This window comes from Cricetulus griseus, chromosome 6 (assembly GCF_003668045.3).
Source record: "Cricetulus griseus strain 17A/GY chromosome 6, alternate assembly CriGri-PICRH-1.0, whole genome shotgun sequence".
In the NCBI taxonomy this organism is placed as follows: Eukaryota; Metazoa; Chordata; class Mammalia; order Rodentia; family Cricetidae; genus Cricetulus; species Cricetulus griseus.
Genome location: NC_048599.1, coordinates 113,221,899 through 113,366,077, shown reverse-complemented (window position 1 = coordinate 113,366,077; position 144,179 = coordinate 113,221,899). Strand labels below are relative to the sequence as shown.

At 38.3% G+C, this 144,179-nt stretch overlaps 1 protein-coding gene across 5 annotated transcripts; it reads left to right on the top strand.

Annotated features, from left to right (window-relative positions):
* The first annotated feature begins 57,887 nt into the window (after positions 1-57,887).
* Positions 57,888-125,091, top strand: Tank (TRAF family member associated NFKB activator). 5 transcript variants are annotated; one of them, XM_027420331.2, is made up of 9 exons: positions 69,018-69,093; positions 80,601-80,912; positions 87,282-87,429; positions 98,860-98,968; positions 100,883-101,001; positions 115,033-115,103; positions 115,661-115,776; positions 120,906-121,459; positions 124,638-125,091. In XM_027420331.2, exons 3-9 carry the CDS (start codon positions 87,331-87,333, stop codon positions 124,809-124,811), a joined length of 1,242 nt encoding a protein of 413 aa, XP_027276132.1. In that variant the 5' UTR covers positions 69,018-69,093; positions 80,601-80,912; positions 87,282-87,330; the 3' UTR covers positions 124,812-125,091. The 5 variants fall into 5 exon arrangements, with proteins under 5 accessions (XP_027276131.1, XP_027276130.1, XP_027276132.1 ...); XM_027420330.2 differs by lacking the exons at positions 69,018-69,093; positions 80,601-80,912 and adding an exon at positions 57,888-57,999; XM_027420329.2 differs by lacking the exon at positions 80,601-80,912 and having other exon boundaries at positions 68,947-69,093.
* The last annotated feature ends 19,088 nt before the right edge of the window (positions 125,092-144,179 follow it).

Here is a 144,179-nt window from a genome sequence, read left to right as displayed (position 1 = left end):
TCTTGCAATTTCTAAGTCATTCTTTGTAAAGATAGAAAAATGATTCTGTAACCCCAAATACTTTCATTTTACCTATTGTTCCTCCAAATGAACTTCCAGAGATGTAATAACAGAGTATCATTTGAAGGGCTCCAGCTGCCCAGGAAAACCTATTGAAGATGTTCACAAAGGAAGATGCCCAGGGTGTAGAGAGCTTCATTTCCCTATGCACACACAGTGTGTGGGTACATACAACGTGCATTATTTACTCCCTAAAGTATATAGAGGCTTTCTTCTACACAACTCCCAACCATATATTATGGTAGTTATCCTGAAAAAGAAATAATAAAACTTATGCATATATAAATTAATAAATATATAACCTAAAATAACAAAAAATGGGAAATTTTATTTGCCTTTTAAATCCTTAGTATTTTGACACATTTCACTGCTAAATAAAACTGTTTTTAATTTAAGCTAAGAAAACTAATTGGTATCTGATACTAAAAGTTCTTGTAAGTTGTTCCAAGTGTTAGTTCTGGGAATAGCGTTTTTATAGTTTTCATATTGATTTGCCTTTGAGACAAACTGCAACAAGAAAGCAGGTGATAAGCCTTTGTTAGTGCCTCTGGGAGAAAATGCTGCAGCTACAGACTACTGTTGATAAACAGATTTTGAATTAATTAGTTCTGCATAATTATGTGACACATCAACGCTCTAAAACCAAATGCAACTGGTCTTAGATTGTTTTACATATAAAATAAGAAGAGGAAAAAGGTGTCCAAAATTTGCTCTTTTTTTAAGAAAAAAATTAAAGCAAGGATTTGATAGTTTAAAAGCAATGATTGACATTTGTAAAAGGCAGGCTTAAAATATTGCATCATCTCTAGAATTATAAAGTGAGATACAAAGATTTGCTTTGTATGAATTGTTATCATTAGTGACATAATTGGGGCTGGAGCTGCTGCTACTCCTGCCTCATACTCTCTGGGAGTGATATTTTGTTATGAGAAAATAGCCTGATACTAAAAAGGTATGGATTTCAGTATGATACAGACCAGGTGGCATAGGGCTGTAATGCTAGCTACTTGGGTGCCTGAGGTAGGAGGGTCACAGGTTCAAGGCCACTCTGAACAGCATAGTCAGATCCTATCTCAAAAAGTAAAAGTGAAAATAAGACTGATGCTATAGCCCAGTAGTAGGATTCTTACCTAGCATGTACAAGGCCTAGACTCAATCCCTAGTACCACCAAAGATGGGAGTCATTTTTCTACACATTTACACTAGGAAGGAAGGGAGGAAGGAAATGATATAAGAAACATTTCTTAAAAAAAATGGAAGACAACTATAAATTTCTCAAAGATATAGAAGATTGGAGAAATATATGAAGAAACAACATAAAATATTCAATATGGTAAGATTTTTACTATTAAGACAATATATGGTTAATATAACTTCATCAAAAATGCTCAATTAGATTTTGGGGATTTGGGGTCTAATTTTTAAAGAAATTATCAAAGTAAATGAACATGAAGTTAAAAAATACTTGTTTATATATATACATTTATTATATATTTATATTTTATTGACTTTAAATTAAAGATCTCATGCACATGCGTGCGTGTCTGTGTGTGTGTGTGTGTGTGTGTGTGCATGTGTGCATGTGTCTCTGACATGTGTGTGCAGGTGCCCTCTGAGACTGGAGGATGCTGGAACTGCAGGAGGTTGTGAAGCCCCATGGATGCTGGGAACCAAATGCAGGACCTCTGGAAGAGCAGCAAGTACTCCTAACTGCTGAGCCATCTCTCCAACAAAAATCTTTAGGAAATACATGAAAGTATTGACAACAACTGTGTATGATAGAGCTGTGTTACTTTTTACTTTGCTTTTTATGGTGGTTTATACTTCCCAAATTTCAATAATTTCTGACACCCTAAGGAACTTTATGCCAACCTTCCCTTCAATGAAATAAAAATATGAATAAGTATGTTTATTTTATTTCATCTTTATAGTTGCTTTATGGCTATGCAATCTGTTGATACTGACTTCAACAACTTAAAATGCAAAGTCAGGCTTTTAAATTCCAGAAAGTCAAATGTTGTGTCTTCCTTTGGGTACTGCATAATTCCCAAACAACCCACCAGAAACATAAAAATAAGACACAGCTAATGTAAGAGGCAATAATGATTTGCCATTCCAGTTCCAGCTGCCATACAATTATACTGAGTCTATGTTACACATCTCAGTAGAGGCCACTATTCAGTACCAGGATGCTAATTATCTAAAGAAGGACAATTGATGATACGTATTTGCACCATTTCAAAGGCATTTGGCTTGAAACTAACAGATAATTCCTAATTCAAATTTATCTAAGCAAAAGGGAATCTTATTTTCCCACACAAGAACCCTGATGCTGGTGTTTGGCTGGCCTCCAGGCAATTCAATCAATGGGTTGGGTGGCCACACCTCTTCACTCAGGCTTTGCTAACATCAGCTTGATTCCCAGGCTGGCTTTCTTTCTGGGAACAGGAAAGCTATGTAATTTCAGTTATAAAAATGACAAAAGATGCTGGGCGCTGGTGGTGCATGCCTTTAATCCCAGCACTCAGGAGACAGAAGCAGGCAGGTCTCTGTGAATTGGAGGCCAGTCTGGTCTACAAAGTGAGTTCCAGGATGGCCAGGGCTGTTACATAAGAAACCTTGTCTTGAAAAGCCAAATAAATAAATAAGCAAACAAACAAACAAATGAAAGTCAAAAGACATAAAATAGACTTTCTTATTCTGTCTCCTTAGAAGCCAGGAGGCCTCTCACAGATGCCTCTGTCAGTCTGCTTTACCCTCTTTGCTCATATCACAGTCATGCAGCCATTTTAAACCACAGCAAGTGGAAGGAATTTGACCGCAATCAGAGACAGATCAAGTGGGGTCCGTTCCTCTGAAACACAGAGAGGGTAGATAAAGAGCACACATACTGATCGTGCCATGGGGAAAAGGGTGGGAGGAGCAATGGAGTGTGTGAAGTAGTAGTGCATGTGGCATACATGACAGGTGGGCCGTGATGCCTGTTTCAGCCTTCCACATTGTTGCTGATGTGAGTGAGAAGCATTCTTAGGATGGTTAAAGACTATAGCAGATGCTGTGGTAGGTACTGTTGATAAAGTGGAGCGGACTGATCCTTTCCCTTTCAGGATCTGAAGTTTTAAGAGACAAGGTACATGATGACTCAGGCAATTACAACACTGTTAAAATTATGAGGCTACCAACACTTTTTGGATGGGTGACTTAACCAGCTTTGATTCCCAAAGGACGCCGCATATCAGTTGGTCCAGAATGAGGATCCATCAGTCCTTGTGACACTGGAGAGGATGGCATATCTTGAACCTGGAGGACAAAGTTGAGTAGAGATCCTACAGGGCCATGAAGGCTATGATAAAGCGCTTACATTTCATCCTGGAGTCACAGGGACTCCAGTGAAAAGGTACAAAGAAGTAAGAGAATTTGCTTTTCTTTTTTGGAACATTCCCTCTATTGGAGAATGGAATAGATCGGTGAAGCCTCAATGTAGAAAATGCATGGATACTTTTACAGTAATCCAGGCTCAATAGTCACAAATTAGAAGACAACTAAAATGTGTAATTTAGGCAACTAAATGTCTACTGGTTGCTTACATGGAGTCTACTGTAAAATACTGGAAATTTGAATTATGAGACATTTAAGTGAAAAATACACACTAAATAGAACTTTTATAGGCATTTTACAAATATTAGCAACATTATTAAGTTGCTAGTAAATATTCTTGTGAAAACTTCAAGAAATATTAGTGACTGCCAGATTATCCAAGCGTTTTTTCTTTTTTTTCTTTCTTGCTCTGACATGAGAGGGGTGATATGGAAAAAGGGTCTAGCAAGTGGTTTATGTGCGCTGACACTAAACTAATGGCTTCAGATGTTGTGGAAGGAAAGGGCTGTGAACTAAAGATGATGCTGACATTTAAAGGCTATCTGTAACTTCAGCAATGTGCAGCCTTAGACGGCAAGACCAGACATTTACAAATAATGCTAAGCATCTCTACCTAATGCTTCCCCTTCTGTCTTAGGGTCAGGCAAGCTCACCCCTTATGTGCAGTTAAGACCTTTACTCCTGTCTGGGTGAGGTGGTATGCTCTTTTAACTCCAGCTCTTGGGAGACAGAGACAGACCAGCCTGGTCTACAGAGTGAGTTCCAGGCCAGCAAGGGCCACACAGTGAGACCCTGTTGCAAACAAACAAATCAATCTCTACTCTTCTACTTTGCACTTGGGGATGTTCTTAGCAAGTCCATCTTTATCTCTTTGCTCTATCTCCAACAGCAGGACAGAAAGATGAGTTCTTGGGTTAATTTGAGACAGAGATCCAAAGATTGCTCTGACTGAGAATGTGGATATAAATCCTTTGGATTGTGTAGAAATGGTATATCAAGTTAATTTCCTGTTTGGGTAACTTCCAATCTTTAAAAAGTTTCTTTTATCTCCCATGCTCTTAGATAGGCAGGATCAACATAGTAAAAATGGCAATCTTGCCAAAAGCAATCTACAGATTCAATGCAATCCCCATCAAAATCCCAACACAATTCTTCACTGACCTTGAAAGAACAATTCTTAACTTTATATGGAAAAACAAAAGACTCAGGATAGCCAAAACAACCCTGTACAATAGAGGAACTTCTGGAGGCATCACCATCCCTGACTTCAAACTCTATTACAGAGCTATAGTCCTGAAAAAAGCTTGGTATTGGCACAAAAATAGACAGGTAGACCAAGGAAGAGAGTTGAAAACCCTGATATTAAACCACACACCTACGAACACCTGATTTTGACAAACAATCCAAATATATACGCTGGAACAAAGAGAAGATCTTCAACAAATGGTGCTGGCATAACTGGATTCAAACATGTAGAAGACTACAGATAGATCCAAGCCTTTCACCCTGCACAAAACTTAAGTCAAAATGGATCAAAGACCTCAACATAAATCCAGCCACACTGAACCTATTAGAAAATAAACTGGGAAATACCCTTGAATTAATTGGTACAGGAGACCAATTCATGAACATAACACCAGTAGCACAGACACTGAGATCAACAATTAATAAATGGGACCTCCTGAAACTGAGAAGCTTCTGTAAAGCAAAGGACACAGTCAGCAAGACAAAACGGCAGCCCACAGACTGGGAAAAGATATTCACTAACCCCACATCTGACAGAGGACTGGTCTCCAAAATATACAAAGAACTCAAGAAGCTAGTCTCCAAAACACCAAACAATCCAATTAAAAAGTGGGGTACAGAACTAAATAGACAATAGAGGAATCTAAAATGGCTGAAAGATACATAAGAAAGTGTTCAACAGCCTTAGCCATCAGGGAAATGCAAATCAAAACAACTCTGAGATACCATCTTATTCCTGTCAGAATAGCTAAAATCAAAAACACATATGGCAGTTTATGCTGGAGAGGATGTGGAGAAAGGAGAACACTCCTCCACTGCTGGTGGGAGTGCCAACTTGTAAGACCACTTTGGAAATCAGTATGGCGACTCCTCAAGAAAATGGGAATCAGTCTGCCACATGATCCAGCAATTCCACTCCTAGGCATATACTCAAAAGAAGCACATTAATACAACAAAGACATCTGTTCAACGATGTTAATAGCAGCACTATTTGTAATAGCCAGAAACGGGAAGAAGCCTAGATGCCCCTCAACCAAAAAATGGATAGAGAAAATGCGGTACATTTACACAATGGAGTACTACTCAGCAGAAAAAACAATGGAATCTTGAAATTTGCAGGAAAATGGATGGAACTCACAGAAACCATTCTGAGCGAGGCAAGGTAACCCAATCACAAAAAGACAAACATGATATGTACTCACTCATGTGTGGATTTTAGACATAGAGTAGACATAGGGATTACCAGCCTACAATCCACACTGCCAGAGAAACTAGTAAACAAGGAGGACCCTAAAGAGACATAGTCCCCTGGAGAAGGGGAAAGGGTCATGATCCCCTGAGCAAATTGAGAAGAGGGGGGAGGGAGCTACAAGAATGAGAAAGGAAAAAGAGGAAGGATGCAGAGGTCATGAGGGAGCAGAAAGTTTGAGTCAGGGGAAGAATAGAAGAAAGGATATGGGATAGGTAGGGTTTTAGTTGGGGGAGTGGTAGGGAAGGAAGGGAGGGAGAAGGGAACTGGAATTGTCATGTAATTCAATCTTGTTTGTAATTCAAATAAATTTAAAAAAGAGAAAAAAAAGTTTCTTTTATGTCTACCGGTATTTTGCCTGCATGTATGTCTGTATGCCATAGGCATGCCTGGTACCTGTGGGGGCCAGAAGAGGGCACAGTGTCCTGTGGAACCTGAGTTACAGTCAGCTGTGAGCTGCCACATGAGGTTTAGGAATTGAACACAAGTTCTATGGAAGAGCAGTCAGTGCTTTTAATCATGAGCCATCTCTCCAGCCCCCAGTTCTTCGTAACACAAACAAATGCTCAGTTGAGTGACCGTGAGCAAAATGTTTGTCAGCATCTCCTAACTTCCTCAGGAAAACTCCCTGAAATTAATTTACTGAGTCAGATACCGAATGTTTTCAAGCTTTTCATGCACTGTTGTCAGGTGCCTGTTTTCAGGACGTCTGTACGGATACATATTCCCACATTATGTGGTTTATAACTATCTAAAAATAAATTGCTAATGTTTTCCCTCTCATAAATATTCGATATTTTAAAAAATATTTTCAGAGTTATCGATCAGCTTCTTTAATCTGTGGCGCTGACCAGGAAGTTTCTAAAGCTATCCCAGAGGATCTGAAACATCCCCTGACATCTTCTCTTTCTTTTTCAGATTACAGCTAAACCATTTAGCTTAGAACTCCTAAGAGGAGCTGGAGTCCTCTCTCCCTCATGAGAAGCTAAATCAGTTAACGTGGATGACGAAATTGGTGATTTTTCTCAGTTCTTCTAGCTGCAGGAACTCTTTAGGAGTGTCTAGGACATGGTATCCATCGGGTTGGGATGAGGAAGAATTTCTAGACTCTCTTCTATCATCATTTCCTCTCGCCCCCCCTTATTCTTTGATATGGACAATTATCATTTTACATGTGTTGGTTCATATTATATATGGTTCTATTAAAACATAGCTTCAAAGTTCTAGGCTGATTCCCTTAAGCATCCACTGAAATCTACCCAGCCACCTACACTTTTCCCTTGGATATACATAGGTGTCACAGTATAAGGAAGATAGAGGTGTTTTGTATAAATCATCAACTCAAAATAGCTGAGACATTTTTCTCAACAGATTATGTTGCTTTCTATGGTTTAAATCGAGATAAGTTAAAGGCTTTCATAATATAGAGAAGGAAGTGTGGCTGAAATTCACTTGAACTTGTCCGTAGGTCATCATGAAAAAGGAGGGCAAAAGAGAATCCAGTAAATTTGGGCTGTCATTAAATCCTCTTGCATATGTGTGATGTGTCCTGTATGATGATACCTAAGATATTATTGCAGGCTTGTTTTTTCAGTAGAGATTAGTTTGTGTAAGTTCATGCTTCATATTCCCAACAGGGGACAAGCCTCTTTTTTTTTTTTTTTTTTTTTTGATAAGGTTTTACTGTGAAACACAGGCAGCATTTGCCTCACTTTCCTGAGTGCTGAAATTTGCGGGCCTGTATCACCATATCTACTGAGGACAGGCCTCCTGAAGGCCACGGCTATTAGTTAACTTCTGAGGATGCTCATATTCAAGATGTAAAGAATACAGTGCTGTGGTTTGTAAATGAAGAGGAATAGAGATTAGAGACTGTCTGTAATTGATCTCCTAGTTACACGTCTACCCCCACTGTGGTCAGATTTTACCCAGTGTAAGCCTCAGGATTTGCTTGCATGGCAAGTATGCCAAAGAAAGAACTTTGAAAAGAATGCCATGTTTTATTTTCCATTAGGATTTTTCTCAAGAACAATTTATAAGTAGTTAGAATGAATTCTGCCCAACTACCACCCCCAAATTCAAAGCCAAAACGAATGTTGGGTTTTCTTTTAGTTGAGAATGACTACAGCTACGCCTACATATTTAGGAAGTAGAGAAATGTTTGTCCTTCAGTCGTGATGAACCTATTGAAATGCAATGATTGTCAATCAAACTTTCCATGAGCTATTGCAGACAACAGACACAAAAATGTGACCATATAAAACTACCTCTATTTTACAATGAGTTTTAAGAAAATGGATAATTAAACATCACGTTTTAGTTCTTCCTCTACCTCTAACAATAGGAATTTTAACATTTCTAAATTTATTTTTCTAAGAGAAAAACTAAGCCCAAGCCACCAAGCCCAGATTTGTAGTTCAAATTCACCAATTCTCTCTCTCTCTCTCTCTCTCTCTCTCTCTCTCTCTCTCTCTCTCTCTCTCTCTCTCTGTCTGTCTATGTTTTCAGGCTGGACTTGTCACAGTTGGATCACCCCCTTCATTCCTTAATTGTACACAGCGTCCTTGCACTGAAATATCTGAAGCAGTAAGACCACATTATTCCAGTTCTGACAGTTTATATGCTGCTCCTGTGTGTTAAATCTTGTTGTTGCTGAGACTGTGTGTGCACCCATGATTGTGACTCGATAAAATTACAGCTCAGTTCAGATCACAACGTGGAGGGAGGTTTACAGGGTTTGTTTACAATTAAGGATGCCATATGCTTCTCTAAGAAAAAAGATGCTAATTATCAGGGAAGAAATGAGACATGAAAATATGGAATTGCTGCAGACCTACTAAGCCAACAAGCAAGACACCTTCTGTTCAATGGGAGTAAATGCAATAAGCCTACCCCCACTGTGTTTTTATGTCCAGCTGAATCTCCTCAGAAAAAGGATGAAGATTAAGAAAAGAAAGATTAAAAATTAAAGATTAAGAAATACTTTATAGGGGCTGGAGAGATGGCTCAGAGGTTAAGAGCACTGGCTGCTCTTCCAGAGGTCCTGAGTTCAATTCCCAGCAACCCATGGTGGCTCACAACCATCCGTTATGAGATCTGGTGCCCTCTTTTGGTGTGCAGATATACATGGAAGTAGAATGTTGTATACATAATAAATAAATTTTTTAAAAAAAAGAAATATAGTATTTGTTTCTTAAATGTGTAGTGTGACATAATTCATATTTTAAGACCAAACTGCTTCAAATGCTTGTTCACATGTAGAGTTATGCAACAAGATTAGACATTTTTAAAGCTATGTGCAGTTACAGTCTAAACTGAGTATTTACTACCGATCAAGTAAAAAAAATAAATAAATAGAAAGTTCAATCAGACATTTGTCTTCAAAAGTACTGCTGGTGTCTGAACTCTTCAGGTTAGTTTTTTCTTCCTCCCATTCATTTCTGATTATAGACAAATCTTTGATTTCAAGGAAAAAACAATATAAAGAGAAATGCAGCTTTGTACACAACAACACATTGGCAGGAAATGCTGACACTGTAAGTAACACCTTCAAGAACAGTGATAACAAGAAGACATTTCTACTCTGGGTAATACTGCCCCAAGTTCTCTCTTCCAATACAGGTATCACATGGAATTTCCTCAATAAGAAAGCTCTAGCAGTATGACTAATTGATCACCCATAATGGTATGCCAGCAGCACAGGGTCTGTACCAGCAGTCTATACAGGGTCCAGCCCTCAACAGTGTCTTAGAGAAGACAGCTAGGGAAGTAGATTTCTCTATATTCCCAACAAAACTAAAATAAGAAAAGGGCTATGCTTTTAGCAAATGGCTCCTTAATGATCAACAGTTTCTGAAAACTAGCTCCTCATGGAGGCATGCTCAAGAGTGTTGTTGTTGATGATGGGATCAAATATAGGTCCTTGTGCATACTGGATCACTCTATGACTGGGCTACTTAAGCCCTCAGACTACAAAGACTCTAAGGCTTACATAGCCAAGTCATCGTCAAGTCCACAGTCTAGTGCTCATGCTCATGGCATTTCAAGTACTTTCCACAAACTCTCAATTCAGCAAAACTGCCCCTCCAGAATGAGTGCCTTGTTTGAGACAAATGCACCTCAATACATCTAAAGACATAAACACATAGGTGCCTCAGATACCAGTCCCTGGTTGCTTGAGCCAATCCCTTGACACGCAGTGGAAACTTCCTACTGATGAAGGCAACCACCTCCACCCATTCTTTCTCTGTTGCTTTGCTTTGTCTACCTTCATCTTGATCTCTTCTCACCTTGGTCCCCAAATCATAGATTACATAACTCTAGACCCCCAGATTTGATAATTACCCCTGATATTTGCCCTGTCTGCCTGTCTTAGATTTGACTCACTCTGGGCATTGTCTAAGCAGAGAGGCTTCCCTGGACTAATTCATTTAGGTCATGTGATGAACCACAGTACAACTTCCCTCACAATAGCTCTGGATAATAAAGAACTCCATATATGCGGCCCCAAAACATTATTGTTATTTTATTAATGATTATTGGTTAACTATCAATTTGCAGCTTCAGAACGCTTTCCTAAATTAAATCAAATTAAGCCGCATAGCTACCTCAAGTATTCTTATTATTCCCCTTAGCAGGAGAAGAAAACAAGGCTGAAAAGTATGGTTAGAACACAGAATCATGCAACAAATAGGAGGAAGACCTATTAGCAAGATAATAAGCATGGCTTTTTCTACCAAAAAGTAACTGGTATTAAAGGGTATATAACCATTTCACTGATATGAGGAATTGTGACATCAGTCTTCTGAAACCCATATAGTAGTTTGCAACTTGAAGTATCTCTAAGACTTCAAGACACATAAACAGTTACTCTCATTTGCTGACAGATAACCTTCATTGCCATACCAGTTCCTAAGCTTATTTCCTCTGCTTTGGTTCCCTTTCCACACATCCTTCCAGAAAGCTGCAGTGCAGGTATTTCCTTATTAGTTATGACTGTTACTGTCCTGAAACAGAGCAACTATGATCATCAGCATGAGACCTTCCAGGCTATTGACACTCCCTCTGTAGGAGCAAGGGAAGTTCATGCTACTACAAACCTTCATGACATCCCTACAAGGCCCCTTCTCTCCTGGAGCTTATTTACTGTGTAAACAATTGATCAGTGCCCAGGGTGGGAGTGGGGGGCAGGAGTGGGGGGTAGGGGGTAGGGACAGGGGAAGAGGACAGAAGACTCCTCAGTGGTGTTATTCCTATAAACTGCATGGAGGATTTCCCAGTAGTTTGCCTTGGAGTTGTCCATGCTCCTGTAAGTAATTTGATAAACTCGTTGGTTCACCAAGCTGGACTTAGATCCTTTCTTATGTCTTGGCTGTAAGAAGGGTGTGGTAAATGCTGGTAAGCCTCCCTATGCATTTACCGCACCCTTCTTACAGCCATGTTATTAGCTGACTTTCCTGGGGAGACATAACAAGATGTCTACACACTCAACATAGAGAGGGCACATGAGCCCACCTCCTTACAAAAATAGCCTAGAGTCCTTCGTGGCTAGAGGAATACCAGAAGTAAGGAAGGGAAAAGCCTAGTATTCCATGAGGCCTCCCACTGCAGGCTATGGGCAGTGTTCCCTGAATGGTGACAGACTGCATTAGCTGGCTCCTGGGGACTCCTCATACAATTCCCACCAACCCAGTCTCCTCACCTTGAATTCTACTTCCTTAATTCAAAGTCCTCTTCCACACACTTTTCTCCTACTCCTGCAAGGTCAGGTGACTTGGTTCCTCAGGTCTGTTACATAGTTTTCTATCCATGAATCTATTTTCTATGTTTTTAAGCACTCTGCATATTAAAAAAGTTCTTTGTCACATTTGTTAAAGTCATTCTTTTCCAGCATTTGTCTTTTAACTTTTTAAACTTCTTTGCTATTGAAAATTGTACATTCTTCTTACTCCAACATCTAAGTCATTTCCTTTATGGCTTTGAGACTTTGTTCATGGGAAAGCCTCCCACATCCTAAAATTTTGCAATTTTTATCCATGGCTTTTGTTTTTTTTTTCTGGAACAATATTTGATTTGTCTGCAGTTTATTTAAGCTATGAAGAAAGTTTATTACATATATTAGCATTTTTTCTTTTATTTAAATAAAACTCTATTATTATAATAAACAATTGGCTCCAATGCAACACTTTATACTACCTATAGGTCAAGAGATATTACAACAGGAGACCCAGATGTTCAAATAGGAATGGAAAGATTCACCATCATCCTGGGTGCCAGGAACAGTTATTTTGTGCCAGATTTCTAATTCCACCTGTGCCCAGGGCCACTTTCCTGTGTCTTTACTTGCTAACTTCGAGTTTCTTCTGGCCTCTTGGTTTCTGCTTGAACACCTTATCTTCCTATTCATCTCCTTGGCTTGCTTTTGTATCTGCTTCTTGCCACCTTTACAGCCTAATATGATATCTGAGGCCCCTTTTCCAGACCCAGATCCTAGCTTTGTATTTTTCAAATGCCTAGCCAGAGCCCTCATTGTCTTTGCTGAACAATAGCTATTTGCTCCTCTAACTTAAAATGTCAACATGCAAAGTTTCTTACAAGCTTGGTTTATTTGTATGCTCTCTGTTTCACTGATCTGTAAAGTTTCAAAATTTTTAATTGTTATGTAAGTTTATACTTTTTTTAAAATCTGGATGTTCTCCATTTGTGACCACCACTTTTTATTGCTCTTCTGTTTCACAATTGGCTCTTTCCCCATCCCAGTCCCACAATGAATTTTAGTATCATATTGCATAATATTTGACCTCAGGCATTCAGCAACATATGGAATGATGACCACTGACAAAGTGATCTTGACTGTTGTACTTTAACAATGGATTATTCAAAACTATCTTCTATGTTTCTGCTACACAAACAGTACAGCTGGGACTCAAAATTGAACCTGGCTGATTATTTGCTGGTCTATTCAAGCCCATGATGCAATTGCTACTCCAGCTCCTAACAAATGATGAGATCGTATTGAAATCAGCTCTTACGTTGACTTATATGCAGCAGGGGAATCCAAGTTTATTGCTTCTGGGCACAGTAAAGCTGATAGGTAGCTCACAAGGATAGGAGCAGAAACAGGTACCAGGGCATTTGCCACCCAAGAGGTATAAGATTAAGAAAAACTGCATTGCTATTTTTACCTCCCATACGATAAACCTAGGTTGTTTTCTTGTTTTCAAAAGCGTGGCTCAACATAGATAGTAGAAGAGTTTCCTACAGATTCAGAATAGTATAAAGTGAGTTGGAGTGAAAGATGTAGAGAATCTACTAACATGTCTATGGTGCTCTGATGTATGGGTCTCTCAATTCTATTAGGAAGTTCTCTCCCATGGCTAGCTTGTGCAGCAATTAGGCTAAGTTAGTTTTACTAACCAGATTTTGTAATGCCATAAAAACAACATAAAGATTCCTTTGTTAAGTGTGGTTAGAAAGAACTCACTGTGAGATCCATATTGAAAGTCATTCTACAAATTGCAATAAAAATAGCAAAAAATTCAAAGTAGGAACAAGTGGCACATCCATGAGACAGATACATTCAGTCCATTTGACATGGCCAATTGACACAGATTTCAGGTGTGAAACTGGACCCTTCAGGTACTCCTGATATTATAAGCTCCCAAGTAAGGCTTCTTCCCCACTCTCCAGTTCCCTTAGGTTTTCTCATTACAGAGACAGCAAAGGTAGAGGTCAAACACCTCTGTTGTGCCTTGATCCCTAATGCCTGCAATACCAAGTAATATTCCAGTATTTTGACATTTCGGGCCTCTACTGAAGATAGAATGCTTGTTTTGTCAACTTGTTCCCCTTCTGGCTTGGTATTCTTCTTTTAAGGAAAATATTTGCTGTAAGATCGCAAGTAAGAAGTCACTTTACATGGAGAATATTTCTGTCCTCACCTACCCTGAGGCCAAAACTGTGTGGGTATCTTGTAGTACCTCTCTATTCTCTCCCAAAGTCATTAGAGAGTAAACAATCATGACTTCTTGATAAGGAATTTTTCATGACCTTTGTGGGAGCATTCCATAATCTTCTCCCTGTTGTTGGTGGTGGTTGTTCAAATACAGAAGGGAAATACACCCAAATGTACATAGTTACCACCTCTTAAGTTAGCAAGACTTGGGGAGACTTTTTCTTCATGCTTTCTGAATTGCCTATGCTTTCTTCAATGACTATTTTCTTCAAAGTAAGATAGTTTGAAACTTTATTAAAATTAAAGAAAAAAGACTAGATATGAATACTTTAAAACAATGCCAGCAGATATGTTGGGAAGATAAGATCCCTTTGCTTTCTTTCTTTCATGTGTTTTCTGAATTTTAAAAATTTATTTGAAATTTTAGAAAGTAGTTCACCAAATGTCTTAGTTCTTGCAGGGGCAGGTAGAAATATTGTTATGGACTATATTTGGGCTCCACACATGGTCACAATTACAGTATACTTCTGTCAAAGCCCTCTGTTTCCTTTGTTTTAAAATAGAAAGTAAACCTGCTTTTATATGACTCTCAGTAAGATGATGAGTGGCACAAAAATCTGCAGCTTGCCCCCCTAACGCAGCCATTTTAAGGCTATCATCTGTTCAATTATAGAATGGAAGCTCTACCCACCTAGTAACTAGTTCTCCTCATACAAGTTGTAATACCCTCCAGTTATAGAACAATTTTTCAACTCCTTACTCATTTCTCCCTGTGGGACATAGCTGTCCCTTCTTCATTCAACTCCTCACTCATCTCTCCCTGTGGGACATAGCTATCCCTTCTCTCATACTCACCGGAAGTCTTCACGGCATTCAAGCTCACTAAATCATCCACCATGGTCTGGAATGATGGAAGCACAATGTGCTGTCGTGTTGTATACTTCACATTTCAATGACATTCTTAAGGACCCGAAGAAATTGATCTTGATTAGTAAAGACTGAAAGAGAGAAAAACTAAACTATCATGAACAAAAAAATTCTAAGACTCAGGCTAACAAGATGGCTCAGCAGATAAAAAGGCTTACTGTAGCCCTGGTGACCTGACCCCTGGGATTCACAGGACAGAAGGAGAGAACCAATTTCCACAAGTTGTCCCCTGACCCCACATGTATACTGTGGCACACATGTATATACACATACATACACACAAAATAAATAAATAAATAAATAATGTTCGAAATTAAAAATAGGATTCTCAATAACATAAAAATTGCTGCTCACTGTAGGGCACATGAGCCAGTAAAAGATGGCATTGAGGGGAAGTCAGATGGGCAGTCAGATGGGCAAGTCCTGAGTTGTTTACAAAAAAGATGATTGGTTGCCTAGATTGAACCAGATGAGGTCACTGCATGAATAGCCCTGGTTCACTAGGTAAAGCTTAGGGTGCCTAGGTGCATGATAGGCTGACTTTTAAAACCATTGGCTGGCTGTTTTCCTGCTCTGTGGTTTTTTCCTTTAAAAGATGCTTGTTGTGGGACAATAAATGAGTTCCTGCTTGACTAGACTCCCTGCTGTGTCTGATTATCTCTGGGATTCTAGGAGGCTGGGGAACAGCCAGCAGTGCACTGACTCTTCCTTGGACCCAGCTCAACCTTCCATGGTTGGGCTAAGACCAGCAGTTCACTCCTTGGGATAACTACATTTAGAAGCATATGTAACAGGAAAAAGTAAAGCAAATGAAATGTAGGTACCACACCTTGGAAACATAGCAAAATTGTAAAAGTGCTTGTCTTCCCTTTCTCTTGTCTCTCTCTGTCTCCCTTAGAACTCCCAGTACCTAAACATCACCTTAAATGCCAGCATCATGGTAAAATGAGCAACAGGAACACTTAACACACACTGGTATTTACAAACATTTTACATCAGGGACTCTACCTACCAGCTTTTAGCATGATGTATGGGTGGGGGAAGGAATGGAGGAGAGTGACATAAAGTAATTCAAGTCCATTTCACCTGTTATCTTAGGTAAGATTGCAGAATGTCTGTTTTCTTCCTTAGACACATATAAGTCTTTATAGGACCCATCCCTTGCTTTATGCTCAGCAAATTTTTTGTCTCACTTAATTGTGCTGGTAATACAGGGCTTTCAGTTTTCATAATGTTCTAATTGTTTTATCATTTGCCCTGGCATGGTCCTTTGTTCCTCTAGGTTTCCCTTTTTCTCCTCTGAGAAACTCACTGACACATCAATCTCTGGCAGCTGTTCTGTATCTCTTTGTGAAGCCTGAGACAAAGAGTTAGCTAGGTCTGGTATACCTGTTAGTCAAACTGCATGATTTTGCATTCATAAATACTTCACTTAATGGTTTTTTTAAAAGCTATTATTGCCCTACTTCATGTTTTCATTTTCCTAACCTACCCTTATTACTTATGAAGCACAATAGACAAGCAACATAATTTACTTATTTAAGAAAAAGAAGTCAGGCATGGTAGTAGATACACACACACAATCCCAGCACCAGGCAGGCTAAGGTTCACAAATCCAAGCCCATTCTGCAATACAAAGCAAAAAACAAAGAAACAAAATAAAGGAAGTGACACTTTCTTAAGACATTCTTTAACTCTGGACTTTGTAAAATAATTGAAATATCAATGACTTTGCAGAAATAGATTTTTATGCCTCTTATCCCTTATGATCACCAGATACCCAGAAACTATTTAATTAGAGCTTTTGTTGAATTCTACTTTTAGCTTATACTGACGCAAGAGAGCACTGTTCATTTTTGAATAACTAGAAAACCTTTCCTTCTTAAAAAAAAAAAAAAAGGAGGGGGGGTCCTTCCAGAAGAGCATCACACCCAGATTGCTGTATTTGACAGCAAAGAACTATAATTCTTTGGTTTACTAGAGTCCTCTTCTGTCGTCTGCCAGAGGAAGCCCCTGCAGGTTGCACTATGCAAAAATGGTAGAGAACTAAGATGTGGAAAAAGGCTGTCCTTAGGCTGTTTGCTATCTAACAGATAGAAGGATAATTCTTTGTTGTGGAATTTCTAAGTTGTTTGACCGATTGTTAAGACCAAGAGGCTTTTATTTATTTTTTTCCAAAAGAGCTCAAAGAAGTTGTGAATGCAGAACATGCAGAGAAATTTTAGTTGCTTCTGCCATATGGAAAGCAAACCAGGGAGGTCAAAGACATCTAAGGCCTAGAGAAATGTAGATGTGCTGACAGGATGGCTTGCTGCTCCTTTTTCCAAAGCTGTTGACTTTTTAACAACCGGCAACTTCAGGCTTCTCATCAAATGCTTTATTGATTATTATTTATGGCAGCATATGATGACAGGATATAACTGGGCAGAAGGGTTTTGAACATCGAATTGTGGGGGGAAATGTCAATTCTTAAAAATAAATCTACACAAGAATAATAGTGAGTTTTGACATCCAAAACCAACTCCACATTATAGAAGCCTCGAAATTCACACTTGCCTCTGTATACTAGAGCCTGCCCAGATCCGTATGGCCCCAATACTATGGCATTAAGAACAGCCTATCGTCATTTATTCTTTGTGATCAATTGTTTATCCGGTGTTAAACAAATATTGTGGGAAGAATAGATTGGAACAGGCTTCAGAACTATTCCTTGGATGTTCATCAACAGAAACACAGAGAGACAGCAGAGCTCAGCACTTGGATAGATGAAATCCAACAGGAAATCTAAAAGAAAACTGACTGGAATTTTAAATCTTCAACAATGAATAGAGTCATGGGATTACTGGTATAAATGCAAACCTGATGCTGCAGAAAATAACTCTGAATTTTTGTTTCCAAAAAATAAATATATCAACTTGTCTTTCCAAGGAGATCCTTAATGGTACATGTGCCAGGGTAATGTATGCATGTATATATATAATGTGTGTATTTTATATATAGTCTTTTTTGAAAAAAGCAGAAGGGGAAAAAAAGCATGAAGAGCATATAACATATGGCATTCCCTGTCGCCTCAGCTGGTGTTTGCCATTTCCTGCTTGTAACTTTCTTAATTTTACATCTTCTCCTCAATTTCAATATACTAGACATTTAAATCAAAATTTCAAGTTGGCCTTCCCTTTTTTTTTTCATTTGCTGTTCTGCTCCTATTAATTTTTTCAGCTACATGGTGAGCTCTATCTAATTTAAAGAAGAGTCAGTGATTGCTGTGGGTTATTGCCAGAATGAATCAATACAGTGTTCATTCTGACATGACTGCCTGGATAGGTGATGTCCAGACACAAGAAATAAAGTGAAAGCTATTTTAATATTTTAATCAAATTTTCTAGGATAATAGAACTGATGTTAGAGAGAATGACAATCTCTAAATGGCACAGAACCAGTCTTGAAAATAAGTCACTCTGATTCACTTACATGTTGCTCCTCAGAGTGGTGCCTCTTCCCTAACTTCCACCTCCAGCCTACACCTGTGGAAGATGATCTCTTTAGAGAACTCAGAAAACAAGTGTCCTTAACCCTCAGAGAAAAAAAAAAAAAAAACTGAATTTCCTACGCAAAGTAACTAAGATTCCGAAGTATTAAGAGCCTGGACTCAGCTGGCTGATGAAGGCTTCCTCATCAATTCCAAAAGTCAAAAGTTAAGGAGAAGAGAATGAAAGTGAAATGCTTCCTTACTCCCTGTACAGTGCATCTTAGGGGCTGGCCAGATGGCTCAGTGGGTAAAGTTACCTGCTGCCAAACCTGAGAACCTGAGTTTGATGCCTGGATCCACATGACGGAAGAAGAGAAGCAACTCCCAAACTTGTCCTCTCACCTCCACAAGAGTGCCTGGCACATGCATGAACACATACAAAATGAATGAATGAATGAATGAATGAATGAATGAATGAATAAATGAATGAATGAATGAGCTATGATAAAATGTAATTCACTTGTTCTACACTAGAAATAGATTGCTGGGAAATATTGGCATCTTATGCTTGTTCCCCCCTTCTATCCAGAGATGTTGTAGCTCTAAGAGTTCTTCTAGTTTGATTCGGTAATTAACTCTTGTTCCCATAGGTACTCCCAGGGTGTTCCTGTTAAAACAAAGAGTAAGTCACCCCAAGCACACTCTTTCATAGTAGGGCAGCCATGCCTGAGTTTAGACAGTATCAGCTAAGAGATAACTTGACTAGGTAAGACTCCATCAGTCCAAGTGAGCCTAGCAGTTTTTAAGCTAAATTGCTAACTGCACGCATATGCAGGGATCCTACCACACTCTTCTTGCTTCACTAGTTAAAGTAACTTTTAGAGAATGGGGACATTATCTTACCATCTTAGTCATGTGATTGCAAACTCACTTCAACACCTTCCTTGTATGCTTCCTCAAAATTGTCTGATAGTGCTATGCTTTTCTCTTTCATAAGCCTTTCTCCCATGGGGTGGGGGAGGAGTGACCGGGTTTCAGTGAAAATACGACTAGAGTTAGCTATAAAGTTTGAGAACAAAGAGATATGAGAGGGGTTGGAGCAGACAGTTCATAGGATAAGAACAAGGGCTGCTCTTCCAGAGGACCTTGATTCAATTCACAACACCCATAAGACAGCTCACAACTGTCTGTAACTCCAATTCCAGAGGATCCAACACCCTCAAACAGACATACATGCATGTAAAACACCAATGCACACAAAATTAAGATTAAATACAATCACTGTTTTCTTTTGGGAGTGGGGGGCGGGTTTCAAGACAGGGTTTCTCTGTATAGCTTTGGCGCCTGTCCTGGAACTAGCTTTTGTAGACCAGGCTGGTTTTGAACTCACAGAGATCTGCCTGCCTCTGCCTCCCGAGTTCTGGGATTAAAGGCATGCGCCACCACCACCTAGCTAAACAAAATCATTTTTAAAGAGAAAGAGATGGGAGAAAGAGACAAGGCTGGAGAGATGATTCAACAGTTAAGAATTTATACTGCTCTTGCAATGGACTGGAGTTTGGTTTTCAATACCCTTGTGAGATGGCTGGCAATTACCTATCACTCCAGCTCCAGGGAAATCCGAAACCTCTGATATCTTTGAGTACTGGCACTCACATACACAGACTCTCACACATGCTCATAATTATGAATATTAAAATATTTTTTAAAAGATGTAGATAGTCTAGGTTAGCAGCCTGCCTGTGGTACTGAGGATAGTAATGTCATCCTGCTGATGTTCTTGATGTAACAGCCAAAGCACAGACCCAGAACCAAGTCTTCAATAAAAGAACATGAATCCAAGAGTCAGGTAAAACAGTCACAAAGGGAGTGGTGAAGAGGGCATGATCCAAAACAGAGAATTATACCCTACTGCCCCTCTTACCTGTGAATTAATGATAAACAACGTGGAATTACAGACATCTTCCTCACACAGCCATCAGAATGACTAATCCTTATTATTAATATTTTTATGGTCATAAATATCTAGTTTAGAACTTTTAAAATTTATTCACAAAAAAGAGCAGTCATTACCTTATGCCAGTGTGAAATTTGTTCCTCTGCAAAAGAAAAGAAAAGCAACACATTCAAAATAAAATGTCTCAGAATTTCACTTGGATCTGGGTTCCAAAACTGATAGCTGAGGTTGAGAGTAGAGATGTCAGAATGAATTTTTAAGTCAAGAAAATCTTTGAATCTGTTAAGAAATCACATCTAAATATTGCTAAATATAAGAATTTTTGCATCACCAAATGAAATGGGCAAAGGATAAAAATTACAAAATAAAGGGAAGTCAAAAATGTGTGTTGTCACACAAAATCGAACATTTCATTTCTTGCCCTCATGCCTCAACCCAGCTATAGAATTAATAGGGAACTGAGGTTTAAGGCAATTAGGCCCTGACATCTATAAATTGCCATGAAAGTGCACTATCAGAATGCACTATCAGAAGACTGACAAGAGGCAACTTTTATGATGAGAATTTGCATAATTAAAAAAGTGATGCCAGATGTCAAAATATGTATTTAGTGACTCATAAAACTGCATTGCCCTAAAGTGAAAAAAAATAGGAATACCACAGCTAAAAAATATTTTCAGCAGATGTCCCTAAAATACTTCTAACTTTAAAAGAATTCTTCCATCTTCTCAGTACTTCCTCCTTCCTGAGTATCTCTCATTCCCTTGACATTTTCTTAGCACTCTTCTCCAGGATTAGGCACAGATCCAGAGGTAGGAGGAAAGGGGATGGATGCTCAACTAGTTCTTTCTGCTCATCTTCATCTTCCTCAACCTTCCCAGACACCAGGCATGTGAGATCAGGAACAAAGGGAGAAGGAAACAGAGGTTTCAGTCATATCCCTCCTCTTTATCTTTGTGAAAGGTGATGTACAGGCTCCATACTATGTGTAATTTTTTAAAATTGTTTCATAATCCTTCAAAGTCAAATACCAATGGGTATTTCATACTGGAGACACTGATAAAAAAAAAAAAACAAGAGCAAAACCACTCCTTTCCCCCAACCTCTTTGTCTTTTACAAAAATTGAGACCAAAGGTTAAATCTGCCTGCGGATAGGTGTTCATCGGTGGTGGTTTTGTTTGCTTGTTATTGGTTTTATTTTTTGGACAGGGTGTCATGTAACTCAGGCTATTGTAGAGAGATGGATTTCATACTCATTCTTGATCCTTTCCTACCTACCAGTGCTGAGGTTACAGCATGTACCACTTTATCAAGCAACAGTTACATTTCTGATAAACGGAATATCTTTCAAGAGATCTTCACCTTCCAATCTGAAACAGTCCTTACTAAACTTGACATGTCACTTCCCACATTCCCCTTGTTTATTAGTCCCTGTATGCACTTCAGATTTTGGATGTCAAAGTTAAAATCATCTTTATCCACTCACATAAACAGCACTGGCAGAGGCTTTCAAATCATTGTTCTAGAACAATCATCCATTAGATAATTAGATTTTCTAACAATTTTTTCAGGATTAGCTTTTTGCAAAAAAAAGTCCTCCAAAAAGGACTTTTAAAAAATTAGAAGCCTTAGTCCTATCTCTCTCCCACTGAATTAGAATGGCCAAGAATGGGGACAAATAGATGCCCCTCATCTTTTCAGGTAAAACTACCTGGTGAGCAGACAGCATGCTATTTCCTTATTATATCTAATAACAAAGAGCTCATGGATTGTGTGTGTGTGTGTGTGTGTGTGTGTGTGTGTGCGTGCGTGTTTATAACAGTGTAAGAAAGTTCTTTCCTCAGGCAAATGTGGGTGTTATTACTAGGATAGGAAAGAGTTATCTGCCTCTCAGCCCTGGTGTAGCTTGACAGTATATTACAGAACCTTATCAAAACTGGGGGGGAGGGGTGTTATCCAAAGTAGTCTTAACTCCTCCCTCTTCCTGCCATATGTTTCATACTGTGCTGGCTCAAAGTGGAGAAATCTGTCCATCTCTATGTCCATGTGAAATCTAAAGGTACCTATTTAGGTATTGCAGCTGTCATCAACAATATCCTGGTGATGGTATGAAATAGATTTTGCTTCCAAAACTATGAAAAGGGACTCAGTGTGCAGAAATGACACATCATGAAATGATGAAGAACAACATCTGGCTCAAAATGAATCATACAGGTGTCATCAAGAAGACAAACAGGAACCTTCCTCATGAAATAGCAAAGTTAAAATTCCAGGCTGTTTGGGACTCATACAAGCCTATTAATCAATTCAGTAAAAATGTAATTAGAATGGATTTGACCAGATGCTTGGCTGACCAAGTTGAAGTGATGGTCATTATAACATGACAAAAATTCATCCACATAACTGACCACATAAATTTAATACCCATAGCTAATATAATTTAATATAATATACCGAGTAGGCCTCGTAGGGCTTATATCTTTCAGAGTTTTCACTCACAAATAATCTCTCTGCAATGGTAAATCAACCCAGGTGTCAGTGTAAGGATTGAGGCATTATGTGGCCTGTCCTTGTCACCCAGCAGAATGCACCCAGGCAGTACCATGGTCAGCCCAGGGTACCATAGAGATGCAAAGGACCCCTTTAAGAGAAAGGCCTCGCCCACTTGACCATCTTTTCTTCCTGCTCATCTTTTTCTGCTCTCTTCGCTTTCCTGCTGTTCCCCTGGGGCAGACCGGACTTTTGCTGTCTCCCTTTTCTCTCCTAACCTCTCCCTGTCTCTGTGTCTCTTTTCTCTTCCCTTCCATCTCTGTTCCCGGTTGGCCAACACCTACCCCTCCCTTTGCTCCCTTTCCCAAATAAACTCCATGTGGGTTTGTTGAAGCTTGGTGGCTCCTGTCTTGTCACCGGCAGAAGCTGCTGCAGTAAAAGAACAACAGTCAGATGATAACAAACCCATATGACAAAAAGCAGACTCCTGTCACATGATTTACTCATTTAGAATCATCACCTACTCAGATGACCAAATCCCCAAATCTGATACCAATACTCAAGCCCTGCAATCTTCAATTTTCTGGTTTACAGTGTCTAAGAGAAAGCTGGAAAGAGGAAGAAAACTTATCCAACAAAAACCGAACTGTGATTGTAAGAAACACATCCCCAAACAAGAAGAGAAGCAGGAGAGAAAATAAACCTAAGAACTGAGTGATAAGGGTTTCTGAACCTTGGCAACCAGGTTTCCTGGTAGTCAGTTGCCATCAGAGTGGGAGTAAGGTCCAAAGCAGATTACTCCATTTTAAAGAAATAACTTTTTTTTTTCAATCTAGTGATTTTATTTGTTTCAAATCAGAACATTGAAATCACATAATCTAATTATTAAGAAATGAAAATAATTTCATTTGGAGAGTTTTACTACTACTTTCCCCCAGATTGGTGCATTTTTCCTTCCATCATAGAATTTTGCAATCCTTTGGTTTGTACATCTTCATAATGTTTCAATTTACAGTATACCATACCAAATAAACTCTTATTGAATAAAAGCACACTAGTAAACTATGATCACGACACTGCATGCCACCACGAAGTTCTTGAACATCACAATCTTTAACATCAAAGGAACCTTTTTTGTTCCTTTTGTGCAAATATTTAATTGCTCAGGAAAGAAATAACTTTGAAAAGACAATGCAGAGTTAGTTGATTCTGCCACATTTGGGTCAGCAAGCAAAGTTAAATCATGATAAAATAAGGGAAAACAGCCTCTTCTGTAAGATGTTAATGCCTCCTAGTGATTAAATTCCAGGATTATCAGTTTGAAACAACAAAAAGACAATGAGCCAGGCCTGGTGGCACATCGCTTCTATACCAGTGCTCTAGAGACAGAAGCAGGTGGGTCTCTGTGAGTTCCAAGACCTGCCTGGTATGAATCCCAGGCTAGCCAAAGCTACATAATAAGACCCTGTCAAAATGAACAAACAACACCATTTTAAAAATATTTTAAAACTTAACAGTAAAGACAGCAGTACTGTTCCACTCAAGTGCATGGGCATGAGATTAGCTACAGACTGATCGCCTCTTCAATTGCCTCAATGGTTAGGACACGTTACTAAAAATCTGCCATAGAATTGTAAGTGGATTCCAAATCTCTTTGAGGTTTGAGCCACCTGATTTCATTTCTTTCCATTTTTAAATTTTACTAGATTCCAGTGTTTAACTATAGATGCATTTGCTCTAAATGTCGTGTATCCCTATACTAATATTTCTTAGTATGTTTTGTATGTATATATATGTATATACATATGCATAGCCCTGCCTTAGGAAAACTAAATTTAAATATCAAATACATATTAAGGAAAAGCCATCATAATAAAATTAAAGATATTAAAATCAATTCAAAATAATTATTCACCCTTATTAAACTATTGTCTATCAAGCCTGTTTTATGTTATAAACTGTGTGAATTACAAAGATGCAAATTGGAATACAGGTTAAGTAACCCATATCTGAAATGCTTGTGACCAGAAACCCTTCAGGTATTTTGGAGTTCTGGAATATTTATATAAGCTTTATTAATTAAGCTTCAGCAGACCATAGTAAAGAACACTTCTCTTAAGAGATTTGCCATGGAAAGAAAGGAGAATTATTATGGTTATGGTTAAATTGTTATGGTTAAAAAGTGAATAAACGAATGAAAATATAGCAATTTTCAGAGGAGAGTAAAGACACAAGACAGCTGTCAGGGTTCTGATAGCAAATAACTTCATGTACTGCACCAAGGAAAGTAAACTTTTTATTGTAGGCAAAAACCATAGAGAAGTTAAAACCATAGAGAAGTTTTAACAGTAAATGAATCTTAAAATCATATTTTAAAAATTGTATTTCACTAACAGATAACAAAAATGGCTTGAAAGGATTATTACCAGACACAAGGAGACCAAATACCAAATCTATTGGTAGAACTCACATGATGGAGCTGGGTGTGTCGCTTTCTCTCTCCCTCCCTCCCTCTCTCTCTCTCTCTCTCTCTCTCTCTCTCTCTCTCTCTCTCTCTCTCTCTCTCTCTCAGTTCTTAAAGTAGAAATACAGAAAGGAAAACGGAAGTTAAGTGGGGGAGGGTAGAGTGGGGATGGATGTAACTAAGGCAACCCTTTATTGAACTCATATATTGATTTGAGAGGATCTCACTGGACAAAGAATCTTAAACTAGGAAATTCCTTACTTTTTAAAGTCAGTAAGTAGGAAGATAATAGTTCAAAATCTGTTACTGTTTTTTCATATCCTAGGATTTCTTGGTGAAACTGAACTTCCAAAAAGCCAGTCATAAAAGGATTTATAAAAACCCACAGGACAGGACAAATAAGATTACAACTATAGAAATGTTCTGAACCAACAGAGGGATACCTCCCACAAGGTGGGAATGAATGTCATCAAAAGAAAAAGAGAACAGCAGGCAAGGGATTTGGATAGATTTCCTCCCAAAGAGATATACAAATAGTCATTAAGAATCTAAAATGATGCTCAATATCACAAATCTTCAGTGAGATACAAATCAAAACCACAATGAGCTATTGCCTCATCCATTAGAGCAATGGTGGAGGGAATGTGGAGAAATGGGAAGCTTTTTGCACTCCAATGGGGTGTTGGGATTATAAAATGGTGCCACTTCTATAGCAGTTCCTTTAAAAGTCAAAAATAGAACTACCATACGAACCAAGAATACTCAATTCTCAGTATGGCTATCTGGAAAAATCAAGAGTAGTTTTAAGGAGAAATTTGTAGACTGTGTCTATAGTGGCATTCACAACATCCAGGGGATGGAAGCAAATGTGTACCCATGGGCCAGCAAAAGAGATGGATAAAAAAAATTATATTGTAAACACACAACGGCATATCACTCAATCTTAAAAAGGAGAAAATATGGGTTAAACTTGAGAATATCATGTCAAAGTAAAACATCAGAAACAAACTGTGAGTTCCCTTACATGATGCACAATCTTCTCAACAATTCACCTAGCACTTGGGAAGTTCTCTGTGAGTTCCAGGCCAGTCAGGGGTACAAAGCCTTAGAAAAAAAAAAGGAAAATCGCCTACAAAAAGAGATTCTGTCATACACTCTGTTCCCCACAGCCAACCTGTCACTGGAACATAGAAGATAGCTCATAGTGTTGGTTGTTCAGTTCCCTGACTTCATCGGAGGACTGCATAGAAAAGGCTGAGTAATTGCTGAGGAGACTACTTTGGACCTGCTGACATAAAGATGTGTGCTATTGGCATAGCCAGCCTCCTTCTGATTCTGCCATCAGAAGGAGGTATCCTGAGTACCTGGGAACCCGTTGTAGAAAAGAAAGTAAAAACCTGATATTACGATGAATAACTAATACATAGCCAGTAATGGTCAGGATATCTTTAATAAGTAAATGCCAACCGACAGGAAATCAGAGCGAGCCCAAGCAGCAGACAAAAGAGAGGTACCATCTGCCTTGGCTATCCCTTTAAACCTTTACCATGTCACCTTGACATCACCTTGACCACACTCCGATGGGCATAGTTGGACACACCTGTATCCAGCCCGTAAGAGGCATGGTTATGGTGTCTCCCTATAGCCTGAGTCTTGGTGTGTAAGTTTTGACCACCTGCTACGTTTTCCATGTTCTGAGATGTAAAAGTCACTGAAAATTGCACAGATAAGGATAGGCTTCCGGAAGTCATGTTTTAAGTTTGGGTGCTAGCTGAGTCTAACCCAGTGCGTGTCCATAACAACAAAGGAAGAAAGCCACTTGAAAGTAATAAATGTGGAGATGGTCAAGATCATCTTGTGAATATCTTTCACTTTTCCTGGAGTCACAATATATGCACATTGAACCAGAAGCAACTCTATGACAGAGGGTCCTCAGAAGGAATGTGAGGCCCTCCCTTCTCTAACTGCATAGCTGTGTGAGGCTGGATTTTAAAAATATACACTTCAACCAAAACAACATTTCACAACAGATTGAATGCAGGAACAGACACAAGAATCCAGCTGTCTTCTAGTGAGACAGACATTAAAGAACTTTGCAAAGATGTAAAACGATGCCACTCTCCATATTATTTTTTTGTTTTTTTAAATAAAAATATATATGGTTGTATACTATATAATATGTTACTATGTCAATAAACCTATTACATGTTACTTTTCAATAAATGAATAAATCTGCCTAAGTTTCTGTAATTTCTACTGTGGTAAGTATTAACATAAAACATAAATCACAGACTTGGAGGGCTCCTCAGTCATTGTCAAGAACATTAGGGTATCAAGGTTGATGATACATGACCATGATCCCAGCAGCTTGAGAGATTGAGGCAGTATAACCAATCCTTACAGACTGTGAGCTCAAGTCTAACCTGGAATACACAGCCAAGCAGTTTGTAAATTTAAAAAAAAAAAAATGAAGCAAAATTTAAAGGTGTCCTGAGATCAGAAAGTTTAAAAGCTACCCTTCCTAAGAACCTAATGTTGCTGTATGTAAAAGACACTGACTTTGTAACAGAGGATCCAACAGAGACTAAGGACACATAAATATCACAAATACAATGTTACAGTGGCTTCAAGCTTCCTCTTCAATATCATATTCTCAAAAATACTCCACTGGGAGTAGTTCCCACTAGAGAAAATGACACAGACTTCAGGGAGAGCACAAAAGGCTAATGGAACTTGACTACGTATTTGTCTCTGATTGGATTTCACTACTGCATTTTGTCCAGGTTTGTTCTAATAACTAATTTACCTTCAAATTTGATCAGCTTATCAGAAAGTTCCATACCTAAATGTATATACACACAAATACACATGTGTGAGCAGACAGACATGCTTACACATATATGTGTACATACATACATATATGTACACACATGTATGAGAATGGGCTAGCTATGATGAGCATATTTTCCTCAAAGGGGTCAACCTGTAGTAGAGGAAATCCTGTAAGTGCTTTCACTAAAACAAAGGATATTTATTAAGGCACTAACAGGATCTGATCATTTTCCACAAGGTAATGCTCAATACTTACTAGATCATTGTAGTGGTTTGAACAAAAATGGCCCCCAAAGGGAGTGACACTAACAAGTGTGTGGCCTTGTTGGAAGAAGTATGTCACTACAGGGGCTGGTTTGAGATCTTCCATGCTCAAGATTCCACCTAGTGTCTCAGACCACTTCCTCTTGCCTGAGGATCAAAGATGTAGAATTCTCAGCTCCTCGACAGCACCATGTCTGCCTGCATGCTGCCATGCTCCCTGCCATGATAATAATGGGATAAACCTCTGAAACTGTAAGCCACCATCTCAATTAAGTGTTTTCCTTCATAAGAATTGTCGTGATCATGGTGTCTCTTCACAGCAATAGAAACCTTGACTGAGACAATCATTAAATTCTAGATTCCCTGAGATCTTTAGTTTACAGCGTAATGAGAGAGTTTCATAGCCACAGCATAGGGTATACACTCCTGTCACTGCCCTAACTGAATCTGAGTTTGTTTCATTACTAAATTCCTTGCTGAGATGTCTTCGTTTGTAATACACAGATAATAACACCTATCTCAAGTGTTCATCCTAAAAGAATTCTATACAGAGCGATAAGGTTAGTGATAGAAAAGCTCTTTCTGTGAAAGTAACTATTTAAAATTTTAAGTGCTCTGATTAGGGCTTTCAGCAGAGCAGCAGATGGGACCTGGAAGATGCTTAATGTTGTTGATATTTCCTTTGAATATTTTCTTCTTCCCATCTCCTTCATTTATTATTTATTAAAAGTCTATCTCTGATGTGCATAATAAGAAAAAACAGGGGGTTTCTGTATTTGAGCTGAATTTGCCAAGATGACCTTATCCAGACAGTATAAAGGAAGTTGCTTTTGTCATTTGGAATTGATCTGCACAGTTGGATTGCTGGCTCACTAAGACTTGTTGCACATAAATAGATGGATTATCAGCTATTTTCTTTGTTTAAAAAACACTGCTCTTTAGAGTTGACAAAGAATAGGAAGAGAAAGCAAAGACTTACACGCTGTTGGTGGGAAGGTAAATTAGTGTAGTCTTTACAGTGATTCCTCAGAATATTTAAAATAGAACTATCATATGATCCAAAGTCCCACTGCTGAATCTCCATTAAAGCAAATGCAGTCAGTATACAGATGAGACGCCTGCATGCCCATATTTGTTGCAAGATGATTCACAATAGCCAAGATAAAGAAATCAACTTCATTGTCTATTAAAGAAAGAATTAATATTTATATGCCACACTCTTCAGCCACAATAAATGAAATCCTGGCATTTGTAATTAGCACACCTAGACAACATTAATGATGAGAAAATTAAGATAAACAAATACCCAGGGATCTCATTTATGAAATCTCAAAGAAAATGATTTTACAGAAATAGAGAGTAGAATGGTGGCTATAAGAGGCTGAAATATTCAGAAGAAGGCAAGGAATTGATTTGAAGTTATAAAAGCAGAATTGAGAGGAATACTCACAAGTATGGTAACCATAGTTAATGATTCTATGTTATTATATATTCTTAAAATGCAAATATAAGGGGTGTTAAGTATTCTTACTGCAAAAATAGCTGTGTGAGGTGACACGTTTGTTAATTACCTAGATTTAACTACTCCATGTGCATATGCTCCAAGATATCATGTTGTATACGAGAAATACACAGTTTTAAACTATCAATTTAAAAACAAAAAAAAAAGTGTTCTCTCTTGGTGCTTAATGTTTGTGCAATGAAAATAGGGAAACACAGTATTAAAGTTCCACCTACGATTTATATGTTTCCCTGGGATAGCTAAGTGGACACCATAGATGAAGCAATAGAGTACAATTATCAGTTAGGTACCGGTAATTCAAAGCAACGAAGGAGGGAGACCAGGTAGGCTCAGTAGCAGGAGCACTGGCCAACCAACAACAGACATTGGACGGCTTAGAGCTGGGAGGTGGAAGTATTACAGCAGAAATAAAAATGGCTCAGGACAGGCTTCGAATCATCCACTACCAGCTTGCTTTCTGGTCAAAGCCATTTTACTCCAAGGGTGACTTATCCTTCCTTTTAATGTTTCTGCGGCCAACTCACTGCTGTGATACTGCTCCATACTGAGAAACGCACCTTGGATTTGACAGGGGAAATGCCTAGGAAGGAACTTTACCTTGGCCAGTTTAGATTAACACAGTCACAGAGAGAAAGCCTCTGTTTCTGAAGCCATCCAATGAGCAGGCTGCTGCCGGGCAGACTATGAGAGAAAAAGAACAGGTTGTGCCTGTTTATTGCTGCTTGGTGTTGTTCCCAAATAAATGGATGCTAATTGAGAGGGAGTGTGGCTTCATATTTCATGACACCCTGGGTACATGCTAGGAAGTCTCAGGAGAGGTGATTTAAATTAAAGCTAATGTTAAACTCCACTTAATTAGCATTGCTGTAGATGATTTCGTTTTTTTCTCTGTTAAGGGAAGAATGTGCTAGGTTACTGTTTTCCTGTTACAAATACTAAACTACATGATGGAGGTGAAGAAGTTATTTCAGAACTGAATGACTTGCTGGCAAAGGAGAACCAGACAGCACGGCATTTTACTAATTAAGATGAGTGATGTACTAGCCAGATGGAAGGAATACAGATTAGAACAATAGGAAGAAATCCTCAGAATGACACCATTATTTTGGAAACTATTGTAAATCAGCTTGGGGTAGAGACTACAAGCAACTTCCATTTAAAAAAAAAAAAAATGAGTCAGTCACTCCTGGGGAGGCATATTAAGGAGAGTCCATACTAAAACCTTTGAAATGAATATTCATCTCTACCTAATGGAAGCCTAAAAGCCCAGCAGGAGAGTGAATAGCCCTTACTTTTGCCCATACTGCCAGTCATTACGCCAATTATTCTGACATTGGCCTCCCTTCATCTTAAGCTATGCCACTTGCCTTTGTTTTTCTCACATTCACGTGTGCACTGGGCAGACTTCATACATTCAATCAAGTTTCTTCCTCAAGTGCCAGGGCAAGAGTTGTCATGTTAGCACCAGTCGCCCAATCTGTTGACAATGTCGTCTACAATGAATTTAAAAGCACATGACTGGTTGGTTGTGATCTAGCCATGCAGCCCTAAACTCTGGCCATGGCATAAGGCACAAGCAGGCCAGAGGCAGTTTTACAGATTAATATATCAATAAGTGGACCAAAGAAGAAACGCAAATGTGTGATGATCCCACAAATGGTTTGCTAAGTGGCCTGTCCTGCTCTAAGTCTCAGGAGAAAAATTCTGAAGTTGGCCAGTACTCAGCTGCCTACCTCTGCCAAAGTGGACTGCTGCCATCCCAGAATCAAGATGATTATTCAGCTCTCTGATGCAAGTCAAACCCACTCCCATCTCCTGCTCACAAGGCGCCAGCATAAAATGGATGCTGAGCTGGGAGAACAGGTGTGTTTGTGCTTGGAGAAAGCAGCCAGGGATATGAAAATGACTTAGCAGCTGGTGGGAAAGAAGATTGAAGTCGTGCCAGGCAAAAGGTGCTTTTCCCTTAATTATGCAAAAGCTTTAATTTCATTGATCATGTTGTCCTCTTCTTTCTCCATCTAAATCATAGGAAATCTAGATAACAACTCTTTGGGGAAGTTAAAAATCATTGCCATGGATGCTTATTAAGGGAATGAGGGTCGGGAAGCATTCTTTGGTGAATAACCTTACTATTTTATGAGGATTTATGAACTGTGGTAAGATTAATCAGGGGGAAAGATGTATAAGATGGGATACAATCATTAGAGCTGAAAATATGTCAATAGGAAGAGTAATCTCTAAAAACAAGACCCAGGGAACCTGAAACGATCTTTAATAGTCCCACTATTATTAAACTGTTGATATCCATTCATTCTTCTCCTTTGATAAAAAGGTTATCAGCACATGTTTTGAGAGGTGCTGAACTCTACCTAAAGAAACACAGGATGAAAAACACACTTTTTTGCTATCTATAGTGGCTCATGATCTAGTTATGAGGAAAATGTTCCACCCTAATTCATTTGAGACATGAATTTGAGACATGGCAGCATTTCGGATAGGACCTAATTATAAGATCAGTCTGTCCTTTTTATTTCAAGTGCAAATTTAATTTTTCAAATTTGAATCTTAGGTGAAGTTGATGATTTATAAACAAACAAGCAAGCCTTGGGAAAGCCTTTTAATTAAGGGCAAGAACCTTGCTCACCCATGTGTGAAACTGTGAGCACACAGGTCTTTGTCTTCCTCTAGCATCGCTCTGTAACCTGTAAGTGTCCCCATATAAATATGTTTCTGAGATATGCCTCACTTTTCTAAATAAGGTTTAAAGGCCCAGGAATTGTAAAAATCAGAACACACTCCCCACTCATACCACACACACACACACACACACACACACACACACACACACACACACACACACACACACACGCATTCGCAGCGAAGAACAACTGCATGAAAATGTGTTGGTGACATTGTTGTTCTTAGCCTCACTGCGCTCCCATTTCAGAAAGCAACGTGTGCCAAGCCACCAAGTTAAGGCTACCTTCTGACTCCACAGCTTGTGGTTATGAACCAACATTACACATCTCTCTACACTGTCAAAAACTGTACCAGCAGCCCTCAGAGCTGGAAACAGCAGTCACAGAATGAGGTTCCATATCTCTCTGTTTGACTTATAAAATGTCAATCATTGTGTGGTCTCAGATACATTGCCTTGCTCACTGTTTGGTAACATTGCAATGACAATGTGTTTTAAATATATGCTGGAAGGACAATTTAAACACTTGACAGCAGTGAGAGTCAAGACAGACCATATTTTCTTTTCTGAATCGAGTATGCAAGAGAATCTGCACATACTGCCAGGGTTTTATTGTCATTTACATAGTCTTGGAATGTGAAAGTGGTGGTTAAGCAAGCATTTGCCAGTTGATTTTACCTTGAGAGCCTGACACAGGGAAGGGGACTGGCAGTGGGAAGAAAACAAAGAAGATATAAGCATAAAGTCCAGAGGTATCCTTTTGTTTTGCTTGCTCTCTGCATGTACTTTAATTTTTTTTCTTACTACCTCTTTCTTTAAACTCCATGCCAAGCTACTGCCCTGGAACATGTAAACTTAAAAGGTTATATGCAGCACTCTGAACATGGTCACCCATTTTTATTAAGTGAAAAGATTCAAAGAGAATATAAAGAACAAGGCACAAAACACAATGTGGTTGTATTTGTTGTTGAAATAACAAATTGTGCTTTGTTCTCAAATTATTTTTTTTTCTCTTTAGTCCTTTTCCAGAATAAGAGGCATATACAGCTTGGTGGTGCACTCCTGTAATCCCCTGGGGGTGGGGTGGGAAGATCAGAGGTTGAAGGTCATCCTTGGCTATGTAGAACATTTGAGGCCAACCTGTGCTGCATGAGACACTGCTTAAAAATTACAATTAAAGCACTTTGGACCCCTTTGCTTCTGAGCATTTCCTTCCTGATTTTGTTTTCTAAACATTATGAGCTCCTCAAAGATATTATTCTATAGTGATGATTGAAAAAGAAATAGGCCTAACGAAAGAAAATATTCTCTCTAACATGAAAACAAAAATAGGATGCGTAAGACTTGAACCTCCCTTTCTGGTTAGTGCCTCACCTGAGGTGCTCATGACCAAGATCATCACAGAAGCACCTGGGCTGCCTGCATCAAAGAGACCACAGTGACTTAGACCTTAGACATGCCAGAGGTGAGCATAACGGGCCAGACTGACTCTGTCCCCATTTCCTAGGTAAAATTTAAACCTCTGTAGAGAAATAAAAGGAAGTAATATGGAAAATGATTTGAGTGCCTTCCAGCCCACTATTTTACTACAATAATTCTTGTTGACACGAGTTTGTAATTCCAAACTCAATAATTTGAAATATCAAGAAAGATTCATCATCTTTGTTAACAATTATTCTACTCAAAAACATAAAGTTTCTTTTTCTATCCTACGGACTACTTGGCTTCTCTTATTTCTTTCACATGACATAATTTTGGAGTATGAAGACCTAGAGTTCACTGGTCATTATCTGACCACACTTCTATTCCACAAATTTCAATTGAACTCCAGTTTTCAATCCAAATAATGGGCTCTAGCATTTAATTGGGCTAATTAATGAGTTAGCCTGCCACAAGTTCATGGATGTTGCTGACGGATGATGTCTTGGGTCAAAGACAACAAATTTTATAGCTAATGGTCAGGAAGCTGCATGAGTAGCATGGTTTGTGTAGGTATGTTTGTTTGGTCAGCTCTTTCTTGACCTTGAGTCCTATGGGGGCTGTACAAACATATCCCCATGTATGGTTGCATATGCAGTGGGCTGCATTTCAAGAAAGCAATGCTGAAGTTCAGGAGTTCTAGTCTTTTCTATGGTACAGCAAGCATGCTTGTTTTAGGCCTTTGAGACTCTTAACTCTGCCTTCAAACCCTGATTGCTGTACAAGCCATTTTCAAAATGCTTCCAGCAATACCAGACTATACCTCTGTTCCTAAGGCATGCAGAAATGTCAGAGGCACACAGAAAATTGTCTCCCAGCAGTGCTAATCCCACTCTAACATTTACAAAGGCAAAAAAAAAAAATTCATAACCTCAGCCCTTCAAGAATTCCATAAAAGAGCTCAATTAGCTGATGTGAGACTACAAGCAAAGAACTTCCCTTTTCAGAGTTCCTTTCTCTGTGATTATAAAATAGAAATATATCTGCCCACTCACTGCTTATTTTGAGAAATAAAGGGAAAAGAACAGTTTGACAAATACTTTGGATTTTATGATGGGCACTCTCAAATAGGAGAATAGTATATACAAACATACTGAATTCTAACACATTTTTACTCTCTGCTGCTTTAGGGGGAAGTATGATAAGCATACAGATATTTTATTCTGACAAGGCAGAAAGCTGATTTTCTTTGAGGGGAGAATAACTGCTGAGCAAAAATGTAAGCCTTTAAATTCATCAAACTATAAAGTCAACAAGATATATATTAATTACTCTGCTGTTATTGAAACCACTAAGTGATCCCTGAGATCACATGATCCTCATGATCCCCAAGTCCTCCCTACAGCTTCTTCCTTGTGCCCCTCTTCATTTTACAGACATGGAGGCAGACCTCCTCTCCCTTCTGTCTACCAGCTCAGAACTAGATGTTATCTTCATTCTTTCTGTTCTCTCCACTGTCTGGCTACTGTGGGAATAAAGCCAAACTAGACTTTAAACTTACAGTTACAAGAATCCTGGGATGATACCAGCTGCTTTTTTATTTTTATCTGAATGCAGACCTCCAGCGCTCTATGGTTAACCCTCCTAACAGTTGAGGTAGCCTACATTTTCCTAGAAAGTGTTTACCCACATGAGTCTCAATGCCTCAATATGAGAATGCCTCTCCCACACCCCAGATCAACCTGATTAGAATATCTGAGGATGAAGCCAAGACATAAACAACCTGGGTGATTCTGAAAGTCCTAGAGTTTGAGTACTGCTCATTGAAAGAGTAAATAATACAATTCCAATAATTATGTTAACCTTATAATTTTACGATATAAGCATAGGCTGCTGGTTTAAAGGAAAAATGAAACAGAAGAAACTGTTTTTAATAAAATAAAAAAGACCAAATATATCTTGACAATGCACTTCAGTTATCTTTTTTAAAAGGACAATGGGCTAAAAGTAATTCAACAATGGGAAGGCTAAAGTGTAGTATGACTCAATGATTATTTTCCAGTTATTATAAATTATTATTATGGAAGATTAACAAAAATAAAGAACACAAAATGGCATAATTGAGATTAAATATTTCATTTCTTTGGAAAAAGCTGAAAGAGAAAAGGTCAGAGTTGTAAGATTACAAGCTAATCCTTCTCCCTTATTTTTTTTCAAAATATATATCTGCAAGGCAGGTGGTGGTGTTGGCAGTGCACATTTAATACCAGCACTCGAGAGGTGGAGGCAGGTAGATCTCTGAGTTGGAGGCCAGACTGGTCTACAGAGTGAGTTCCAGGATAGCCATGAAGGAACCGGCTTCCCTTTTGGCAGCCATAACAGCCAAACACGTGCTTGCCATAAACCTGCCTTGGTCACTTAGAGGTCAGATGCCTGTCTCGTGACAAGGTACCTTAGTCACTAAAAGGTCAGATGCCTGTCTTGTGACAAGGAACCAATCAGAAGTTAGCTGGTGGCGCTATGCTTTACGACCCTGGGTGTGCTTTACGGACTAGCGCACAGCAATGACGTAGAGAGCATAGCAACCACCCTGGGAGGGCCTATGAGCCATAACAACCAGTTGACCAATCAACACAGGGCAAGCCCTCCAAGCCTGGAGGCACACCAATCGTGAGCCTGTGCATACCCCTAGACACTCCCCTTACGCTGCCCTATAAGATCTTTGGGGAGCCCGTTGGAGCCGTCTTTTTCTAGCCGTCTGCCATGGCGGGTGGGTGAAAGACCCGAGCTAACATGGGGTTAGTTCGTTAAATTACAATAAAGCCTCGTGCAGTTTGCAGCAAGCTCTCGAATCCGCCTGGTGATTGGGGTGACCGTGAACCTGGCCTGAGACCCCGGATACTTGAGTTTTCGGGGGTCCAACAGCCAGGACTACACAGAGAAGCCCTGTCTAGAAAACACACATACATACACACACACACACACACACACACACACACACACACACACACACACTTTCTTACACACTCAGACGTGCACAAATTCACACACACACACACACACACACACACACACACACACGTATAATTTAAGCTGAAGAAAGAGAATGTGACTAAGCTCGGTAATTCTAGCTACAGCTGAGGCTGACAAGTCTTGGTACTGTGAAACAGTGGATGATGTCAACTAGTTCTGTTTACATTGACTTCTGATTGAGCATATATTAACATACTAATATTTTAAAAATATGCACATGTCCCATTTTCTTCCCACTAATATCCAGACACTTATTAGCAAGACCTAAAGACACTTGTTGGCCTAGGATACACATACTGCCCTCTCTCTTCTCTATTATTGGCTTCAAATGTTTGCACCTGCCAGTCATTCACTGTTGGTCAAGTGAAATCTCAGTAATCCACTTTCCAGAAAGTACCTTTACTTTCTTTCCCCGAAAACCTACAGACCTTGTGGCCCAACCTCAGAATTGACAGTAAAATTTCTTCTGCAGTGCAAAGATCAATGACTGACCCATCAAAATTGGAGGTATATTTAGTTGTTGCTATTCTTTTTAGAGTTGCTAGTTAGGAAAAAAGAATTTCTTTTCCCTCCTCTACTTATTAGCTATAAACATGCAACACAGAAAATCTCAAGATGAAATGCTTTCCATCCTTTATTTAAGAGGCAGTGCTATACCTTATATCAGGAATACCATAAAATGCTGCTCAAGATGCATATAACACAAAAGCTGAAGCAAAGTTTGAGTGGCAGCTAATAACCAGCCAGAATTGTGCTCACCAGATCTGTTCCTTTGTTGATGTAACACCTGGAAGGGAGTATGCATTCCCTTATTGGAAGAAAAAAAATCTGCAATATGTCTGTCATGAAAGCTCCTTGATTGATTTTTTTCACCCTATCAAAAATGCCTGCCTGAGCATTCAATATAACCAATGATCTCTGAATACAAAATCGTTCCCTTTTTTGGTGCTTTTTTGACATACTTGCAAACAAAGGAGCTAGCTCAGGCCCTGCCAAGACTGCCCCTAGTATTTTATTTCCTCAGTGCACAGTCTGCTGAAGAGAGCAGGGCTTGTATTTTCCTGCTTAAAAGTAACTCTGGTATCTGCCGTGCACTACTACAGCTCCAAGGAAATTCAGTAATAATGATGTCAGTGTCTCTGGAAACAGCATAGTTCCTTCAATATATGGAGTAAAATATGAAAGTAGGTAGCATGTAGACACAATAGGTCCCGTTAATACACTTTGAGCCTGAGTTAATTTATACAAGAACCTAATGCAATGCATTGAACACACATGTGTCTCATAAATCGTGGACATTAGCACCATCACCACTGTTTCTCTCATATAAAGTCTAATCGAGGATTAAGTTAGAAGAGGGAGTTCCCAAAGTAATTTGTGAGTTAATTTCAAAATTAATAACAAAGTTATATTTTCTGCTTAGCTAGCTCTTATGGAAAAGAATGACTGTTCCCACCATGCTCAGTAACAAAAGCATGACCTACGAGTATCACGTGCCGGTTCAGCTTTCTACACCAGCAAACGTTGTCTTGGTCACTGTCCCATCTTCAACTCATCAATCCTTTAATCAGTGATATTTTATAAATTTGTTTTAGCACTTTTTGTAGTTCAGACTAACCAATCCTACAGCTTTCATTTTAGAGATTGAGATTCAAACATCCATTTTGTAGAATTTCTGTCAAATTTCCCTCTAAGAGCTGCTTTAATGATTCAATTAGTCTTAAGTGCATTATAGGGGTAAGAATCCCCATAATAGACATTTAAGAATGATTTGTTTTTCTCGGTCCCCTAGAAAATTCAGAAATACAGTCTGAGGAAGCTATAGTGTTAACTCTGAGAGTTAAGCCTGAACGAATCTGACTTAGACGTGAGAGCTATAGAGACAGAGTGATTATGCTTCCCATCCATCACAAGATCATGGCCGACAGCTCTACAGCAGAAGGCAGATTAACAAGGGAAAATTATGCAAATTTATTTAATAAGTTTTATGTCACATGAGCTTCAGAAAGGAAGAGCCGCCAAAAACAGTTCTTCTTTATGTAGTTGTGCAGAAATAAGATTAGAGAACAAAAGGTCTGATGTAAAGGAAATAACCAGGTACAGAGTGCTCAGAAATACCTTTGTTCACATTTTCCTTGGCCTGTCTCTCCAACGTTCTTTCCTTTTGTGGAGAAAGCAGAACGCCAGTGCAGTAAATGACTTATGACCCACTTTCAAGGAAGATAGAACAGAGGATGCTTTTATGGCCAAATCTCTGAGGAGAAAGGCAGAAGGTGGCTATGAAGCTGAATAGTACTTGCTAACCTGGCAAATGTGAAGGATAACTAGAAATTCATAAGTTCTAGGAGTATCTGTGAGGGTGTTTCCAGAGACAATCGGCAGGTAGGTCAGGGAATAAAGTGGAGAATGTCTAAATGTGAGCAACACTCTTCGGTAGGTTGGGGGTTTCAGAATGGAACAAAAGTCAAAGAAGTGAGAAGCTCCTACATAACCATCTCTACTCAACTCTTACTACATAGGTGATTTTTGGCTACTGCCCACTTAACCAGATTCTTCAGCCTCTGAAGGCTAATTTGCACCAACTATGCATCACAGCTTCTTTTTTATTCTGAGACTGCCAGTTCTGGAACTGAGAAGCTATTCAATTCCTCTAGTTCTCAGGCCTACAGCCATTGTGGGACTGTTCAGCCTTTGTTCATTGTTTTAGTTACTTTTCTTGTACTCACTCATATGTGGACCTGCTTTATGATAAATAGTAGTGACCGTGCTTTATCAGAGCTGTTTTTAATGATGTTGCTCAGAATGGTTTCCTTCCAGATGATGATTGAGAAGCTAATTAAAAAAAAAATGGTGCCAGGTACCACAAGGGTAACAGAACTGTGCTGTTTTTCTGGGATTTTGTTTTTTACTTTTTTGTTTGTTTGTCTGTTTTTGATTTTTGGAAACTTTAGCTGTGCTGTCAACTTTGGAAAAAAGTATCCCAGTTTACTGCGTTCAGTTGGCATTGTACAAAAATTAACAGCCATATTGTTCTAGAAATGTTGAACTTATTTTTTTTCCATTTGTACAGGGGTAATGCACTGTATTAAATATGTAAGGTCTTAAAAGAAAAAACACCATGACCAAGGCAATTTATGAAAGAAAGCATTTGATTTGGCTTACAGTTTAAGGGTTAGAGCCCATGATGGCAGAACATAGGAATAGCTGAGTGCTCATGTCTTGACCCACAACCGAGAACAGAGAGAGCACTGAAAATTGTACACGTCTTTTGAAATCTTAGTGACAGACCTCCTCCAAGGCAACACCAGCTAAATGTTCCCAAACAATTACACCAACTAGGGGCCAGGTTCAAGCATATGAACCCATAGGGGCCACTCTCATCTAAACCATCACAATCATGTAAACCAATCTAGTAAATTCCCTCTTTTAATTAGAAATGTGTTCTATTGATACTGCTTCTCTGGAGCAGAAAGCAAGCTGCCTACCTCTGCAGTTTTCCCATTTTCCCAGATGCCCTATTTTGAGTTACTTTTTCTAAGCCTTAACAGAACCTACAGTTTTATTCCAGTCCTACAAAACTGAACTTAAACAGGGTCAAACACATGAATCTAACTGAATTCTGTTGACCATCTTCAGAATTCAAATAACATGGCCCTCTGCCTAAACTTCTAAGACTGACAGACCAGAAGTTGCAGCTAAAAGGCTTGTGGGTTATTTGGCAGTTGGACCAGCATTTGGCTTCTCAGCTACACAGGGAAAGAAGTAGTGTATTGCAAGATGTATACACCCAAAGAATACATAGACAGAGGACTGTGAGAAATTTGGGGAAACAGGGAGCATGGCCCACTGCCATGATGTAAGATAAATATCTACCTAAAATGTGTTTCATATGTATTTCATTTGTGGGGTTTTTGGTTTGGATTTGGTTTTGGTTTGGATTTTGGTGTGTGTGTGTGTGTGTGTGTGTGTGTGTGTGTGTGTGTGTGTGTGTGTAAAAATATTCGTTTGTAGCTGGGCAATGGTAGGACATGTCTTTAATTCCAGCACTCAGGAGACAGAGGCAGGTGGATCTCTGTAGAGTTGGAGGTCAGCCTGGTCTACAAGAACTAGTTCCAGGACAGCTAGGGCCACACAGAGAAACCCGTGTAGCCCTGACCCCAAAAACAAAAAAACAAACAAACAAAAAAATAATCATTTGTCCATCCTTAAATAATTATCATCCATCTTTTTGTGTAGAATGAATCTTTATGGATGTAAGCAAGGGTGGTAAAAGTCCCATTTACTCTGAGAAGCACAGCATGCATATGATGACCACAGACCCCCAGACAGATATACCTGATGTGGTAGTTAACTTTTATTGTCAACTCGATTGAATCTGGGGTCTACTAAGAGACAAGTCTTCAGTCTGTGAGGGTCTGTGAAGGCATTTCCTGAGAGGCTTAACTGAAGGGGGTGAGAGGGGAGGACCCTGCCCCAAGGCAGGCAGCACTTTCCTATGGCCACCCAAATGCAGAAAGGACTGAGGAAAAAGAAGAGCTGTGTTCTCCTGCCATTTTCATACTTCCTGGTGAGTGCATCTGCCCCATTACTGCTACTCTGGCCATCCTCCACTGATCTAGAACCCAGATTCTTCAGCCTTCCAGTGTGGACTGAAAACCAGCCACTCTCAGGATCCGACACACCTTCAGACCCGGTGTCATGCAGATGGTCACTGTCATCAAGCCTGTCTAGCAAGTCTCCTTTATAAGATACATTCATTCTATCAGTTCTGCTCCCCTGAAGAGCCTCAACTAACACAACTGACAACTAATATAGCTACTATTTACCGTGACCAACTTACTTGTCTCTGGGCCTGCCTTGTCACCTAAAAAATATCAAATTTACAGAATAATTATGAAAGTAGCCCAGCCTGGAAGAGGTACACAATATAAGTTAGCTTCCTGCCTCTTTCTTTCACTGAAATTTGTAAACTAGGTGTTAAGGTAATAAAAAGAATCTCCATCGTTTCCAAGATTAGCCTTTTGTGGAGCTGCTCCATTTCAAGGCAATCTAATTAACACCCATCTTCACCTTCACCCACACAGCCATCAGCTCCAACAGTAGTTAATCACTAGTGAGAGGTCACAGGGCTTATCCAGGCCTCTAGAGTCTTACTCCCAATTTATAGTTCTGAGTGTGTTTGCTACCGGAAATTTAAATATGATGACAACACAATATTTTATTTGTAATTCTAAAAATAGGTAGATACTTTGAATTTATGCTTCCCCTCATTCTAATTTCTAATATAAATAGAATATCTAGAAATACTCAAATATACATAAAATATTTCTAATTAGATATTTTATATAATTTTCATATTTATTTATGAAGCATTTGTTTGTGCTGCGGTACAGCTGTTTTGTGAGCTGTAAGCTTTATAGTTCATTTTTTCAAGACTTTATTTTTTTTTAATTCTACTTACTTTACTATGTGAATATAGCTACACACAGGCACTCCAGAGAGCACGTGTACAGGTAGAAGGACAACCTTGTGGAACTGGTTCTGCCACTTCAGCGGACCGACTTTTAGGTCTTTTAAAGATGTAAAATGTCACAGAGTTTGCAATGCTGGCTGCATATAACAACCAACTGGGGTAGTATTTTAAATGCTGGTAGGATTGGTCTGGATCGTGTGGCAAAGCAAAACTGCCACCTCACATCCAGGAAGCAAAAGAAAGAGGAAAAGGCCAAGGTCTTCCAGTCTCCCACCCTAACCCATTGGCCATACATACCAAATCCCACTCACCTTTCTGTTTGTGCCAAGCTGGGGACTACTGTGTGGGTGTAGGCAGGGCGGGGTGGAATGAGGAGACACAACGCACATTATTCAAGATCCAAGCCATAGCACCAAGCTTGGAAATCAGTACCAACCTCAACCATATACTGTGAATGCCATCCTGTTAGTGCTCTATACAGTGGACAGACAGGTGTCCCAGGAGTCCACTTTCCCTATCTATTTGCCCCACTCCTTCTTCCTCTTGCTACCTGAAGGTCCATATCCATAGGTTCTGGTATATCCAAGTTATGGCAATCCTCTCTCCTGTCAATTGAAGAAATGTCTAACTCTGAGCAAAAAAAGGAAAAGGGGGAGCATATTTTTTTCAATTTTTCTGGAATGTGATCCTCACATCTCTATCAAGTTGCCACAGACAATTTTATGCAGTCTGGGCTGCATATATGAGCAACTGAAGGAGCAAGATCCTGAATCTCTGTCAGGACTTAATTCTGCCATTTTTTTAAAGATTGTATTTATTTATTATGTACACAACATTCTGCTTCCATGTATATCTGCACACCAGAAGAAGGCACCAGATCTCATAACGGATGGTTGTGAGCCACCATGTAGTTGCCAGGAATTGAACTCAGGACCTCTGGAAGAGCAGTCAGTGCTCTTAGCCTCCGAGCCATCTCTCCAGCCCAATTCTGCCATCTTTAAAGAGTCAGCGTTGACCAGATTGCAGAGGCGGCCTAGTTGTTAATACCTCTTGCTGCTCTTCTGCAAGACCAGAGTTTGCTTCCCAGCACCCACTCAAACCACATGTAACTTCAACTACAAGAGATCCAAAGACACTCACACTCATGCGGCACATGTCCACACACACACACACACACACACACACACACACACACACACACACACACACGAATAAATAAATATGAACTCTAAAAGTAGAAGGAAATAACTTGATAGAGGAAGCAAAATTGTGTTTTAGCTACACTTTAAAATTGGCATCAATGGCAGTAAAAAAAACAAAACACATGAAGACTTTTAAATCTAAAAACTTGACTTCTGGAGTGTTTACAGGTAGGGGAGCCATGGAAGCAGAGGCAGAGTCTTTCCTGCTGAGTGGAGGCAGTGGAATCACATAGTTAAGTAAAGGCAAGGCCACAGATAACAGAATTCAAGCAAGGGAGGAGCAGAAACCAGGCTCAGATTGTACATCCAGGGTTGAGAACATTCACTGAATTCAAGTATAATGCAGAAATAGTTCAGGAACACAGGTTATGAAGGTGTGGTGACTGTGCCAAATCAGGAAAACAGTAGATCAGAATTAGGTCATTATTTAAGAATGAAGAACATAAAAGACCAGAATGAAATGAATGCTTAGCAAAACCCCTGTGTCAGACTTTCTCTGGAAAGAAACCATAAGAGACCTTCAATATATCTTTTATGAGTTCCGTGTCCACCCTAGCCTGCAAAAGCATCACCATTTATCTGCTCTGTTTCCCAGCCTGTTGCAACTGCCCAGGAAGAATTACAAAAGACTCAGAGCCTACACCTCAAACTGGTCCAACCACATGGTCTGCAGTAATTCCTTAAGAAAACATGTCCATGCACCAAACTATCTTGTTCTGTCTATCCACATAGCCAGACTCTGAATAGATTACAGATGAGTACAGCAATGCAAGCAGGATTTTTCTTACATACAAAACAAGAGCTAACCTATTTCAAACATCACACCGTGATGATTTGGGAAGCAACAGACTTTAGTGGGACTATACCTGAAAAAAATATATATATATAATTGATGTTTGTTTCTCCAACTTCAACTTATACAGCTAGTATACTTAAATAAATGTTATTGTTAAATGCTGGCATAATAGGGTGTAGTAAAAACTAATCCCCACATGAAAGTGTGCCAGCTAAATATGTATTGTCCTCTGTGGGGGTCTTCTTTCCCTCTTGGCCATCAGTTCAAGAGGGGAAAGAGGCAGAAGCAGTGACAGAAAGCTTGGTTTGTTGCCAATGGGCACGAACAGAGACAGCCCTCCAAGAGACAGACTTCCATAAACCAGTTCAACTTTATTCCAGAGTATAAAAATATATATAGGGTTAGGGAGCCGAGGGACAAACCCTGATTTGCATTAAGCGACACACTCCTATCATAAGGCTCCTAGCACAAATCTTCTTAACAGAAATCTGTCACAGGTCAAGCTTAAGATAACTCAGGCATCTGGTTTTGAGACAGCTTTCAGATAAGATCAGTCCTCAAGGCCCAGGGACATTCTCCAGATAAGGGCAGGTAGAGGCAGGAAGTTCTGTGGGAGGGAGGGAGCCCCATGTTGTGGAGCTATTGAGATAAGCTGCCAGGCCATGGGGAGACTACAACCTCTACCAGTCATCAAAAACCTTCCAACTGTCCTATTGCTCCAAGCCCGTCTTCTACTGTTTGCTCTTCAAGTGGGGTATGGATGGGACTGAAACATTGAAATACTCCTTCTTTTTCTTAATTAATTTATTTTTATGTGCTTTGACATTTTTGTCTGCATGTATGTCTGTGCAAGGATGCCAAGATCACAGACAGTTGTGAGCTGCCATGTGAGTGCCACGAATTGAACCCGGGTCCTCTGGATGAGCAGCTGGTGCTCCTAACCACTGAGCCATCTCTCCAGCCCCTGTAATGATTCTTCTTTGCAGCAATCTCAAGTTTAATCCTTTTCAGTATGGGAGCTGCAGAGATGCTAGAAATGGGATAAAGCTGTTCTTTCTTTTTCTCCTATTTTCCATTTACTTCTTTTTCCTATCTCATGGCTGGCACCTGAACATGTGGGGTTTACCTAGTGGCATTTACCCCAAGTTGTAGTGTTTCTATATGGGAGGCTTCTTGTGAAAATTTCAACACTATGCCTGTTGACAACTTCCCAATGAACCTCAGAGGTACTCCTAAAGTCGACTTGCTGGACTCAGTTCATCTGCACTTGGGAAGTGACCACTGTTTACCCAGCACATGTAGACCATTCCTGGTGTGAACAGAAAAGCAAACTTCCTGGGACCTATTGACCTAGAAATACATCTTCTTCAGTGCAGCATGGACCTTAGTCTTGGGCGTTTCTTCTCCACATTGGTTCTTTGTCTAGATACTCTCTCAGAGACTCAGGGTAAATGAGTTATTGCCATCTCTCAGGAGAGTGCCACCTGACATAATGTGCCATATTAAAATTTCCCATTCAGATTACCAGTTGGTTTCCATCTCTTAACTGGACGCTGACTGGTGTCAGGGGGTGGAAGAGATCTTTATTGTGGAAGAAGAGATTTTTGAATGTTTACTTAAACCCTCAAATGTATAAAGAATCGGAGATATTTTTGTGCCCTGCCTGTTATCTATTTGAAATGAGCCTACCATCTTGATGATAATTAAGGAAACAAAAATGAGTTATAATTCAAATTTTAGAAAGATCGTTGTATTAAATCTTCAAAGTAAAACAAAACTCAAAAGCAAACTTCAAATCTGAGGGCCTTGATCAACTACCACGTGTCAGTGTTGCTCTACCTGAATATCTTCCTAAATTCACCATTTTGTTGGCTGGCTTGCAAGGTGCAGGGATCTTCCTTTAAGTTTTGCTATTAATGATATCAGCAATACTACTAATAAGAGTATTATTATCTGTATAGTGTGTGTGTGTGTGTGTGTGTGTGTGTGTTGCATGAATGTGCAGCTCTTAGCGTCCTTTAGATTACAAAGTCACAAATATTCAGGCACTTGGGAGCTTATATCTTTAATGCCCCTACAAATCTGTCAACACCATCAGTCAGCTGCTTGATATTGGGAAAATCAATTTGTCTTTTCCTGTCTGGTTTCTTCTTTGAAAAGAATGAATTCAGTCAGGTTACCCAGACAAGAAGCACACTCCACACAGATTGCTCTGTGTGGTTAGATCTACTTGAACCTTTCTCAAGTAACAGTAACTTGTGATTTTTTTCCTTAGAACCTATGTTGTGGGAACTCATTCCACCAATAGCCTTGGGGTACCAGCCTTAGAATATCGCTTCTTGGCACTAATTTTTTGGGAAAAATTAACAACAGTTATCCCAAAAGTGAGAGAATTAAATTTATAAAAAGAATCGGCTGGGTTCTTCCACGCATTATACAGAGAACAACGATTTCTGGAGGCCCTGCATTCTATACTGATGCAAACAAATAAAGAAAGGCAGGATATAAATTAGGAAATTTAAGTAAAGTGGTTCAAAGCCCTTACAATTCTGTACAAAAGTCAGAATTGTATGCCATTCTTAGGGTACTAATGGATTTTACAGAACCTCTCAATGTAGTTAACTGACTCTCAATATGCAGAGTTGTTTCATATACTGAAAATGTCAAATGTATCCTGATAAAACAGAATTAACTTCATTATTTACACAATTATAGGAAATAATCAGGAACAGGAATCATCCCATATATATATAATACACACCATATCCCATATGGGTCTGCCAGGCCCTCTAGCATAAGGTAATGATGAAATTGATCAGCTATTGGTAGGAAGTATGCTGGAGGCATACTTTTATATTTTCATAAAAAAACACACTATCAATAACAAAGGCTTAAAAAGGATTTTTTTTCATCACTTGGCAATAAGCCAAGGAAATCATTAAAAAAAAAGTCCTAAGAACTAAGAGGTCCACACCCCGCCAGGTAGATTGTATAATGCCTTATTAACCTTGTATTTTCTTAATGCTAATGAGAAAGGAACAACAGCTGCTGAGAAACATTACATAAAAGAAAAAACTACCGAGTTAAACCAGCCTGTGTACTTAAAAGATGTGTTGACCTCAGAATGGAAACCAGGATATGTGTTATGTTGGAGAAGGGGTTTCCCTTCTGTTTCCACAGGAGAAGAGCTGTAGATACCATCAAAATTAATAAAAATTCAATTTGAACAGGAAAGACCTCTTAATAAAGAGAATCAACACTTCATCAACTGATGTGACATGTAAAAAGGAAAACTCAACAAATAAGAGGGTTCTGGGGTTTTTTTGTTTGTTTGTTGTCTTTACAGGAAAATAGAGATACACACTTTCAAGAAATCAAAAGACCTTGGAAATCTATATGTCTAAAGAAAAGGGGAAAACTATCCAGAAAAAAATTACCAAGCAAAGAAAAACTTGACCTATAGAACCAATATTCTCTGCAGGGTAAAAAAAAAAAAAAACACTATCAAAACATCTATATCTTTTTACTTCCCAGAAAAGTTGTAGTCAGGACTCAATTAAAAATCAAAGCTGACTTTAGAGTTGGAGCGTGGCTCTCTCTTCTGAATCCAAACATGCTGTTAAAAGAAAAATTCAGAGTTTCTGTCTCATATCAAAAGAGCCACCTGGTGTGGAACAGAATAAAACCAAAAATTTAGGGATTATTGCTGTCAAAATTGTTATCTCCCTAAAATTCTATTTCTCCCCATACTTATTTTTCACTCTTTAGTACCTTTCTTTGATAAATATCTATATTCCATTTAGATATTAATAATACTTAAGTTTTCGACAGTGAACAATAAATTCTCCTAACAGTGATCTCTGATGTCTCCAGAAGGAAGATGGGCCCAATAATAATGATTTTACCTGGTTCATAATGATGCCATCAAGTCGATAAACACCACTCTGAGATTGGCTTTGGATTACAAACTACTCAAGAAAATTCTAAGGTGGCTGGCAGAGATGGTACAGCTTCTTACAACACTCTAGCCAGAACTTCAACTAAGAACTTCACATAAGCCTTACCCACTACTCAGAGACTGACTAAAAATGTTACAGCTAGTCCTCCTGAGACTTAACCATTGTTTTAGTTTTTTACAGGATCGAATGGAGATATCATCAACTCCAAGTCAGCAGGAAGTAATTCTAAGAAAATGACGCCCCCTCTCCCAACAGATGAGATGGATGGTTTCTGGTTTTTCTCTCAGAGTTGATCATAAGTTATTATAGGGTTGGAGTAGAATAATAATAATTAGACTCAGGAATCTCATTTGGTGTAGAAAAAAAGGGGAATAGATAGGATAGGAAGATAGATTAGTGTATCTACTTGTAAACTATTTTAGCAACTATTGGTTTTAGACAATTTACATTGGTATAGATTCTTGTATATTGATACTTATGTAAAACTATTTTATTTTCCTGTCTAAGATAATTTGTATATGATACAAATTCAAAATTATATTTGTTATATTTTGTATGTTCCTATTTCTGTTTGCAATATTTTTATACACAAATGTCAAATTATTTTGTCATACTATATGTACATTTCTGCCTCTGCTTAAGATATTTTGTATATCGATACAAAATAAGGATTATTTTTGTCATTTTGCACTATACATTTCTACCTTTGATTAATATATTTTTATATATGGGAATTGATCTACCTCAAAACCCAGAAACTCCACTCTTAGGCATATACCCAAAAGAAGCACATTCATACAACAAGGACATCTGTTCAACTATATTCATAGCAGCATTATTTGTAATAGCCAGAACCTGGAAGCAACCTAGATGCCCCTCAACCAAAGAATGGATAAAGAAAAATGTGGTACATTTACACAATGGAGTATTACTCGGGGGTAGAAAAACAGTGACATCTTGAAATTCGCAGGCAAATGGATGGAACTAGAAGAAACCATCCTGAGTGAGGTAAGACAAACATGGTATGTACTCACTCATAAGTGGATATTAGACGTAGAGCAAAGGATAATCAGTTTACAATCCACAACTCCAGAGAAGCTAGGAAACAAGGAGGACCCTAAGAGAGACCTACATGGACCCCCCTCCCCAAGAATGGGAAAGGGAGAAGATCTCCTGAGTAAATTGGCAGCATGGAGGAGGGGAGAAGGAGGTAGGAGAAAGAGGAGGGGAAAAGATGAGAACATGAGGGATCAGGAAGGTCAAGTTGGGGGAAGAACAGAGAAGGAGAGCAAGAAAAGAGATACCTTGATAGAGGAGCCATTGTGATCTTAAGGAGAAACCTGTCACTAGGGAAATTCCCAGGAATCCACAAGGATGACCCCAACTAAGAATCTAAGCAATAGTGGAGAGACTACCTTAAATACCCTTCCCCTATAATGATCTTAAATGCCATCCTAGAGACTTCACCTAGTAGCTGATGGAAACAGAATCAAAGATTCACAGATAAGCACTGAGCCAAACTCCTCGAATCCAGTTGTAGACAGGGAGAAGTGATAAGCTAAGGGGTCAAGACCATGCTTGGGAAACTCACAGAAACAGCTGACCTGAGCAGGTGGGAGCTCACGGACTACAGACTGACAGATGGTGAACCCACGTAAGACTGAACATGGGTGTCAGTAGGCAGCTTGGGCAGTCTATGGGACCTCTGGAAGTGAAACCAGTATTTATCCCTAGTGCATGAATGGGCTTTTGGAGCCTATTCCCTATGGAGGGACAATCTGTCAGTGGGGGAGGGTCTAGGTTCTCCCTCAAATGATGTGGCAGACTTTTGATAATCCCCAATGGGATGCCTCACCTCTTTGAGAAGTGGATGGTGGGGGTGGATGGGGAGATAGTGGGGGAATGGGAGGACAGGAGGTAACTGGGATTGGTATGTAAAATATGATTATTTTTAATTTAAATAAAAAGACAAGTAGAAAAAGATATTTTTATATTGTTACAATTTTGAGATCATTGTCCTCATGCTGCACACGTTTGAAGACTATTTATTTTTGTAATGTGAACCTTTAGTCTTTAAGCTATATAGGTTATTAAGAATTACAGCTTAGCTGGAGCATGCCTTTAATCCTAGCACTCGGGAGGCTGATTCAGGCAGATCTCTGCGAGTTCCAGGCCAGTCTGGTCTACAGAGCAAGTTCCAGGACAACCTCCAAAGCAACAGAGAAACCCTGTCTTGAGAAGAAAGAAAGAAAGAAAGAAAAAAAGAAAGAAAGAAAGAAAGAAAGAAAGAAAGAAAGAAAGAAAGAAGGAGAATTACAGGTTAATAATTACCTATGTTTGTGATACTTGTAGTTACGTTAGGTTCTCTAGATGCGCAGAGATGTACTCCACATAGGTAATCTTCAAACAGTTCAAAGACCTACAGAATATGGGATTTAAATGTTTCTATACTTTAGAATTCTGTTGATGTGAGACATGACTGCTCCTGGCAGCACAAATCTACTCCCGAGAGAATGATGGGCACAAAATACACTCCATGTGGAGCTTGTTTTCTTCTTGGCAAAACTGGCCTATTGGGCAAAGAATTATTTTCCTTCTGAGATCTTTGATGGGATTGAAGACTAGATAGCCACAGTTACTATCCTCTCATATATTATTAGCTAAGGCATAATAGGTACAAGACTTAAACGTTTCAAGATAGGACAGCTATTGGAATAATGTCTGTTATTTGCCAATTACCTATAGCCTGGACATTCAGTGTGTGTTTCTTGCTTGATGTTGTTCTTGTTGGTTGTAGCTCCATTTTTGTTATTACCCTTTCTATCTCCTGGACAATACTTGATAATTGTTCTTATTGTATAAGGTTTTGTATTAGGTTTAGAACCTTCTTATTTAGACAAAAGAGGGAAGGGTTGTGGGAACTCAATAGCCTTGGGGTACCAGCCTCAGGGTGTGGTTTCTTGGCTATGGACATTACAACTTAAAAGCTTGGGGACAAGGTTGCATCTCTTCCTCTCTTGAGTTGTGAAGACTGGGTCAGATGTCGTGAAGTGGCATGTGGTCGATCCCTAGCTCCTTTGGTCCCAGTTCTGTGAGTCTGTTTTCCCCATAGCATATTTATATGTGTGTGTGTGTGTGTGTGTGTGTGTGTGTGTGTGTGTGTGTGTGTGATGCATCAAACCTATGCTTCTTGAATCTTTTATTCTGGCTCAGGCACCTTACTAGAGATATAACAAATTTAACAGGAACTTAACTAATACACTAAAGAACCTTGAAATCACTCTGCAAAAATTCACCCAGTTAGTCCTGCCAGCATCATTGTGGCAACAAGCTAAACAGTTTTCAAAGGTCAGATCTCATAGTGAGCCTGACTTGTTTTATTAAAGTCATCGAAAAACAAGAGCCATGGATTTTCCTGTCTCAGAAGCTTTTCTCTGCATCTGATTTCTCTCTCATCAGTGTTGTACCTTAGAGGTTATCAGCAAGCTAACATATCTTTTTATCTCCTCATTTACAGAGAATTACAAGTATGAACTATGAATCTTGCTAATATTAGACACTGTATAAGTCCTCAATTACTATGCTTCATGTACTCAAATGGAAAATTATCAATGACCTTAGGTATCTCGCAGGAATTTCAGTTTCATCAATTTATCAATCTAAGAGAAATATATTTGAGGCATACATATTTGTTTTCTGTCATTTATAAATTCTGAACCTCTTTAATAGAAGCCAGTGATTACTATTTTATCCTGATTATTTAAGCCCCTTCCTAGGTTTCTCAGTTTAGGTACATTTATTTGATTGGTGGTTCTCACTATCATCAACCAGGAATTCCAGTGCATGGATCAAAATAAGAGCATTATTTGGCTATAAACTAAGTGGACTGATGCTTTAGGTACTGAAAGAGAAAGCAGGCCATTTAATGCTTGAGATGGATCCTTCTAGAACAAAATGTCTCATTTTCTGATGGTAGTCTGTCAACTTACAGATTTTCAGTAAAAACATAAACAGTTCATCTTGTACTCTGTAGACTGGCTAAGCTGTCTGTAACAGATCCGAAATAAAAAACAAAACCAACAAAAAAAGCTGACCAAATAAATCAGAACGTACATTACCATTTTCATTAAGTAATGGCATTGCATTTCCCAAGGCAGTTCAGTTCGCCTAAACTGGCATTTGAGAAGAGATTGTGAGCCTAATTTGCTCTCCCAGTTCTTAACCAGAGCACCCTTTCTGCATCACCCTCACCATTCCCTTCTTCATCCAACTGTACTACGGTCACATGCCCATCCCAAGACCAAACTTGTAGATACAGAGTAGCGTAGCCTACTTTCTTGGACGGCCAGCTGCCAGTTCATGACATGGAGACTTATTATTATTGATGAATGCTCAGCCTTAGCTTAGGCTTGTTTCTAGCTAGCCCTGTTTTTTTTTTTTTTAAACTTAAATTAACCCATTTCTATGAATATATGTGCTGCCCTGAGGTTTGCTTACCTCATCTAATCTACACACTGTCCATCCTGCTTTCCTGCTTCCTCCATGTCTGGCTGGCTGTCCCCCACCTCCACCCTCCACCCACCACCCTCTCACACACATGCCCCGTACTGACTCACAGGCTCCTCTTCTCTCTACCTGACAGCCCCGCCTATCCCTCCACATGACTTCTCCAGTAAAACTCAGGTCAATTTTGTATGACTGCTCCTAAATTCAATCTCATCAAACCTTCCTAGGCACAAGCAACTTTTTCATTTTGTTTCTGTTTGTAGGATGGTAGAGACCAGTAACTAGAAACTTTGTAATTGTTCCTATTAAACTTCATTTTGAAATCAGTTAGTTGCTAAAGTTTGTCCAGCTATTTGTAGATTTTGATTTTATCAGTCTTTGGTCCCATATATATTACAGCATCTTTTTTCCTTTGGATAGCCAATAATACTAGTTGTCAAATAAATGAGGATGGCAGAATACTAGGGAAACTAAGACCCTACTTTTATTGCCATTTTTAAAATAATAAGCCTAACGTACCTCTTAGCCACTCAGTTTGTGTACCTTAAAAACTTTATTTTAAGAAGTGCCAAGAATATTATAATTAAGTCTGTCATCAAAACTGTAAATACTGTTCTATAATATTAAAAGGCAAATGGAGTTTTTTTTTTTAAATCTACTTTAAAAGCAACAAGAACAAGCAAAAGCCATAAGTTTAACAGAAAAGAAACAGTAAATTAGTTGAGATTATAGAAAAATATGAAATAAAATTTTGACCCTTATTCTTTCACTTCTTCAGTGCCTATTCTTCATGAGTAGCTCCTGCCTAAGAACTGCCTCTTTGCCCACAAAGTGCTATTTTACTCTGCAGTGATTCGTCTATGAAGTATCCACCATGCTCCCACACAAAAGACCTGTGTTAAGAGCTTGATTGACAGATGGTGAGCCTTTGAAAAGGGTTTTAATTTCCTCAACAGATTAACCCACTGATGAATTTGTAGCTTAGTGGTTCATTATTAAGAGGTGAGCCGACTTGGAAAAAAAAAAGTCACTGTGTGTCTTGAAAAGATGTACCTTGTCCCTGCCTAGCTCTTGTTGGTATCACTCTACCTCCTATGTGACATTGCAGACTCTCTGCAATGATGTTTTATTTCACCATACAAACACCCAGGAGCAGTAGAACCAACTAACCATGGAGTGAAACCTCTGAAATCATGTACAGAAATCCTTCGTCCCTCAACCCATGGTCTCAGATGTGTTGTTACAATGTGACAAAAAAGTGACTAACACATCCTGTTTTCATCTTTCTCAATGAGTCGAGAAATTGTCATTTGTGTGCATTCTGAAACTCATGAACTCAGGCTGATGAGATAGCTCAGGCACTTGCTTCCAAAGCCTGATAACCTGCATTCAAGAAATAGGCAATACATGTCTATTAAACAAACTGGCATAAGGCCAATCATTAAATTGGATTACAGCTTAAATATAAGAATTATAACACCCCTTCCTATTACCAAAAGTTCCAGGAATATCTCAGAAGAGGGCAGAAGGGATATAAGAGCAGGAGGTTGGAGGAAAGTGCTGAGAGAGGGTCTTCTGGATGCAACAGGTCTGGTACATTCAGGAACTCACTGGAGCTGTGATTACCTGCACAAGGCTTACACAAGATTTGGTTTGCCAACATTTCATTATGAATGAGGGGAGGGTTAATGAGACCATATCCCTTCCTGATGGACTATTGGAAGTTAGTGGTGGCCAGAGAAAGGCATGTCACTTTCTTTAGTGATGTAGCCACCAACAAGTTACCTATGCTTCAGTAAAGAATTTCCCACCCATGCTCACACAGGTGGCCCTAGTGAGACATACACACAGAGCAAAGACTTGAAGGTAGGAGATGAACTTCTTAGGAGGAAGAAAGGTTTTAGTAGGACTGGGGACATGAAACAGGCTAATGGCTTGTTACAAAGATATACATGTATGAAACTTACAAAGAATAAAATATATTTTGAAGAATTGTAACAAGTAAAGTTAGTTCCCTACCTAGCTACCCTCCTCATATTCACCATCCATTCACACTAGCCCCAAATTCTACTGAATGTAGAATTTGGGACATATTGCCTTGGGACACCCCAAGACCAAGTTGTCAGCACAAAGGAGATTTATTTGTCCCAGAAAGAAAAAGGGCAGATAAGAGACAAAGACAGAAGATAAAAGATGAGGAGGACAGGGAGGGGACAGGAATATTTGTTCAGGTAGCAGGGAATGGAGGTGGGGACAACAAAGGACCCAATCTAGATACAGAGGAGACAGGCATGGCACACAGGAAAATGGGGGTTTATAAAGGTAGGGGAAACTCCATATTAGGATAAGGTGTTTAATTTTAATTAGGCATGTTAATTAAGTGATCCAAAGGGGGCTTCTGATTGCTGGAATTTGGTAGCCAGGAGAAGTGGCCAAATAAGGGACTAGACCTTGGTGGCTAGCTTTAGGAATGTAATCTAATGGTTTTTAGTAAGACAGAGGGAATGAAGAGCAAGCCCTGCCAGAGCCATGTTTGCCATGCTTGCACCAGATAGAATCCCTTCAGATATCAAATGTAAGTATCACCACTAAGAAAGAAATATTTGGCATAAATTTGCATTATGTTGTAAACTCACATGGCCATCTCCTCTGCACATAGTTTCTAGAAGTTGGGGAAGTAGGTTTTTTATGATTATTCACATCCCAGAATCAGTCCTGCTATAGCCATAGACCAACAAAATCTTAGAGCTTTTGCCTATCAACAAGTAGAACCAGAAAAATGTTTCTACTCCCAGAAATCCCATACCAGGAGCATTCATCTTCTGGGTGCCTGGTTTAATAGCCTAGGTGAAGCTTCTGAATTAAACATCTAGTCCTGTGCCACATAGCTACCCAACCAACTTCTTGGCTGGAGGTATCTGAGTCTCCCTGAATCTTAGGAGCTAACAGAATGGAATCTTAGCAGTTAGGAGAACCGAATCTTAGTAGTTAACAGAACCAATCTTAGTTAGTATCTAACAGAACTGAATGTTAGTTAACAGCTAACAGAACTTGCCTTTTCCTACCTCAGAGATAGAGGGAAAGAGCAGCTATAACAGATTCTTCATGGGGAGACCATCCTCACAGACTTACATTGAGAACCATCCTACCCTATGATGCTGCTGCTTTTATTGGTTAGCCAACATCCTGGTCATTTGTCTGAATTGGAACCTAAGTTCCCACACACACACCCTTAACTTGGGCTTGACACCCACGCCCACTTGTTCCTTCCTTTCCTATTGGAATTTCTCTGAAGATAAAAAGACAGAATAGGGGGCAGGAATGGCCAAAGACATCTGACAAAGGACATAAGGACAACAAGCCAAAATATTCAGTTACCTTGCCAAGAGTCTAAATTAGTCTATGGTGTCATAGGCTTTTAATTTCACACACTTACACATTACACATTACTTCTTCAAAAAGTGTTTCCACAGTCTTGGAAGTCTCTCTCAATGTTTCACCTGGTTGAGGCCAATATACTGGGAATAGCCAGTTTCCAGAAGTTTGGGTCTCAGCCAAACCCAATGGCCAAAGTAAATAATAGAGAGAGGGTTACAGGATGGAGACAACAAAAAATTGGAGTATTTCCAAGTCAATATGGAAGCACCACTTTCCCAAAAAAGCTTTTAAAAGCTTGCTTCATAACTGTAAATTCATAAGGAATAAATTTCCTCACACCAATACTATCTTAAGTTTTTGATATTTCACTTTGTTGTATTTACAGTTAGATTCTAGTTTTCCATTGGACAAAAGCATGTTTAACATCTGATATTTCATGAGTAAGATTGTTATAAGGACATAATGTGAAAGAAATGCTTCACTGTGCATTTAATGGGTAAATAGAACAGTTTTAAACACACTCTTAATCGGCACTTTAGAAACTTCAAAAACATATTTTTAGAGGATAATTCCACCATATGCAACATTACATCCAACATGCTTGTAATATGTAATGAGATGGTAGGGCTTTAAAGTAGCAAAGAAACTAGACTACAAATCAGAAAGTGTAAATTTTAGTTTCTATTAACTGGAATTCTGGGGGATGCCTCCACAGACTTCCTAACTCAGCAGGGCAACTTCCCACTAGATCCAGCCTTGTTCCAGCTCCTGGACTTCCCATGGGAGAGCATAATGCAGTAAATATGACATTGCACTTAAATTCAGGTCACTTAGAGCGACTGTTGCTTCTAACTTTGTGACATTGAACATTTACCTCCCCTGTTTACTCATCTGTAAGAAAAGGGAAATGGAACAGAAGCTGTCTAAATTTCCAACTCTAACATTTTATAACAATGAAAAATGTCCAAATACTGCTGCCTTCCGTTTCCTTGTAAAACTAACAGCTTAGTTCCACGTGGCCTGAGAGAAATTCCCCTGGTGTGTTGGAACATATGCTCATCTATGTAACCAGAGACTTATGTCTCAAACTAGAAATTCTGTCTGAAGAGTCTTCTTTGCTTCACCTTTCTTACCACGGTTTATATTCAAACTCTGGAATCTGAAGCCATACCTTATTTTTTCACTAGGTTTCATCCAAGTGACCTCTGTAAGTCAGAAAGCAAAGAAAAATATACTCAGATTATACTCAAATATGAGTTTTGCCTGTTACTTATAAATACAATGGTTTGGGGTCAAATGTGGCTCAAAGACTAAATGGCATTTTCAAATAAGCTGACTTTTAAAACTTTTTACATGGAAAATACTTCTTCCAAAAAAATTCATGTTTGTAGTTTCTAATTTTTTTTAATGCCTTAACTATTCAGGTAAAATATCATTGCTTCAAAAGGAAGCCAGAGTTATAGTCACGGGTGGTTTCAGAATATTTTCTGGTAGTTTTTGCTTCATTTCAATATCTTGCCATGATTGGCTGTTGATAGCTACAAATAAGGAAGTCTTCAAGTCAGGGGATTTTTAGTGGAAGTCCCCAGTTCAACACAAGGGAGAGCTCAGGACAGTTTGGGCAGCATTGCAGAGCCTGTGAAAACAGCTTCCAGAACGTGTACCTGCCTACATCTTTAAAGAAAAGTAGTCTATGAAGGGAGTCGTGTAACCTGGAAACGAGGTAATCAAATCTTCCTAATTCCTATTAATTCTTAGCATAGCAAGGTGGTTGGGATGCCTTCAGTATGGCAAGATCTGTTCCACTCCTGCACCAGCCAGCTAACCAGCTCCAGACACAAGTCAGTGGTGCCTAGGTCATCACTGACACAGTTAGAAATCTGGCCTTCAAAAAAGCCAAGACCCAAGGAAACTTTAAAACACTGTGACTCTTTTTCTTTCCCCCTAACTTTTTTTTTTTTCCTTCGAGACAGGGTTTCTTTGTGTAGCTTTGGAGCCTACCCTGGCACTCGTTCTGGAGACCAGGCTGGCCTCGAACTCACAGAGATCCACCTGTCTCTGCCTCCCGAGTGCTGGGATTAAAGGTGTGTGTCACCAATGCCCAGCCTCCCCCTAACATAGAATTTTTTATGTCTTTAATTGAAATGAATTTAAAAGTTTGTATCTGATATGTAAGTCTTCTCAAGAAGTGATTTTTTTATGCCATAAGACTGAGAGATATTTGACCTAAGTTAGCTTACTAAGGTGGAAGTAAATTAAAAGCATATGTAGTCATACTTTTTGCTTATACTTTTAAAAAATCAATTTCAGCATGACCAAATGTGTCTATTCAAATATTAACTTAACTTACTTTTATTCTCATAAGAAATACATGATGATGAATATTTTATGACATCAATTATTAGCTTTATAAGGAATTCTAATTATAGTAATCAAGTCTTACTTTGTTACCAACAAGCCCTTTATTTTCATTAATATTAAAGATTATATAATATTTTCGTAAGGATAATCCTAGATTAAATATCAAGAACTGTTATCAGTATTGTCATATTGATAGTTTTTAGACAGTAAGTGTCTGCTAGAGGAAAATGATCCAATATTTTCAGTGGTAGTAATTCAGTGACATAGTTAGACAAGACTTAAATATAAACTCACATCAGTTCATTTTCCCTGGCTTTTTACCACCACTGTCCTGCCCTCTCACAATATTCAAACTATGCTTAGGATGTTTTACCCAAGCTGCAGTAGAATGAGGAAAAGAGAAAATGACTTTATCCAAGTTACAGAATGATCATATCATTCCTGGAAACTGTCTCCACTGCCATCTCTTTGGTCTCCCTAGGAGTACAGTTGCATGTGTAAGGATATAGGTAACATACTACTCTGCCTCTGGGGGATGTGGAACTGTATGTGAACTCATTGTGCCTAAATGTGTGCCCAGAAGCCAGCGGGGGTTCTAGAGCTCTTAAACATTTTCAACTATGGCCACCAGGATGACTCAAAACAAATCACTAAAATTCCCCTGGGGAAAAATTCTGGTTGGAATTTTAGAAAATGTGTGCAGTCACATTAAGGGAAATGATTGTCCGTGCAGTAAAAAACCTTCCCCGTCTGTGAACATCCTCTCTTGCTATATATTGAGGCTTTGGTAAACATCTGGGGTCCTTTGCATTACACGTTGTAGATATAAATAGTAGAATGTATTCCAAGCCAGTTTGCTTTGTCTGCTCCTTTATGAACACAGCATGGGAATTATCCCAGTGAGAATGTTCTTTCAGGTGTGTTTTAACTACTGGTAACATCTTGATTTCATAATTTTATCTGGTCATTTATCGATATCTTGTTTTTTCTAAATTACATAACTTACCTGTGATTTCTAGATCAAAAAGAATGCTTGGACATGCTTCTTCCTTTTTGTTTTCTCACCACACCAACTAGATAGAATTGGTGGATCAGGGCTTCGTAACAGAGGAGAAAGTAGTCAACTGTTATATTTCTGATCTCAGGGGAATTTCCCTAGTGGTTAATATGAAAAAACAACAGCAACAACCAAAAAAAAACCCACGACATTGGCTCTTGGCTTGAGGGAAATGCTTTATCATTAAAAATATATCTTGCTTTATTAAGGGTGCACTTAATAAAAAATATAAATGTTAAACAATACTCAGTGTCTTTGGTAACATTAGAGACAACTGTCATATTTTAGCATTTCTAATGAGGCAGTGATCTGCTTTTTTAAAAGACCTAGCAGAAATCAGGGTGCTGCTGTGTTTCTGTGACTGAGCTGATTTATAAATAGAAAACGTATTTTGTTATTTCTCAGATGAAAATAATAAATTGGTTGATCAAACCAAACCAAGCCTACACATTTCCTTTTTCTCTTCAATCCACATGCTTAGACGCCTCTCTTCTATCATTTTGGCTTCACAATTCAGTTCACAGCTCAAACTAACAGAAAAGAATGAAAACAATGTTGTTGTAAGCCAAGGAGCCCTATCCAGGCAGAGCAACCAGATCTATAAACAAAGCAGCTGTTCATATGCTTCCTGCAAACAGCTTTCGAAAGTTACATCCAAAGAGGGTATGCAAAATGTGTGTCCAAATTGATTATCTTGTATCTAGTTTACATTAAGAAAATACATACTGGAAAGCAAATGTTTGTGATTTACTGAGAATTTTCACATTCATATTCATAAGACAAATTCATCTATATTTTCATTTTACAGAACCTATCAGTGATGAGTTTCTACACTAAAGTTTACTTTCAGAAAGTAAAGTGAGAAAAAAATGCCAAAACGCTCCATATTCTAACAAGAGTTTCGTGAACATGGTCTGTTCCTTGAAACGTCTAAGGAATACATCCAAAATATAGACCTTGGCTTTCCTGCTTGCAAGTCATTCTTTACAACCTTTTCCAATGTCTTCTATTTGCAAATTTTGTGCTGTTTTCTTCCACACCATTTAAGTTTCGTTTGAAGCAATTTTTTTTGAAAAGTAATCTTTCCTTGAAAACATTTTTTTCATACAATGTATTTTGATCATGGTTTCCCCTCCCCCAATCCTTCCCAGAGCCTCTCCACTTCTCTATTCACCCAACATGTGTTCTTCTCTCTCTCTCTCTCTCTCTCTCTCTCTCTCTCTCTCTCTCTCTCTCTCTCTCTCTCTCTCCCTGCCTGCCTCCCTCCCTCCCTCTCCCTCTCTCTCCCCCCTCTCAAACAAGCAAAAACAAAAACCCAAAAAACACACACACAAATATGGAAATCAAAATAAACAAGCAAAATACCAATAAAACAAACAAAAGTCCAAACAAAGCAGAAATGATACAAAAAAATCTCCAAAAATACTATTGAGTTTGTTTTGTGTTGGCCAGACACTCCTGGACATGGGGCCTGTGGGAAAGTGTAGTTAATAAACCCAGTAAGACCCCTATTGTAGAAAACTGATTTTTCTTTTGCCTTGGATCTCAGCTATGGAAAGCTTCTTGGTTAGGAGTGGGAGCTGATGTCCCCTTCCTTCTCTCAGTGCTGGGAGGTCTGGCTTGAGCCTGTGCAGGCTTTTGAAAACTATTATTTTTAAAACAATTCTTCTGATAATTTTTCTTTCAAATGTATTGGCAAACATGATATTATCCTACACATTTTTTTACCATTTCTATAACCCTTTTTAGTGCTCATTTTGTTCATATTTTCTCTCTCTTTTTCCTTAATTGGTCACATCACAGAACTAATCCCTTGGATGTGACATTTTGTACTTAGCTTTATAAAAAATACTTTCTGGAGCAGGGTGTTGGTGGCACACGCCTTTAATCCCAGCACTCGGGAGGCAGAGGCAAGCAGATCTCTATGAGTTTGAGGCCAGCCTGATCTCCAGAGTGAGTGCCAGGATAGGCTCCAAAGCTACACAGAGAAACCCTGTCTCGAAAAAAAAATTCTTTCTGGTTTTATCTTTGTTAATATTTTCCTGATATTTTAAAGATTATTTTACTTTTCTCAGTTCCTGATTGAGTGTTTAGTTATGTATTTTTAAAGCCTTTCTTGTTTTCTAGTAACATTTAAGGCTAGGGATCTTTTAGCACCATTTTATATACATCTGATAACTGTTTATACGTCACTTTCACATTAGCATAATTTTTTAGTATTAGGAGGACTATTTTAGTTTGGATTTGGAGGTGGACATGGAGTGGATATGGGGAATGGTAAGGATTGACCCCAGGACCTTACACAAGCTCAGTATGCAATTTACCGTACAGATTTTAACTGCAGTTTTATTTTCTGTTTAATCATAAAGCAATTTAAGTCAGTCGAATTATTTTAGAACAATTTTAGATTTAGAAAAAAATTAAGCAGGAACTATAAATTTCTGTTTATCATTTTGTTTCAAGCCAGTGTCCTCTGTTATTGATATCTGTATTAGCATGATTATAACTAATCTAGATCTTTTTATTTTATTGAGTCTTTATAATTTTTTATTATTTATTTTTTGATCTTGCCTCTAATCTTTGTTAATCCCTTTCCCCTGATAATTTTTTTTTCTTTTTCTAGTTCTTTGAAGTGTACAGGGTCTTACATTATCCCACTTACTCTTCATCAATGGACTTATAAGACCCCCACCACCATGTCCCACTTATTTGCTTACCTGGGTTTTGGAGATCAAATTCAGGCCCCCATGCTTGTAAGGAAGTGCCCTATGGCAGAGAGAGCTCCCCACTTAGTTTGCTTGAATTCTTTTCTTTTTGATCACACCTACATATTTACTGTTTGTGATGATCAGAGACAACATGAGGGAGTCTGGTATTTTCCTTCCACCTTGTTTGTGTTCAGGACTGAGCACAGGTGGTCAGGCCTGTTGGTGAGTATCTTTATACCCCACACTGTCTCACCAGCCCTGGTTTGCTTTCTTTATGTGGATGTTTATTAGAATTAATGTCTCACTGAGCACTATTTTTACTATATAAGCTTTCATGTGTTGCAATTTTTACTTTCATTAATCTCTAACAAAATCTACTTTCTTTTGTGATTTCCTTTTTGACTCACTCCTAGCTTAAGAATGTGTGGATTTTTGCAGATTTATGTGTTTTCCATGGGTTACTGACTTGCATCTTCATTCCATCTTTGTTGGAGAAGATATTACAAATGACTTCAATCTTCTAAAATACTTTGAGACATTGGAGGGGTCAGCTTTTGGTCTATCCTAGAGAAGAGTTCTTGTTCACTTGCTAAGAATGTGTGTTTTAAATGTCTACAAACATTATTGTAGTTGGATGTTTTCTGTCCAGCCTGCCAGTTCTCAAATAACCACTCAGAGGCTAAATATTAGTTGTAATTGTTTGGCCATATTAGTGACTAATCAGGCATATTACTGACTAACTTTCACAATTAAATGAGCCCATATCTATTATTCTATATTTTACTACAAAGCTCATGGCTTGTTACCTCACATTTCCCCCCCAACGGCTACATGGTGTCTTCTGAATCGGCTTCCTTCCTTCCTTCCTTCCTTCCTTCCTTCCTTCCTTCCTTCCTTCCTTCCTTCCTCCCCCTCCCTCCCTCCCTCCTTCCCCTCCCCACTCCCTCCCTCATCTCTCTCTTTCCTTTCTTTCTTTCTTTCTTTCTTTCTTTCTTTCTTTCTTTCCTTCTTTCTTCCTTTTTTCCTCTATCTCTGTTTGGATTTCCCACCTAGCTATATTCTGCACTGTCATAGGCCAAAACAGCTTTATCAACCAATAAGCAACACATATTTGCAGCATACACAAGAACATCCCACATCACACTATATATTTTTTATCAGGGCATAAACTTATGCCATAACCACTTACAATAATTCAAGTGACATTGTATTTGGAAATAGTCCAACATACAAGTGAACTTGCTAATGACTAGCCAAGTTAAAAAAATATATACCAGTGGCACTTAATCAAGAATACAGACAACAAAGAAATCCTATCAACCCAGAACAAGGCAAGAAGCTGAATCTACTCGGATCTGAGTAGATTTGCTGGTTTTCACTGAGGAATTTGCCACAACAAATAAAAAATAACATCTCCGAATTACCAGAAAATAAAAATTTAGGTATTACCTATCAGCATTCTTATCATAAAATTAAAATATTTCCTTAGTGAAAGAAAAAAATCTTTAAAGGAACATTAACCATTTCCGTGCATTCAAAATAGAAGGAAGTTTATTTATGAATTTTAAATGTTACTAAATATTTGGTTGAGGATCAGTCTAGACAATCAATCTAGATAGATACAGATAGATAGACTTTTGTAGCCCAGACCAACCCTATACTTACTGTTTCTAATTTGACCTCCACCTCCACCAGAGATTACAGTTGTGTATCACTGTAACCTGATTCTTCTTATTCTCTTGATACTTCCAAGAGCCTCATTTTGTCTTGAGCTCTTTATGTTTTTCCTTGAGAGGTAGGGTGTCATGTAGCCAGGCTGAACTAGAACTTGTATCTGAAGATGATCTTGAACATTTTATCTTCCTGCTTCTAGTTTCTGAGTGCTAGGATTACAGATGTGCACTACCACACATGGTTAGTGCAATCCTGCAATACATCACAAGGTTTCGCATATGTTAAGCCAGCATTCTACCAATAAGCTACATACTCTGCCCCCAATGAGGATATTATTAATTCCATAATTTCATCAAGAATTCCAAAGCAGCTTCAAATATACTCAAAATCAATGGGGAATGAGCTAGACTTCATCAAAATATGACATTTTCTTTTTTCTTTTGAGATAAAGTTTCATGTATCTCAGGTTGGTTCAAACTGTCTCTGTGCAAGGTTGACTTTGAATTCCTGATCCTCCTGCCTTCACCCACTCAGTACTGGGATACTATCTAGAGATGTGGAAATAATACTTATTCCTGGCTCATAGTTTGGATTTTATATTAATGTGATGAGATGACATAGAGTGACTCTAGGTGATAAAAGGTCTAGGGATATGCCAACATTAGAGTTTAACAAGAGAAAATGTGAGAATAGTTGTAAGGTCATTATGGTAATTATTAATTGATGGTGGTTTGGACAAAGAGAGGCAGTGCGGACAGACTTGACATAGAGAACAGAGTGTGTGTGTGTGTGTGTGTGTGTGTGTGTGTGTGTGTGTGTGTAAGAATTCTTATTATTTGCTATTTTTATAAATCACTTTCCAAAATGTTGAGTTTTGTATTTTCTTTATGCAGCATAATCTTTTCAAAGGCATGCTTTGTTTTGTGTTTACTCATTTGCATTTTGTTTTGCTTTGTTTTTTGGAGTTAGGATCTCACTATGTAGCTCTGTCTATCTTAGAATCCACTATGTAGACCAAGATGGCCTTGAATTCACAAAAAAATTGCCAGCCTCTGCATCCTGAATACTGGTTTGCATTTAGTCATTTGAAGCCTAGTATAGCCCTTTCTAGCTGTGTATGGATGCTCCTTGGTTCTCACTTTCTGTCTGGCTGTTACTGGTTCTTCACCACAGATCTTGAATTGGGAGACCATATAGACATGTACAGTTCACAGCTAACTCTTTGGCTTGAAACTCATATTCACCAACTTTGGTACTATGGATGCTGGGCTGAACGTAGACCCTTATTTATACAGACTGTCTACTTTTCACTATGAAAAAAAATCCCGGCTAAGTAAAAATTATTATTGGTCTTTTAGAATAGAAATCATAAATAAAAAGTGAGCTCCAACAGAGACTTAAACTTCCCGCTCTATTTATTCCCTCTCATTATTGGTTTTACATACTTGGATCTAGAGTGTTCAGCAAAGCTTGTATGTGCCCATGCATACACATACACATTGGAAATACATGTACACCTGCATATACATACACAAAAAATAATTCTACCACTGTTAGTTCAATATGGTTTTTAAAGATTTCATGAAGCATATATTGTACATTGAGCATATTTCCCCACACACCCTCCCATCTTCCTTTCTCACCCCTCTTCCATTGTCCCTTTTGTTCCCCTAGATAGTTTCACTTCTACTCTTGTGTCATGTGTGTGTGTGTGTGTGTGTGTGTGTGTGTGTGTGTGTGATTTATGTATTTATTTTAAATCTAGGAACTACAAATGAAAGCTAAAACTAAAAAATCCATTTTATTTATAAATTTCTCTGTTGTTGGATACCTTGTTTGGTTCCATAACAGATATTGTGAATAATAGTGCTACAATATATATTGGCATGCAAATATCTCTATGGTAAGTCAACTTAGAGTCCTACAGAATTGGAGAAAGTCTTTGTTCGCTATACCTTTAACAGTGGATTAATAGCTAGAGTATAAAAGAACTCAGTAAACTCAACAGGGAAACAGCCCAATCAATAAATAAGCCAATGAAATGGACAGTGCTCAAAAGATGAAATACAAATGGCCAACAAACATAAAAAAATGTTAAATGTCACTAACTTTCAGAAATAAAAATTATAACTATATTGACATTTCATCTTACCCTAGTCAGCATAGCAGCTTTTAAGCAAACAAAAACAAAATGCTTGCTGGCAAGAATTGGGCCATTCCAATTGTATAAGGGAACCATTATACACTGTTGGTAGGAATGTAAATTTAGTTCAGTCATGGCAGGAGTCAATATAGAGGTTTCTCAGAAAACCAAAAGTAGATATGATCCAGGTATAAAATTCATGGGTATTTATCTGAAGGCAAGAACTTTCAACAGGACTCAAGTTGCTTGGGAAATAAGGCTAACAATTAACAAGTGGGACCTCATGTTAAATAAGGCCTTATTTCCCAAGCAACTTGAGTCCTGTTGAAAGTTCTTGCCTATGTCTCGATCTAAAAGTATCCCCCCTACATTTTTCTCTAACAGTTTTAGAATTTCAGGTCTTATGTTAAAGTCTTTGGTTCTTTTGGAGTTATTTTTTTTGTGTGTAGGTGAGAGATATGGATCTAGTTTCATTCTTCTACCTATGGATGTCCACAACACTATATTTTTTTATATCACATGCCAAGTTTATTTCTTAAATTTTGTTATTTATTTTACATCTCAGTTGCAGTTACCATCCCTTCTCTCCCCCGAGTCTCTCTCCCCAACCCACCTCTGTTCCCATCTCTCAATTCACTCCTCCTCCGTTTCTGTTTAGGAAAGGACAGGTCTCCCATAAGAATCAACAAAACATGGCATATCAAGTGAGCACGGCAACCCTTGGGGCTGGCTTACAAGTTCAAAGCTTTAGTCCATTATCACCATGGTGGGAAACATGGTGGCATGCAGGCAAATGTGGTTCTGGAGAAGTGGCTGACAGTTCTACATACAGATCTGCAGGCAGCAGGAAGAGAGGGTGAGATACTGGGTCAGGCTTAAGTTTCTGAAACTTGTATTCCACCCCCACATTACACAGTTCCTCCAAATAGATCACACTTACTCCACAAGGCTACACCTTCAATAACACCACTCCCTGTGAGTCAAAGGGGACCATTTTTCACTTAAAACACCGCAGAATATTTCAAATATCCATCCTTTCCTTCATGTTTCTCTGGCTGATTTAAAAAATACCAAAGACTTGTCTGAGAAATGGCATACAACACTATATTTTTAATCTTCAATGATATGTCAATTCTGGTGAAAATCATAATCATTACAGGAAGAAAATATGTGTCACTGCTTTGATTTATAAAAAGTCATCTATTTTAAATGATTCTATGAGTATCCATGCTCATTTCACAGTATAGTCATTTCTTTTCAAGGCTAAACATCATGGGAATGGAAAAAGAAAAAGATATATTTAAGAAATGCTTATTTCTCTTTATTCAAATTTTGTAGCACATGCATATTTCAAACTGCTTATGTGTTCAGCCTTGGGTTCTGAATGTATTATTAATTCCATAATTTCATCAAGAATCCCAAAGCAGCTTCAAATACACTCAAAATCGATGGTGAATGAGCTAGAGTTCATCAAAATGTGAAATTTCTGACTTTACCAGGTAGCCATGGTGGTGGATGCCTTTAATGCTAGTACCCAGGAAACAGATGCAAGCAGATGTCTTTAAGTTCAAGGCCAGTCTGGTTACATAGGGTTTTCCTGGCCATCCACAGTGACAGGGTGAGACCATGTTTAAAAAACAACAGATGACAAGAAAGCATATGTGAAGAAAGTCCATATATACTTATCTGTCCTATCTCGTCCATTTACCTTAAGGAGTTGATGATTTATTTTCTCCTAGTAAAAACTAGCACATTGTTGTTTATAGAAGTTTTTTCAGGCTCAACACTGAGGATATTGACCTTTACAAGCTTATCTATGTGAAGATGAGAGGCATATTAGAAATTTCTAGACTTTCTTGTCTATTTTGTTTTGTGCCTAAGCCTGCTCTAGAAAAAGCAAAGCATTTAATGTAAGCAGTACTGTATCACATTTAACATGATGACCTATTACAAAAAAAAATCACTTGATCTTTTTGTCCTTTGTTTATTCAAGTGACCACCAAGTCCAATATTCGAAGTAGAATGGGTCACACCTTAAAGAAAACTGTCCTCATCCCCCCACAATCCACTGCCCAGAGCCCCTCAGTTAGGGACCAGGTCTGTGAGCCCTGCTGCTTCTGTACTAGAAAAAGTTGACTGGCTTGTTTGGGGTAGATTTTGTGCAAGCTGCCACAGCCGATGTGAGTTTTAAAATTCTTTTAAACTATGCTTTGGCTTTTAAAAGTTGCCCCAATACTCAAGCTCACCGCGTGAACTTGAGAACTGTTTGAACCTTGGACTTACTGACCTAAATAAAACACATGTGAGTGCCAGAGGTAGAGAAAAACGGGAGCAATCAGAACCCGAGCCTCTTGTTCTAGCAGAGGAAAGATGCTTTTCTCACTGTGTTCACCTGAGCTGCCTCTCTTAGGGCATTCGAGCATGTCTGGAAATGGAACAACGAGAAACTTTTAATCCATGAAATTTTAAAATTTCACAATATCTCAAATTTTTCTGAGGGGTTCTCTAATCTACATATAGGGTGATATTAGAAGTTATTTATGGTTTGCTCAAAATTCTAGCTAAGACGCTGAAATGACCTTTAAATATAATACAGGGTTCCCTAACTATCAGATGTCTTTCCTAAGTGGCCCCTGGCTGGGATGGAGCAAGGCAAGGGGCGTGGCTTTGTGGGTGGGGCATTTGCAGGAGGAGGGCCGCGGGGCGGGGCGGGGCGGGGCAGGGCCTGGCCCTGCGGATGGAAGGTGAAGCGTTAATGACTCGGCGCGCCGACGCTGCCCTCTGAACTGGAACGGAAAGCAACTTCCGGCTGTAGTCATTCGGCCGGGCACCGGCGACCTGTAGCGTGGGAGAGCGCAGCGGAAACCCTGAACTGTGAGTAAAAACTGAGAGTTTTGGTGTCCGGGTGGGCCGAGCCCTGAGACGCAGGACTGGGGTGTGTGAGCGGGAGGGACGCGCTGCAACGAGGTCACCTCGGAGAAGCGGAGCTGAGGCCACAGCGAGTTGACGGTGTGTTTGGAACGAGAGAAGCGCCGGTCCTGCCTCCAAGCTGACCCTCTGACGCTTTCCCGGCCGGTGACCTCGGCTTCGCGAAGACAGTCCCCGCGACACTGCCTGTGGTACTGGGGTGCGGGGGACCCCGGAGTCCTGGACTTCCCTGCTGACTGGAGACAGGCTGATTGGCCAGAAGCGGCTGCTCTTGGCGCTTATGCTCTCGAACACTTCCTAGGTTCTTTCTGTTTATCCCGGGAATTGCACAATTCCCTTCTCGGCTTTCCTGTGGAGTGTCATCAGAGTCTTGTCAATGAGAAGTTGAGTAACTTCCCCACGGGTCCCGGGGAATAGGTGGCTTGAGGTGCAAAGAGCAGAAGTAGCCACCCATGTACACTAGTCATTCAGACAGTTCCCACCGCTGTGTAAACTGGCTGGCAACAAGTTATACACCGCCCCCCCCCTCCAAAAAAAAGCGGGGATTGAGGGAAGATGCTGTACCCCAGAGGACTGGGCTCTCTCATTGTTAGGCTGGCTGCACGGAGCAGCCTTTCTGGGTGTCTTTTTCTCTCGTAGATTTTTAGAAGTTAACATAGAAGAAGGAATGATAGTATAGAAAGTGAAGTGATGCGAAAGTTGAAAAGAAAAAGAAATGCCAGGCATGGTAGCACACACCTTTAATCCCAGTACTGGAAGGCAGAGGCAGGATCACTGTTGAGTTCAAGGTCAGTCTAGTCTACATAGCAAGTTCCGGGCCAGTCAGGTCTATATAAGTGAAACCCTGTTTTAAAAAAGAAAAAAGAAAAAAAAAGGAAAGTTTACAGTGATCAGTTTTATGCTATGCATAATCTGTCAATCACAGGTTTATTAGTTTTGTTTTAATCTTTTTAAAGATTAGGGATTGGAAAAATGACACATATACTACAAAGGTCTGAAAGGCATATTTTTCAATTGCTTAGAACCAGGTGCTCTTGCCTTTTCTAACACCCCTCAGTTTACTGGAACATCTGTCAAATATTGCACCTAGTTCAAAAGACTGCATTGGCCATCCACCCTAAAGGTAGTCCTGGTTATCCCTTTCTGAATATAGTTCATAATCTTGATTTTGAAAGACACTTTGCTTACCTCTTTTCTTTCCTCTTTTCCTTTACTTACTGAAATTCATCACAACAAGCAGAGGGAAAATGGCAGTCTAAGTTCTAAAGGAAATGTGGATTAAATGAGACTAGCCTCTACAGGCTCATGTATTTGCATGCTTAGTCCCCAGTATGGTGAACTGTTTAGTCAGAACTAGGAGGTGTGTCAGGGCTTTGAGGTTTCAGAAGGCTCAGAATTTCCCTGTCTGTCTTGCTGCCTGAGGATCAGGATTTAAAGCTCTTAGTTACTGCTTCCAAAATCCGTGATGGTCATGGACTCATCCTCTGAACTTGTAAGCAAGCCCCAATTAAATGCTTTTTTAAAAAAATAAGTTGTCTTTAGTAAGATATCTCTTCACTGCAATAGAACAGTAACTGAGACAGAAGGTAAAAGCACAAACATCATTTGACAGAACTGAACACAAATGAGTTAAAAATCACCCAATAATATTTATGTTTTTAAAATGTTAGAAACAAAAGATAAATAACTATAATCATGAGAATAGTAGTTTTGTATCAGCAGGTAATTTTTATTTGCAGTTTACCTTTGTTATGAGTATGATTTTTAAAAATACTTATTATATTGTAAACCCTTAAAGGTAATTTTTTTAAGATTTCATTTTTGTGTTTTATGTGTGTGTGCACATGTTTGTGTGTGCCCTCGTGCATGTGCATATGTATGCGTGTGAGGTTGGGGGATCGGCAGAGGAAGGCTCAAATGAATGTGTGTATACCATGGTACATGTGTGGAAGTCAGAAGTAACTGCCTTCAGGATTCTGTTTTCACCTTCTACCTTGTTAAGGTAGGGTCTCTTGTTTCTGCTGAGCCATACGTACTCCATGCTAGCTGGCCCAGCTTCAGGTCATTTCTCCTGTCTACCTCCTGTTTCACTATAGGAATGTTAGGCTCTAGATTGCATTCTACTTCACTTGATTTTTTATGTGGGTTACGCAGGGAGCCATCTCACCAGCCTGTATGACACAAGCTGGAGTCATTTGGGAAGAAGAAATATCAGTTGAGAAAATGCCACCACTGCAGCCTGTGGGCAAGCCTGTGGTGCATTTCTAGATTAGTGATTAATGTAGGAAGGCACAGCCCTTTGTGGGCAGTGCCACCTCTGGGTTGGTGCTGTATGAAAGCAGGCTGAGGAAGCCATGAGGAGCAAGCTAGTGAGCGGCACTCCTCCATGGCCTCTGTATCCCTTCATGAGTTCCTGTCCTGACCTTTGATGATAGATTGTCATGATGTGGAATTAAACCCTTTCCTCCTCAACTTGTTTCTGGTCATAATGTTTTATCACAGCAATAGAAATCCTAACTAGGACAGCTTTTGTATGATGGTTGTCCTGTTATCAATGCTTAAAGCTCTGCTCCATGCAGATGCAAGATACCACCTATACCCTGAACTGTCCTGGTGCTTTTCACACCATATTAAATAGTATGTATTTTCTCACCTATTTCCTTTGAAACTGCCAATGTGATCTGGCTACAGCTCAATGACAGCTTGTTATCATTAAAATAAGAATTTTTCTAGCAAAATGGGGAAGCTAAAGACAATCTAGTGAAGCTGATAGTTTCCTTTGGGGTATTGAACTTGCCTGTGCAGAAGAAGCAACACTTTTTGTTTTATAGCAGAATTGAAGAAGGGGATAAAAAAAGCAATGTGTTTTTGCTCAATAGCATTTTTCTACCTACTTCATTTTTTGTTTTTGTGTGCAGTGTTGTCGTTTGACCAGGGTTAGTGAATCAGTCCTTTGCTCTTTGTTATGATTGAAGTCCTTTCATTTATTTGGAATCCCAACAAACCATTTTTTGTTTTAAGTTCTGGCCTTGATCTCACACTGTAGGCCAAGCAGGTCTTGAACTTAACATCCTCCTACCTTTTCAGGTGGTGGTGGCGCAAGCCTTTAATCCCAGCACTCAGGATGCAGAGGCAGATGGATCTCTGTGAGTTCGAGGCCAGACTGATCTACAAAGCTACCCAGAGAAACCCTGTCTTGAAAAAACATTTTAAAAAGCAAAACAACAACAAACAAACAAAAACAAAGATTCTCCCACCTCAACCTTCCTGCTAGCTAGGATTACAAACCTATACCACAAGGCTCAGAACAGCAGTATTAAAGGGACTTTTTGGATTTTTGTTTCTTATTTTTAAGGGAAAGAAATTTGGAGAATTATGCTAATTTTCTCACAGAAAAATATCCTGGATAATAACTTGACTTTTCTTCTTTCAAAAATAAAATCTCCATAATGATAATAATATATAATATGTGATGAATGTAAATAGTTTTAAGTGTCAATACACTAATATTTTTCCTTTACATACACACAAAAGTGTGTTAACAGTGAAAATAAAGTCTAACCTTTAAGTCATTGAAGTAGGGAATTGCTTGAAATTGATTAGACTAAGAAAACTAATAAAGAAATGCATTTTACTGGTTACTTAAAGCAAGTTAAAAGTATGAGTCCTTGAGATATTTGCAGTAGAATAGAGTATAGGAAATCGTTTGTTGAGCAACGAACCACAAACAGTTAAGTAATTTTGCTGTAGACTTACTTGCTATAAAGATGGAAATCAAAGACTTCTATCTTTTCAGTATAAAGGACCTGTTACTTTAAATTGCTTGAAGAAAACTTATTTGAGTCTGTCAGCAAATCAGCTATTACTATGGGGTGGTTAAATAGTTCTTTAGTTGTTGTTTATTTGTTTGTTTGAGACAGGGTTTCTCTCTGAAACAGTCCTGGCTGTCCTGGAACTCACTCTGTAGACCAGGCTGGCCTTGATCTCAGAGACCCACCTGCATCTGCCTTTCAAGTGCTTGGATTAAAGTCATATACCACCACACTAGGCTAAATAGTTTACTCTTAGTGAATACATACTGTTTTCTATATCATAATTTCATGACCTTATATATTTGCTTTACCTAAACTAGAAATGTTTCACAGTTTTGATACTGACATTTCTCAGCATTTCAAAGTTATTTCTTTCAACCCACAGAAGCAACTAATCTGGGCTCATAGGAACTCAGAGATTGAACTGCCAGCCAGAGAGTTTTCATGGGACTGGCCTAGGCCCTCTGCAGTATACTATAGTTGTATAGCTGGTCTTCTTGTGAAACTCCTAACAGTCGGAGATACCTGCTTTTGGTACCCTTTTCTCCTACTTGGTTGCCTTGTCTAGCCTTAATAGAGGAGGTGTCTAATCTTACTACAACTTGATATACCTTGCCTACCTAATACACTTGGGAAGCCTGCCCTTTTCTGAAGGGAAGGAGAGGAGTGGTTGGGGGATGGATTGGGAGGGGAAACTTTGATCAAGCTGGAAATTAATTAATTAATTAATTAAAAGAAAAAATTATTATTGTAGGTAATAATTTGTTCTGTGCTTCCCCACATAGTTGTACTTATCCTCTACATGTGACATGCTGAGTATAAGCATTCTCTGTACTTTTCTCATCTATGAATGTCCCTCATTTATTTGACTTATGAGCACAGACTAGTATGAGCCATATGAAATTTCATGTCCTCACCTCTCTCTCTCTAGATTCTAACATGGCCCCTACTGAGACCCCTTAAACATTACTTGGGAAGTATGTCATGATGGCACATTGCCTGTAATCCCATCACTTGGAAGGCTGAGACAGGAGAATGACAAACTGAAAACCAGCTTAGACCAAATGGGGAGTGTTTCTGTCTCTCTCTCCCTTCCCCTTCTTTCCCCGCCTCTCTCCCCTCCTCTTTCTCACTTTCCCCCTACTCCCACAAAACCCACAACAGAATGATCACTCATGTGCCTGAGCACAGCTTACTGAGTAGTGCCATAATTATATTTAACTCAGAGATAGAAAATCACATGCCCAGGTTTTCTTCTGATGTTCTGTTCTCTAATTATACCCTTGAGCCCCTAGCATTTGGTAAGGAATCTGGGGGAAGAAAGTACAGTCATATTCCAGATGGTCAGAGGAACCATATATATGATGATAGCTATGCTGTACAGCCTGGATGTGTAGTAGGCTATACTATTTAGGTTTGTCCAAGTAAACAATATAGTGTTTACATGGTGATAAAATCCCCTAGCACATTTTTTAGAATATATCCTCATGTACTATGGAGAAAACAAGGAAGCAAAACTGAAACTCATGGGTGTGGTCCTATAAAATATTTCCTTCTTGGAAGATAATTTTCACCAGGTTCTAACATTCAGCAAAGTGTTACTCAGGAATTCTTTGGTTCAGCTTACCAGTTGTCCCATTTTGTTTATCCTGATAATTTTAGTTAATCAGATTATAGAAAACATGCAGAACACAAATTTCTGACATTGTTGGAACTATAATAAAATTTCTTTCCTATTAGCTGCCTAATTGGAACATAGAAATTGTTTAGTGTGGTATGCTATGAATATGTCCATAACCAATATTTATGACATGAAAAGTAAAACTAGAAATACAAACTGCCATTTGCGAAATGGGTTGATTGCCTCTTATATAGTTCTGGAAGTGGTAAATGATTATTAATATTAGGAATGACTGTTTTCTGCCATTTTGTTTTCTTTTTTTTTTTTTCTCTTTCCTTTCGAAACAGGGTTTCTCTATATAGCTCTAGCTGTTCTGGAACTAACTCTGCCTACCATTCTCTTTTGAGTAAGGAAAACATGAGTGTCTTGAAAGGTCTCCTAACCCATCCAAGACTAAGAATAGAAAATGTCTCACTTATGTGTACCATTATTGACAGATTTTTCTGGATTTTGCTCCTGATACTAAAATAGTTCAGATACAGAAAGAATAATTTGTTTCTTTCATGTATTCACCTTTTACCCTGCTCAGGTGGCAACCTTTCTGAAATAGAATGTGAATTCTTATTATCCGTACCCAGAAGGCATTGGGGAAGACAAGTGCCCTTCTCTAAGGCAAAGTAGAAGAGATTGATGTTTTTAGGGTGATTTCCTTTCCCCATCCTGAAACTGCATTAGGTTTGAATTGGCCTCTCACCACAAGTGTGAACCCTAACAGAACATTTACCCAGAAGTTCAGTAGTCTCAGCAGTTGGGGAAACCCAGCTGGGGGCCTTCCCTACCTCTAACTCTCCCACACTTGTCTCTCACCCACAAAAGAACAAAGTAGACTTTAAAGAATTACTTATCACTTTAGGGTGGATATGCTAGAATTTTTACCATTAAGCTCATGATTTTTCAGCTGGTCTGGTTGAACTGGGATATTGGAGGTACAAAATTGTTTAGCACCTATTTCTCCCAAGTCTTAACAAACTTTTCAAGCACCACTACTTACTCTTGGTTTTTACTCTCTTTATCCAGGGTTGGCTGATTCTTTCAGCAGCATAATATTGGCTCCAGAGAAAGCAGACTGTATTATTGTGTCTGAAAATAAGAAAAGTTTATTTTAAAAGGCTAGAAGCCCAGGAAACTAAAGAAAGGTGATGCAATTCTGAGGGCTCGAGGCCAGCCTGAGCTATATAACAAGACCCTGTCTTCTAGGAAAACAAAATAAAACAGGGAAGATTTAAAAAAAAAAAAAAATCAGGGGAAGGGGTGCAGTGGGGCCGGGGGAGAGGTAGGCCAAGCATTGTGGCATATGCCATTATTCTCAGGACTCAGGAGGCAAAGTCAGACGGATCTCAGAATTTGACACCAGCTGTCTACATGGTAAGTTCTTTGACCAGCAAGAGCTACATACATCGTGAGACCCAGTGTCAAAACAAACCAAAGCCAGAAACCAGAGAGAAAGAAGAATAGTAGTGGTGGGGACATTAGATAGAGCACCAGTTCAGATCCTTCATCTAGGGATATTATGAGTCTCAGAAAAGAATACAGAAATAAGAAAATTGAAAACAAATTCAAGAAAATGAATTTATCAAGTCTCAATTTGTGATGGATATAAGTTTCAGAAAACTGAGGACAAAAGAAAAAAATCAAGGAATTTTGATACAGTAATAGGAAGTAAAATGAAGTGAGTTTGGTTTTTGTTTGTTTTGTGTTTTTGGTTTTCAAGACAGGGTTTCTCTGTGGCTTTGGAGGCTGTCCTGGAGCTAGCTCTTGTAGGTCAGACTGGTCTTGAACTCACAGAGGTCCATCTGCCTCTGCCTCCCGAGTGCTGGGATTAAAGGGATGCACCACCACCACCTGGCTAAAAAAAGAAACATTTTTCAGGAAATGAAAGCAGCCATAAAATTTCATATAGTTCAGCAATCAATAGTATTATAATAAAATACAGTAAGTGCTGAATGCTAATCTAACAAAAATAGGAAAATTGGGGAGAGTAAGTAGGGAGTATTTAAAGACAGAATTCTTTTTTTTTTTTTTTTTTCATGCAAAAGCAAAAGGATTTTATTCCAACACCTTGGGGTCGTTCCCTGGGAAGAGAACAGCCCCGAGTTTCCAAAGCAGGCAGTTTTTAATGTCTTTTTGGTCACTAGGCAGGAGTGTGACAACATATTGATTGGCTATAACATACATGAGTCATTTACTGATTCGTTGGGAACTGAACTTACAATTTTGCCTACGAGGAGTTTGGAATGTTATTTTGGTTTTTACACCTGCAAGGCCATGGGACAGGTAGTGTTTTTTCTGGGAACAGAGTGACTTATACTTATTTCCAAAACATGGGTGCTCTGGAGCAGGGTAACCCATAACAATTTTTAGAAACCAGACAGTTGTTGAAGATAGTAGAAACTAGTAATAATAACAATTTCCAGAGACTGGTCATCATGACCAACCATTTCATGTGTTCTTGTCCCCAGAGCTGTGTGTGGCCAGAGTGATTTTTAAATACATTCTGGTAGGTATCAGGCTAGGCTTGAGTTGGGGTCTTTCATACTCACACTCCATGCTGTTATCAGTGCTGTGGAGTGGACTACTTATTACAAGGGTTTCCTATAAACCTAACTTTCTTCATCTCTCCACATGACAATCTTCTGTAAAGACAGAAATCTTATTTTTGCATACTGGGAAGACAAGTAAAATGAAAAATCATTGTGACATTATTGCATATTATTTAGAGATACAGAGATAGAAAATGATAATCAGACAAAAAGAGTTGTTGCCAAGATGAAGTAGGAAATGCGGAAGAAAAGCAGAGAACTATTGCCGTTTTAAACCTTGTAGAGCTGTTTGACTCAATAGGATATAAATATGTATTACCTTGATAAAATAAAGACTAAATTAGGTCAGGTGGTGGTGGTGCATTCCCTTAATCCCAGCACTCAGGAGACAGAGGCAGGTAGATTTCTGAGTTCAAGGCCAGCCTGGTCTACAGACAAGTTCCAGGACAGCCAAAACTAAATTAAGAGCAAAGTAAAGATTGTGTTTTCACATCAGAAACCTGGGTTTATTCATTCCTTTCATTTTCTAATTCTGTGACTTAGATAATTTATGTACCCTTTTGAAGTACCAGAATACCAGAATACATGTGTTCCTGCTACAGAAAGCTAGTAAGACAGGTGATTTATAGGAAGCATCTGGCAAATACATGTCCACTTTAGTCCTTGCAGCGTCCCTTGAGGAATAGGAAACACTTGTGCAGCCTGATATTTCTTGTGCCATTGTCTTAGGTTTAGAAGACTGCTTTTTACTTTCCTCATTGTTGTGATGCAAATTAAGCAGGACAGAAATTTCCCTGGTCCATGCCTTTATATCTTAGATTTTAAAGACATGCCATTAGGATCATGTCCTCAGTTACCTACAGAGAGTTTGAAAATTTAGTTGGATTTGGAATGATTATGTATTGATAAGGGAAACACCAAATAAAAAGGATCATTGTTGCTTGGTGAAAGAAGCACAGACGTTACACTCAACTTTCTCCACAAGAATGCCATAATAATGAAACATGAAAATTTCATAGAACTAGGGTCAGTAAAGTGCTGTTGTTTTGAGCCATCAGCCAAAACATCAAAATACTTGTTTTTTTTTTTTTATTGGAAAAAACTTTACTTTAGCAGCTGCTGTTTTAGCTTCCATATTCTGTATTATTCAGCAACGGTTCAGAAAGCAGATCATGTATAGAGGTACATTTTTTGAAATCCATCTTCCTCCACTGGTGCATGTGTACAGTGTTATCCCAGCTATGACATGACTAACTCATGGCAGTGACTTAAAATGTGTCACATTTTCCCTTACACAGAACTATCATCTAAGAAGTCTTGTATACAATTTGCTGATTGTGTTGCTTGATGATTCTAATGTATTACCAGAAATAGCCTATATCATAACCACATCCCAAACATTTTTAAATGGGAGATGAATGAAGGCCACAGAAAGGTCCGTAGAGAGATATCTAAACATACAAACTCTCTCAGAGACAGTATGTTTTTTATGCACATTGTAATCTAGCCTTGTTGGTAATCAGTTTTCTGTCATTTAACTTTTTTTTTTTTTTAGTTATAAATGGTTTAGAAGATAGTCAATACTTCATCACAGTAGGATAGCACAAAAATGCTAAAATTTATTAGATAAGAATCTTCATATTTAAGAAAAGCTGGTAAAAAGTTGGGTAATTGTGGCATAGATGGAGATCTGGAAAATTGTCAGGCTACTCAGGATTTGGGGCAGATGAAGCTTATCAGAAATATTCAGCAGTTGTAATGAGAGTATGTTACACAGCATAAAAATATTGAATCTAGATTTAAATGTACATTGTACATTTAGAGTCACACCCTAAACATCTTGGGAATGACTGGAAATAGAGATTTGGAGAGCTCTGAAACCTTATTTACTTTCTCATTGGAATTCTCACAGTTGCTTCTAGTAAAACAAGTTGTGACTTGCAACCATTTGCCCAACAGCCTCTTGGTGTCTTCAGGGAAATTAAACAGTGAGGTATGAAGAGCTATGCCAGTGGTTAAGAGCATGCAGGTTATGGCTTTATAATTATGAGGCCTTTGCCTCTTCCTATTTATCGATGTGATATTCTCAAGGCTAAGTGCTGCTCAGCAGTTATAAACTTATGATTTAATGGGAAAATGGGCCTTTTTGAGAAAAGCTCTATTTCCTGAAATTTCACTCTCTTTCTACAGAAGAGCTCGCTGTCTTCTTATTCTCCCTTTTGTTCTGCTGCAGTAAGTGACTCAGGATGCTGGAAAGGGAGGCTAATCTGCTGACTCCTAAGATTTTAAGTACTAGTTTAGAAACAGTTTTCCTTTCTTTATCTTGTACAGCCTATGACATTTCTTATATTGCTCTCCTATATTTAGAAGATCTTTTAAAAGATTGCTGAAAATGTTTTTCAAAGTTTTCATGTTTTGTTTTTTTTCTTATTTATTTATTTATTTATTTATTTATTTATTGAGAAAGTTCACTGTGTAGCCAAGCTGTCCTGGAACCTGCTCTGCAGACCAGGCTTTCCTGGAACTCACAGAGATCTGCCTGTCTCTGCTTCCTGAGTTAAAGGTGTATGCAGCATGGCCTGTCATATTGAAATCTTAACATAAATACAAAGTACTACTTTTGAAAAAAATTATAGTTATAATTTATGGTCAAATTTGATAGAATAGAAAGATATTTTTAAAAGTCATGTGCTCAAGGGCTAAGGAGATGGCTCAGTGGGTAAGAGTACTTGTTGAACTAGCACAAGGACCTGCACTAGGTCTCCTGCACTTATGTAAGCAGGCCAGGCATACTTCCATTTAGGGGCATTGTTAGCGCTAACTAGCTGAAATAGTAAGTGTCTAGTTCAGTGTCAAGGGGAGAAAGTAGAGAGCAATCAAGCAGACATCCAACATTTACATCCAATCTGTACATGGCCACCTGAACATGCAAGTACACACATAAAAAATAAAATAAGGCATGTACTCAAGCACTTTGCCAGAGATTTATTTTTCATGTTGTTTAACTGTGTAAAGATTAACTGCATTGCTACCTGTTTTGTTAATAATCTCTTTTTAGAAAATCATAGAATTATGTTGCACTGAAAGTTTTATTCATTTCCTAGATTTTCTTCTATCGTCTTATAGATAAATAAGTAGGCCTGTTTGTTTTGTTTGTTTGTTTGTTTGTTTGTTTGTTTGTTTATATGAGCTTTGGTGGTAACTCTAAATCACAGTGCAGGGGTATTTCCATGCTTTATGAAATCAATTCTTCAGCCATCTTACAATGAATGGTGGAACTAACAGTTAAGGAGGATTCATGTACAGTTTGAAGGGCACATAGATGCTGCTAACGACACTTTAGAAATGTCCCTGGTGACTGTGACCTCTTTATGTTTCATATGACAAACTATTTGTTGTTGTTGTTGTTTGATCTCCCAGGCTGGGCTTAAAGCATGTGGCAATCCTTCTGCCTCATCTTCTTAAGCTGGAATTATAGATGTACCACCATACCAAAATGGTTGACAAGAAGCAACATAAGAGGGCAATGGCTTGTTTGGGCTTGTGAATTAAAATGGATATAGCTGTATGGTAAGGGCTGGTGACAGAAGTGTGAGACACCTGGACACACTAATCCAGTGAGGAAGCAGAGAGAGGACCACAAAATGGGGCCAGACTTCAAACCCCAAGGCCCACACCCACCAAGGTTCTATTTCCTGAAGGTTCCACTTCCTTCCAAAAGAGCACCAATTGGTAAGGACTAAACATTGAAATGTATAAGCTACTTTCATACTTTCAGACAACAGCAGTGGCCTTGTTCTTGGGTACTCGTTGGGTATAGTTGATGCAGTGAATAGTCTGTACATGGTCAATCCCCTTTATTTGTCCTCCTTGTAAAAATGTGTCTGTACACTGCTTGAAACCCCTTATTAAACCCTTAGTTCAACAGGATAAAGCCTGAGTTTTTAGTGACATTTAGTGCTTACTACAGTCTCCTCTTACCTGAGTGTGTTTGAAGTTTATACAGTTAATGCACTCTGCAGTCCCAGAAGGTACCACATAATCATAGTCTTTATGAATAGTGTGTCCTGGGGTTTTTGCAGTGCAGCACAGACATGATGACTTGACTCTACCATACCTAGAATCTCCCTCTCTAATACTCGCTGCACTAGACTTCCATAAGTAGAATACTCCAGTCACCAAATACAGCCTATTTGTGCCTTCACTGTTTCAGAGTGAATACTGCTTTTTTATTCTGTGCTTCGAAGTCCTTCTCATCATTTAGGACCCATTTTGTTATATCCTTTATGAAGTTTTAACAATTTTTCTGATTTAATTTTTCCTTCTACTTGAACCTTTATCTTGTTTATTTCTTTAGCAGCTCATTCTTTTCTAACACAAAAATACACACAACTCAACCATTGGATGAAGCCTTGCAAATATTTAATTCTTTTGCTAGACAAATCTCTATCAAAATATGATCATGCCTTTTATCTAATATTTAACTAACTTCTTAGGTTGGTTATTTTCTTATATGTCTACCCTCACTAAATTATAAGCTTTAATGAAGGAAAAAGGTAACCTCCATGACTATTTGTCTCCTGAGAAAAAAAGCATCATATATACTATGTGTTCAGCACTGAATCTGTCTTGAATATTATCCTGAATTGGATATAGCTCATCTCTTTTAGAAACTTACAGAACAGTGGTTTCTTCTTCATAAAAGAATTGAAGTTGATCTCCAGACCTGATCTAGCAACTTCAGTGTCAAGGACCTGAGCTGTTTCATTCTTGTTCTACCTTTTCTGGGAGCCTTACCACCACAACATTCCATCCAGCTGAAAATTGAGATAAATGAAAAAGACAGCTTTTTGATAGTTATAGCCAATTGTCCATGTCTAGAATATAGTCCCCTCATCAATACCTACTAAAAACTAGAAGAACTTATAATTTAAGAAAAGAGATGATTGGTCATGAGGTTTGAATTTAAGCATGTTTACCTCAAATAAAAAGTATCTTTCTAGAAAGAAATAATTTTTTTTCAAAAAGCACACCAAAATATAACTGACATGTAACTATACCCAGAGACCTTCCTTTTCCTCTCTGGTCCATGTCACTAATCTAACATATGTTTCCCTTCTTAGTTGAATAAAATGTATTATTACTTACTTATATCAACCAAAACTAATTCCTCAGCATATATTTTTACTTCAGGGAGTAGTATGTGCCCATGTGGAGTTTACTTAGCAGCTCCTCTTAATTCATTTCATGTCTCATTCAATGACTTAGAGTGTTGAAAATGCCACATGATTTATTTGGATATGAAAAAAATATGAGGACATTTTTAATGTAGCACTTAGATTAAAAATAAGAATATACCTTTTTGATGGACTAGATATACTTTTTTTTCAATCAGAGTAAAGAACTGTAGAATAAGAAATTACTTAGAAATCTCAACATCATTTTTGTACTGATGAGAAAGAAACATGGGTCACCAAAGATTTAGTGACCAATAATTAAGGATTAGTCAGTAATAGAACAAAGTGTTAAACCCGATAAGAGTCCCAGTTCAAGGACTCCATCTTATATATAAAATTAACTTATGTATCAAAGAACAAATTTAAACACTAAAATTGCAGAAACACTTCTAAGGAAACAGGTAAAAATTTGCATGTTCTTGATTAGGCAACAGTTCTTTAGATATGGCACCAAAAGAAATTCTAATTAGCAGAAGAAAACTGTTAGGTAGATTAAAATTCATTCAGGTTAAAAATGCCATGTGCCAAAGAACATGTTAAGAAAAAGAATGGAGATTTTTTTTTTTTAATCAGTGATAGTTTCTGCCTGAGATCATTCCTCTCATAAGCAGTCTTTGTTCATCTCCAGAAGAGAAGAGGAAACACAAACAGGAACCCCCAGTGTTCCTCCTCATGTATGTGAAAAACCCAGGATGCTATAAAAGCACCAGGGTCATAAGCTACACACAGTGATCATTTTGTTTGTTGGTTGTTCCACTGTTCTGTGTTAGCTTATAAAGGAAAATAAGGTTTGTAGAAGATGGGCAAAGATAGAATTTGAATAGAAATTCTTTCCAAAGATAAGTGGTCACAAAAAGCACGTGGAAGAATTAAACATAAGGGAAAGAAAAGCCAAAACTGCAATTTGATACTGCTTCATACCCAGTAGGACAACTATAATTTTTAATCAAGCTAAAGTGCCATCCATTTTAAAAAATATATTTTAATTAAAATATAGTTATATCATTAACCCCTTACCTTCCCTCCAATCCCTCCCATGTCCTTTCCCATGTTCCTCCCCTCATTTTCTCTTAAATTGATGGCCTCTTTTTCTTTAATTATTATTGTTAATATATATCTGTGTGTATACACTAATATACAACCTACTAAGTCTATTTTTGTTGTTTGTGTGTTTATGATTTCAAGGCTGATCACTTAGTATTGGATAACTTATGTAGCTGTCACCTCTGAGGTTAATCTTGTAAGGAAACTTGTTAAGGCATAGGCTATAAAAGAAAATAAAGCAATAGGTTATTTAGGACAGATTATTTACAAGGAGTTGAAAGAACAGGATTTCTAAGGGGAGGTTAAACACTCCATCCTGCAAAGAAGCTCCATTATAACAGGAAGTATACAACTCAAAAATAGATACAGGAAGACTCTGAAACTAACCAGATTCTCCAGTACCTCTCTTTCCAAAAGTGTATAAACAGTAGACTGCTTAAGTCACTTTTAGACTAGCCAAGCTTCAAAAAGGACTCTGACAAGCCTAACAGCCTAGAAGAAGCTGGGACCAGCCAAGCAATCTGGAAGAAGAAGCAATCAGCTGTGCTGGGCCATTCACCTATACAAAATGGTGATGACACTGAGTGGTGCATGCAGGCTCCTTTTAAGCAGAGCCAAGGAGCGTTTTGGGGACAGTTATGTTATCTCATCTATGATTGGCCTAAGCAAGTGGCAGTTATATTAGTACATTTCTGAATGGCTAGGGCTACAATTCTTCCATCTTTGGACGTTTGGACAATTCCCAGGATCTGTACCTATTTGATCATTACCTTGAGATACTGCAGGGGACTGGCTCAGTCCCCCTTATCCCTGTTGTTGAATGATTGGTTTTTGTTCATGGCTTTCTTAGAAACTGCTTGTATTGTTTCAGGAAGCTGGAGCTGAGGCCTAGTTTTTCAACCAGGTTATTAGGAACCTGTCATGGTGTTTGCTTGTCTCTCTCACAGACCAGCTAAGTCACCTGGAAGGAACACCTTCCAACCTGTTGAGCTGCCTATAGGCTGTTCAGTATGCTCTAGGTTTCTAGGTTTTTTGAGTTATCACCCATGCCGGGATAGGCTTTGGTGTCATCAAATCATTTCTATTCCTTTAAGTAACCTCTCACCCATATTCCTGTAAGTAGCCACAGTAAAACTCATTGATTTACCAAGTTGAGGAACCTTGATGATATCCATACTTTGGTCTGTTACAGGCTTTCTATTTGGGATGACTAGATGTATGTATTGACTCTCCCCAGTTTCTCAGCAATCATTAATTGCTTGTAATTCTTTGCCTAGGGGTTGTACAACCCCACCACCACCACCCTTGGGAGATTTCCCCCCTTCTACATAAGCATATCTATTGATGCTGTTGTTGTTCAGATCTTAGTTTAGGCAGCCATTTCTAGGAGGTACAGCCTCATAGCAGACCTCCTAGTCATCTGGCTTTTCCGATCTTTCTGTCCCATCTTTCAAGATGTTCTTTGAGCCTTAGGTCCAGGAGTTGTGTTTGTACATAAATTCACCAGGGATCCCCAACCATCTTTTTATCTCTGTATTGTGTGCACTTGTGATTTTCTGTGATGGTCTCCATTTGCTGAAGCTTCTTTGATGAGGGTGGGACCTACACTTAACTGTGGGTATAAGGATAATATTTAGAATGTAGTTAGGAATTACACTGGTCTAGTAAAGTGGTGGTAGGAGGTTCTTTTCTAAGATCCATGACCTCACTAACCTAGGAAAGCTGGTTAGGTTTCTAATACTAATTAGACAATTGTTGGTTAGTTACAATATATGAGTGCCATTATTGCCATGCTGGTCATTGTTGTGGTTCATAGATGTCCTGACGAACTACATTTTTTTAAATGGACTATAAGAAGTGTTGTGAGGATGTAGAAAAATTGGAACCTTTGTGCAGTGTTAGCAGAAATGTAAAATTGCACAGCCATTATGAAAGCAATGTGACAATCCCCAAAAAGTTAAACATAGAATTATCATTTGACCTAGAAATTCTCTTCCACATGGGGCTGGAGCATAATGGCTGCTCATTAGTTAAGAGCACAGACTGCACTTCCAGAGGAACTAGGTTCTATTCCCAGCACCCACATGCTGGCTCACAACCATCTGTAATTCCAACTCCAGGGCATTTGATGCCCTCTTATGGCCTCTGGGCACTGAGCATGTATGTGGTATACAGATTATACATACAGAAAAAAAAAAACACCTTTAAACATAAAATAATACATTTTTAAAAATTTTAATGTATATACAAATGTTCATAGTAGCTTTATTCATAGTAGCCTGAAAGTAGAAAGAATCTGAATATCTAGCAACTGAGGAATGGATAAACAAAATGTTGTATATCCATTTAGTGAATATACAATATTTGGAATATATTCAGCCATATAAAAGAACAAATTTACTGTTATATTCTACAACATGGATGAACCTCAGAAATAATATCTTATATGAAAGAAGCCACACATTAAGACCTTGTGTTGTATATTACATTTTTTTATCTATATGGTAACTATGGGTTAAACTAGGGTCTTCAACATGTTAGATTAGCACTCTACCACTGACCTATATCCCCAGCCTTTATCATTTCATCTATATGCAATGTTTCAAAGAGGCCAATCCATTCAATCAGACCAATTAATTATTTGCTAGGCGAGGGAGAGGTTGGGAATTGATGTTAACTTTTAATATGTTCAGTGTTTCTGTCAAGGATAAAAATTCACACACTTGAACCAGTTGTACCACATAGTAAAATACCCTAGTATGTACTTGAAAATGTTAGATTTTGTTTTATGTGAATTATATTTAAATATAATAATTAAATATTCAATCCCCAGAACCCATGTAGTGGAAAAAGAGAACAGTCTCCTGCAAGTTGTCCTCTAACCTCTATATATGTACTGTGACACCTATGTGTGAACACATGAACACAGACATGCATAAAATAAATGTTTTTAAAATTTCAACTATAATGATTTCCCTCTTGCCCCCCCCCAAAAAAAACAGCCTGTTGTCCTTGAAAAACCAATAGTTGTGTCTCTTTTGTGGCTTTTAGAAAATCCTAAAAGAAAGGTTCTGGGTTGTATTTTTTATAACTGCACAGGAAGAGTCAGAATCATTAAGGAGCTCTCTGCTCAGTGCCAAGGAATATATTAGAGATATTAGACAAACTGAGATGATAAAATCAAACCACCTCCTTCGAGAAAATCATCTGTAGTTCAGAAGCAGCAGGCGAGTTAGGGAACTAGTAGTAGAGCTGAGGCTGAAGGGATGTGAGCTTTCTTTTTTAATGTACAATCCAACAGCAGCGCTCCCTAGATTGTGTTCTAAAATAAGAGCATTTTCACACATTTTAATTGCTCTGTGATAACAACAGTGTGAACTCCATCCACAAACATTTATTATCTATTTAGTTTTGCTCTAATTCAATGTAGCAAGAATTCACCTTATAAGTAGAAGTAACGATCCATTTAGTAAAAAGAAGTCCCTTCCCATGTTACTAATCATGTTGTACATTTCTATATTAAAGTATTAATAATTAAATGCTCTTTTATATTTCTCCATTTTTACCATTTATAGATGATATTTACAGGTTCCTGTTCCCCAAGCAGCATTTTTATGAACTGGACCTTGATTTAGGAACTGATATTAGTAAAGAATATTTTACTTATCACAGATTTCATATTTTATGTCATGATTTCAGGTAAAACTTTTGTTTTTGTAAACCTTGATATCACCTAGTACTATGTTTATAGGGCTCTTTTTAGGAAACATTTTAAAAATGTATATATCTTTAATATCTAAGTTGTTGTGCTATTTTCCAGAGCTGGCATTCATACCATCCTTTATAGTGATGCTACAGGACAAAGAGGAATGGACAAAAACATTGGGGAGCAACTCAATAGAGCATATGAAGCCTTCCGACAAGCATGCATGGATAGAGATTCAGCAGTAAAAGAGCTACAGCAAAAGGTGTGTGGTTTGGGATTTGAAAATTGATTATTTTTCTGGTAAATTGATGATGAGAACTGAGAATGTTAGATTATTGGAAATTATTTGACGAATTATTATTAAAACACAAGAGTGTAATAATGAATGAACATTGAGATTTTTATTTGTTACCTTTTAAAAACATTTTGTGTCCTATGTTAAGGCTGGTTTGATGGGTTCATTTTAAAATGATTATGATTAAGTAAGATAGAACATTGTTTCTCCATATATAACTTTTAAATGTCATTATTACTTTTATATACAAAAAGAATAATTATAAAGTCATTTTAAGACCTTTATCACTGCTTCTCAGTTTTGCATTGTTTCATTGCAGATTTTTAAAAATTGTCTTTGGGTAACAGGAAGACTCAAGTCTTAATGAATCCTGGAACTAAATTTGTCATTAATTTATCATCATCTTCCATTCTTTATGACAATTACAACACAATAGAAGATGTTTTTATAGTGATGTGGCATAAGTTCATAACCAGAGGATATATAGAAAAAGATATGTGAAAGGGTCTAGAGGAATCAGTTCAGTCTTCCCATGTGCTTTCCCTCACTTCGCAAGTTCTGTCTGTCACATGTGTGCAAAGCCTAAGAAATTCCACTTAAGATTCACAGTTATTTGGGTTTTGTTGTTAGTTTTGAATTCAGAGCTGGCTTCATAATACACTGTGTCAACCAAAAGTCCAAACTCAGGGAAAGTAGATCTACCATAAATGTTATTATGCTGCCTAAATAGGCTGACTTCAGCAGTTACAGTCTTAACCACATAGGAAATCCAGTCTCCCAAATATAAAAGGACCAATTTTGCAAGTATGCCTTTATGAAAATAACAGCCAAATGAACTACTAGGAAGAATGTTAGCTTATTCCTCCACTGTCAGTTTGAGGTAGGGATCTTACTTGATTTCTCTGCTTAAAAATTGCCTTGAGGAGCTAGAGAGATGGCTCAGTGGTTTAAAGTACTTGCCATGAAAGCATGAGGGCCAGATTTGATTCCCAGAATCCATGTAGATATTGGGTGGACATAGTGATCTGCCTGTAATTCCAACTCTTGAAAGTCAGATAATCATACTAGACACATTGGCAAGCTCTCGGGTTCAGTTGAAAGACCCTGCCTCAATGAATAAGGTAGAAAGTGACTGAAGAAACTCTTGAACATCTACCTCAAGCCTCCACATATACACATATGGATACTTATGAAGAAAAAATGTTATTCTGTAATTTTGAAGTAAAAAAAAATATGCTAGCCATGAAGTCCTTTGTTCTTTCAATAAATACAGTTTGTCACAAAATTTCTTCCTTTCTAGGTGGTCGGCTACTATTAAACATTTCTATGTATACTTCCCTGAATTCTACAAAAGCCATCTTCATTCTTAGTGAATCTTCTCTCAGTTTGTAAAATACTGTTATTGAGTAACTAAAGACTCTAGATGTCTCATTTTAAGTAGCTAGAAGGAAAGTGAGCATGATATGATAGGGCCTTCAAAAATAGTAAATTAGCAAAAAAGTAAACAGAAACACTCAAATTTTATTCTTCCTACTTTACAATTAGGATCATTAAGAGACTTAACAGTTCTATTTGTGTTCTAGGGTATCTTGGAACTAGGGAAGAAGATGACAAAGTTTTGAGAATACTAAAATTAGTAAAACACTATGTTTTTAAGTTTTAAAAGTTCAAATGGGTAATAAATAGAATGGTTATTTCATATGTAATTTTAAAAACAGAAGAGGTTCACTGGCTATTACCTGACTGAGGGCATTACAGAAAAGATCAAGAAAGTAGTGTGTGGCCCAGAGAAGAGGTATCTAATTCTTCCTTTGTGAGTCAGGTCAGGACAAAATGAGTTAACATGTGGGCTAAGATTAGGATGAGTATAGTAAGGTAGGAGACAGGGATCACACATGTACATGCATGTGTGTCTATGTAAAACAAGCAGTGAGGGAGTGTTTGGTACCTTGCATGTCCTACAAGGTGGTCCTATGACTCCATTAAGAATGATGAGGTATTTTGATAACAGCCACATCATGAGGAAGATGACTAAGTATTGTATCTTTATTCAGTCAAAAGTTACTGAAGAATTAAATGCTTTAGAAAAGTCTTAACACTGACAAAGAGCTCAGCAAACATTGAAGACATATTACATACGTTCTAAGTGCAAGTTATATAAAAATATGGCAATCATCTAGTCATGCTTTATAAATTCCAGTATGTGCATTAATGTAAAATTCATATATTAATAACTGTGTAATGTACTAAGCCTTTACTAGCATATATTGGATGGTAAGTTTGTACATTTATTGTACCTTGGTTTAGCAATGAATAGCAATCATTCTAAGAATTCAAAACAAAGGCCTGAATTAGCAGTTATGGATAAATTTAAAAAATACCTCCTGCCTCTGCCTCCCAAGTTGTGGGATTAAAAGCGTATGCCACTACCACCACTGGCAACCTAAAATTTGTTTAGGAGATAAAATGGAAAGCAGGTGGCACCTAAATGTGGGTCACTTATAATGGCAATAAACTCTAAAATGTCTAGTTTGATGCTGATGACTAAAATCAAGAATGATAAAGAAAGTAGAGTTTAGTTATGGGAAAATAAGGTATATCATTCAGTTCTGATGTATAGATTTAGACCTGTGGAACATATGGTTGAACTATCCGATGGGTAGACCTACAAGGAGTTCTGTGTTGGAGACTATGGTGGTTTGAATAAGAATGGCCCCAACAAGCTCATATATTTGAATGTTTAGTCACCAGGGAGTGGCACTATTTGAAAGTATTAGAAGGATTAAAGGGGTGGCCTTGCTGGAGGAAATGTGTGGGGGAAGATGAAGTCTTAAAAGCCCATGCCAAGCCCAGAGTCAGTCAGTCAGTCTCTCTCTCTCTCTCTCTCTCTCTCTCTCTCTCTCTCTCTCTCTCTCTCCCCCCCCCGCCTCTCTCTTTCTCTCTGCCTGTATATCAGTATATAGTTCTCAGCTACTTCTCCAGTACCCGCCTGCATGCTGTCATGCTTCCTGCAGTGATGATAATGGACTAAACCTCTCAAACTGTAAGCTAGCCCCTAGTTAAATGCTTTCTCTTATAATAGTTGCCTTGGTCATGGTGTCTCTTCATAGTAATACAACAGAGACTATAGCTAGAATAAGATTGTGTAGTTTTAAAGGTATTTCTAAGAATGTATAGCTTGAAGGGATATTTAAAGAACAGAAGTAGGTTAGGGTGAAAGGAAGAGAAGTGAGACTCGAGAATTAGAATGTAGTTTAAGCAATTTGAGAAACACGGGGACCCATTGAACACCATGATTTTAAAGAAGAAACATAAAATGGGGCTCATTAAAGAGACTTAAGAACAACAAAAATAGTCTACAAAGAACAGAACAAATTAGAGAAGAAAATGTAATAAAGGGGTCTCAGGAAGGGTGCAGTAGTTAGTACAACTAGGAAGCCAAGAGACCTTGTAAGGGTATAGCAGAAGGTGGCATTATGTTTGGCTATGTGTAGAGGTTTTGAAATTATAGGGCTGTTAGTGGAGAGGGGAACATAGTAAACTGAGAACTGGGGAATGAAAGAAAAAGACATAAAACTACATGATGCAAATGTTTGTGAAGGCTAGAGAAGTGTTTTCTGTTTTGTTTTTGTTTTTAGGATGAGTGAAATGAAGAGTTTGAATGAGGCTGGTAAAATAATTGCTGTCCTATGTTCAGTTCCTTGTACAACAGTCTGCATAATCCTTTGAAAAAGATTGTTTAATTTGTATTTGTTATACTCCACCTCAAAAATTTGCAATTATTTCTATAAATTCAAAAGCCCTCACTGTTGCCTGTCAGTACAGAGACACATTTAGCCCCTAATAGATACTTTTTCTCTTGCCACTGTATTTCCTAACAGTCTTCCTACCACACGTTTTCTGAAAATTTTCAAATCATATTCTTTCCTTAGGGCCTTTACATTTGTTATTCCTAAGGTGGTTTTCCTTTAGGTGGTGCCATGGTTTCCTTCCTTACTGATTTCAGGTCTCCCTTCAGATGCCACGTCCTCAAGGGATTTCTGGATCATCTTAAATTTAAAAGTAGCCTCCACCTCTCTTCAGGTTCTGCTTGCTTATCTTTTTCAGGAAGCATGCATTACTTTCACATTATATCGAGGTGTTTTTGTGTGATGATTTTGTTGCTCTTGTTATTTTTACTTTCTGTCTACTAACAGAGCGAAGTCCCTGTGAGTTATAAAAGGCATGAGGCTTTGTCTTATTAGTACCGAGTCTAGCATACAGGACATCAGATATTTAAAGTACAAGAATGAAGGTAAGAGGAAGGCAGCCAGTTGGTTTGTTTTGGAAATGGAGAGCTTAGGCTAGAAACCAACCAGGAATAGGAAACAGATGTTCTCTGAGGACTGAAGGGAACAAGACACACACACACACACACACACACACACACACACACACACACGAAGATAAATGTGGGTGTCAGAGGAAGTGGTAGAGAAAAGAGATTGTCTATAAGAGTGTTTTTTTTTTCTGTGACAGCTACTAGATAAGGTGATCTGAGAGAAATAAATAAGAAAAAATGTTACATTCAAATTATTTTGAGTTTTTCGTAATAACAGTTTATATATTTGCTGATTGTTTTTTAGCAGCTGTAGATAAGATCCAGAGTTAAGTAGTGTGCTTATACATGCTAATTCATGATCGAGATTAAAAGAAGTGTAAATTATGTACTCTGAGACATGAGCTAAAACTACAAAGCAGCTACTAAGAACAAGAAGGCAGTTGATGGCTGAGGTTATTTGTAAGAGTGGAAAGACTGTATTACCAGTTTAACACATATTGATGGTTAGGATCTCCTGTCGTCTCAAGTCATAAAAGTAGATGGCTAGTACGGGTTGAGGAAGTAGAACATTTCCTAAAGTGTTGGTAAAACTAATGGGATTTAGAGAAGCTGTGTGCAAGGAGCAAAGCTGTTGAATATGAGAGAATGACCAAACTATCAGATAATAACAGTTTTGAAAGAGACAGTGATATAACTAAATTCCTTGTGTTTCATATAAGTCCATGGTCCAGAAATGAAAATGATAGGCTAGGACAGTATTTGTCCTTTTGTTGTTCCATATACTACTTCATTGTTCGATCTTGTAGATTTTATGCAGTATTGCACAGATTCATTTGAGGTATTTGTATCCTTGGAAAACAATATAGTTGTCTTCATTTTGAAGTGATACGTCAGCTGATAAAATTGAGAGTTATTTGCCATTACATCATCTGTAGTATAATAAAACAGCCATTCTGGCATTGGATTTCATATTTGACCTTGCTTATTATCTTTTTAAACTTAACTTTTCCTGTAACAGTTGTTGGGGTAAATACATATGTACCGTGGGTAGCAGAGCTCAGTCCATGAAACAAGACATGGAGTCTACAATGTGAATTTTTAGCAGTGGGGGAGCAAGGGAACCCAAAGAGCTGGAAGGATACAGAGTGTCCCCAGTTCTGGGATTTTATTAGAGGCAATTGTATGTAAAGATGCTACATTAAATCATGTTTGTAAGGAAATACAGTGTTTTGTTTAATAGATCACCAGGGGAAACAAAGACTAGGAGAGTTGAAAGACCCCAGGAGGCTCAGGCCCCCAGGATCTCTGCCCAGGACCATGGCCACCACAATCACCAGGCGGAGGCCAAAACTTGATGCAAACAGCATGAGGCTTTATTGCAGTTGTTTAACGAGCTAACCCCAAGTTAGCTCGGGCCTTTCATCCATCCACCATGGCGGATGGCTGGGAAAGATGCCTCAAAGCCATGGCATAGAGATCTTATAGGGCAGTGTAAGGGGGATGTCTAGGCTCAGAATTGGTGTGCCTCCAGGCTTGGAGGGTTTGCCCTGTGTTGATTGGTCAACTGTTTGTTATGGCCCATGGGCCCTCCCAGGGTGCATGTCATTGCTGCACACTTGTCGGTAAAGCACACCCAGAGCCGTAAAGCATAGCACCACCAGCTAACTTCTGATTGGTTCCTTGCCACGAGGCAGGCATCTGACCTCCTAGTGACCAAGGCAAGGTCAGGCAAACACGTGTTAGACTGTCATTATATAGACCAGACTGACCTTGAACCTCAGAGAGATCTGCCTGCCTCTGCCTCCCCAATGTTGGGATTAAATTCTCAATCACCATGTCTGGCTCATTTTTATTTCTAATAGAAGCTAAGGTCTTAAAGTGCATGTATAGTGGGAGCCAAAATTGGATTGTAAAAAGTTATTAGTCAGTGTTCTGTAGAGTAACAGAACTTATAGAATAAATACATAGAATGACTTACAGGCTTTGGTCCAGCTAATGCTGCAATGGCTGCCTATGAACAGAATGTCCAAGAATCCAGTTCAGTCCACAAGGCTAGATGTCTCAGCTGATTTTCAGTGTACACTGGCATTCTGAAGAAGTAGACTCTAATGCCAGTGAAGGAATTGACTTGATAGTAAGGTGAGAGCAAGCAGGCAAAGAGCAAAAGCTTCCTTCTTTCATGTCCTTATATAGACTTCCAGCAAAAGTGTGGCCCAGATTTAAAAATGGATCTTCCCACCTCAAAAGATCTGGCTAGAATAAGGTGTGTCTTCTTACTTCAATGATCCAGATTAGAAGTAGGTCTTCCCACTACAAATTAAGCACAAATCACTCACACATGTGCCCTTCCATTTGTGTTTAGTTACTTACAGATGTAGTCAAGTTGACAACCCAGAATAGCCATCACAAGTGTACTTACCAACTTGACACACAATTGTATCTCCTTATGTCATGATTAATTCCCAAATGAAAACAATAACCAGGTCATAATTACACCTATCATGATACAACTGTCCCTCATTCAACCACAAATACATTATAAATTTAGAATAGGTGGCAATGTCCCTTGAGGGACATTCTTTTATTATCTCAAACTTAAATATGATAACCATTGATATTCTCTTAATTGATGTAACATAATTGAAAAACTGAGTAAAAGAAACATAAATATCTGTACAAATGTGTTCTTTATAAAATAGGACAGAACCACTTGTTTCAATTATAATCCTCATTTTAAAACTGGTCACATGGCCTTAGCTGCTATTTACAACTATGTTCCTCTACTACCCATTCTGTATTTCCTCCATCCTTGGCAAACACTTCAACAGCTCTTGGCTCTTTTCCTGGAGGAGTGACCAATACTTTCATTCCCAAAGGGGCTGTCGTAGTTTCCCATTGACTTTAGTCACAGGACATGGTAACACCAAGAGACACCCTAAAGGATCTCCTGCACTCCAGGCATAATCTTTCTTACTTCCATTGTGGAGAAGCAATCCAATTTCCCCCTTAATTATCTGCATCAGTCACCTACATAACATCATTAGTCCTTTCTTACTTAGCCTGATGGCTTAAGGGTATCAGAAGCCCAAAGTGTCCAGGGGGATGTCTGCACTTCCCGTTCCTAGCAGAAACACTCCCCACTCTGGAACCAAAACTTTAAAATAGTTTTTCATAGTTTACCACTTACCATACTGACAAATGGATGACAATACTAGCTGTAGATAACCAAATTGATAATCTGACCTGTCTTAACTCAATATATCCTAGATAAGTCCCACTATCTAGTGGGTGGTGGAATAGGGAGTTTATTAAAATAGTACACAAAAAACGGTTGTAGAGCTACATACAAGCCAAGCTATATGATCTTGAATGCTAAAAAACTAAGTAAAACTCAATTTACTAAAGTTGTTTGATTTTAAAAATAGATTATATATAAATTATTATCTTTTCTCTAAACTGCTGTATATTGGTGTAAGTAATATTTATTTTCCTTCATGAACTGTGGCACTCCCTGTTGAGCACTTTTTTATGCAAGCAGAGCCTTCAATAAAGCTTTCCTATCCATTAATCTTAGAGCAATTTCAAATGTTTTTTTTAATTGAGATTATGTTTTATCCACTCTACTCTTATTAAATTCCCTAGTAAAAATCATTAGAAGAAAGCCATATTACTTTTTCAGACTATCTTGAAGATGAGAAGAAATAATATTTGACCAATATAAAATATTATAGATGGCTTTGGGCATTTAAAGTTTTCTCCCAATATAGGAAGTAAACATCTTGGGAAATATGAAAACTAGAGCATCCAATGTCTGCAGTAGGAAAAATTCAATTAACAGAATTCTATCTTAATATTTATGAAACTTATGAAAACTTGAACAGCTGTATGTCCAAAATTATTGGAAATATGTTATCTTAGTTTTAAAGAGGACAGGCTGAAATTTTTCATTAATAAAAGAACAAGTCTTTTCTATTTAATTTTTTAGATTTTTTTCATGCATATTGATGCTTTGCCTGCATATATATGTGTATATATATATATATATATATATACACACATATATGCATCACACTCATGCTTGATGCCTATGGAGATCAGAATAGGGCATTGGATTTCCTGCAACTGGTGATGAAGATGGTTGTGAACTGCCATGTGAATGCTACCCAAGTCCTCTGCAAGAGCAGCTTTGCTCTTAACTACTGAGCCAGCTCTCCAGCATCAGAATAATTCTTAAGATGATGTTTTTGCTTTATTAATGATATAGAGTATGCTTAAATAACCCTTTTTGATAAATTGATGACATATATTATTACATGTTTGATCTCCATCATGCTGTTTTGCTGTTGAACACTAAGAAGGATACACAACCCTTTATGACGTACCTGTATACCTGTTTACTTCTTAGATTCTGATCGACCACTTGTTTTGCTAGTCTTTGGAATTAGAAGGAGTGTCAAGTACACAGAAGCCAGAGTCATCTTGGCCAGATGGTGTTTGGTACAGATGGATGGTTAGTTGTCATGCAGATCTCCTAGTTGGTAACTTGTTGCTGCCATCTGACTCAAAGAATCCTTCACACACACTGGCTGTCAAAAGCATCTTCTCTTCTGTCTGTTTTAGCTGTCATGTCTGTGCTCTGTACAGAAGTGTTGACAAGACATTACTGTTGTACATTTTCAATGTGGTTGTTAGTGAGTTTTCTGTTTGCAGGGTCTTTGATAGTACTGGAATCCACTTGCTTTGTAATTGTATATTTTTAAATACTGTGACTGTGCATTGATTTTTCTGATCTTTTAGAAAGATTTTATGCTATTTGTTCATAATCATTTGATTTTTTTAAAAAAAATGTAAGCAAACTTGTTTTACTTAGTTTTCAAGCATTAAAAGCCAGGTCATTATCCCTCCATTCCTTCAGGTCATTTTTGAAGGCATACTATTTCTCAGATAATTCATTAACAATTTAGTATATACGGAGCATCTCAGTATATGCCAGACACTGTATGATACTAGAGATTACAGTAACATAGTCTCTGCCCATCAGACATGTAGACAGACTAAAATACTATAACTACCATAACTACATGAACAACACAGGACATGCTCTACTATTTGTCCAGCTACACTGTCAGCAGATTTGGCTTTATAATACATTATCATCTGATTTAAGAAATAGTTCAAGACTTCTATGTGAAATAGCCATTGATATATTAACTTTCTCAGCTATTGAATACATTATTTATTATAATATGTTATAAGCAGATGTGCTGAAGTGTGTCTTTAATCTAGAGAGAGTAAGATGAAAATTAATTGGCAGAAGTGTTCTGAGTTGGTTCCAAATGAACATACATGGTCTTTTGGTTTCTTCACTAAAATTGGGGAGGGAGCATAATAGATGAAGAATGGGCTGAGACTTGAAGAATTTAGACATTTATTCTCAGCCTATCTCTAATTTGCTAGTTTAAAAAAAAATCTTGTTACTTGCTCACTGAACAGCAGTAGGATTTATATAACCATTGAGATATAGTGAAAAGAGGTAATTATTGAAATTACTTATTGATGTTTATGAAGAATTTTGAGTTCTTGAAATAAAAATGTTCTAAATGCATCAAGTATATAGGGAAAACCTAAACATATTGGTGATTCTTCCACCTCAGGAAGAGTATGTAGCCCAGGCAGTTTTAAGGTATTACGAATTAACTGTAATGTATGTATCATTTTTATAGTTAGTTTACCACACTCATTCCAGCAGGTTGGATGCCAATGTATGTAAGGATAAGATATCTTATTCTGGGAAGCTTGGCTCTGTATTAGACCTGAATGTCTAGGGTTTGGTATCTAGGGCTTGAATTCTATAAGGCTGAGACTCATCATTGGTTCTTTTTCTGCTTATAATAATCAGCATATATTTAACATCATTTGTGGAGTTCTATGGCGGAATGTCAAGTTATGTAAGACTGCCGCCACACAACATACAAAGCTAACATGCTAGTGGGGTTACTTAACTACCCTGTCAGTTATTCATGTTTGAGGTGTCCTGTGTATAAAAGTCCATTTTTTATTTGAGTGTGTTATTTTTCTTTAATTTCTTAAATTTGTATTAGAGACTTAAGGAACAGATCTTTATTTATAAAGAACTTTAGGCTTACTTGGGATCAGAAAATAATATAACTTCATTAATTGTGAACTTTTGACTTAGTCAATAAAAAAATTAAACATCTAGTATATACCAAAGGCTGCTACAATTAATAGGACTGTTTTCATATTTTAAGAAATTTATATTTAGTCATTTTTTCCATTTAGTCATTTCTCCAATGGTAGAAAGCAGCAAAGACTTTCATATTATGCTTTCTAAGATAGCTTTTACGAATGTACTAATTAGGTAATTGTAATACAACAGTTTCAGATTTTTCTTGAAGGTTGGCACATCTATATGTCTATATTCTTAATACATATGTCATTCTCATTATTGTTTTCACAGCCAATATAATAAAATAGCAAGATGGGTGGAATAAAAATATAAGGGGATTATATTACTTAAAATCTATAAATAATATTTTCATATAATAAAAATTAACCCTGGCGTTCTTGTTTCTGGCTAGTATACTTTTAGAATTTATATTCATTCCTTTGATTTTCATTATATTAACTTTTAGCTACTTCTTTTGTGGTTTTGTACTCAAAAAAATTACAGTGTTTATTTTAAAGACATAAAAGTTTGTTTTAAGTCTGGTATGTATTTTTAAAGTGTGACTTTAATGCAGCATCTACTTAAACATTCAGGTTTTTTTCTTATTTACAAGTATTGAATTTCAAATTATAATATTTGTCTTTACTGAAAGAGCAAGAAAACTCTTGACTGAAATCTCTAAATAAGATAGTTTTTAAAAGTTGTATAGTGTTCTACTTGTTTTAAGTCACTGATATGATAATGATCACAAGTAAATCCCTGGAGCCAGTCAGTAACTGTTGAGTAGATTTTTTAGTTATCTGGGCTTCAGGCAGCCCCTGAGCTTATCAATAGACAGGAAACAGTCTCTCCATGAGTATCAGGCTAACTGGGGTTTCTTTGTCTTTAGACCGAGACCTATGAACAAAGAATACGCGAGCAACAAGAACAGCTGTCACTTCAACAAACTCTTATTGACAAGCTAAAATCACAGCTACTTCTTGTGGATTCTTGTCGAGGTATTTCTATCTTCCTTCCTTTTAAATTTTTTTCTGGAAACTCTTTAGAGAGAAGGTAAAATTTAAGTGTTTCTATTTTTTATTAGTTCTGATACAAGAAGCATAGTACAGCTATACATTATGTTTCTTTCTTTTTTTTTTTTTTTTTTTAACTTGTAGGACATGGGGAAGTGGGCTGAAGCCTGATTGATAAAACTTCCTTGAAGGCACTTTGCCAATGAATAGCAAAAAGCTTTTTAAAAAGTTTGTGCCTTTGAGATGAAAATAGAAGCTCTAAGAGTATCTAAGACAATTTGTGCAAGTGCTAGAAAATGTATATACATTGTATCATCACAGTAGATTTCTAGATGAAAAGTCAGAAGCATCTGAGCTTCCAGATAGCTGACCATGTACTGTGCCCAGAAAGGGTACAGAAGCTCCGTGCCCTTTCCACATTCCTTGCCCTGTGCATCTCTCCCTTTAAATGCCCTTTGAATAAACCAGTAAATAATCCAAAAAGGTACAATGTCCAAAAGTTAAGTTATAGTGAACAACTGTATAGCCAAGAAAAGCAGTGTTAATAGTTGTTAATTTGGCCGGGCATTGGTGGTGCATGCCTTTAATCCCAGCACTCGGGAGGCAGAGGCAGGCGGATCTCTGTGAGTTCGAGGCCAGCCTAGTCTCCAGAGGGAGTGCCAGGATAGGCTCCAAAGCTACCCAGAGAAACCCTGTCTCGGAAAAACCAAAAACAAAACAAAACAAAAAAAAAAACAATAGTTGTTACTTACCAACAGGAAATGTGTTCATGATAGGCAGCAAAGTAAAGAAAGTAAGATACAAATATATATAGTATTTCATGTGTACAGAAAAACATTGTTGGAGTTTATATGTAGAAAAGAAAAACATAAAATATAAACCACAATGTTAAGAGTAGTTCACAAGTGATAAAAATTAGATAGCTTTTTTGGTTTTTAATAATTTTTAAGAACTTTTTTATTTATGACTGTTTTGCCTGCTTATGTGTCTATATGGTGTGTGTGTGTGTGTGTGTGTGTGTGTGTGTGTGTGTGTGTGTGTGTGTGTGTATGTCTTGTACCCACAAGACCAGAAGAGGGTGTTGGATCTCCTGGAACTGGAGTTGATAGATGGTCATGAGCCACTATGGGGGTTCTAGTAAGCAAACCCATGTCCTCTGGAAGAGCAGCAGTGCTCTTAACCACTGAGCCATCTCTTCAGCCTCCAGTTTCTTTTCTTTCTGTCATAGCTACATTTTCTAATTTCCTATAAAGCAATAGTTTTTTCCAAGTATAATTTTCTTAAACAAGAAATGCATACCTAAAAAGTGGTGTATAAAAGTTTAATTGGCCTGGAAGTGTAGCTATGGTGGAACACTTAGCTAGTACATGCTGGGCACCATCCCCCTCCTCCAAAAAAAAAGAAAGCCCTAAAAGTTTAACTGTTGATAAAGTAAAATGTAAGAAGCTTAATTAATTCTAGTCTTCGGAATTCATTGACTCATGGGAAAATAAGTGTTTAGTGGGAAGGAAAAACTCTAAATGGGTAACTTGCCAATTGTAAATATTACATAAACATTGAATATTATAAAACTAGAGCTTATCGTTTATTCTTTTAAAATTACTGAGATTTGTTTTTGTTTCATTATTTTTGTTTATTTGTTTGGTTGGTTTGTTCGTTTTTCATTGTTGTTGCTTGGTTGTGGGTTTTTTGAGACAAAGTCTCACTGTGTAGCTCTGACTGTCCTGGAACCCACTTTGTAGACCAGGCTGGCCTCAAACTCACAGAAATCCACCTGCCTCTGCCTTCCTAGGACTGGGATTAAAGGCATGTGCCATCATGCCTGGTTTCATTTTTATTATAATTACCTTTCCAGGGCTTTCTACTGATGTACAAATGTTTTTTTTTTTTTTCTTGCAGATAACAGTTATGGCTATGTACCTTTGCTTGAAGACAGTGAAAGAAGGAAGAATAATTTGACTCTTGATGAACCACATGATAAACTGAAACTAGGAACACTGAGAAATAAGCAGTCAAAGGTAGGAACTACTGTGAGACTCATTCTTAAGTTAGTTAGGCTACGCAGACTTACAGGTTATTTAGGCTATATGCTCTCATAATTTGAGTGGGTAGACCATGGGAAGAAAGTAGATAGTATTTTTTTTTTTTGCCCTAACATTGCTTCTGCAGAAACCACCATTAAATGCTGATATACAATATATCTTCCTTGTTTCATCTTTCTTAGGCAGTAACCTGCCACTGAAATCTTTTTTAAGAAAAAAATTTTAATTAATTTTATGTGTACATATGTGTGCACCATATCCATGCAGTGCCTTCAGAGGTCAGAAGAGGTATTAGATCTCCTGTAACTAATTACAGATGGTTGTGAGCCACAGTTTGGGTGCTGGGAACTAAACCCAGGTTCACTGTAAAAGCAGTAGTGCTGTTAACCACTGAGCTATCTCTCTCTAGCCCCTATTTTATTATTTTTAGTTATGTTTATGTGGGTATCTGTATGTGGATATATGCACATGTATGCGGATGCCCATGGAGGCCAGACACATTAAATCTACTTGCTCTGGAGTTCTAGTTGTAAGCTATGTGAAGAAGGTGCTAGGAACCAAACTCAGATCCTCTGTAAGAGTAATATATACTATTTACTGACGAGCCATTTCTCTCCAGTCCCTTACCACTAAAATCCTAAACAAAGTTCTGTATCTGTAAACATGACATATCTTCCTAAACAGAATTAGTTATATTTAAAATAAAGCTTAAGCTTTATATTTCCTAGTGTTTTTTTTTTTAAAGATATGTTTGTGTGTGTGTATGTTAGTATGCTCTTTGTGTGTATGGGTATATGTGCCTTTTACACACACAAGAGATAGAAGAGAGTTCCAAGTATCCTCCACTATTACTCTCTGCCACTATTAAGGTTACTTGTGTGTTTTATGTGTGTGAATGTTCTGCCTGCATGCCTTCATATATACCACATGCATGTCTGGTACCCATGGAAATCAGAAGAGATTATCAGATCCCCTGAACCGGAGTTAAGGATGGTTGTGAACCACTATATAGGTCCTGGGTATCAAACTTGGGTCCTCTGAAAGAGCAACAAATGATCTTAACCACTGAACCATCTCCACAGCCCCAGAGGCATGGGTCCTTCCCTGAATCTGGGGCTTGCATTTTCTGCTAGACTGGAAGCCAGAGAGACTCAGCAGGCCTGCTTCCACCGCCCTTGGTGCTAGGGTTGCAGATAGATATAGACATAGGCATTCTGCTCATTACTTGAGTACTAGCATCAGACCTCCAGTCCTTATGATTGCACATGCACACTCTTCTGAGCCATCTCTCCAGGCTCCCTAGTAATTTCCCCATTCCTTTGTATCATGAGCATTTAATGAAGTGCAAGTTTGAACAAAGCAAAGAAACTTTAAACTGAGGTAGATAGTAAGACAAATGATCCTGGATTTAAATTATTTTCTACTTTTTTCATCAACTTCCTTTGTTTGGCTAAGCTTATTTCCAAAGAATTAATAATCTGCACCAGTTATACTCTATTTGTGGTCAGGCCATGGAAAAGGCCCAAAGAAATAAGCTCTGGGTAAGGAGTAAATATAAATTCAGTGATTTATCATCATTATCCTTATTAATACAAGAGACATATGTGATATCCATAATTTAATTCTTTGAATAGCTCATGAATTTCATTTCCTTGTACTATAACCATTTAATAGAACTAAAATTAGGCTGTATTTTAAATTTCTCTTACGTATCTCAATCCAAAGGGCTAATGAACACTGAATGCATAAACAAAATATCTGTCCTTTTTTATATTCATATTTATTTTTCTTTTCAAAATGTTTCTAATTGAAATGAATTACATCACTTTCCCCCCTCCTTTTCCTCCCTTCAGTCCCTCTTAACTATCCTTCCTTGACCACTCTCATGGAGCCCCCTTTCTCAAGTTGATAGCTTCTTTTTTCCTTGATCACTATTATACACTAAACACTTACACACACACACACACACACACACACACATATAATGTATATATACATTCCTTGATTTTATATACACAAATATACATGCATACTTTCCTCCAGCAGTTTTAGTGTTTCAGATTTCAAATTTGAGGGTTTTGATCTATTGTGCCTTTTGTTTTTGGTTTTTGGTTTTGGTTTTTGGCTTTCAGGATGATAGATAGATGTCTAATTCTGTTCTTCTGCATGTGGACATCAGTTTTTCCCAGCACCATTTGTTAAAGATGCTGTCTTTTTTGTTTTGTTTTGTTTTTTGTTTTTTCTTTTTTTCTTTTTTGAGACAGAGTTTCTCTGTGTAGCTCTGGCTGTCCTGTAATTCACAGAGATCCGCCTACCTCTGCCTCCCAAGTGCTGGGATTAAAGGCGTGCACCACCACCACCCAGCTAAACATGCCATATGTTTTTCTCTTTTTGCCAAATATCATATAGCTGTAGTTTGAGTACTCATGTTTGGGCTTCTGTTTTATTCTATTGTTTTCCATGTCTGTTTATGTGCCAGTATCATATTGTTTTTATTACAATAGCTCTACAATGTATTTTTAAGGATAACTTAGATGTATTACATATTTGAAAGCTGACTCTATATTTAGTATAAAATAATTAGTCTTAACTAGTAATGTCTAATAAAATATTAGCTAATCAAGCAATTGAAATTAAAATATTTTGCATTTGCATATGTATTGATCTTTACTTAATAAGTTATAATTAAGTTCACATTTAGATAATACAGATGAGAAAACTTTTCCTAGGAATAGAACTTTGAAATATTTTGTTATATTAGGTTTTTTGTTTTTCAAAATGAAATCAGTCCACATTTAGTTGCTATTTTGTAGAAGCACACATCTGTATGATGAGAATAGGAAAGCATAGAGGGTTTGGTAAGATGTATTTTAAGGTATACTTTAATATGTTGAAAATATTTAAATAAAACTAACCTATTTCTAGAAGTTACACTCCTAATCAGTTGGCCTTGTTTCTGTATGAATTAGTAAGTTAACAGAAATGACTTTAAACAGTAAAAGAAGGATTTATTATTAGCCACCTAGAGTCCTTTTGTCCTTACATTTGATGGATGGCTTGAAGATTTGTTTTCTTTAAACTATTTCTGTTAGAATGTGCAGCAGGGAAAGACTTGGACACTTTGAGAAATGGCACTTGTGTACACAGCTAGAGAAATGAAACATGAAGCAAAGGAATGAAAGATACATAGGGCTGGGGAAAGACCTTTTTAGAATGTTTGACTTAAGAAACTTAAAATTGAGTTTTAAGTTTTAAGCTCTGTAGTTGAGTGCTTGCCTAGTATGTGTGCACCCTGGGTTCAGTCTCCAGTACTATAATCACTCAACCAATCAATAAAAATAGTATTTATAGTCCAGCCTGTGTTCATGCTATTCCTATACAGAGAGTGTGCAGGAGTCTTTTTTTCTTCTAAAAAGGTCATTAAAAGGTCAAGACAACAAGGCTCTATCATTAGATAACAGTATTCTACTTAGAGTTGCAAGAATATGCCTAATTTAATTTAATAACTGGGTTTCACCTCTTGTTCACCACAGTAGTTACATATCTTTTACAATGTCTTGTCATATAACTAGTTACCCTAAACTTACTAAAAAACTTAACAACATAAAAACAATACATTATTTTCTCAATTTCTGTGTATCAGAAACTCAGGAATGACTTAGCTGAATGGTTGTGGCTCACGATTTCTCATGTGTTGAAATCAAGAATAGGCAAGGGTTGCAAGCTGAAGGCTTCACTTGGAGGATGTACTTCCAAGATGGCTCACTCACATAACATTTGGCAGGAGGCTTTGCCATATGGGTGTCTACTCATAGCCTGGCAGCTAACTTTCCTCCAAGTAAGGGATCCAAGAGTAGAGTGCAAAGTGCCTTCTGTGACCTAGTCACTAGTCACATACATACCTTCACTTCCACAGTATTCTGTTCTTTAAATTATCACAGGCATTGTAGATTACAGTCATAAAGGAAAATGCCAATGGTACAGGGTAGAGGAAAGGGTTAGTCGGCCCCCCCCCATCAAATGATTCAGTTTCTGAATCCTATGATTATGTTCAGAAGGAAGAAATACCATGGCCTATGATCTTAAGAATTTGAAAAAATATAACATGAATATAGACTTTTAAGAGACTGTTAATAGGCAATGCTTGGAGAACTAAAAAAAAAAAAATTGCATGTTGTTACTGATTTTTATAAGCATTTTTAACAATTGAAACTTATAAATAAGAAATCAAATGATGTGAAAATGTGCCCTGCTCCTCCCTCCCTCATCCTCATTGTTTCCACATACATTGAACTTGGGTTCAGTAGTTTTTGCAGATCAGAGTTTCACAGGCTGCCACAATTCTAACAAAAATAACATGGTCAGGTCTGCTACAGCAGTGCCCTATGGTCCTGGTACCATTTCTCTATTAGCTGGCTTTCTTTTGTCATGATAAACACCACAACCAAAAGCAACTTGGGGAGGGAGGAATTTATTTCATCTTCCTGTTGTAGTTCATCATGAAGGGGAGTCAGAGCAGGAACTCCGGGCGGGAACCTGGAGGAAAAAACTAAAGCAGAGACCATGGAGGAACATTGCTTATTGGCTTGCTCTCCATGGCTGGCTCAGTATGCTTGTTTTATACAACCCAGGACCCCCTGTCCAGGGATGGCATCACCCACAGTGAGCTGGCCCCTCCCATATAACTCGATAGGAATATGCCCCCATAGGCTTGCCTACAAGCCAATCTGATGGAAACAGTTCCTCAATCTAGATTCCTTCCCTTCAGGGACTCTAGTTTGTGTCAAATTGACAAAAAAACAATCAGCACATAGTCCTTCAGTTTTTATGTTGGGTAGCTTTGGCAGGCTGTGTAAAGTTGAAAACCATTAAGCTTTCTGGCCTTCTGTAGTTTATAGAATCTTACATTGAAAGGTCTAGGCCTTGGATAGCATCTTCATGCTTGCAATGTGTGCATTTACATACTCAGGACTTCTCGTTGATTTCCAGCTTACGGATATCTGTCTAAGTGTTGGGCCCCATACCTTCCTTCAGTACTTCAGAAATTATTTTCTGTTGCAAGTCTCTTAAACTGCATTTTTTATTTCAGTTGCTATGTATTACAGTCCAGGTATTGTATCTAGAGAGGATAACATACAGATAGATGGCAGACATACTATTTATCATTTCAACAAAACTTAAAATTCAGACTTTTCAACAAGACATTAATCACCAATCACAAAGTTAGAGCTGATTTATTTTGTCTAAGCATAGAACTATACATAAGTTTTCTAAGAGAAGAGATTGCAATAAAATTGACAGTTACACAAATGTTAAAAATATTGTCAGCCAGGCAATGGTGGTTGCATACCTTTAATCCCAACACTTGGGAGGCAGAGGCAGACAGATTTCTGTGAGTTCCAGGACAGCCTGGTCTATATAGTGAGTTCCAGGACAGCCAAGGTTACACAGAGAAACCCTGTCTTGGGGGAAAAGAAATTGTCCCTGTGACTTGTTAATACTCACCTTTGTGGTAGCTATTGTTGGTAAACAGTGGTACATGCCAACTTGGGGCTTATAGCAAACTGAAGAAAATGTGGGGTTATTTTGTGTACCATGTTAGAGAGCCCTTGCTTTTCCAGTATAAGCAGATATCCCATTCTAAGGATAGAACCAGTTTTCTTTTTATTCAGTCATTAATGCTCAAAGGTTTTTCCAGAGTTACAGAATTAAATATCACAAATTCTAAGAAAAATGTTGATACATAAAGCTTTTTAATAAGTTCCTTAAATTTAAATTAGTATAATACATATATGCAACTATGTATACACACACACACACAATTTTTAGAAAAAGAAAATGAGAAGTGGCATCTTCCCTAACATTCAAGCAAATCTGAGTAGGTTTAGTGTGGCTGTCTTTTCTCCCCCTACATTCCCAAACTCTCCCTTTTTCACATCATCCTCTCCCCCTTTTTAATTGTAAAGCCTGCAAAATGGAATTGGCATATTCTTTCCAGTCTTGGTTTCTCATGCTAAAGCATGAAAAGGCTGTTTTCTTTCACAACCTCAGTAGGTAACAAACAGCCATCCGCTTTCCCCTGCAAAGCAATCTAGTTTCTCTTACTGTTGGATTAAAATCTGTCATCTAGCGCTCCACATCTAGTTTGAATGTATTGTTTTTCAGTGTTATAGAATACACCTACATTCAATTGGTTATATTTTGGGTTTGTTTTATATTTTCTTCCTTAAATTATATGCTAAGAATCCAGCCTCACATACACAACATGGCTAGAAAAGGAAAGCTTTTCAGTTGTGGGTATTGTTCTTTGTAATACAACAGTACTTGGTAAGAAGCAGTTCCTTTTTTAAAAATTTTGTTGGCATGTGTTTGCACACATCGAATTGTGCACATCTGGGGGTCAGAGAGCAACATGCAGGAGGAGTCTGGATCAAACTCTAGTAGTCAGGCTTGGTGACAGGTGCCTTTACCTGCAGAACCATCTCACTGGCCCAGTTTCTTAAACATCTGAAGCGACATCTGTGAACTTCTCACCTACTTAAAACCCAGAGGTCTGTCTTACATTTAGACTGTCTTTTTACTCATAGTGTTTTATAACATAATTAGTTAGCCATTTGGAGATTTTGGGTTTACTGAATTGTGTAGATTATAGATCTTCCAAGTGTTGACTTATTAGGTAATATTTAAAAATCAAATTTAATATAATTGTCAAGCTCACCACAAAAGCCTTTAACTATTGGGCAGCTGTCAAGCTTACTATAACAGGTACAACTTTTCTGAATTTTAATTCTCACTTGAAAGCTCAAATTTTGTTATTGGCAACAAGTCTTGTCACTTGTTTTCCTTAAAGTGACAGGCTAGCTTCATTTGCTTTTGAGAAAATGTCTGAATAACCATAGCCTGCATGTCATTCATTCTTTGAAGTGAAAATAGCATTCTATTAAAAAAGTGACTAGTTCAGCTTGCAACTCAAACATTACACAAGTTTTTCCCCAAGACAACCTTGCACTTCAAGATAACATCAGCAGTTCAATCACAGTTGCTTTTGTACCATCAGTATAAATGCCAATACAGTAAACACTGCAAATACCATCTCAATGCTGTTGTGAGAATAGTTTAGCTAATGGATGGCATTATGTAAGTCTAATCATTAACCATTTTGCAGATGCCAAAAGAAAACATAGACCATGTCAGAGGAAAAATGTCTTTATTTGATGTAAAATAGCAAGCAGCAAGAATATATTTGCCTTGTTCCCATTTGGGCAGAAGGAGGTATACATAGGAGAATCCAGATGGAAGGCTGTGATCATGGTGGTGGAAAAGAACATTTAGCTTAGGGAGTCCATGCACTTTGTAACATGATCCATTTCAGGTGGATCTTTGGGATGCTATCTGGTCTTTCAAGTTGGCTGTCTGTAAACATGGTCCTAAAAATGCCCAAATAAAGAATAGTCAGAGCCTTGTCTTCTTGACATGTACAAGTACGCTCAAGGCCTGAGACAGACATCTCTCTCAAATTGCAGATACCTTGAAAGGATCTTGGAATGCACAAAGGTCCTGAATTCTATGTTGAGACTTACTAGTTAAGATAGGTTGTAATTTCCTGTTAGAAAATCACTTTTACCTTTTTCTCAGTAAGAAAAATACTAAGAATATTCTAGCATTTCATCAACTTAAAGAATTCATAAAGGTCACAATGTCTTCTCATTGTTCCTTTTCACATGTATTGGATAATTTTTATATATTAAATGATACTTATAAATTCTTTCCAGTTACTTCTCTGTATCCATTGTGATAAGTGCATAGCACATATGCTGATTTTTTTTTTTTACTGTAATCTAGTAGAAGTGTGGAGACTAGGGGTATGGTAGAGTGCATGCTTAGAGTACGAAGTCCTGGATTTAGGAATGTATGTAATGGGACAGCAAGGTGGCTCAGTGGGTAAAATACTTCCACCAAATATGATGATCTGAGTTTGATCCTGGGGACTCCTTCAGTGAAAGGAGAGGATTGCCCTGGCATGCATGCACAAGTCTCACCACACACAATAAAAAATTAATGTATTAAGTTTTTTAAAAGAGAGAATGCATATGGATCAGAAATGAATAGCAAAAAGCCACTTAGCTTTGTTTAACCACAGGATCTCCAGCACTTTTCCTAATTTGGTTTTGACATTTTTAAGAGCTTTGTAAACCCTTCAATGACATTGCTAAAATTTGGAGGTTCACCTACATTTTTATTTGTACCTAATGCATTACACTCTGAACTGTCCTGCTTTACTAGGCTATGTTATGACAGCAGACTCACACTGAGAGATTCTTTTCTTTGCCAGTAGTCATATTTCCATATTCTTTATAAATTTTTAAAGATTTTTTATTTTGTATTTTGAGTATGGTTTTATTAAGTGTAAAATGCAAAAATGAATATTATTGCTACCAAAAGAGTTGGCATCTTTTATTGTTATCTCAGAGTTTTTAATTGTCCAAATAAAAAAGAAACATAGAAATATGGGGATATTAATATTAATCTACATTTTTCATTGATAGTAGAATAAAGCATCAACTGGGTTTTTTATTTCTTTTGCATCTACATAATTAAAATCATTTCACTTTTTTTAAAAACTTAATTCACAAAATAATAGTCATGCCTTTGAAACTCATGATACAGGTTTTTTATTATGTGTATGCGTGTTTTGCATGCATGTGCACCACATGCATACCTGGTGCCAGTCACACTGCATCTGCACTCAGGAAGCAAGGAGCAATGAAGTGGTACTTTGTTCTTCTTCTTTATATTCAATCTCTGATCTCAGCCTGTGAGATGGGAGGGCACATTTAAGGTGAGTCTTTCCTTACTTTTCAGAAACACCCTCATTGACACATCCAGAGTTGTGTTTCCATGGTGATTCTAAATCCAGTCAAATTGATAATGAAGATTGATTATCACATTACTGTGTACATTAAATTACAGCTAAAGGGTTCCCAGATCAGTTTAACTTAAAGGGAGCATCTGGTAGAGGGGTATGAGAAATCTTACTAAAAGTGGTTACTAAGTTCATAGTTTCTATTTTGTATGAGAATTCACTCCCAGGAATAAATATTTATACTCCTTAAGAAGGTAAAAATTATGGGGCTAGGGAGATGGCTGTGCACAGACTGCTCTTCCAGAGGACTGGGTTTGATCCCCATTCCCCCATGGCAGCTCACAACTCATTTGTAATTGTAGTTCCAGGAGATCCAGTGCTCTCTTTTGCCTCCAAAGGCACCAGCCATGGATGTAGTGCACAGACACACATATAGGCAAAACACCCATACACATAAAATAACAAAATATATTTCAACAAAATCAATTTAGAAAGGTATATATAGAATGTAATGGAAAAGGGAGGACTTAAAAGAAGGGGTAATAGAAAAGTATTAATCTTCAAGGTGATGTTAGTAGATTTGAAGTCATAATAGTTACATACAGATGAAGTATTTTTAACTTTTTATAAGTATTTTTAATTGTAGCATTGAATTGATAGATATTTTTGGTGGATTTATATTAAACCAGAACCCTATAAAGAATTTGGAAGTAATTAGGGTGTTTAATTTTATTTTTATATTGTTTATTTTCTTGCCATTTCCTTCAGAACACTGGGATGAATCCCATTTTGCCCTGGAATTGTTCCCGCACTGGCAGTGGGTTTGCCTAGCACACTGCCTCATGTACAACAGACCAAGCTCCTAATATTTTGTTCCTCTTTTGTTCTGTATTTTCAGGAATGTTAATGAGGGTGAAAAAGCCATAGATTTTACATACATGTACATAAATTTGTGCAGATCAATTACAATTCCCTATTTTTATGCTTATATTATCTCATTTCTTTCTGTGTTTTTTTTTTTCTGGTTCTATTTTCTGGATCTTAATTCTCTTGTTTTGCTTTCTCCTTAGTTCAGTTAAATCTGATACTTGACATTGCCATGAATTTTGCTCCACTATATCTGAAAATCATATGGAAATATCCAGCATCAGTTGGTCTTTTAATATTTCTTTAAATTCTAAAAAATCTATATGAAAGTGCCTTGTTTTCTGTTTCTTTTTCTACTACTCAAGTTTCTTTTTTTCCATGCTGAGTTTTACCCAGCTCACATTTATAGCTTCAAAGTTTATCATCCTTTATCAACCCTCCCTCCCCCCTGGGCATGTTAATTTACATTGCTCAAAGTGAAAGTAGATCTCTAGCATGGACCTGTAGTCCCTGTCCTCAGGATGCTGAGGTAGAAGGGACCCTGGCTGGGAATTGAAGACCAGCTTGGTCTACATAGCCAATTCCTAGTTGACCTTTCTTTTTAAAAAGGCAGGGCATGGTAGCTCATGCCTTTAATCCCAGCACACAGGAAGCAGAGGCAGATAAATCTCTTTGTGTTAAGGCCAGCCTAGTGGTCTACAGAGCTACCACCAAAAAGTGTATTTCTGTTTTAAAACAACAGTCTTCTTGGACATAATTCAGAAATGATATGAATTAGTATTGACTCCACTGAGTTGCCCAAGCACCTAAAAGTAAGCATTATTTTTGCATGCAAGGATCCCAACTAAAGTTCAGAGGGAATACTTCATGCAAAACTGATATAACGTGACAGGCATTGCTTTGTATATCACTGAGAACTTATCCCCTTTATTTAAAATTAGTTTTCTAGGCCTGGAGATAGAGCTCACTGATGGTAAAGTACTTGCCTAGAATGTTTTGAGGTCATGGGCTAAATCCCCAACAATAAATAAGCACAAATAAAGTTAGCCTTTTAAGGTTTAGGTTACTTACATATGAGAGAATATACAAATACTTCCCTTTTTATGCCAACTATAACAAAGATAAGATTTGTTGTCTCAAAATGGATAGGCTCTCAGTGACATACTTAGCAATGCCTGTCGTGTTACTCTGGCGTCTCTCTATGCATGGCCTGGGTTAGACTTGAATCAAGATCCTCCTGCCTCAGATTTCCAAGTGCTAGGATTATAGGCGTGGCTCTGTTTACATTTCTTTCTTACGGGGTTGTTATCTAGTACTTTATGAAAGACAACACAAAAACATCTTCAATGATCTTTTTGTCTTTTTTTTACAGTGTTAGGGACACAACTCAGGCCTTGGGCATGCTAGACAATTGCTCTATCATTGAGCCATGTGCCTAGCCCAAGTTTCCACTGTCTCTATATGAAGAATAAACTGGATTTTGGACTAATGGAATAGTAGCTGATGTTTTCTTTTTCCTCTTTGAGTATTACCAAATACTCTGGCTCTGACATGCATGTTTTCATATGATACCCACCTATGAAAAACTCATTGGTAACACTAAGGTTATTTCAGTCCACACACAAGGACATTTCAGACCATTTCACATCTTTCACAACTCAGCTTTCAGATGAGTTTGTCTTAACGGGTTCAGTAGGAGGGCTTATCTCTATGGAGAGTGAATATGGCATGCAAGTCTTCCTTTAGCCTTCACTTCACTGGTTACATACACTAGTTGCATCGAGCTTGAAATAGTTCACGCTGTTGTGTTTTTTATGCCTCAAAATAAATTCATTTGTTGAATGACTTGACACACAAAATCTCTTTAAATGTCCATATTTCTCCTGCTTTCTTCCTTGAAATTAAGATAATTTTAGCTTCCTGCAGTGGAAAATCCACTCAGTAATATTTGAGACTCAAAGGGAAAATACAAGTTATAGCTCTCTAGTGTTAAGTTCCTCTCTAGTGTATACAGCAAACAATAGCCATCATTAAGGAGGATAACATGAAGGCAAGATGTACTACTGGTACATACATACATATAATCCTATAGTTGGGGGGTGAGATAACCTAAGGTACATAAGACAACCCCATTAGAGAGAGGGAGGCAGCAGGAGGGGAAACATTAAAAAGAAAGTCTGTGTTGACATTGTTGCCATTGACTACGTTAGTCCTAAATCCTTTCAGAAATAAATGACTGTCTCCAGAAAGTTGTGTCATAATGCTAGAGTGGAAAATGGCATTAGCATGTTGTGCCCATTCTAACTTTACCCTACCTCAGAACAGCTTCAGCAACCACATGTGTCTTTATCTTCCAGTTAATGTTAAGGTTCCTTTTTTTAAATTCTTCATGGAATGCTAGGGATTCTAAAGTTTTCAGATGAGGGATGGAGGTGGCACACAGCTGCAACCCCAGCACTGTGGAGGCTAACATAGGATGGTCTCACAGACTGCACAGTGAGTGCCAGGCCTTTTTTGAAGGAGAAAGATGTTCACTTGCCATATATTAACAGATGTAGTATGAATGGTGGAAACTGCAGGCTACTGCTTGATATGGTAATGCTTTTTCTTTAACAATAATAAGAACAAAACTAGTAAAAGCTTTAATTTTTATCCTAAACTAAAAGATTTTCATTTTTAGATATTTAATAGAAATCCCTTAGTTACCTGAGTCCCCCTTTGCCCCTGTCTTACCCAATGATTTTTTTTCATGTTATCAAATCTAAATATCAGGGAAGGTTGGCACCAATAATTTTCTAAACTAAACAAAATTTTATCATTCTTTCGGGTTTATAATACTCTTTTAGCCTCAGAAACAGTCACTCTTCGTTATATAAAAATCGGGGTTTGGAAAGGAAGCTGTTGTCATTACCACTTTCTGGAAATTATTTTCAGTTTTAGGTTAAACATTGTTTGGGGTTCTTTTTAGTTCCTAGTAAAATAATTACGGCAATTTTTAAAAGCAAGTTGTTCCATTCATTATAATCTCTTTTTATAATTTAATATTAAATGACCAAGCATTTTGTTATAGTCTACATCTCTTTTGACTTTGTTACTGTACATTTGATAATACCATGCACATTTTGATATGGGGGCTGAAGAGATGGCTCAACTGTTAAGAACACTTGATCCTCTTCAGGGGCTCTGAGGCATCTGTCCTCCATGGATGTCTGCACTTATGTCCACAGATACACACACACCTACACACAACTAAAAATAATAAAAGTGAATATTTTGCTAATACTATCAGTGACAGTAATTGAATAAAACCAACAGTTACTCAAGAGTGGGCTGGCAAGATGGCCCAGTAAGCATACTCACTTGCTGCTAAACATGCAGACCTGAATTCATTTCCCAGGACCCAGATGGCAGAGAGGGAACAGACCCCTGCCAGTTGTTCCTGCATGCACACACAAAAGAAATAAATGTAAAAATGGCTTCAATTTGAATTTAAGAATTATACAGTTGAAATACAGGGTGAAATTATCATTTATGAGTATATAATATTAGGACTCCTTCAGATTTCAGAATTTGTTGGCTCATAGCTTCAGAAAGCACAAAGAGCTTACCAGATAAGAGGTTTTGTGTATTTTTAACACTGAGCCATAGAATACATGGCTACAATATGTTCTGTGGATATCAGTTTTCAGTGTCAGAATATGTGTAATTCCAGTATAGGCCACAAGGTGGGAGTGAAAGGCAAGGACTTGTATCCAAGCAGCCCAAATACATAATGTATTATCTTTATAAACCTTGTAGATGCTTATTAAGCAAGCAGGAGCTATAGTTTGGTTACTTCTCATGTTACATTTGCATTTCTTATTTTAAGAGATCTATAACAAAAGACAAAGGCATTGATTTACATATATAGGCCATTATTAGTGAATGTCAAAGGACAAAAGTGTCAGAAACATTTTGCTCCTAAATTTCTGGGTATAGAGGTGCTTGATGATCAGAGTAATAATTTTCATTAGCTGAATATAAAAAAGTCCCTTAATTACCGTTATTACACACAGTAATCAAAGAAATTACTGAAAATACTTTATTTTTCTTTTTCCTTGATCTCAGAGAAAAAAAAGACCTATTGTATTTTTATGTGTATGAAACGGCCTGTACTGTGTGTGAGAGAGCAAACACACACATTGATGTGATTGGTTTTCATTAGGTGAACAGTGTACTGTGCTTTCTTGTTTGAATTTGGAAGCATGTAAAGTGTGATCATTTCCTTTCATCTTCAGGTGAGAAGACAAGAAGTGTCTTCTGGAAAAGAACCCTCAAAGGACCTCAGCCTCCCTTTACATCATGAAAGGTGGTTCTAGATCCTTCTGTGCCAACTCAAGACTTACAAATATGCACTATTTTGTATATTTTAAATTTTGTAACAATTGTAAAAGAGGAATAGTTGACTGTTAACTACTGGAGTGGACCTGCATGTGAAATCACCTAACTACATCACAGTTACAAACAAAGCTAGATCTAAAAAGCCGAATTCTCCAAGAGTCCCTTGTTTCAACAAGCCTCGTATTGTGGCCATATTGTTTGACATGAATGAATCCTAATATGAACCAGAGTGAAGAGTAATTAATACTCTATTTGTGATGTTTACAGAGAATATCAGTGTGACAGATGAATAAGTAGATACACTAACACACACTGCATTTATGAACTAGACCTTTTATCATTTGCTTTGTGCCTAGCTTTTCAAATATTAGGATTGTATTTAGGACATTTTCTACAAATTTAAATTTTATTTTTAACATTTAACTTTTCTATATTTCTGTGGTCCATAAAAACTATGCTGTATATATTTAATTATAATAATTTGAAGTTATAACCTTACATTTTAAAATATTGATTTGTTTTTAGGGATAATATAGAGAAGACTTTCTGGGACCTTAAGGAAGAATTTCATACGATATGCCTACTAGCAAAGGCACAGAAAGACCACTTAAGCAAACTTAATATACCAGATATTGCAACTGGTAAGATTTAATTTATCTTATAGTAATTATACTGCTTGAAATTGATTTAACTTTTAATGTAAAAATACTTCCAAATGCTTATGAAAGATGAATAATCTGCATCTTGCCCCTTGTAATTGAACAAATATATGCTGTTAAATTCTATGTTGTAATTATAAAATTCTTGCTTTTTTTCCTGTTTTCATTGTATATGGTGCTATATAGATTTAATTGAATAACCTAATTACCAATCACGTTAGTGAAAAGTAGCATCTTGAAAATATAGGACACATCTCTATATTTTTTATTGGGGATCATATTAAACATTAACTCTCATGTCAGTAAGTAAACTTAAAGCAATACTACTATATATGAGCTAACTAAAATTCTAACTTCACATTTGTTTATAACTAAATTCTGCCTGAAATGTCATTAAACACTAGTTATAGTTTCTGATAAGCTAGTTCAAGAATAAAAATGTAGAGTGCACATTTACTTAGAACCAGTTCTCTTGGCAGCACAAAATAAAAATTGAGTATAAAATACCACTTAGGAACATCTGTTTTGCACACATGTTGGCTTTTTGTTTTTATTGTGGTAGGGTCTCAGCCTGCTGTCTGGCTGGCATGGAACTTGCCATGCCAACTGGGCTGGTCAAAAAACTTGCAGCAGTCCACCTGACAGTTAGAATTGTAAGCCTGAGCTACATGCCTCTGTGTGTGTGTGTGTGTGTGTGTGTGTGTGTGTGTGTGTGTGTGTGTGTGTGTTTGGGCTTTTTTTTTTTTTAACTCTAGACTGGTATTTTGGTAATTGATTCAGTAGTTAAATATTAATAACACAATGACAGAAATTAAGTCTAGCATCCAGACACTTCAGTAAACAAAAGGCTAGTCAAATGATCATTTAGAAGGATAGATTCTCTTTTTATCCATGATTTGGGGTATTCTACAGGCAGTTCCCTAGCAATATGATTTGCAGTTTTCACTCTGGGAGATGTTGCAATAATGATGACTAGCATATCCTTAATTGAAGATCCTGATTTTTCTATGGCATAGCATTTAAAGTCATTGATAGTGTAAGTTCTCTTTTTTGCCACTACCAGCATTTATTTCCAATAAATGGTGAGGGGGAAGAAAAACCTTTGTATATAGATATAATTTGTATGTCCGCACTTGCTGTTTTCCAATCTTCTCAAAAAGAACTCTCAATTTCCCCATCTTAATTTTTGTAATGTTCATGAGCAATTGTTCTTCCACAGAGACTGAAGATAGTAGAAATAAGCAGTTTCACTTAAAATAGGCAAGCTGTGTATGTCTAGAATTCAGAAGCATGCTCTTTGAACATCAGCATCTTATCAAAACATTGTAATAGTGATGCACTCTTTGTTATGCAGAGAACATAACCCATTATCAATTATTTAATACTTTGACCATTTTTAAATTGCATAAGTCTAACTCTTAGTATGTATCTGTCAACCTGAACACTGAGTGTTTAACTTCAATTTCTTCCTCACGGAAGCTGCTTAACATTATTCTTATGCTTTATATTAACTGTGTCACAAATAAGTAAAACATTACTCTTGAAATGTTTTAGATCTGTATTAAATTGAATAAAGCTTTGTTTGGTCCAAACAAAACACAAGATTTTAAATATTATGCCCTGACTGTATAGCTCTATACTATCTATACTATATATTAGGGGGAAAGAATGAAGACACAGTTTAGAAAACATATACCTGTTCAGGGTTTCCAGATACATGTGTCATTACCATGTCTCTTCTGGTCATTCACTCGGGGCAGGAATCCTGAGAAAGGATAAAGGTAGAACTGTATGTTTAAGCAAATATTTCCTAGGAGAGAGTTAGTAGTCTAAAAGCAGGGTCCTATTTCATTGGCTATTAGACAAGAATATAGGATTAGCGTATAGACAATCATCAGCTCTTTTAAGTCAGTCTTCATGATAATTTGCCAAAGCAGTCTAAACAGCCTATGTAAATTTGGAAATCTAATTTTCTTTTCATTTTGCTCAGTTTCCTTGCAAAAATAAATGTTATTGAAACAAATTGTAAAAGCTGCATGCTCACTGGCTTTTGTCTCGGTGAGGTATTGGGATGACAAGTGTTTCATGGACTTTGTTTGATTTCATCTAAGCTCAGACTTCTAGTAGTCATCGGAATCTTAGAATCGTACTCTTACCACATGTACAGATTAACTCAAATTACTTAAATGTAGCTAAGCTCGTATACCAGCTAGCTATTCCAAAAGAAGATACTGGACTACTTCTTACAGCTGACTGATGTTTCCCTGTTTGCTTTGGAGGGGGATTAGGTCAACTGTTAAGAAAGTCACTCCAAGCACAGTTCTGCCAGCTTGACCCTCTCTGTGTAGAAAGCAGCATGTTCAATTTAACATAATGGCTCTGACAACACTCTGGAGTTGACTACCTGGGCTTTAGTGCCAGATTTAGCTTCACAAGCTGAACAGCCTTGGAAGTAGCCATGGAGTTAACCTCTCCATATCCATTCCTTTGCATATAAATTAGAGATAATAATAGTGCCTGAGTTGGCGTTCCTTTGAGTATTAAGTGGATTAATGTACATACCACAGTTAGTGCATGGCACATGGAAGTGCTATCAGTGTTAATATTCGTTGCCATTAGTAGCAGCTGCAGATGCTAAAGCATTTACCTTGTTCTCCTGAAAATGAGTTGAGAAGATATTTCTTCTCAGGTATTGCAGAGCTTTACTCCTGTTTCCTAGCATTTCCTACGACCCTCAAGTTGACTACCAAGAAAAGTGACTACTTGAGAGTAAATGAACTTTGTCAACCTCAAAGGTCAAAGAAATTCAGCAAAACAATTGAGTTTGGTCTCAATTACTGTACTGTTTCTAGTCACAGCCAGAATGTCTAGTAAGTATGGGTTATAATTCTAGATCCTGTGAGGAAAAGAATATAGTATCATATGTGTGCCAGGCACTAGGTGGGATATCTGGGTAAACAGGGAGCAGAACATGGTTTCAGGTGCCATAGAAACCTGTTTTAATGGGGGAGGGGAAGTCTGTTTGCAAATATAAAGATGTTCAGTCCTCAGAGTACCTAAACGTCATGGGAGAGCCATCCAGAGAATCAAAGTCTAGGTCAAGGTGGGAAGGACAAGTAAGAGTTAGGCGAAGAGCTACACATTGCAATGCCTATAGCCCGGGCTAGCAAGGCCAGGGCTGGAGTACTGAGAGTTTTGGGGTAAACCTGGATGCCATAATGAGGCAGTCTGAGGGAGAGAAAGGGGGAGATGTGTAGGTGTGTATGTAATGCTACAGAATGAACTAAAGAAGGTGGAGGCATTGTACTACACACCATATCCAAACAGAAGGCTTTTTCTGTTGGAATGTACTATGGCAACAATAAGTGTCATAAGACCCTAAAGATCAAAACAATATAAAGAAATTGGCACTTGTTGAATGCTACTAACGTAAACAGACTGTGGAAAGTGCTATGTATATCCTGTACTCTTATGCCTGCTTCATTGGTAAAGTCTTCATTTGTGAATATATGACTTCACTAATGACTATTAATCTGTTGAATAAAATGTATTGCTGCACGAATAGTACTGCACACTTGTAATTCCAGCCCTTGGGTGGTGGAGTCAGGAGGGTTAGGAGTCCACTGCTAACCTCACCTACATTGGAAATTCCAGGCCAGCCTGAGCTTCATAAGACCCCCATCTCAAAAACAAAAGCAAATAAACAAATGCACTGCAAAACACATTGGCTTCTTGAAGTGGCATTGTGGAACCTATGTTTTTTCCAGTATCTCGGGATCATAAACATGAACTGTGCTTTGATAATTGTTGGGTGTGTTTTGGTTTGCTTTGGTACTGTGAAATATATCTCTTGCTATATTTATTACACTGTAGCCTTTGTTGGCTTTTTTTAAAAGATCTAATTTTAACCATGGGTATGTGGGTATGTGCATGAATGTGGGTACCTGTGCAGGCCAGAGATATAGGATCCCCTGGAACTGGAGTTATAGGTGATTGTGAGCCACCAGTGTGAGTTCTGGGAAATGAACTCTAGTCTTCCTGAAGGGCATGTGTACTCTTAGCACAGAGCCGTCTTTTCAGCTCTATACTCTAGTGTTTTCTGAATTCATAACTCCACATTTTTGGTTTACTAGCCTCCTCCCATACTGCCAGCATTTGCTGACTTCTTGTCTTTCTTTAACAGCTCATATTTCCATTTAATTTGCTATGATCTCTGTCACTCTAACTGGTTCCTCAGAAGTTCTCCTTGCCAGCATGTGACTATACCCTAGAGATTTTGTTGGAGAAAAGCTTATTATGAATGAGCTAAAGCAGCTTTGGTGCCCACCTCATATCTGCATGTTAGTCAGAGAGCCTTTCTAAATATGAGAAATGATATATACACATCGTTTTATTTCTCTTTCTTTTTTCTTTTTTTTGAGACAGGGTCTTACCATATAGCCCTGGCTATCCTTGAACTTGCTGTGTAGATCAGGCTGGCCTGGAATTCACAGAGATCCACCTACCTCTGCCTTCTAAGTGCTGGGACTAAAGGTGTGCTATACCACACCCAGCCATATTCACATGTAATTCCTTAAAGTACATCCCAAGATATCAATCTCTTTTGCCTTCACTGTCTTCTTTTTTTCCTGATTCTGACACCACTCAGTGTAGACAGTGACTAAACTGACTAAAGTTATACCTAATAACACATTGCTATTAGGGGAAATGAATTAACTTATTCCTGTAGTAAATGATAAATGCTCTAATTATTCATATTCATATATATATATTTAAACTTAGAATTGTGGCCTCTGTTACAAAGTAAACATATAAGCTACAATCATTTTTGTAAGTGTAAAGCAGTGTAATTGAGAACAAGATGCAAAGCTTATAGTAGAAAACCTAGGAGAAAACAAAGCAATTAAGTTGCAGCCTGTATGCTGTTTGGTTCACCTGCAGGGGACTGCTATTATCCTCATGGAAGATGGGAGCAAACATAAAAATACCAGTTGTCTTCAGTTGGTATATAAACCAATAGAAAAACAATAGTCCTCTGCCTAAAGCTGTTTCAGCTGTTTTTTTCAATGATTTGAGTGTGACTATTTCCCTCTGTATCCTTTTTCCTGCAGACACACAGTGCTCTGTGCCTATACAGTGTACTGATAAAACAGAAAAACAAGAAGCGCTGTTTAAGCCCCAGGCTAAAGATGATAGAAACAGAGGTACGCCGTGTATTGAATCTGTTGTTACACCAAGAGGACTGGGCCGAGATGAGGAAGACACCTCTTTGGAATCACTTTCTAAGTTCAATGTCAAGTTTCCACCTATGGACAGTGACTCTGCTTTCTTACATAGTACTCCAGAGACACCGAACATCCATACTCCTGCCACATCTGAGGCAGTGTGCCAGGACAGATTTAATATGGAAGTCAGAGACAACCCAGGAAACTTTGGTAAAACAGAAGAAACTTTATTTGAAATTCGGAGAATTGACCCCATAACTTCAGCTATAGAGAACCTTAAAATAACTGACAAAACAAAACCCTCAAATCTTAGAGCTCCGTGTTTGCCAGCTGGAGACCATAATGTGTTCTATGTAAATAAATTCCCACTTCAGGACCCGCCTGATGCACCTCTTCCCTCACTGGATTCCCCAGGAAAAGCTGTCCGAGGACCACAGCAGGTAACTGTTTTGCATTAACAAATATTTTATTATGTGTGAACACACATTTTGTCATACATGCACAGATACGAATCTCTTTTAAGTTACCAGACATCCACTTTAAATTAATGACTATCCATAGTTGAGGCTTTCAGTAAAATATGTAAGTTATGTAATAAAGGACATGAATTTTGAATATGAACATGATAAAGGTCTCTCGTGGGTTTATGGCATGGCTTTACATGCTTAGTCCTTCAGTCACAGCTTGTTTATAGCAGTATTCTAGTGGATGGTTTATTCAATTTGATAATGTGAAACAAATACTAAAAGCTATACACATAACAATACTAAAAGTTATACACATAACAATGTATAATTTTCCATAAGTAGATAACTGCACCAAATATTAAAAATAAACTGTCATTCAGCCTACTTGTTACATTCTCAGTTATGGTAGTACATAGTTCTGTAAGGTTTAGTGTGGTTGCTAACCTGACACTTAACAGACATCTTACATATTTTTTTCAAATAATGAGTTATTTGAAATGATTCGTATGAATGAGTTAATCAAATGTCTATTTACTGTTTATGAAGCATGAAGACTTTATAGCCCATGAATCTAATCCTACCATCCTGTCTTTCAGATTCAGGGTTTTTTTCACATAAATATTCTTTTTGTTAGGGAGGAAAATAAATTTTGTTTAGTTCCTAAAGACAAATGAAAATAAATAGAAGCTTGTGGGGAAAAAACAAAATCCTCATTTGAACTTTTGAACATTTAGTTTTCTTCAATATAGAAAAATTCCTTTGGCTTTAAGTATTCTTAGCAGCTAAAGGTCTTTAAACAGTGTGTAAGGGAGGAACAGTCAGACTGGAGTACATTTCAGTAGTAGGTAAAACTAGGGGTTCTGACAAGTCTTAATTATTAACTCTCTGCCTTCTACCCTGTACCTTATTTCACATCATGGTCTCAGCTATAGTTGCTACCAAATGAAACAATTAAACAATTTCATTTATTGCTAGTGGAATTCCTGTGGAGCTGTGAACTGCATCAGTTCTAATGCTTGTTACTCTCTCTCCATTATATCTCTTGCTTGTTCTTTTCCTAGTCAGTCTGTGCATTCATGTTTCAGTAGATGGCACCCTGCATTGTACATTTACTTTCTATATTGCAGCAAGGGAAACAGCTGGTATGTGATTACAACTTGATGGAAAAGTATTCAGCTTTAAAAATTCAAGAGAATTGGTGTTGAGCTGTCACAAGTCATGGGGCATAAGGTTAGATAATTGATATTGTGGCAGAAAAAGCAAAGAAATTGGTTTGGTTTAAAGGCCACGTTACAGTTGTAGTTTGCAAAAATATTTATTTAAATGAGTATTTTGAACATTACTCTTTGGTATTAACAAAGCCCATGGGTACAATTCTTGAGTGGTCCACAGATAGTAAGAAAAGAAGTTTTGATTACATACTTTATTTTTACTTTATATTAATCATCATTACCAATTATGTATTTTTCACTTCAGTTTTCATAGCAGAGACTAAAATCTATATCGGCTGATTTTTGTTCTGTGTGATTTTCTTTTTTTATTTTTGCTGAGTCAGTAATCAAGCTTCCAATTAAATTCTAAGAACAGATCGAATCTGAACTAAAAGCTACTGTTAGATTTGAAAAGTAAATTGTCAATGGAAGATTGGCTTACCAAATTTAGGAACTGGTTCACTTTTAAGCTAATTTCTTGCTGTTTTATCAATCTTAATAAAAAATACCTTTAATCATTTCATTACTAGCCACCACAGTTTTGCATTAGAGTGTTTGTTTTTTTTTTACTTTTTCATTAAACTACAGCCAGTAACATTTGAATCTAATTAACTCTTAACTAATTCCATTTATAATTATTACTGCTTTTCTGTCATCAGGGAAATTTTTCAACAAAAAAGTGCTTTACCCCAAATTTTATGACATTTATTTTAGATATTTTTAATTTTGTGGCAACAGTCACTTCCCATGAAAATAAGTTGAGTCCACATTCTAAGGTGTTTGTAATAACTCTTCAATGTGTCTTGCTACCAAAACAGAATTTATATATTAAAACTGCTGTACACAGCTGTCCTGCAGTGCTCATTATTAGACAGTGATGCCTTGAAACCCAGATACTTCAATTAACAATACTGTTTATGTAAATACTTAGCTAACTAGAATGAAGTTAAAGGTGTAAACACTGTCAGGTGCCGAACTAAACTGTGTTTCATTAAAAACATTAGTAATTGGAGCACAAAGGAATCTCTTTGAATGGTATTATGAGGTGACTCTCTTAATTTAGCTAGGTCAGGGTAATTCACCTGTGTCAAGGTACAAATAAGTTGTTAATAATCGGGCTTATACAGTCAGGAGAGTTAGATATTCTTGTCAACATCATTTTTAAGTAGCTACTGTTAAACTAATTCCTGTGTAGTATTATTCTAGACTTCTTTAAAGGATATTTACAAGTTTTTGTTTGCTAATAAGTACACTGGAGCTGGTTCTATTTAATTACAACTTTCCAAAGTTCTTTAATTGGGCAACTATTGACAGGTTTTTATTTTATTCATCTGCAAGAAAGAGTGAGGCCAAACTATAAAACAGGCAAAGTAAGCAATCAAGAGAACATGTCTCAGTTTAAATATTGTCGAGTGATTTAATATTTGAATTCTTTTTAAACTGACAAATGGAATTTGTGTAGTAGTTTAAAAGAAACTTTTCTGAAGAAGTCAAAATGCTTATTATATGTGATTTGTTTATTTGGATTTTGAATTGCCTTTAATAAAAGTGTGCTTGTACATGTATTATTACAATTTAAGGTTCCTTAAATTGTGAAGTAGAAAATATAGAACTTCATAAAGTCTAAAGTACTGGCTATTGTTTCAAAACTATTGCCATTGAGATAACTGAATATTGATTGGAGAGATGGCTCGGTGGTTAAGAGATAACTGAATATTAACGACTGCTGGTGTTAAACTGGAGTATTTTTAAACACATAAGGATAAAATTCAGGAGTATGTGGTTCAGTTGTGCCCACTCTGAAAAAGAAATCTGCTTTAACATTAGATAATTTCTGATAAAAGCTCATATAAAAGTCATTCATATATTTGGATTTGAAATTCAATGCAAGTTGATTTTAAATACAAATAACAAAAGATGTTTTTGTTTGTTTCCTGCAGCCCTTTTGGAAGCCCTTTCTTAACCAAGACACTGACTTAGTGGTACTAACTGGCACAGACTCGGAATGCCTTAAAGCTCAAGTGTGTGAATTCTGTCAAGAGCTTTTCCCACCGTCCAATACATCCAGGAGGGATTTCCTCCGGCATCTTAATTCACACTATCATGAGACTTGAGTCACATTTGAAAACAGACATATTATGTTCTCTGATGATTCTGGATTTGTAATGCTGGAGAATGCTTGCTTGTAAGCTAGATTTAAGATGGTTTATAAAAGAAATTCAGTCATAGCTATTTGAATTTTTTTCTAAACTTGTTACCTTAGCTTTTGAGATCATTTTGTCTAAAATTAATTCATTATATTCATGTTTACACTATTACAATAATTCAAAATTATGCATGTGACTTAGAGTTACATAATAATTTATGTCTCAAATATATACAATTATTGTTTGACTCGTGAGATGTATTAAATTTGATAATGCCAAATGTTTATAGGATATTATGTATAGGATTTCACTTGAATTTTTAAATTATTTATGCTAAAGATAATGTTCTTTTAAAATACATAATATAATTTACAGAGAATAGCAGACAATATAATTACCTAAGTAAATACCAAATTAGACATTAGTTGCCCAATGAAAATTATTTAAACATTTTAGATCTTTTTAAAAATAATACACATGGTTTTAATTTTTACTATGTGTATAGATGCATGATTCAATGAGTTATATTAAAATTTATGTTGTGATCATTAAAATTGTTCTCTTTTTCTGAGGTAAATAAATAAGTGACATTTGGGGAACGTTCATAAAATTCATGTCTCAGAATTTATTACACATTAGTAGGTCACTTTAAAATTTAAAATGATCTTTCAAACTAAGCAGTCTAAATTTTTTCCTTTTATTGAGAACAAATGCAAAAGCCTGAAAGGAGAATCCATATTTATTAATTTAGATTAGAAATGTTCAAATTCGTGTTGAGAAATTTGCTATTCATTGTTAGCAGCCTGATTGATGGCCACTGGTCTCGAGATGTCTGAGAGAGGGTACCAAGTATGCAATGCTGCAAAAAGTGTTCAAAATGAGACTTCCCTTTCTTCATGATTCTTACCATTTGGGCTTCGCCTACCACCCACCATCCCCAGTTTTTAAAAATGGTTGAGACACGGCTTCCATGTAACTGTCCTTGAGCAGTGTGTCATACTGGAGGGTTTAGCGTGGGGGAATTTGAGCAGGCCTCTGTACCCAGTGGAAGAATGAGAGCGGTACCTCGACTTCTCAAGGTGCCAAACACATCACATTGACATCTTCCTCAGGAAGGTGACATGGCGGTTATTAGGTATTCACTGTGAAGGGTTCTGAGGCATGTACATCTTTTCTATTGCCATCAGGCTGAATGGAAATGCCTAGACAATTATCCAAAGACTCTCCTCTCTTCCCTGTACCCTCAGTCCTAGCCTCCCCTCACCACACACACACACACACACACCCTCAGAACTTCCCAGTATGTACCGGTCAGGATATACTCCACTGCCTCTCAGAAAGGAATTCTTTTTTTCCTCTCCTCTCACATATCTCCCTGGCTTGCTGACAACCAGAAGAACCTCTGTAAGTGGTTCTTAGCGCCCAGAAAAGTGATTCAGAGTGGTCCACTACCCACTTCTCTGGCTATCCTTTCGTCACCACTTTAGTAAGAGATGGGAATTTTAAGATTCCAGCAGTACCCAAGCTCCAACTTGTTAGGGCGGAGACACTATTGGGCCGCCAGAGAGGGGGCTTCTGTCCTGCTCTGCAGAGGTTGGCAGGAGCCGCAGCTCCAAAGGTAGAATGGACACCGGCCAGGTCTGTCCCTCGGTCTTATCACTGAGCTGGTGCCCTGGCTGCCTCTAGGCTTCTGCTAAGCGTGGCCGGGTAAGAACAGCTCCCAGGTAAGAAGGCTACGTGCTCAAAACGCTGAGTCTGAAGAGAAAAAAAAAAAAAAAAAAAAAAAAAAAAAAAGCCACCCCTGCCGAGGCGAGGCAGTTGTGAGCGGGAAGCCTGAGAAGTGGGAGGTGAATGTCCTCGGGATGGCCCCCCCGGTGCAGCTTTCCCCGGAGGCTGAGGCTGCTGCCAGCGGGGACATCTGCTTTCTTACACTCCAGCCTGGTTCACCCCGCCCCCTCAGCCCCGGGTTGCGTGGTTATTTCACCAACACCGGGGGAGGGAGAGCTTGAGGAGGTAGAAAGGGATGGATGGAAGCTTAAAAGATTTTCTTCCCACTCCCCCCTCACCCAGTCCCCTCCTTTCTTCTTCACATCTTTTAACCTTCAAGGTAAAGACTTTATAAATATGAAACAATAAGGGAGTCTGCTGGCTGGCCCGCAGGCCCGCCGTGGGCTGGCGGCACTGGCGGGGCTGCCGGGTGCCCGCTTCTCTCTTCTCTCCATCCTCCAGAGTCGGGCCGCGGTTCGGCGGGTTCGGCTGGGAGCTGGGGCCGGCGGTGAGCGCTCATCCCGTGGCGCCTTCGCTCCCGGGCTGCTGCCTCGACAGCTGCTTGTAGCTACAATAATTAGACTGTCAGTGCTTGTTAGAGGAGAGAGGGGAAAACACGCTTCTGACAGCAGATTCCGAGACTCCCCAGTTTGTTAATTTCTAAGAGATCTTTTAAAGCATTAATTGAGGTCTCCCCAACTCTTCCCTCCCGTCCTTCTCCCCAACTCCTCCCGTCCCAAAAATATCTTTAGGAGAAAATTCTCTCCGCGTGGAAGCAGTGTTTCCCGCAAAACTGCCAGCCCGCCCCTTGCTCGCGCGCGCGCGAACACACACACACACACACACACACACACACACACACACACACACACACACACACACACACACACACACTAGTTTACATATGCATATATAGGCACACACGTATACGCAAGGTTAACTCGGCGGAGCACTCGTCCAAATAGGCACCGAGATTGCATTTAAAATGATAATAATAAATAAATAAATCAACTAGGAAGGAAGGGGGGAGGGAAGCAGAAGTCGGGAAGAAAAGAGAAAAGCAGCAGGCTGATTACGAGGTGTCAAAACTGCCAGGAGCAAGAAGGTGATAGCAATCAGGGGTGAGAAGAGTGCGGCATTCGTGCGGGGCAACTAATTATCCGTCTCATTTGAGAAGAGCAGCATTTGAGGCAGCAGCGTTCGCCTGCTGAACGGTGACAGATTGGCGCGGAGGAGAGGGGAGGTGTTAAAACAATGGAGCCGGGCGCGCGAGCGCTGCTGCATGCTAATCAGCCCTCCCTCCGCCTGCCTGCCGCGCTCCCTCCTTCCTCCCGCTCCCTCCTCCACGCGTCGTCCTCCCGCCTGCGGCGCTCCCTCCTTTCCAGCGGGCCCGCCGCCGCCCGCTTCCCGCTCCCTGGCTTTCCCGCGCGTCCTCCCCGCCGCTGGCGAGCCTCACCCGGGTTGGACGGCCGAACGCAGCCCGCATGGGGCGCCGGGGACCCAAGTTCGCGGCGCACGCCTGCCGGGCCGGCCTGCTGGGGTGCGGACGCCCGGGATGGCGAGGGGGCCGGAGCAAGGCCCGCGACCCAGGGACACCCCTGGGTCCAAGAAAGAGCCAGAAAAGCTAAGCCAGACTCAGTGCGGCCGCCCCCCTCCCCCGGTTCCCCGGCCAGAGCTGAACCTTCACCCTTATAGGCTTCCAGCCCTGGTGCGAACTGCCGCGCCCCGCTCGCCTGAGCTGTTGGCGAGGTCAAGCCCCCCAAAGGCTGCGGGCTGTGACCCTCGCACCCCAGCACCCCGCCCCAAACACAACTGCGAGCGTGCGCTTTAATAAGCCGGAGAGGGCCTTACGATTAGTTGTACTTTCAAGGCCTGACCTCGTGACCCCAAGACTAGGCTAAAGGGGCTTCTGGGCCATATACCCCGGAGAGAAACACCTAGGACCATAGTGGGTGCGACGGATGCCTTTCAAAGGCGGCAACCCTCCCTCGACCCCCGGCACCAGATGACGTGGGGCCTGGACTTGGCGTCCCTTCTTGGTCGGTTGGCCCAGTATTCTGGCCTCTGAGAATCTGGGCATAAACAGCAACTCTTAAGAATCCACCATAAACTGAGTCCCGGCTGAAGTCAGCCAAACCTGTTGAGGCCCTCTGGGAAGCCCGCAGAGGTTTCATAACGGACCCTTTGGCCCGCAGAGTTAATGGTTGAGCAGAAAAACACTTAAACTACCATTTCATCAACTATTCTTAGGATTAAACACATTGATGTCTCTGTGGTTGAAGTGGCTTAGCCGGAACCCAGAAACAAAGAGCTGAATGAGAAGGCAGGGTCTCTCCTAAGGCGCTGTGCTAGTTTGCAAACCAGGTGCCTAAATTAACATGATAAAACTTTCCTCTAACCAAAGATGGTGGTAAGTGAAAGTAAAGCCGCTAAAAGATAATCCACGCAGTATAACTTTATTTTTCTACTAACTTTTACCCTGACATAACTTGACGCAAATAATTGCGCAGAGGTTTATTGCATACACAAGGTTTCGTTTATATTATTATTGCCTTCCCCCTTCAGTTGGAACGGCTTCATAATAAAAGTACATAAATATAATATCAAGTGGCTTGAGTGAATCTTGATGTTTTTCTAGTATGTGGAAAGCTACACAAGTGCGCAATGTAAATCATTTTCCCTTTAGAATACGCCCAAGCACACCAAAAAAAAAAAATAATAATGCAAAATTATTAGGATCAACTAAAGTGTTGAAAAGTTTTAAAATTTAAAATCCCTAAAAAGAGTTATACAGTGTTATAAAGTGTTAGTGAGTAGAAATACTTTTGGTTTCTCCCCTAGAAAACCATGGAACAGATCTCTGCCCTCAGTCCATCACAGACTTTTCAGTGCTATACTGTTAGCCTGCATTTGGAAAAATCCGTGAATCTGTTAAAATAGCAATCCATCTAACAGCAAGGGGAAAAATTACATTCATTAATGTAAAACTAGGCTCAGCCGTTCCATCGACATCAAAATTTATGTATTAACTATTTATCAGCCTTTTCTTCGTTAACTAGTTATAGAAGCATTGCATTTGAAAGTGTGAATTTATGTAGTTTGATTCCCTCCCTCATGCACATCAAATAGCCAACAAAATTATTTACCTTCCTTGGGCTTGGGTTTTATGGATCTAGGATAGTTTCCTCTCAGCCTCCAGATCTCACAAATTTGCATGGCTGTTTGAATGACATATTTACAGATAAGTTCTTATTTGCACATAAGGACAAAAAGGTGAAGTGAAATTTGGTCCCAATGGAAACCTGATAGCTTCCCTGAACATATGGCTCATTGGGCTGTTACTTCCTTTTTGAGATCATTTTCCAAGATTTTTTTAATATATACATCAATTTGACACCAGTTATAAAGAAAATATATTGGTTTCGAAGATGCCTCCACCTGGGGCATATCTTTTAATAACAAAGCTTGTAGTCAGGTGTGTCTCGGAATTTACAGGTCTTGGCGAGCAAGGCATACTTTAAAACCACTTAACACTGACAGCTGATAGTCGCTGACAGTCTTCAAAACGAGTTAGTTCTGTAGGTTCTTAGAATGCCACACCAGGATGACTAATACAGGGTAGGGGTGAGTGCAGAAAACTCTTTTTGGAAGGCCCTGCACTTGGGATACAGTCTTACAAAGATTTTTCTCTCTGTAGAAATGATGTAAGTCTCATTTGCTGCAAGTGTGTGGTGCCAGCTTAAGACTTAAGGGGAAAATCACAGCACTGAAAAAGATGTAAATGTTCGATTGGTAAGAAAGGGGGGGACTGTGCTAAAAACATGCGCCTATTTCCATTATGCTTAATTTACTATTCGAGACAAGTTTTTCCTAATAAGCTCTATTGTTTCTTTCTGTTTTGTAAAATTTAGTATGTGTGAGACAAAAACCAGATTCAGAATGTGAATGAAGTCTGTTTAGGGAAAGACTATTGGAGATTATTGTTTAAGAAAGGCCTCAAATCAAGAGACATCACCTAACACCACTAATACTGTGTGCAAGGGCTAGCTTTCCAGCTCACATCTGTGACTTCTTTCAGCAAACAGTACTTACTGCCTACTTCCTCCAGCCTCAGAATGCCTCTCAGATGAATTCATACATTTCAAGGTACCCAAGTGTTCAAAATGATGGGGCCATGTCCATTTACCACCTAGCTTTAGCTCTTGTTGTATTATAGTCTTCTTCCACTGGCCTCAGATCAAAACTAGGACGGAGGTGAGATCTGGGGTGTGTCTATCTGTGACAGGCAGAAGTCTTTAAGTCAATCACACCTCTGCAGAGACTTGGCACCTCACTATGGACTCCCTTCATAGGTAATCAGTGCCCCATGCACTTGAACACACACACACACACACACACACACACACACACACACACACACCTCCATTTGAATATGTCCCCTTGCCATCTAGAAAACATAGATAATCTGGAGTGTGTGTCCTTTCTTATTTAAGGCTCTATAATAAATACACTGAAAAACTAACTTACTGGTATACTGGTATTTTTTGTTTGGAAACAGTATCTAAAAGATGTTATCACTCAATCCAAAAAACAGTTGTTTTCATATTAACATCACCTATAAAATGGCCCAATTCGATTTTCTTGGTGTTGGGGTGGGTATGGGAAGGCAACACTATACCCAAAGAGAATAAAGGAGTCTCTCAAAGCACCGGAGTCAGCTAGAACTCAACCAAGGTTCTCTAGACCATCAAGCTGTGCCCTTTCTATAAAATCCCTTTCAGGGGTACATACACAAAATGTACTTTCCCCCTGACTTTATACTGGGCTTCATAAAGAAGTTAAATCCATCTCAAAGCCTTCTGATTCTGGGACCTCTGGTAGTGGATCAGCGTTTGTCCCTGGTGTATGAATGGACTTTGGGCGCCTATTCCACATAGAGGGATACTCTCAGCCTAGACACATGGGGGAGGGTCTAGGCCGTGCTCCAAATGATATGACAGACTTTGAAGATCCCCCATGGAAGGCTTCACCCTCCCTGTAGAGCAGAGAGCGGATGGGATAGGGGTTGGTGGGGGCAGGGGAGGGTAAGGGGGCTGGATTGACATGTGGAACAAGATTGTTTCTGATTTAAATAAAAATAAAAATAAGCCTTCTGATTCAAAGACACTAACAATTAAGCTAAGTGTACCAAGTAGGGGTGGGGAGTCTGGAAGTAGAGTGAGGTTTGCTGTCCAGGTATTGTGAGTTAGCCACCATCCTATAAGTTCCTCAGTACATCTCTGTTGGAAGAAGAGGTGCCTTCATTGCTGAGTGTTGAGCATTTCTCAGGCTGGCTCGGATGAGAAAAGAGAAAGTATTGGAATGAACTTTCACCATTTGAAGAAAGAAAGGAAGAACAGAACATACAAAGGATTTGCGCCTCTAAAATGCTCAGTTAACCCACATTATAACTCCCAAACCACAATGCTAACTTCTGATAATCTGAATTCTGAACCAGGGATTAGAGTCTCCTGGAAGACCAAGAAAGCAAAGCAGTCAGTATGAGCTCAAAGTAGGCACATTCTGAAACCAAATGTGCTCTCCAGCTAAGGGTTGCACTTGGCTCCTTGTTGGCCTTCCTTGTCTGCTATGGCCCTGCAGCTCAGGGGGAGGTCTCCGCCTTACATTATCTTCCCTCGGTGTTGGCGAATCAACTCTGAAAACAGATCTCATTAGACAAATAGTTTCTCCATTTACAGTTGTTAAATAGCACTAAGTGTCAGTGAGAAAGGGGCATCCTGTGTGGGTGTATTCATACAACTTCAAGCAATTGGCTTAAAAGGCAGGCTAGCTCACTGGGAATCCAAAGAAACCAGAAGAGTGACAAAGCTTGCTTGAGAAAGCTCTTCCTAACTAGGGGCTGGGAAAGAAATATAAGTAGCAAGCAGAGGGCTTCCTCCCTTCCTCCCTACAGCAACACACACACACACACACACACACACACACACACACACACACACACACACCCTCACTGCTGTTTGACATCTTTTTCCATGAGGATTTACTACGGGCATTTTGAAAGCCTCTCTAAATGAGATTTATCTCTAGATTAGAACCTTTGATAACTTTCAAAACAGGTTTTCCTCTGCTGCTCATTTTTATAGTTTCCAAGCCCCAGTTTTGTGTTCTTTCACAATGAACACTAAAAGGTAATACTGGTCTATATACAAAGGGTTAGAAAATCACATACAATGCTGACAAGCGTTCTGTTGTGATGGCCACAGATGTGGTGAGAACTGACAACTCCAGGGAAGGAATCCTAGTCCCTTTCTTTATGAAGAGGCAACAGTGATTCTGCTTTCTCCAAGCTGTCTATCAGAGCTACTTGGAGAACTATGCCATAGAGGCAACTAATTTTCAAAGGAAAGAGCTGGTAAGAGGGTACACAATGTCAGGATTTATCCGAGAACAATCTTTGATACCTACCAGGATAGCTTCTTCAATAAAAGAGTTGTGGAGGTTTAGTCAATAAAAATACAGGCTGCTCAATGAAATTTGAATTTTTTTTTTTTTTTAGGGCAAGTATGCCCCACACTATTTGGCAACTCTATTTTTAACATCACTTGGGTTATAAAGACCTTCAACCAGGTCTTAAGATAATCTTCCCTGAGGGTCTGGGGAAATGGGTATGCAATCTGGACTTTCACCAGACAGCCCAGACCTCTCCCATACAGATGTGTTGTACACACTATTCCTCTCGCTTTTGATCAAACAAAGCTCTGTGTTGTTTCCATATGAGTTTAAATAATCTCCTCCAAAGGAAGTGAAGCTTTGAGAAGGGTGTACCCCAATACTTCCTTCCAGAGCTCTTAACATCTTTCCCTCTCTATCCTGTGACCTCAGGTGGTTGGGAGGGACACCCTAGCCTCCTTGACTCTCACTTCTGACCCTGCTGGAAAGCAAAGCTGAGGCTGAGGAACTGGGTCTTTGATGAACAAAGCAGAAAGCCAAGAAGGCCCAAGGTCCTATCCAGTTTGTTGAGGGCCCAGTAGGCCTTCCTGAGGCCTGGCCAGGAGACCACCTCTAGGCCTGCTGCCCTTCAGTGGGTGAAACTCAGAGGCCAAGGACTTGGGCTGGAGCCGAGATGCCCGGTCCCTTGTAGCCTGGCCTCTGCCAGGCTTCTGCATGGCGATTCTATCCCTCATTTGTTGCATTGTTTGCATTAATATGAATATCTTGTTCTGTTTGTTTTGTCTCCTGGGAGCCAATAAAGCTGTGAGTTTTTTCTTTACACCAAATGCAGCTCTACGGGCGATCAATCAATGGGTAGTCTTCGGATAATCTGTGAGAGTGAGAAATCTAATAAAGCTAGCGACTAAAAAAAGAAAAACCAGATCTATTTTTCTCTTAGGTTAACTACGTCAGGATTAGTGCGCTCCACTTCCGCCCGCTGCTCGAGGTGGGTTTAACTTTTAATTTAATTTGAATGTCAAGATGGGAGGGAGGAGAGCCAAGGGGGAATGAGGCAAGGAGGCTTCGGGACTGTCACGAATTCTGAGGTTAGTGGGGTTTTGCAGGAGGAAAAGTCAGGTTTTTTTTCTAAAGTCCCAGAAAATGAGAGAGATGTCGGGGTCTAATAAAATACACTCTTACAGCGAGAGCCTCCCGCAGCTTTCCAAAGAGAAGGAAATGTACATTGATAATGAAGTAAACTAAAGCATGAGAAATCAAGTTATCATTGTGTCCCTGCCCCTCGCCCTGGTTCATCCAACTGAACACACCAAATCATTGTCTGCTCAGCTGTCTTGGGCAAGACAGGAAAGCTGAGGATCTGCCTGGGCCGCCACAGTGTTCCTCACAGCACAATGCAACCCAAGTCATTTATAAACAGATCAAAATAACTATCCGAATTATCTAATATTAACAGCTGAACTGATGAGCCCGAGATTGTGTGATGAATTGTTAAATCGCAGAAGCATTGTTTTGGATTGCTAATTAAAAAAAAATAAGCAAACCCCATGACTCTAGATATGACAACTGAAAATACCCACAAATTATTTAATAAATGAAGCGTCTAACAACTTTAACACTTCCTGGTCGCCTTGCTAATAAATGTAATTTGAGGTAGATTTTAAAAATCTTCCATCTAAACAGTGAATTCATTACGCGCCATTCAGATCTCTGGATGCCTATGGACTTCTTGGAATTAGGTGTTAAATAGACAAAAGTGAACCAAACTGCCTTTAAAAGCACAGCATGACCATGTAATTCTTTTTCCAGTTTGTGGTAAAAAATGATGAAACTTCTTTCCAAGTAGCTATCACCCAGATTTAGTGTGAAAAGTAGTGTAATTGTAATTCACGCCATCAGGGTCTATCGCTGATAGACGATCAGCTGTTCTGTGGTGGGAGAGGCTTTCTTTTCAAATAGGAAAGCTGCCAAGTGCTCTGCGATACCTCCAGCTAGCTTATCGGATTGAGTTCAGAGCCAAAACAGCAGCTGCACACATATGCAAATTGGCAATTAATAGTATAACATTCTGCAAAAAAAAATGTTTAAAAAAATTTTAAAGAAAATAGAGAGAGTTACCTGCACATTAACCTTCCCTGTAACTGGCACTTCTAAGATGAATGACTAAGGATTAATTACCCTCTGGAGAGGGCTGGCTCTTTATTGCCTTCTCTTCTCTATATCAAGTCTTTGTTGTCGCTCTGAGTTGTGCCTGCTTCATGGAACACAATGGGCTCTAAAACAAGAAGTTTAAAAATAACTTTGAAGAAGACCTTATACATTTGATTTCAGGGAAGGAGGGACATTAAGTCATTCCCATTGATCACAAAGTCTTCCCATACACAGCGATCACAAAGCAAGGGCTTTCTGCACCCGTGTGAAGTGACATTTTGTTCCTGGTGTTAGCTTCTTCCCCTACAGCTTGCAGTGGGAACAAACTTCACATCCTGGGGTGCTGCTTGCCTCCCTTGATTTCTGTCTGTCTCTTCCTCCCATTGACGGCAGTGCCATTTGTATGCTTCACACAGCAGTTTGCAGCAATCCAGCAAGGTTTATGGGTTATGTTGCCCAGCATGTATAAACACAACACTCAATGTTTCTTAAAAAACCAATTTGTTAAATTTCATATCACCCCTGCTCCCACACCCCACTCCAATGCAATTCTCCTCCCTCCCTCCTCTCTCTCTCTCTCTCTCTCTCTCTCTCTCTCTCTCTCTCTCTCTCTCTCTCTCTCTCACTGTCTCACACACGCACACACACTACATTGCTTTCCCTGATGAAATGATACAATAGTTGCTACTACAAGTAGGTCTTCAACCCTAAGTTCCTTAGGAGAGCCTACCACTCCTTGTAGCAGGCTTTCTCCCCAGTACTTGGTCTTCACTTCATGCTCTTTGCTCTTTCTTCATTCTGATTCTTTCTCCTAGTGTGAGAGTGGAGTGACCAACAAATGTCCCTGTGAATGTGTCCCCATGACTAGCAATTGAACCCAGGGTTTCAGGTATGTGAACCAAATACTACACTCCAGAACCACATGTCTCATATCTTGTGGATTCTAAGACTTCCATGGCTGAAGGTCTCCTTGTGGCTGGGATGTTCTGGGTCTTCAATGTTTCCAAGTTCTTGAAGTTTAGAACTCAGATCAAAATCGTGATTGCCCTTAGCATTGATAGGAGAGAAAGTTTCTCCATTTTTCTGGCTGTCAAGAGGTGAGATTGTGTCCTCACCTGACTGTAACATGCAAAGCAGCCTTGAACCCATCAGTGCTTTCTCTCCTTTGAGCACCTGTGTTTCTGCACTCTATTTTGTTGCAAATGAGCTATGTCTTTAGTTCACAAAGATTTTTCTTCTTACATTCTATGGACACTTCTAATCTGTGACAAATTTTGGGCAACTAATCTTCCAATCGAAAGGATACTGTACACCTTCATTGCTAACCTGGGTTTGAGCTTGATGTTAACGTTTTCATAGGAAATACTCATGTAAAATTTAAATATATTTGTTTCTGTTTTCTAGAAAATTATTTGAGATGGTGATGAACTAAGTATTGAAGGCAATGTGGGACACAGACTTTTTTCCCTTCTGAAGGGAATCAGTCTCTGAACCAGTCCATTGCAGGGTTTTAGATCTGATTACATTTCTCTGATCTCAGCTGAAGCATTCTATGTCCAGAAAACTAAAATGTATAGGAAGAAAATGATATTACCAAGCTTAAATTTTTTGCATAGATACTGTTTTTCTTAACTTGTGATCCAATTTGAAGGCATTGTTAGGCTTTTCAGTTTTCTTTCGATTAAATGAAGAAAGGTTTAAAAAGCAAGAAAGTCATTGAAAAGTTGCTTTTGAATAAAACAGAAAAATGGGATTGCCAACTTTCTCTATAACTTCATTAGCATGGCTGTATATACATTTGCATGTAAAATGTAGTTAACAAAAATTACACAGAGGTAAATTTAGTCCCCTTGTGCCTACCTCTATGGTGAAATCAGACCATTTGGCATAGTGTGAAGTCTTCCAAGAAGCCTGGTTTCCACCTGGAAAATAAATTACTAAATTTGAATGTGTTACTTATATTATGGTGAGTTGTCTATCTGTTACATTTTATTTTAGTGCATATACTAGAAGTTGTATTTAGAATGTTCTAAAATTGTCATCTGTCAAGGTAGAGAATTATAATATAATTATATACAGAAAAAGTGACTTTAGATTGTTTTGATGCTGTTGCAATTATGATATACTTTTTAAAATTCAGAATGTTTATCATAAATTCATTGGTTTAATTATCAGATTTTGGCAGTAATTTAGATTAGCCATAGTGAAGTTATTCCCTCTCTCTCTCTCCCTTTTTCAGGTGCTAGGGATTGAACTCATGGCTTCACACATGTCCTTCACACTTAAGGACATATAAAAATGTCTGTACCTAGGCTTCAGTGTAGCACTATCTACTTGTACTTTCAGTGCTTTGTCCTCAAATAATACTTAACATTCTTCAGCTGAAAGAATTCAGATCATTATTGCAGGCAGTTCACCAGCATATCTTGGTGTTGTAAATGATAAACAATTTGATTCTAAGTTATAAAAACCTGTTTGGGGATGGATATGGCAGCATGCACCCATAATGCTATTACTGGAGAGACTGAGGCAAGAGAAACCAAAGTTCCAGGCCACCCTGGGCTACAAAGTGAGGCCCTGCCTCAAAAAAATAGGACACTTCGAGTAGAGAAAGTGTCTATGTTGCTTAACATCAAGCATCACGATGACATTATTGGTGAGATGTCACAATTGGTGAAGACAACATTCATTGAATTTATCAAAAAAGAAAGATACCATCACTTTCTGATGCTGAAGAGAGAGGAGGTACTGATACAGGACCATGGCTCAGTAAACAGCCATTGTCACAGCTAAAAGAAGATGTCTCTTTTAAAAATGTACAAGTTCGTCATCATCTCAAAGGATAGTGAGTTAACCTGCAACAAGCCAGTTTCCTTTCTGAAATATAATATATTCTGTAAGTAGAAGTAACCAGAACAGGTGTGGTGTTGGCATTCTGTACCCTCAGGTACAGAAACTATATAACCCACTGCACTGTACCAAATATGTCTAATTATTATACTACCTTCTCAGTAGTTAAAATTCTTCTGTTTGTCATTTCAAACCTTCTGACGGGATCTGTGAATGCAGGTGAATATATAATAGATACGACCTTCTGTGTGAGTGAAAGGGAGAAAAAAAAACCCAACAGTACCTATTTAAAGGTGCTATAGTTGAACAATACGGTGTTAAAAATATTTTCTTCTGCACAAGTTTTTGTTTTAAAGAATATATCTGCAGGACTTATGACACTGCCAGACAGTAAAAGAAATGAAGATCCATTGCTTAATATGATAAAGGGGGATTAGCTTAGAGAAATCATACCCCTAGGAAACTTAATAGTAGACTATTAGCCTAAGAGGTGACAGTAGGTGTCAGTTAAAGTCTTTCTCTGTGGTAGACACTTCACCTAAATTCCCTAATTCCATTGTAATAGCCACCTTAGGAGACCAGCATTATATCACCTTTGTTTTGTTGTGCAGGGAGGGGGAAAGTCAAGTTTAAATCACGTGGCTAGTGAGGAATGAGCCCCCAAGACTCCATGTGCTGCAGTTCCACAGTGGTCACTGTTATGGAGGAGGTTTGAAAACTTTTCCTGGCCCATGAATTTTGCACCTCAGTCAAGGTCCATTTGATTAGGAAATATTTCTATGAAGAGAAACAGCACAGCTTTGGCACATGCATGAAGACAAGCGATCTACACATCCATCCTCAGATTTAGCAATTCGAAGCAGTTAGCTACGCGGACAGTTTTGTATGCATTGCTAAATGCAGACACAAAAACTGCATTTGCAAAAAGAGGAAACCCAGTTAAACTAGGTTGCAAATTTGGCCCTAATTTAGCGTAGCATTTGTGATACATATAGGTTAGAGTGACATTTATATAATGGTGTGAAATATGAGAAAGCTCCAATGCTAGACACAAAGACTTTTACGATTGCTTTTGCCTACTTTGGTTAGTTTAAGAAACAGGAGGAAGAATTTGGTTTTTCAAGTGATGGGAAGCCTTTAAGGATGTTGGAACACTGTTCAGTCCCCTGGGGTTCTGCCTGCTGTACAATTTTAAATGTCTTTTAGCTAAAAAATTGGCCAACAAGGGAAACATCGAGATGAAATCTCTTCTTACTTAGCTGGGAAGTGAGAAACTATAGGGGGCTAGCACAATCTAATTGTGATAGTCAGCTATGTGGTCAGCTTTGGGGGTCAAAAAGCCTCCAATGCTTCTACTTAACGATAGTGAATGCAGCTACGCGACTGGAAAACTACATGAGTATTAGAATTCATTTAGGAGAGTCTGTCCTTAGGCTTGGCTGTAGAGAAGAAATATAACCAGAAGTGAGGCTAGAATAATACACCACATTTCACACAAATGCCTGCCGTCATGGTACCTGGCTCTCTCCATCTCCCCACCGGAGGCCACTGGAGGGCAGTGTTTTCTCCTCTGGGAACAGCACCTGGTCTTTGAGCCGGTTTTCATGTGATTGAAAGGCGGGCTCATAGGAGATTGATGAGTTACACTTGTTATTCAGACTGTTTGGGGTTTACCACCCCTGTTTACATGGCATGGAAGTTATTGCTGACAATACACTGGCAGCCAAACCATTTGTGTCTAAGACCAGGCTCCAAGAGGAGAGTCTGTGCAATACTGCTATTTAAGAGATTTTTAAAGCTATTAATTAATCGTGTGAGAACTGTGCAAAATTGATTTTGTTAATGTAAGTGAGAAATGAAGATGTATAACCAAGAGTGAGTAATGTTTGCTACAGGTTTTGCATTTGACAACTTCGGTATTTTATTAAGTTCACAGAATCGATCATTGTATTATATTTAACATGTATCTATGTTTTAAATTATGAAGTCAGCATTTTCTAGAAATTACATCTGAAACATTTCCTAGAAGATTATTTGTCATTCTTTATCATGCACTTTGTTTCCTATCCCTAGCATAAAAATGTAGAAAAAGATTTAGAATTTTTCATTTTAAAGAAACAAAATCTGGCACAATAGCACATATCTGTAATCCCAGCACTCGGGGAGTGGAAGCCAGAGGAGCAGGAGTTCAGGGTCATCCTTGCTACATAGCAGGTTCAAGCCCAACCTGGGCTATATGAACCACTGTCTCAAAAGACTAAATAAATATGTAAATAATCTATTGGTCAGATTATAAATTATAAAATTCTATTTATTTGCAGGTTTTGTTTAAAAATGAAAATAGATTATTATTTATAACCTGGTAGGTATGGGTTAATTAATCTTTACTTAAAGGCATTTAAAGCTAATTGAATTGTTTTCACTATAACAGCCATTTGCATTATTCCTTAAATGAAAATACCATTTATTTTATATTTGTAACTTTTTTCAAATGAAGGATTGCTAATTTTTTGGTAAAATCAACATATAGTTACTAATTTGATGTTTTATTTGTTTCATTTTTAAAATAAAGTGCCTAGATGCTCAGCTGGGGCTCTGCCAACATACGGCAAAGCAACCAGTCACTGGAGGGAAAAGCATACATCATAATGTCAATGCCACATGGTTTAAATATTTTTTATTTTTATGACATTTTTATTATAAAAGTAGTACATATTCATTGTGGAAATTAATAGAAATAATAAAAGTTATAAAATATACCAAAACATTACTTGATACCTCATAAGTATGTATGATATTTACATGTAAGTTACAAATTTAAAAATAAAGAAATAAAATAAATTACACATTATCTTTTTAAAACTATGGTTAATAAAGTTCATCCATGCTGTAGGCTATCTTTCTTTTCATTGTATGCATGTATCTGCGTGCTGAGGACCTAGGACCTGAACATGCTAGGGAAGAGGCCTGCCATCACTATCATACACACAGCCCATCTAATTTTTCTATAATGTAAACATGGCTATGATAAGCTGTTTGTAGCAAATACTTACATACATCTGTAATTTATCTCTCTTATATAATTTTCCAAAATTGGAATTTCAAAGTTTAAATCGTTTTTCTATTTTACCTGCTTCAGTACATAAACCAAAGAGTCTTCCAAAAACAGACACATATGTGAATGTCCATGTATTCCTATCTTCAACAGCCCTGGATGTCATCAGGGTTAGCCTTCTGCAAACTGATAGTTGGAAAAAGGATGTCCTTTTGCATTTTGCTACTTTATGTGAAAAAACTAAAATAGAAAACCCAAGTGTTTCAAGTGCCTTGACCATTTCCTTCCCTGCTCTGTAGCTTAATTATTCCTGTAAAACATCCATTTTTTTCTACCGGGTGTTATTATTTTTAATTATGTGATCTACCATATGAGAATTGTAAGAAAACCACATTATACTATGCTTTATTCAACATAGTGAAATGCCTTTTACAAGTGTCTTTTGAAGCTAAGTCTTATAATATTTTGTTTTTAACTCTTTAATTTTTAAATTGTCAGTTTCTCAATGGTTTTCACTTCTACCTGACTTCTTCATGCAGAAAATGTCCTCATGAAAGGTTATTCACTTTATATTTTTCTCTTCTCTATGTGTGGGGGGGGGAGAGAGAGAGAAAGAGAGAGAGAGAGAGAGAGAGAGAGAGAGAGAGAGAGAGAGATTGGTGATAGTGATATTTTAACAAATCTGACACTAATTTTTGTTTATTACATCAAGTGAGAGTTTTATTATCTTTTCAGTTGTTAATCTGTGTGGGGTTTTTGAATGGTATATTTTTTGCTAACTGATTTAAAAAGACTTCACAATCCAACTGAAAGCTTTTATGGTTCGGGGTCTACTCCTGAGATTAATTTCTGTCCCACCATGTTCTCTATCCTTCCACCACTGTCACGATCTTTTAATTACCCATTCTTCCATCTAATATTGAGAATCCTCCTTAAGCAGCTTTTCAGAATTTGTCACTCTTGACTATTCTTTCATGCACTGCAGAATTGCTTTCCTAAGTTAAAAAATTCACTTGAGAACATATGTTTTGGTATGGAAAAATGCCCAAGATATATTAAGTGAAGAACAGTATGTATAACATCATCTCTCATAATGTAAAATAGGCAGAAAAAGCAGAGAGTGTTCGTGTCCGTGTGCATGTGAGTATGTGCCTTATGGATGCCTACAGACAGACGTTTTGGGGAAATGACCAAAAATAATAATAGCAATGTTTACCTGTGGTCAATGGGAATGAATATTATATGGAGAAGAGGAACTTGTATTTATACCATAAAGTATCTTTACACACTTTAAATTTTCTGCCATGATAAAGCATTATTTTTACAAGCTTTAACAGATATTTTAAAAACAGAAGCTTGCTAGGTGTTTTGGTGCATGCCTTTAGTCCCAGCACTCGGGAAGTAGGGCAAATCTCTGAGTTGGAGACCAGCCTGGTCTACCTAGAGAGTTCCAGAACAGCCAGAGCTACACAGAGAAACCTTTTCTCTAGAAATCAAAAAGAAAATTAGCTGGAGCTAAGGGCCAGGTATGGTGGTGCTTGCCTTTAATCCCAACAGAGGCAGAGGCAGAGGCAGAGGCAGAGGCAGAGGCAGAGGCAGAGGCAGAGGCAGAGAGGCAGAGGCAGAGAGGCAGAGGCAGAGAGGCAGAGGCAGAGAGGCAGAGGCAGAGAGGCAGAGGCAGAGAGGCAGAGAGCAGAGAGGCAGAGAGCAGAGAGGCAGAGGCAGAGAGAGAGGCAGAGGCAGAGAGGCAGAGAGGCAGAGGCAGAGGCAGAGGCAGGAGCATCTCTTTGTGTTTGAGATTGCCCTGGTCTACCTAGCCAGTTAGAACAGCCAGGGCTATATAGTGAGACTCTGCCTCAAACACAAGCAAATAAATAAAATCTGGGATTGAGAATGTAGCTTTGTTGGCAAATGCTTCCTTTGCATATAACTTGGGCTCAGTCCCCAGGACCACACAAAGCCAGTAGAGTGGCACACACACAAGATCCCAATGCTCAGCAAACGGAGACTGAAGGATCTGACATTCAAGGTTGTCCTTCACTGCCCAGAGAGCTTGAAGCCAGCTTGGGTCACATGAGACACTGCCTACACAAAAGAATAAATACTGCACACTCTGACTCATCTGGGTAATCTAGAATAAGCCAGTTTCTAGGGGTCGGGGGTGGGGGGCAGGGATGAGAGGAGAATGGAGGGCTTTGTCCAGTAGGTGCCAAGTCTCAGCTGTAGAAAATGACAAAGTTCTGGAAACGCACAGTGTGAATAGCGCTGAACTGTGTAATTAAAATGACTAAAGTGGTAAATTCTACATAATTTGCCACAATTAATTACATATCTCTGATTACGTGTCTCTCTGGGGAGGAAGTGGACTGAAGAGGAAGGATACAGGTTAGGACGATGTTTCCCATTTCATTTCTTCATGGCCTGAAGTTTTCATAAGAAGTCTGTATTATCTTCATAATAAACCCATTTCATGTCTTGGGGATAGGGGCATGACTCAGTGGGTGAGAAATCTTACAGTGCAGGCATGGAGACCTGAAATGGGATCTCCATCACCCATGTAAAAACTGAACACGGCTATACATGCCTGTAAACCCAGCACAAGTGGTGAAGAGGAAGGTGGATCCTGAGAACTCGCCTCCACCACATCACCCAGTGTTTCCATTTCAGCAAAGATGACTGCCTGCCTTAGGGCAATAAAGCAAAGAACAGTACAGGGACACATTATATATCCGTCTCCAGCTCTGCATGTGCTGGCATGGGCATGTGCATTTGCATATTCACATACATGTATAACGGATCACAACAACACACATACATACACACACACTCTCACACATATATGTGGTCTTGTGAGTTGGAGAGATGGCTCAGCTGTTAAAGACACTGGCTGCTCTTCCAGAGAATCTGGATTCAATTCTCAGCACCATAGACAGTTCGAAACCATCTGTAACCCCAATTCCTGGGTTTCAACGCCCTCTTCTGGCTTCCATGGGCACTGCACACAGGTGGTGCACCAACTTACATGCGGACAAAACTTTCACACACCTGAACAAGCAAAATTG

Bases quoted from the DNA above. Each gene is read 5' to 3' on its own strand.
- Tank (XM_027420330.2), top strand. From the start codon at position 87,331: ATGGACAAAAACATTGGGGAGCAACTCAATAGAGCATATGAAGCCTTC. The intron at 101,002-115,032 runs GTAGGAACTACT...TTTCATCTTCAG, and splicing joins TGAGAAATAAGCAGTCAAAG to GTGAGAAGACAAGAAGTGTC. The intron at 115,777-120,905 runs GTAAGATTTAAT...TTTTTCCTGCAG, and splicing joins TATACCAGATATTGCAACTG to ACACACAGTGCTCTGTGCCT.